The sequence below is a fragment of the Solea senegalensis genome, linkage group LG11 (assembly GCF_019176455.1).
Source record: "Solea senegalensis isolate Sse05_10M linkage group LG11, IFAPA_SoseM_1, whole genome shotgun sequence".
Lineage (NCBI taxonomy): Eukaryota > Metazoa > Chordata > Actinopteri > Pleuronectiformes > Soleidae > Solea > Solea senegalensis.
This window is the reverse complement of record NC_058031.1, coordinates 25893271-26037449: the sequence shown is the minus strand read 5'-3', so window position 1 is coordinate 26037449 and position 144179 is coordinate 25893271. Positions and strand designations below refer to the sequence as shown.

Here is a 144179-nt window from a genome sequence, read left to right as displayed (position 1 = left end):
AGCAAGGTACCCAACACCCATTGCTCCCTGGGCGCTACTCAGTGTGGCAGCCCACTGCTCCAAATTCTAGGATGGGTCAAATGCAGAGAATAATTTCCTTAAGTGGATTAATAAAGTATTAAAAATGATGTTGCAGGGACCTGAATCTGTTTACATTTCGAGGGGAAACATGTTTTCTGAGGTCAGGGTTAGGATTAGGCCACTAGTAATTATGGTTAAAGGTTAGAGTGAGTCTCCAGGAAATGAATGTATGTCAATGCAATGTCCTCTGAAGTCATGGAAACTTGTGTGTGTGTGTGCGTGTGCGTGTGTGGTGCTGTGATATTCAAATCCTTTCTGCTGTGACAAGGTCTGCCAGAGTTCATGCTGAGCGTCACAGCCAAAGACAACACACACACACACACACACACACACACAGTCATGTGATGGGCAGGTGGGAAGGGATGAATGATATCTGATGGACCACAGTCTCGGACTATAGAGACCAGGAAAGATCTTTACTGTGGTTTGCCTCAACTGTGCTTCATTTACAGTCACTCATCCAAGTTTTAGTTTAAGTGATCCTGCAGCTCTCCAGGATGATAAAGGTGCACTTTAAAGGGATATTTCAGGGTTTCTTTTAAGTATGGTGGTACGATACACTGACACTGAGAACAGAGTCAGTGTCACAAGGAAAAAGTCCAGGAAATCATTTTCTCACACTGGAAATTGAAGTTTGTGTCTCTTTGTAAACAACTCACTACCAGCACCAGTGTCCACAGAGAAAAGGTGCAATTTTAGATTATGGCACACAGGAGTTGTTAATGAACTGCTACCAACATCATTAAATTCAACCGTTATTTTAGACTGCAGTGTTCAGATTGACATCAGTGACACAGATAACCAAACAAGGCAGCAGGAGACCAGCAGTGTGTCCAGAGTCCATGTGAAAACACACATTTCTCTCTGCTATTTTGGTGCAGAGGAGTCAGTGGTTTATGAACTTTAGTTTCCAGTAAAGGTGAGATAAAGCAGCAACGTATCCCAGAGCTATTGCAGACGTAATAGGCAGGTCTTTTGTTTCGATGGTTACTATGTGTCAGTCCCTCACACTGACAGACTTTCATGTCCTGTCACTGTTGATGTTGCCTCTGTTGCTGCTGCTGCTTTCTGCAAGTGTGCTAATCACAGCATGTTCTGGTTTCACCTCCACAACTTTAATTAGCTTGCCTGAGAAATTTATTGGCCAGCTGTCGTGTCGTTATCAGTACACACACACACACACACACACACACACACACACACACAAGTCTGCTGACCAGACCTTGAACATCTACTGCTTTGTTTTAGCTCCCTGGCTTTAATCACTTCATACAGCAGAACATATATTTCTCTCTCTCCCCCTGCAATTTCAGGAGAGATTTACATCATCCATCCTCACTTTTATTACCACTCACCCACCCTCCTCGTCCATATGTCTGGGCACCAAAATGTGCACACGCCATAGGCCGCGTGGTCTTATACATGTCCTGGGGAAATATTCACGTGCCTGCCTCACATTTGGGTCATGTGACATGAGGAGAGGGAGAGGAGTCACAGCCTGGTCATCAACACACACACACACATTTGACATTCATGACTTGAGGGGACATTGCATTGACTTACATTAATTTCTTGGAGACTTACTCTAACCTTAACCACAATTACTACTGGCCTAATCCTAATCCTAATCCTAACCCTAACCCTAACCTAACCTAAAAACATACCTTCACCTTAAAATGTAGTAATTTACGTTATGGGGACTTGCTTTTTGTCCCCACAAGGAAGACAAGTCCCCATAATGTGACTATGTAAACAGGTTTAGGTCCCCACAACATTAGTAATACCTGGACGCACACGCACGTGCACACACACGCACACACACACACACACACGCACACACACACACACACACACACACACACACACACACACACACACACACCATGCACGCACACACACATACACACACACACATGCACACACACACACACACAACACACACACACACACACGCACACAAAGAAGAAAAGTGAGAGAATGCAGCAGCTGTGATATTGGTGAGATGAAACCACATACATGACACACATGAAGACACTTTTTCAGGCAGGGGTGCTTCAAGGGGGTGTGGGGGGGCCCCTACACAAGAGGGACTTGGGGAAACCTACATCCAAACACACAACATCTACTGTAAAGCAACATAGTACATTAAAGCTGCAGTGACTTTTTGTGTGTGTTTTTGTTGTGGATGTTATTATTCTGCCTCTTTATTTGTCTTTATGAAGATAAACTATCTAGCATTATGTGTTTGCATCTAGAAACAAGCTCTGAAAAGCAATTTGATCACACCTGCCTGATTTATTGTGACACAAACAAAGGTTTGTGTGTATACAGCAGCCGCTTCTTTAGGCTTCTCCCTTCAGGGGTCACCACAGTGGATCATCTGCCTCCATCTTGCCCTAGCGCCTTGCGTCCAGCTGTCCTTCACAACATCCATGAACCTCAACATCCTTTGTCCAATAGAATCACTCTCTCTCCTCTGCACGTGACCAAACCATCTCAACCTTGACTCTTTATCTCCAAACTGTTCGGCCCGAGCTGTCAATCAAATATGCTCTTCTCTAATCCTGTCCATCCTGATCACTCCCAAGGAAAATCTCAGCATCTTCAGCTCCGCCTCCAGCTCCGCCTCCAGCCTTTTAGACAGTGCCACAGTCTCTAAGGTCTCACTACTGTCTAGACACTTGTTTCTGTGCAGAACCTTGAACCTGTCTTTGTGTAGGAAAAGTGCTCAAGAATAAAAATAAAATAAAATGCTTCATTACCTTTATATTACATACATTCTTTTCAAGTCCATTTTTTTTTACCACCATATTTGAATAGCTGCAAGAGTGGCTCAAACACTGGCTCATGGTGAAGAGTTTGTTTTTATGCCACTGTCATTTCTCATATACACTTAGTAAAAAAGTTCAAACTAGTGAATAACATGAATTTTCACAGCTGCATGATTCACACCACTTTATGTTCTCTGTGTGTGTGTGTGTGTGTGTGTGTGTGTAGTTAGACTCCTTCACTTCTGTACCAACATGTAATCCCAGGACACGGGTAATTACCAAAGAACCCTTTTTGTTTTTGACAAGCTATTTGTTCTAATTATGCATTTAGCCATGCGTCAAAGAAACAGACTTCACATCAGGCAGAGAAATGGCATCCGTTACACAAAGAGAGAAAACATGCAAATGGAACTACTACAAAAATATCATGATTCAGAGAAATGAAGGGCAGTAATCTTTAGTTATCTTCACTGCTATGGAAAATCCATTGAAATCTTTCTGAATTTTTAACACAGTGGACAGAGAACTAATACTGACATTCATATTGTTATTTGAATATTTTACTTTGCACAAGATCAGACAATTCTCAAGAGTATTCCCTAAACCTGAATATGTATAACCAATAATCACGGTGCATTCCATTTGTAGCCGCAACTCCAAGGTCATGAGGTTCAATTTGGATTTCCAACTCGGAGTAACTTCACCAATCCCGACGTGGGTTAGCTGCTACCATACAAACACTGTTACTTTCACTATTAATAGCATTTATGGCAATTGTTTCAGAGTAACTCGTCGTCCACACTGCGGCATTTTTAACTGAAGACATTGTTACGCTCTCTAATGAGAGCGGTTTGACTATGAAGAGGACCCGACAATGCAGAGGAGACAGATCACGGTTTGACAAGGTTTTTATTGCCGATTCAGCTGTGCCGGGAAATGGCGAGAGCCCAGGGTGAGAGTCAGTGAGTGGGGGGATGCTGCCAGGAACAGACTCACGATGGTGAATCAAGACAGGGGAGGTTCCAACGGCCGAGATGTGGTGAGTCCGCGGCTCTCGGGGAAGCAGGAGACGTGGCGACCTGAAGCAGAACAACAGCGGTTGTGAGTATTCAGGAGTCAGAGTTTCAAAAATCACAGTAGAAGTCATAGACGTTACCACTAGTAGAGCAAAAACAGTCTGACGCTGGTGACTGAGACGGCGAAGGCTTAATTTCATGTGTTGTTGATTGTGCTTTCACTGATTAGATTGGTTAACTTTAGGCATTAGGACTGATGAGCCAATCAGAGGCAGAGTAGGAAAATATCGCTAACACCTCAGGTGTCTGTGCCACTTGACTACGCTAACGGCAGCAGACCAAACAACAGATGAAGAAATATCACAACAAGCAGCGGTAACATATTGTTTTGTTGAATGATTTACTGGTAAATGAACATGTTCAAAACAAAGCATTCATTCAATATTTGTAGCGATATTTATAGAAGTATGCTATAAAAACAGTGTTCAGCTATTGAAAACCAAATCATTTATTTCAATTTTATGACACTTTTAGGTTTATCTGGTTTTGATGTTTGGAAGAGAATGACTTGTGTGTTTTATTTAAGATGAAATATGAACAAGGATGCATTGTCAACTTCAGATTTGAAGTATTTTATTTAAATAAATGTGCAAAAAATAACCAAAACACCATGTTTGCCTCATGATAAATACATTTTACATTCATCCAGGCTGCTTGTGTGACCAGTAGTGACTACAAATTAATTGGGTAAATTAAATAGAGTAGTGTTGTTTCTAAAACAGGGTTTTTTTTCTGGATTACTTTAAAAAAGGTGAAAACTGAGAGTATAGCCACTTCTCCAGGGACCACTACACCACTGTGTGTCACTATGTTTGCTTTCGTGTGTGTGTCAACAACACTCGCCTAACTCTGCCTCTGATTGGCTTACAACCTCAGCCAATCATCATCACTTATGCCGCTGTCTTTAAATGCTCATCATCGTCATCATCATCATCATCATCATCACTGCTCCTGAGTAATTCTGTGTAATGACCACTGTGGCACCTTCACATGACGAATGCCACCCTCACAACTCCTTTACACACTTCAAACTTTAACCCTTTAAACAGCTGACTTTGTGGGTGCTTCTCGCCATTTTAAGCCATAATCATTGGTCTTGCTTTGCTAGCACTAAGTTGCGTCAAGTCTGTTAGTGTTTTTGTTCTGCTTAGTTTAGTTATCGTGTTAGTTTAGGTTTAAAGGCAAGTTTGATTTTCACTTCCCCTTTTATTTTGGTAAATGTCATGTCTTCCTGTCGTGTGGTTTCGTCAGTTGTTTTCACCCTCATGCACTTCACCTGCACAGACGTCAGCACTGTCTGTGCTCTGGCATCATTTTGTACTTAACACAATCATCACTGACAAATAACTGGTGTTGTTATTCCTGTGATTAGTAACAATACAATACTGTATGTTTTAATCAGATTATTATAGTAAATGATCTGTATTTACCTGTTCACTCACACATTCATCTGTGTTTCCCTATCGCGCATCTGTCATACCCAGGTGTGGGGTTAAGCTTCTTGCACAAGACTAGTGGAGTAGGGAATCGAACCCACAACTGCCGAGTTCAAAGACAACTTGCCCTACCACTGAGCTACAATTGCCCTCGTCACTCATCCCATTTTACATGAATTATAATGTCCATACGTGTTGTAAATTAAATTGCTAAATGTTTGTGAGCAATATTTTTTATAATAATAATTAGAGATGAGTCGATAAGATGCTCAGCATCAAAATCACTGATCAAATAAATGTATTTTTGGAATTAAACATCATTCCCTGTCACAACAAACACTTTGACTTTTACATTTGGTGAAATAAGTATCATTATTGCAATAATATTGGAAAATATGGTGTTATAATTCTTCATTTGTGTTTGAGGCCCCTGAACTATAACATAATAATAATGAATCATGACTTTTATGGCTGGTGTCCATGTGATTGTCGCCACAGACGCACAGACAGACTCATATTTCATAACCCTTCATGTCATTATTGTGCTTTTCTTACTGTGACATGTGAAGATGTCACAATTACCCGGAGCTGCAGACGTTCGGCTGATCACAAAACAACGGCTCCAGGAATTACTGAACAATTCCCATCAAGCATGAGAAACTCCCTCCCACACGATCAAATGCCAGGTTTTTTTTTGTTTTTTTCGAGTCACTGCTCAGTGAAGAGGCCGGCGTACACACAAACATCCATCCTCTGTGCGTTGACACTGGCTGCCTGTGACAGCAGCTCACGAGCAGAATGGTGTGAGCGAGTTTCACCGTGACTGCCAGAGGCCTGCTCGGCGTCGAGGCTCCGCACGCTTCCTTCCTTTCCAGGGCCGCACCAAACCAAACAAACGAGACACGTTACAAAGGGGGGAAATGGTTGAAATGGCAGAAAAGCTGGGATCTGACAGAGTTGTCTGTCCACTCGCGGTCCCCTCTAATTCCAGCTCCTGCAAAGCCAAGGACGTCCCTGTAGTGTCGTTCCTTCATTGACGATATACAGTATTTCATCCCAAGAGAGGAAAGTGAATGTACAAATAATTGGTGCACATTTCCTCGCATGTTGTGCTGATATGTTTCCACCACTTGTTCCAAGTCATTTTCTCCATTTAATTGCATTCAAGAGGAAAATAACAATCAGAGTGGTCAGAGTCGGAGTGTACCACAAACACTGGACTGAGGAGTTTTCTTCTCTAAAGCCCGAACACGACTGTTCTCTGCACAACACCATCTGTCTTCTGGGAAGAGACGGGACTGTTGGATCTCCATCAACAGGCCCAGACTTTATTGATTCAGATAATTGCATTAGAAGGCTTTAGTCCTTTTCACAGCAGCTTTATGGTTATAGATTGGTTTATGGAGCCGGGGGCATGTCAGAGCGAGAGGCGTCCAGCTGGAGAGGGAGGAGCTTCAGGAGGGGAGAAATTCACAAGATAATGGACCTGACGGAGCAGTGGGCAATAACACAAGGCTGGTGCCATCCATCACAGTCACACAACACGCACACACACACACACACACACACAGCATGCAGTTGTGTTATCCAGTTTTTATGTGCTCAGTCATACTAATGCCTTCCACCTGTTGTTCCCCACAAATCACTGTGTTGTTGCCACAGGGGAAGCTTTAGTATTTCATTCCTGATAGTTTGACCTTGATTTGTATTTGTTGACAAAATCCATAAACATGTACACAAAAAAACACTAAAAAAAAGGTTTGTGCATCACATTCTCCAAGTCTGAAGGTCCAGTGTGTGACATTTCTACTGGAAGTCTGAAGTCATTAACCTTGTCTCTTTCTCTCCCTAGTTTGTGTCCTTCCTTCCTTCCCTCTCTCTCTCTCTGTATTCTCATCATGCAGGTTGCAGGATCCAGATCCAGTTTCCGAGGCTACGCTCATCGTCACCATTATTATTATTTTGTAAATTAAAAAGTCGATATCAGTAACTGTATAAACTTGTAACCTGATACAGTTGTTGTGTATCTGCTGCTGGTCTCCCTCTCTCTCTTCTGTCTCTCCCTCATCTCCCTCTTGTCCTTTCTCCCCCCCCATTTTCTGTCCCCCACCTCTCCACTATCCCCCATTTTTCCTTTCACCCCAACCGGTCGAGGCAGATGACCGCACATCTCTGAGCCTGGTTCTGTCAGAGATTTCTTCTTCTGTTAAGAGGGAGTTTTTTCTCTCCACTGATGCCTAGTGTTTGCTCATTGTGTGAACTGTTGGGGTTCTCTGCTCTCCTTGATGTTGTCTATGTACAGTGCCTTGAGATAATGTATGTTATGATTTGGCGCTATACAAATAAAATTGAATTGAATTGAATTGAATTGAATTGAATTGAAGTCTGAACGGGGCGTGACGTCAATGGTTTCTAGTCTGGATGATCACATGTGCAGCACGTCTTTCATACAGCGGTCACAGGTGAGCTGGGAGATCCTTTTCTGGAGCGTTTTTTACTGTTTTGCTTATAATCCTCTACACACTCTTATAACCAATGAAAGAATGAATGCGTTGTCACAAAAAAAGAAAAATGTCAGTCAGCTGTGAACTCTTTAGAATATTCCTCGCATCATCGAAAACCAGCGGTTGCACTAGACTTTTTGACTGTGTCATCTTTCATGATTATGAACTATAGTCCATCTGATAGTATTTCATTTTCAAAAACAATCCCGTCAACAACGGGGTTTAAAGTTTACAGACACTGAACTTTATTCAATGCTTTCATTTTTGACAGCGGAGGGACGCCATGAAAACGATGCAGCGTGACGTCAGACGCATACAGAATGTGAGTGAACGGTTTCCAAGTCCCCCCGCGACTGACGACAGACGCTGTTGTGTGTATTGAGTTACAGTAAATCAACCTCTGTGTTCAATCTGTCAAAATGAGCGTCAGTTAGCGATGCTGTCAGCGCTCGTGGATCTGTGTTCATGGCGTGTTCCTGTGCTCTGGAGGCAAAGCTTCGCAGGGACAGAGTGTTGCATACTTTCTGGTCTGTGAGGCCACCATAGCTCTGGGGAGAGAGGAAGAGGTGTGACTACTTCCTGTCTCAACAATCCACAGCAGGCTTTTGAATCAAATGATGTATTTTTTAGTTGTTATTCTTAGAAAATAAAACATGCGTTATGTGATCTGTAGTTTTAATAGTTTACCGGTGACATGTACTATTTTTTTTTCTTACCCAACAGTCACTCACTCAGTCAATTTTTCATAGCACCACTTGGTTTCAACTTGATTTTCAAAATAAGAGCCACTGACTTCAGTTTCCTGTGTAAACCTTGAGCTATAACACGGTGCAACAAGTGTAGTGTAGTGTTCTCGTGCAGCGTGTACAAACTCTGACTAAACACCAACATAAACCATTGAGGACAGAGATGACGTAACTTATCAAACTCCTTTAGAAATAATAATGTCCTTTGCTTGAATTAGCTGTTGGTATGACTGCTACCACTGTTTTTAACATGAACTGTAGATGAATCATTTTAAATGTACTTTTAAACAAAGAGTAAGTAAGCTGTTGTTAGCACTTATATAATTGTTTTCAGTGTTTGACCTCTTTTTATTTTTAATTACTGTTTATTATAACAACAACAATAATAATAATACTATTAATAAAGGCTCAGTGTGTATTAAAAACGTGACTGTGATTGAAAACCTGCACGTCTGACTACTTCCTGTTCCCGCTAATGTACTGCTAACACTAGAAATAACATTTCATTCATTCATTTTATATTAATAACAACTAAAAGCTTATGTATTATATTCCTTTTGTTAATGTTGATTTATGTTTGTAACTGAGTAGTTTTTTTTGACATTTCCATGAATGGATTTTGATCATTTTGAATCAAGAATTGTTTGTTCCTGTCAAACATCATAGAAGCAGTGCTGTTGTTAGAAATGTTAAAAAGTATGTATTCATACATCAAACAGAAACAATGCAAAGCTTTTGTTGTCTTTTTAGATGAGAAGCCAAATAACAAGTTTCATGTTCACACGACGATACATGACACAGTGAATCTTTCCAAACAGCCCATCAATGCCATCTAGTGGACGAGACAGAGATTGCTCCTCAGCAAACGAGACTCTACATGATCAATGAATCAACAAATCCCCTGCAATAATTTGACCCTTGATTGATGGATTATTAAGTAATCCATTAACTGTTAAGTTATGAATCTAAAATAGTCTATGAATGAATGAATTTCATAAAAGAAACCTCAAAAAGACAAAAAGTGATCATTTACACTGTTTTTTAAATTGTCTTTAATTCATTAAAAGAAACTTGAAGTCAAATAAATCATAGAAAAGTGAAGTTTGCTCATGTTTTCATCTTTTCATCACACGGATTTACCATATTACATAATGGTAAATCAGCCCGTTTCTAAAGGGGAAACACATTTTTAAAAAAAATATAGTGCGAGCTGAAAAATGATTGTTGATGTACAATAGTCGGCCACCATTAGATTTATTGTTTTGCCAATGTTATGATTATATTTCTCATTCACTTTATTGGAACACATCCAGAAAATACAGGAAACTTGTTTCCAGTTTTAAAATGACAGAAAAAGACTTTTACACATGACTCTCTGTTAAAGTATAAAAATGAAAGATCCCAGGTTTACGGTTCATAATGACGCACATTTAAGTCACCTAACACGATGAAGGACGCTTCATAGTCATTACAGGTGTTACGCTCTCTGCATGACAGACAACACCAGAGGGAGCCCATCACTAGAACACGTAGAAAAGTGTCAACATGTTAAATCTGCATGTTAAAGTATGTTAAAGTAACTGCACACACACACACACGCTAGCTCAGGACAACATGGCTGACCAGAGGACAGATCTGAGACATTTACGCCATCTTAAGACAATGATGCAGGAACACTTCAAAAAGCCTGAACTGTCCCTTTAAGGTGTCAATCACATCCATACTGATAGATCTGATCACAAGTGGATGTTAAAACACATCTTAGATGTCTCTCATGTGATCACATACAGTATAGACCGTTTTATGCTCAAAAAACAAACAAAAATAAAAGGTTTTGTTCTTCCATGTACTTGAAAGAAGATATCAACCATTACAGTTCTCCTCCAGCATCAGTGACTTCCTCTGCTTGAATCCACCCAGTTTGACCCTTAAGTCCAGTAGTTAGTGGCAGTTTCAGTCCACTGTGACACCCTCAGGCAGCTCCACCACCACCGGAGCACAGTCGTCCAAGTCTGCATCAAAGTCCCAGCGAAACTTCTTGGTCAGGTGAGCTTTGAATTTCTCCGCTCGCTTACGCAGCGTCACGTCGACACCAGGTCCACTGGCAAACTGGAAGAAGTCCTGTGAGAAGAACAGCAGTCAGACAAAAGGTTTGACAACAATACTGATGCATGTGATGATGCTGATGCTGATGCTGATGCTGCTGATGCTGCTGCTGCTGAACTGTGGGATCACATTTTCCATGTTGAAGCTATTCTTTTTTTGCTATTACATTTCTAAACTGGTGTCATATATTATCATTATTATTATTATTATTATTATTATTACTACAAAAATAATAAAAATAATAAATAAATAAATAAACTATGGTTGCATGACATGTGGCACGGCTGCAAAAAAAGAGAAGTGAAAGTTCTGAGGCTATTTTCATAATTCTGTTAAATCTTTAGTTTGTTCTGAATTTTTTTGAAAAATTAAATAAATAAAAATAATTGTGGGGGAAAAAGTCAGACATTCATCTCAGAATTCTGGCTCTCTTTATTACAATTTTGTAGTTTGTTCTGTATTTCATAAATAAATAGCAAAATAAAAGAATTCTGAGATGAAACTCAGATGTTATTTTCAGAATTCTGGCTTTTTAAATGACTATTATTTTGTTTCCAAATAAGTTTAACATGTGTTTCCATCCTCTTCCATATTCTGCACGACTTAATCACATTTCATCCTTGTTTCCCCCGGCAACGGAACACTATCGCCAAGTCTCACATGTGACAACAACTGACTTCAGCACGAGTTTGACATGGAACGTCAGCAAAGACGAGCCTCAGTCAGTGATCGACGGGTGAACGCGACAAAGACAACGTGACTGAAATCAAACATGATCACTCATTGAAATATAAGAGAGAGCTTATATTTAAGCAGTTATGGCTTCTCTTTCATATTTAACAAAGAGAGATATGTGCTTGGAGTCCAAGCTGAGACTCACTGCACTATCACTGATCTTTATTTTCTTAATATACTTTTTATTTATTTGAACTCACATTCACCTCTAACTTTTGTTTGTAGTAGTTGCAGCAAAACTGAGAATTATTTTGTAATTATTCTTATGAAATGAAGGGTAATTATCCACCGTTCTGTTTACAGTTGAGTCTGTTTAGTCATTTGAACTTGGTAATAAATCGCATTTCTTTCCCGACTTTTGCACACGTTATACCACAGTTACAATATAACAAGTTCAGCAGAAGACACAAGAAAAAAATCATGTAACAAAAGAAAGAAAAGCAGACAGACCTTTGTAGGTTAGTCATGGACATGAGAGATTTATGAGATTTGTTTAAGTTTAACAGCAAATAAGCACGACAAATGAATTGTGCATAGACACAATTACAATGGCAATGATTAAAGCACAGAGTTGATATTTTTCTTGTCGTTGACACATGATAATAAAAGCAAAAAGGTGAAATATGGGGCATCTACCTGCAGCGTGGAGGTGAGGAAGTTGTCCTGTGACACAATGTCCACAAAGAAGTCGGGGGGGATTTCTCCCAGCTGGTGGTAGAGCACGGTGATGAGGTCCAGGAAGAGCTGCTTCTGTTTCCCCATGGTCTCCTCTGAGCGGCACAGCAGAGCCAGCAGGCGCTTCCAGTGCTCGAAGCCCTCGTACACGTTTCCGAGGAGGAAACACACAAAGGCGAACTGCAGCTCACCTGAGAGAGCACACACACACACACACACACACACACATTACACTTCAAAGAAAACATTCACTTTTGTTTTCTGTCTCAAATTTACATTTTTGTCTGCAATACAATATTAAATAATAAAAATAATGAAAAAAACTAAATCTTTAAAAAGGTTCAGTGAGTAGGAATTAGTGACATCTAATGGTGAGACTTCAGATCACAACAAAAGGAGGACTGCCCTCACTCCCTCTCCTCCAAGAGCATCAGGTAACTACGGTGGCCCCCACACACTCTCGCAGGATGGGGACCGGCCCTTTATTAAAATACACACTCAAATCATTTATGAACGATTAACTTAAGGTTAGTAGAGGTGGTTTTTCTATAGCTGATGCTGAAGCTGCTGCCCATTTTTGCCAATTGATTTTGATTTTTTAGGGGGGCCAATATGCGTAACATAACAATGTGTGCAGTGCAGTTATATACTAGGGATACACAGTATTGGTCTTTTTGCTGATATCCGATATATCAGGAGTGCTCGGACCGATAACCGATAACAATATTTTTATATATAGTTTTTCCATGTGCAGAAGTTAAATGATTAATGTTTTTTCTGTAGTGAAATTAACATCTTACACTTATATATAATAGCTGCCAGCGTATTCAGCCGACTGTTTTAGTCGTCAGTCACATCAGGGGATCTTGGAGTATTTAACATTTTACAGGCAATACCCGCCGATACCGATATTGTGCAGTATAATAATAATATTGTTCATCCCTGTTATGCCCTGTTAGTATTTTCAATAGAAATAAAGTCACATTTTTTTAAGTTTTGGTGTCTCGCCTATTTTTCACGCATTAAGCATCAAAAACAGAGACGGAGAAACATTCTACCAGCACGTTGACATAAACGTGACGTCTCTCACTGTTGTTTTAGTGTCTAAGCTGAATCTGAATACATGGAATCAAATATTTTCAAAACTACAGGCTACAACTACAGGAAAATCTTGTGTGGGCTGCAATGATTATATTCATTATCGATTAATCTGTTGATTATTTGGTGCACAAAATGTTGATCAGTGTATTCTAAACCTCAAAAAGAAAATGTTTTCAAATGTCTTGTTTTGTCCACAAATTAAAATGATCCTGTTGAATGATTTGTTTATTATATGTAAATGTACAGTTACCTAGAATGTGGAGAGGCTGAAGCTCATAGTTCTTCAGTACAGTCTCCAGAGCATAGCTCAGGTCCATACTGCACTGGGTGATCTCCGCTGGTGTCGCCCCGGCTGGGTAGGTCTTCTCGGGGATGACAGAGAAGCGTAACTCAGTCCCCTCCCTCAGTTTCATCTTGGGCAGCCTGTCCAGTCCCTCCTTCATGCTCTGACAGACCGTGTCGTTGACCGGCTGCTCTGCTCTGTCTTTGGTGTGTCTGTACTCAATCTCGGGGATGACGTCACAGTAGGCACATATTCTGCCAGACAAAGGCTGCAGGTTATTGACCAGCTCCTCACTGAGGTGGTCAGTGAGGGACACCCACTTCCTCATCACCTCATATGGATAAGGACCCAGGTATGGATCCAGCTCTTGTAAGGTCGCCCGGATGCGACTCACCTCCTCTTGGTTCTTAGAGGCTGAGAAATCCAGATCCTCCTCTTTGGGGTCCCAGTTAGCCAACAGGATCTCTCTGGGTTTGAGATGAAGGAAGACGCCCGTCTTTGGGCCGATTTCATTCCCACATGTCGGTGAGTTCACAGAGCTGTAGTGTAGGAAGTGCAGGCCTGGAGGGATCATCTTTACTCCCCGGAAGCGAGGACCCACCTGCCAACTCTTGCAGTCGATCCCCAGCTCTGTGCCCTTAGGGACACCCAGCAGCACCAGGGTGGCTCCCTCCTCAAACAGCCTCAGAGCAACATCTGGATCCATGTTGACAGCGCTGCTGCTGCTGCTGCTGGCCATGTCTGATCTGTAAATGACGACTAAACTTAAACTTTAAACTGAACCAACCAGGAACACAGGAGCTACACTTGGATTTGAGCTGTGATATAAGAGCTCGACATGCTCAGGAGAGGATTTAGTCCAAATGTAACACAATAATGCTGCTTTAAAAGGTCATGTGGTCAGTCACTGAAAACACGAGTGAAAGAACATAACGAAAATATATCGTTTGTAGTTGTGAATGACGTGTATTTATGTGAAAACGGTGCTAACTCAGCGTCTCCTCTCGTAAACTCTACCTTAACGTGTATTTATAACGTGTATTATGCAAAATGGTGCTAACTCAGCGTCTCCTCTCGTAAACTCTACCTTAACGTGTATTTATAACGTGTATTTATCTGAAAATGGTGCTAACTCAGCGCCTCCTCCCGTAAACTCTACCTTAACGTGTATTTATCTGAAAATGGTGCTAACTCAGCGCCTCCTCCGTAAACTCTACCTTAACGTGTATTTATAACGTGTATTTATGTGAAAATGTTGCTAACTCAGCGTCTCCTCTCGTAAACTCTACCTTAACGTGTATTTATAACGTGTATTTGAGTGAAAATGTTGCTAACTCAGCGTCTCCTCCCGTAAACTCTACCTTAACGTGTATTTATAACGTGTATTTATGTGAAAATGGTGCTAACTCAGCGTCTCCTCCCGTAAACTCTACCTTAACGTGTATTTATAACGTGTATTTGAGTGAAAATGTTGCTAACTCAGAGTCTCCTCCCGTAAACTCTACCTTAACGTGTATTTATAACGTGTATTTATGTGAAAATGGTGCTAACTCAGCGTCTCCTCCCGTAAACTCTACCTTAACGTGTATTTATAACGTGTATTTGAGTGAAAATGTTGCTAACTCAGCGTCTCCCGTAAACTCTACCTTAACGTGTATTTATAACGTGTATTTATGTGAAAATGGTGAACCTTAACGTGTATTTACTAGTCAGTGTATTTATAACTAACTCAGCGTCTCCTCCCGTAAACTCTACCTTAACGTGTATTTATAACGTGTATTTATGTGAAAATGGTGCTAACTCAGCGTCTCTCCGTAAACTCTACCTTAACGTGTATTTATAACGTGTATTTGAGTGAAAATGTTGCTAACTCAGAGTCTCCTCCCGTAAACTCTACCTTAACGTGTATTTATAACGTGTATTTGAGTGAAAATGCTAACTCAGCGTCTCCTCCGTAAACTCTACCTTAACGTGTATTTATAACGTGTATTTGAGTGAAAATGTTGCTAACTCAGCGTCTCCGTAAACTCTACCTTAACGTGTATTTATAACGTGTATTTGAGTGAAAATGTTGCTAACTCAGCGTCTCCTCTCGTAAACTCTACCTTAACGTGTATTTATAACGTGTATTTGAGTGAAAATGTTGCTAACTCAGCGTCTCCTCTCGTAAACTCTACCTTCTGTGTAGATTTGTTGAAGTTTCTCAGCGTTGCAATATCGTTTTGTCAAGACTGTGCAGCATGTAAAACCTTCCGGATAGAAACAGCGCTTGACTGGGACAGTTCCGCTTCGTTGTGGTTCTCTTCGAGTTCCGGATTTCCTGCAGAAAATTGTCAACGACGTTTCCCATAAAACACAACAACATATTTTAATGTAGTTACTTGTGTAGCTAAGTCAATAAGTTTACCGAGAAGTTTATGTTGCTTCCTACTGTGTTTGTGTGTATATCTGTGAGCAGCACCTTTTATTGTCTAAGGCACATGTGTCAAACTGGTGGCCCGGGGGCCACATGTGGAATAGAGACAGAATATAAGACTAAATGTATTTGTGAATGTAATGTATATCCTCTATGTCGGTCTCCGCAGGTCATTTGAGTTTGACACCCTGGTCTAAGGAATGAATGATATGATTTTTAAAATCAGAATTCTGAGATAACCTTCTAACACCTAAGGCTCAAAAATAGTTTTTGCTTATTTTAACCATACAAAGGCCAGAAAATGTAGGTGCTTTTGCCCATTTACAGAATAACCTTTGATATCTCACAGTCATTTACAATTTACTGCATGTTAAAATAGTGTATTAACAATTTAAAGTTTTATTTAGAAAAGAAAAATTGTGTTCAATTTGAAACAGTATAATACATCAGTGGCAGTTCCAGCTTGAATGACACCCTGGGTGTCCTCCAGTGCTCCCCGGAAAAAACACAACAGGCTTAAGTAAAGTGTGATGATTTATTATGTGTCCATAAGGACAGCTAAAATATATACGCTAAATATAAAAAATGTTATAAACAAGATCTGTGGGGGAAAATAATAATAGTAATACTATTACTACTGTAATACATATTCCAAATAACATTTGTTTGAGTCTTTGTCTCTTAATTATAGCAACTTTAAATTCATTCCAAGCAGACAATGTATGACCAACATGTCGTGGGTACAATAATAAATATATTTACATTTTATTATATAATAAGTGATTATAACATATACATGTCCATATAGATATTTTGTCCCTCCCCCTTCAATAAATGTTATTTTGTGATACTCTTAACTCCGGGATTGTGGAAACGCCACAAACTAAGGTTTTTTTTCAAGGTCATTTTTGTATTTGGTATTTCTGTTTTGATTTAATTTTAAAATGTTAAAAATGTAATTCAAAAGTCACAGTGTTCTGCTAGAAGTCAAATGTGACCTTTTTTTTCCTTTTAATAATCATAATAATAATTTTCACCACTAGGTGGCAGAAAGAGACAGCGTCTTTGAGCTTCAGTGGGAGACAAAGTGTAACTGTCATAAATGTCATTATTTATTATGAGATTCTTCATGGAAATCAATATGAAAGGATGAAGTCATTCATATTTAGATGGACCTTTGTTGCTGTGTGTTCACGTGGAAACAGAACAAATGATGACAGGATGATATGAGTGTGTATTTCCTTGTGTTTGATTTTATCTTGTCTTTGAGCACCACTTTAAAAGCCATACATGAATAAAATGTATTATTATTTATTATAAATTAGATTCTCCAGGTACTTAATATATTTGATCCAGCCTTAAATCCATGAACAATTGAAGGTTGTACTCTCATATTCTAACAGTGAACAGGCTCCATGTTTACAGCAGAGAAAAACATCCTCTTGCACCTGCAGCTTCCAGATGGTCCAGATACGGAGCTGCTGTATGTGATACATCAGTGGACTCCAGTGTGTGTGTGTGTGTGTGTGTGTGTGTGTACATTAGTGTAAACACACTCTCCAGCGACTATCATGTATTTGCAGCCAGGATTTCTTGCGTGTTCCATGAGGTTTAATATTTGTAGGAATTGATATTTTAGACAATTAAAAATTACTAAAGATAAATATAGAGAAATAACTCCATTATAATGACTTTAAGTGGCGGGCCTCATGAAATCAATTGGAGGGCTGCATGTGGCCCGTGGGCCGCAAGTTTGACACCACTGTTTTAGACAGAAGAAAACAAAAGAATAATTTCCATTTTAATCTTTATGGTAACCCTTTTACATGTCATAAAATGTGTCAGAGAATAATGTGTTTGCCGATTTAAATTCACCAGTTCACAAATTCACCACTTCTTTTTTTAAAAAAACTGTTCCCTCTCTGCACCAAACTCCATAGAGAAACTCAGCACAAAGGAGCTGTTGATCCACCGCTGCCTCCATCAGTCACCTCACATGTGTTATTTAGTGACTTTGGTGGTTGAAATACTTGGTTCAGATTCACCTCACCGTAGACTGGCTGCTCCTGTGTCCCTGTGAGCTAAAAATGTTGATTTTCTCTATGGGCTTTGGTGTGGGAGAAACAGTGGGAGTTTACAAACTTCTCTTTTTGTCTTCCAGCAAGAAGAAGTAGCACAGATATTATTCAAACATCACATATTATTCAAATTGATATTAATCTTTGACGCTTTTGTTGATTGGCAAAAATCTGTCTTGTCTTTTTTGTCCCTAGTGGCAGCGAGTGTGTCTGGTTTCCAGGAACAAGAGGACGAGCCGGTAAATGTCAGTGTCTCTAAAAACCTCAATCTATTCACACATCAGTGCAAAAACACATTTTGGAACCTTTTTAAAAAGCATAAAAAAAGTAAGATTGAGTCATATCGATGTATACCAGGGTGGTTTCTGGCGCCAGTATCCGTGATTATCTGTGTGTGTGTGCTGCCGTTTGCTGCTAACATGAGCCCTGCAACTCTTTGAACCACAGAGATGTTACAAATAGATTCATGAAACCACAGGTCGCAGGCAAAGAATAATAACACGGACGGGAGAGTTCCAGTCCCTCTGCCAGAATGTGCATCAGACCCAGACTCATGATTTCCTGTCGTACGTCTCCTGTTTCTCCACTGCCAGTGTGAAAATAATAAGGTGAGCATTAGCCAGACAGTGAACAAAGTCAGTGTGTGCGTGTGCATGTGAGTGATTGTCCCATAAACAAAAGATATTAGAGACCTGCTTAATGTGACACTGATATCCAACTTGAGTTCCGCTATTTCTCGACATGAATCATCCCCAGTCGGCCGTGCTGAGATCTAAATAAGCCTCCTGCCGAAAACACGTTTGTCATTGCCATTACATGACATAATTGGAATAATTCTAATTATGAAGCGGTGTCGGAGCAGACACCGGGGACGGCGAGCCGGCTAAACGAGGTGATCGAATCATCATTAATCTTTGACAAAAAAAAAAAAAGATCATTAATAATCTATGCACCTCATCACTTTACCACCTAACAAAGGCCGCGTGGAGCTGCCGACATTTCCTGTAATTTGCAGAGCATCACACTTTGCCAGCTGCACGACAGTTAATCTGTGTAATTGTTGCTTTGCTGCTTGTTCTTGTGAGTTTCATTTTCATCCTCTCTCGCTGTCACTGACTGGGTCTCTCTCCAACTGTTTAGTATTTGTAAAGTGCATTTTAAAATTGTTTTCATGAAAGAAAACACAAAATGTTAATATTACCGTCGTCTTTCTTTTGCAAATATTCAAATCTTTTGTCAAAAATAGTCAAAACCCTGTTCCCGCTACAAAACCAGAGAACAATAACCTCATTTTAATTTGTATAAAAACTTAAAAAATGTCTCAATGAAACTTCCTGTATAAATAAAGGTTAAATATGAAAAACTAAATGCTAAAAGAAAGCATGTATATGGACAAGTGTATCGGTCCAAGCACAGAGCCCTGTGGAACTCCACATTTAACTATGGGAACTAGCTTTAGTGCAGTACATCATTCGTATTTTTGTGTTTGTGGGATTGTGTGTTTTTGCCACATTTCCACCAATATCTCTTGCATTTCTTATCCAATCAACATCAAAGCGAGCACTGAACACACTGGTGCTCTTAGTTAATCATCTGCCAAGTTTGAGTCCTGTCAAGCAAACTGTTCAACAGATATGTGACATTTGTGACAAAACATTCTTTGCATTTATAGATGATCAGTAGCATGGACAAACTGGAACCTATCACATAAATAGACTGTAAAGAGACTCATCTGTTCTCTGAGGACACGAGAAAGACATAGGTGACTTTCACCACTGCTGTTTCTAGGTTGTTTCTTCGCATATATCCGTATTTTTGATTTGCAACTGCCTTTTCTAGCATTTCAGAAATAAAGGGAAGATTAGATATGTAATTTGCTATGAAACATCTGTGTCAAGGATGTAGGCTTTTTTTAAGAAGGTTGTTTAATAACTGTCATCAGTCATCATCCACGCTTTATCCTCCACCAGAGGGTTGCGGGGGGTGCTGTGCCAATCTCAGTTACATCAGGCGATAGGCGGGGTACACCCTGGACAGTTTGCCAGACAAACAGCCATTCACTCTCACTCTCACGGTCAATTTAGGATGTCCAATTTACCTAATCCCCACATAGCATGTTTTTGGGCTGTGGGAGGAAGCTGGAGAACCTGGAGAAAACCCACACACACCACTACAACACCGTGTGGCCTTGTTTAATAACTGCAACCTTTAAATTTAGGCGTACACAACCTCTTAATAATAAGGATAGATTGATCAGATTTAATGTAGGGCTGTTGATTAAAAGGAAAGATATCCTTAAAGAGAGACAAGATGTGGGAAAACGTGGCGAGAATGTCAACTCCATGTGGCTCGAAGTCCATGAGATTCATCTGGAGAAGCAGCTGAGGAGAAGGAGAAGAAGAAGTGTTTTTCCCTCCCTGTCTTCATCATGTGCGGCGTTTGAAGTGGGTTTTGATGTCGACTTCATCTATAATGGATCAGGTGACATTTTCCTCATGACAGCTCCACATGAACCTGTTAAAGCCGTAGTTCTGACTGTTTGAAGCGTTGCTGTAAAACTATATTTGCTGCTTTATCTCGCTGAGTCACTGTGGAAACCTCGATCTTAACATCACAGCACACAGGAGTTGTTGATCCACTTTAAATGTGTTATGTTGTGACTCCGCACTCTTCAGAGTTCACCAAAGTGACACAGAGTTACTCACCCCGTGTCCCTGTTGGCTGAAATAAAGTGTGATTTTTCCTCCGTGGAGTTTGGCGTGGGAGGGCAACAAACTTCCGTCTCCAGTCAGAAGAGTCCGTCTCATGGTGATTAAAATCTCTGTTTCCTCGTGTCCCTGCTGCCACGCGTCCACGTCTCAAGCTGCTTCACAGTGACACTGTGTCAGTGTGCTGTAAAAACTGTCAAAAAAATAAAAACACAAATTACCGCTGTAAGAGACAGACGGGCAGGTCAACAGAACCTGGTTTCTTAACTTTAAACATGCAGAGTCAAGGTGATGTTACCAGCCTCAAGCCTATGGAACCTGGGCCAGCAGCAAACAAGCTGTAGTACTGCCGTACACAGGGGCGGTCCTAGACCATTTGGTGCCCTAGGCGAGCTTGATTGATGGCGCCCCTTCCCCACGAGAAAATAACTCATGTCCAAAGAATTGCACATATATTTAAACAATTATAATACAAACAACATAACAATATGTGCAAAAGAATTAACCTGTTCAATAATAAATATACAAAAAATTCACTTTTAACTTTAACAGTAGTGCAACATCTGAAAACAAAAAGTGCACATTAAAGAATCAAAACAAAAAATTAAACTAACAATAAAACATTGTGTGCAAAATTAAATACTGTAAAACAAGATTCATATAACCCATTAATCAAAATATAATATACAAAATAAATATTTCAAAGGTTTTTAACCTTTGAAATAAGGTTCAAATTCACCCCAAGTGAATAGAATAATATATTCTACTACACAAGTTTATTTTTTATGTCGAAGTATAGTTGTAGATACACAGAGGGATGGCAAAAACTGTTGAAAAAATAAATAGATATCATAATTTTAATTCTATTTTTTTTCTCGTCGCATATTTTGGCGCCCCTCACTAGATGGCGCCCAAGGCAAGCGCCTATGTCGTCTGTAGGAAGGACCGCCACTGGCCGTACAACCAAGAAAGGAACAGAAAAATACTGTTGTCAGCGCCGTACATGTTGTACAATTTCACAACATACTCTAACCTTTAATACACATGTGCAATAAAGTCAGTCTTTTACTTTCCTTGACACAAGAAATATTTCTACTGTGACAACTGATCACAATTAATTCAACACAAAATAAATGAACTGCAATAAATCAATGATACAGTTATAACTCAGGTTAAAAGGATACGAACTGATCCTTCACATTAAACTCTGTGCGACAGGAAGCTGGATATCAAAGCTGTACATAGTAAACAAGTAGCTTCGGCCGTTAGCATTAGCTTGGCTAAATGTACTAGCTAACTCGTCACGTAACATCTCATATAAACAATCACAACTTTCATATCACGTATCTTAAACATTTCCGACATGGTGATAGCGGAACGATAAGTAGGCTAGTAGCATTTTGGACATATTTACATACCTGCCATACAACGAAGAAAGGAACAGAAAAATGTCAATGTCAGACGGTTGTGGGTCATCCAGCGGTTCACATCTTTTGGACAGTCTGAAACAGCAACCAGGCTTCTCGGATGGTTGGGTCTCAGCGGGAGGTATGTGTGTAGAGGATCAGATATCAGACGAAGAGCCAGATCTGATCCAAATTATGGATTTAAGTTCAGATGTGTTTCTATCTCAGGGATATCTTAACAGATCAGGATGAATTTTGTGGTGTTTTTGTAAAATGGTAATCGCTATAAGCAGGTAAAGTTCTAGCCAGATCCAGAAGGTTCTCCTGGATCCAGTGGATCCAAATGTGAGATGCAGGTTTGTGACCGTGTTTTCTATGTTTTTCCGAGGAGTCAGAAAAAAAGGCAACATGGGACCAAATGAATCTGACAACAAGTCAAAATATTTTTATTATAAAACAGGATTCATAGTCGAGACACGTCCTCACACGTCCTGTAGGCACTGAACTACGGCACTGGACTCACTGGAATCACAGCCAGGACTTAGGTCTGAAAACCATCGTCACTAACACAGGAAACTCTTTCACATACAACACTAGTGTGACGTCAACGCACTCAGGTAAGTGGATTATTTTAATAATCTGAATAAAGTCTCTCCTGTTTGTCATCATACAATATAGAAAAATAATTTGATTTGGTTCAGAAGTATGGACCAGCACATTATTAAAACGTTTCTACATTTGGAGTCAAAACTTTACCTTATTCTTGAGTTACTATTTTTGACCTATTGTCAGTTCATCTAAATCCATCTTGTGCGCTGCTGTGTTTTAGCTGTAGTTGCCGTGGTAACCTCAGTTTTGGTAGCACTGATTCAAACAGTCATTGTGTCTCGCTGTGTTGTTTGCTGAGGAATAATTACGAACCAAAACCACCAGCAGCTTCACACTTTCTTCTTCTTTGTCGCTTCCTGCTCGCTGTGACTTCACGTTTACTGCTCACTTATTATGTCAAACTGTTCCTTTAATCCAGTTTTGTGAATTTGTTCATTTTGGACTGAGGTCGGCTTTTAATAAAGACGTTATTATGTACATACAGTCATGGCATGAACTTCGAAAAACGTTCTTTTTGAATGCAGGGGCATTCCACTTTGTTTTAGACACCATGAAATAACTCATTTTAACTTGATATTAAGCGGAGTTTGAGGCCTGTGGTGTTCAGGGACCTCAGCTTGTTACACTATGCTGTCTCACCAGTAGATGGCACTAATTCTTACACACTGGACTTTAGGGTTCTGCTGTTTGGCTGACAGGGATCACACATACATCTATGTTTATAGTTACTATAGAGATTTAAACATAAATAAGAGTCTGTTAAACTCCTCCCTACACAGGTCATATTATAAGTGTTTACTTGTCTCTCGTTCTTATCACCTTCAGAACATTTAAATCACCATCTCCACCCACAAACAACTAGAGGGAAAAATAATAAAGAAAAAGCAACAATGAAAATCACTCCGTCACTAACAATGAAGAAAAGAACAAGAACACGTGGAAACGCTAGATGTTAGAGGAACACAGTTTTACCCACAGGCTCTGACACTGCTCTCTGTTCCCCGGAAACACTGTTGATATTTTTAAAACAAACACATAAAATAAATAAAGAAGGAAAAACATCACAGCTCTTTCATTGTCAGAAATAATACACGGCTCTCAACTCAGCGGGGAGTCATAAAAGTGAAAAGTGTGTAAATTCAGCAGCTTTTTCACATACTCCCTGAGTCTGTGGACTTTATTTTTCTAAATTCAGGCACAAAAACACAGGCCTTGAATGTGTCATGGACAAGAAGGGTCATGAGCCCGGGGTTGTCCCAGTCCATATGGTGGTAGTTTTGGTTTGAAACTAGTGGTCAAATTTACAATAAACAAATGCCAAACCCTTGTGGACTGGGTAACCTTCTGGTTGTGAACAAAGTCACCAATTCCTGATACATATGGGACTTTTTGTCTCCTTTCAATCTTCACTTTGGATGTCTGAACTTCATAATTGCCCACAACCACAGGAATCTTCCAGTCCACAAGATCGCAAGTTCAATTCCAGATTCCGGTTGTAGATAAGATAGTCCTTTATTGCTGCTGTGAAACTGAACCTGCCGGACTGGAACAATCACACGACTGTGGACCTGCCAACTGGGACAACCCTGTGTTGTAGAAGCTAATTTAGCACTTTTGAGCCTGGGATTGTCTCAGTTTTGGACATCTGACTCTACTGTCACTTTTTTGTCTCATTTTGGACGACATACTATACTATGACTTTTTGTCTCATTTTTGGACGTCTGACTCTAATATGACTTTTTGTTCTTTTGGACGCCTTACTATACTATGACTTTTTTCCATTTTGGACATCTGACTCTTACTATGACTTTTTGTCTCATTTTGGACGACATACTATACTATGACTTTTTTGTCTCATTTTGGACGTCTGACTCTAATATGACTTTTTTGTCTCATTTTGGACGTCTTGCTATACTATGATTTTTTGTCTAATTTTGGACCTTTTTGAATGTTTACCTCATAGATAAGACTTGAACTCACAACCTCGGACATATAAGCCTTATAGTCACAGCACAAGCTATTCTTACTGAGCTGTTTTGAAAATTTTCTTGGTATTTTTAACTTTGGTTTTTGGTGTGACATTTTAAAATTGTGCAGTACTTTAAAAGCACTTCATTGTAAGTTTTGAACTCACAACCTCAGCAGAGAGTGAAGTTTGTCCTGATGATCCATCCATCATCAGTGGGGGGGTCGAGGGGGTGCTGTGCAAATCTCAGCTGACATAGGTCGATAGGTGGAGTACACCCTGGACAGTCCATCGCAGGGCCACATAGAGACAAACAACAAAAAATACATCACATTCTCACCTATGGCCAATTTACCTAATCTCCATATTTCATGTTTTTGGACTGTGGGAGAAAACCTACGCACACACGGGGAGAAGATGCAAACTCCATGCAGGAAGTCCCTTACTCCAACCAGGGCTCAAACCCGGGCCTTCTTGCTGCAAAGGCAAAGGTGCTAACTGCTACACCAACCGTGTGGCCCTGTGCTGATGATCTCATGTGGAATTTCTTCGTGTTCTGAAGTTCCTCATCTTGGTCAGGGTTTTTGAAATTCTCAGAGGATTTCAAGAAGTGAATCCACTATCTCAGGATTTATCCAACTGAGCTACCTGCTCAGACACGTGTGCAACCTTCAGATAGTTTGCACTGAATATGAAATGAACTAATGTGCATTAAAACACTAACATTAGCTGACATGAATTAATTTAAACATTTTATGCTGAATGTTTTTTAAGCTTTTTATTTAATGTCACTTTATGAATATATTTCAGCTCTACACACTGTGATGTCAAACAAAACAAAGACATTTTTTGACATTTTTGACGTCATACTTTACCTTTATTATACCAAGGTGTTGAAAATGTCACATACACCACATAGTATAGGATATACTATGTCACAAAAGTAAAATATTATAGTGGGGACAAGAAGTATCAAATATTACAAATGAATTTGTATTATGTTGAGATGATGAGTATCTCCATATTTTGAAAATACATGACATTTATTTTTATATAAACTTTTCATCTTTGATGTGTTTAGTACAAATTGGCCGACTTCCTGTTGAGTTGAGGGGCTGTGACGTGTTTCCACAAAGTTTTGTGAAATTTGGTGCAACCTAGCTTTTGTTTTGGAGGGGGGGGGTGCTACAGAGCCATTTTACACCACTTTTACAGCACATATAACCCATATTTTACAAAGATTTTCACCAATCGTGCCAATTTTTGGCAACGTAAAAAATGCAATAATTTTTGAAGGAACCTGATATTAAATGGAGGGGCCGCATGAAACTGATTGGGGAGCTGCAAGTGGCCCACGAGCCGCGGGTTTGAGACCTAGAGTGTGTTACTTGTGTTTTTGTGAAAAACAACATCCTTTCTGGTATGTGAAGGCCACCATAGTTCCCTGAAACACTTGGATGGGTGAGCAGAGGAGGAGTCTTTTTTTTTTGCTATCTGTAGTCTCACCATTAAACGTCACCAATTCTTACGCACTGAACCTTTAATCATGAACAAAACCTAAAGCTAATAATACTAATAATAATAATAATAAATAATGTCAGGGTGAACAACACTACACAAGCTGCGGCCACATGAAGAAGGCTATAATCAGTGGGTCCATGTCCACAGAGCGACTATAAGGATTTTTATTCTCTGGTTGTCGCCACATCAACTGTAGCAGGTGTGCACATGCACATGTGAGCGAGTCTCCAGCTTAATGTGCATGTGTGCGGCACACTGAGTACATGACACGAGCAAGAACCAACACAGTCAATGATGTGCACACACCAGAAATAACCAGGTGTCTGCCGGCATCTCATCCACAGCTGCTCCCTGTGACTCTGTGTGACTCTGCGCTAACAAGAGTCTGTCCTGGTGGTGCAGACCAAACGAAAAACGGACAGGAGTTGGAGCAAGACAGAAAAGATGAGGTGTGTGTGCTAGAGGCTCGTTATCGCCCTCCACTCCGCACGTGCTCAACACTTTTGTCTTTTTCCTGTGGACGTAGCATCCTTTAAATCATTTTTAAATCACTTTCTTTTTTGATTACTTGATTAGTCAGATTAAAAAAAACATTTTTTGTCGTTTTGAAGTTGTACAACAACGAAAGCTGTATTTATCATGACAATTGGAACGCTATGCTAGCTATAAAGCTAAGCCATCGAGCTAACAACTCCACATGCTAACAACTAGCGCTCATCTCGCCGCACCACAAATACGATTCCGATTTTCACTTTCATTTATCTCTGACTGAAAACACCATGTGTTTGTTTGATTGCGATTTTTACTTGAGAGAGTTTGTACAGGTGCTAAAATAGTTGCTAAAAAAGATGGTTTTGTGGTGCTTCCTTTGGTGGGAAATACTGTTGTACTGTTTATTCCAGGGTATGTGATCAGCGTGGAGCTGAGGAATTATCAGACTGCGTAGAAAACGGGGAGTGCAGCAAAGTTACCCTGCACTTCCTGTTTTGTGGTAAAATGGCGGCTAAATTCGGTAACACTCTGATGCACTGTAAAAACAGCCCTGTAGAAATAAGCCAAATAATCTTAAATTGGTTTAAATGTTCTTGTTTTCAGAAAAAAATGATCTGTCAAACCAGTTTGTACAGTAAATCTACAGCCACTTTCTGAATGTAATGTGTCTTAAAATGAGGAAACTGACTTTAAGAATTTGTAACTCACCGATGTGTGACAGTGAATTTGACTGGTTCAAAATTAAAGGTAATTAAAGTTTTAAAGTAAAGTGTAACATCTGACAAAGTTAGATATTTGTCTAGAAAGAGTTTCCTGCAAAACTGCAAATATATATGAATATAAAAATAGACAGATATAAATAAATATGAAAATACTAAGTAAAGACAAAAAAGGGGGCTAATTCTATTTTTACCCACAGGGAGATTTTCTTTTTCATAAAACTACAACATTTAAACCAGTTTAAGAATATTAAAACAATATAGAGCTTATGTGACAAAACATTAACACAATATTAAAGTTATTTTCTTTTCTTTCATTTTTTTTGGCAGTACATTCACAACTAATGTCTGCCTGGTTTAAGATGGAGGACGAGGCAACTTTTGGTTCACGTTCAAACACAAAAACAAAAAAATAAATAAATAAAATGAGTCGGCGTTCAATCCAAGATGGCTAACCCTAACCGTTCCTGTTGGGTTTAGACCATTTGTCCTCATCTAGTTTTTTGACTGTCCCGACCTAATAAACATGCGTACCAAGTTGGGACTGTGGGACTTACGGCAAAGTCTTTGGACCGTCCTGACATGATTATCATTTGTACCAACATTCATTCATGAGACATAGTGAGACATTTTAAAATCACCTGGTGAAAGGGTTTTTCCATTTTTGTTAGCCCCTCCCACTTTTCACCGAACTGGACTTTCACACGTACAGTTTTCACCAGGATTGATGTGGTCATAGAAATCCATGAGTTTTAGGGTACAGGAAAACCCTTAAAAACGCGATTCACCTGGTACTCGGACCATAATAAGAGGAATCATTTCTTCAATTTCACTTGGAAGTAATAATAATAAGACAAAGAAATAACTACAGATTATAACACCTAACCTTGTGATATATGTTACTGTCACCTCCTGGACGTTGTACTCGCCTCCTCAATAACTTATGCAAAAAAAAAGATGAGATTCCCTGAACACTGAATCAATATTAGCATAATAATAAAAATGAGAATCTAATTGATTCTGTGGTGTTTTTAGACGTCTCACATTATCATCCACAACAGCCGCATTTCATCTGTCGTCTGTAACGAAACACAACGCGCTGCTAATCAATCATAAACCTCCAGGGGAATATAATACAATCTGTCAGGCAGGTTACGTTCAGATTATTTATCCGTGGGCTGGCTTCAGTGCAGCAGGTGACGCGTTTCCCAGCACATCTGCATTCAGTCCACGAGCTGCAGAACCAGCAGTGAATCTGTCTGTGAGTGTTATTAACTTCTGTAACTGCAAATAAAGACGGAAACACAGTGACTGTGGCCAACATGAGAGCTTTGGAGTGTGGAGGGCAGCGTTTCACACGTCTGACAGACAGTCTCATTCGTTTTAGAAGAAGGTGGAATATTTCACTTGTTGGTAAGAATGCATTTAGAAGCTGCGCGTTGTGTGAACAAATATAAAAAGTGGACATGGTCTTCAAGTTTAAAAACAAACGGCCATTTTGATGGTTTGGCTGTGTCGCTTTTTTTGAAACAGAAATTCAAAGACATGAAGAAGAATGACTAATGTCACTTTTCCACTGTACAGTTCTAGCTCGACTCTAGTGGATTTGTTTTTGCTTTAGTACCTGGTGGTTTTTTTGGTACCTGCTCTGACGATGTTCCTAGCGAGCTGAGCCGATACTAAAATATGACGTCAACAGACTGCCGGCCACTGATCAGAGAGTGTCGTCACTGAAGAGTCATGAGCGCGACATCTGACACAAGAATCACAGTGAACGATGCTGTAGATCAGTTAAAAAGACTCAAAACTCCTGAAAACATGCGTTCATCTCCACCTTTTAGCAAAGGAAATGTCTAAAATGTCAATATTTAGTGTATTCAGTGACAGCCCCGCTGAAAGCCGGTGATCGTGACATGGAATCACAACCCGTTCACTGGTATTTCAGTTCAGTGACTGTGTTCCGGTCATGCAGGAAGTACTGAACCATTCTGTGAACAAATCTTTTTAAATCGACTGATTCTAATGATTCAGTTAGAGCCAAACAATCTGCTTTACTAGTCACTAGTTTGTGTTTGTCGCGTATAAAACTATGTCACAACATTTTGGACTCCGCCCATGTTCAGGAGGAACTATGAAGTCCTGGAAAACAACGTGACCGATACCAAACCGAGTCGTGCTGGAACTGTACATTAGAGTCGTTTTAGGAGGTTTTGTGTGAATAAAAAGAACATTTCTTGAAAGGGTTTTAAGAGCAAATAAAGAACAAGATCATACAGGGAAAAGGGCTATGTCCACTTTTCATATATGGTCTAAGGGTGTAAACGCTTGTTGTTGTTGACACTGTGGTAGCCGTTGCTGACAGCAAATGTAAAGCAAACTGATTACTGATACAACACTGCCACCTATAGGAGGAAAAAACCAAAACAGACATTCACAAACCTAGAACGTCACCAGTCATAGAAAAGTGTCCGAGCTTTGCTGTCGCAGCAGAGAGGAAAATACATATATGGCCCTAAGTTCCTTTAATAGCCAGAAAATAGTACCCTGCTTTTATTCTGAAAAATGAAAACAGTTCAAAGGCGTGTGTTATTTCTTCAGTGTGTGTTTTTTTTGTGTGTGTCTCCGTCTGATTCCCCCAGAGTAGCAAAGCTGACAGTTTTCTGCTCCTGTCAGTCAGTCACAGCTTCAACATCCTCGTGTTGTGTTTTTTCCGTCCGTCTCTGTCGCAGAACGTCTCCACGGATCCCGTCTGAAAATGCTTGAATGTGAATAAGGCTTCCTTCTCTACATCCCAGTGTACAAGACACATCCATGAGTGGTGGGACACACACAAGAGAAAGTATCTCAGATCTCCTCAGATCTGTGGATCCAATCTATGTGTGTGTGTGTGTGTGTGTTGGTTGGTCTGTGTTTAACCATTATTCCCACGTGTATGTGTGTGTGCACGCATGTGTCACACCGTCTCCTGGAAGCAGAGGGCTTCCACGGCGTCGCTGGGCCCCTGCGCGACGCCGCCGATCACAAAGAGCATGCTGGCCGTCTGCAGGAGCGAGGAGGAGCAGCGCGCCGTCGGCATCGGCGCCGCGTATTCCCACCGTCGTTTCGCGGGGTTGTAGCTCTCCACCGAACCCAGCGGCGACGGCTCGTTACCTGCGAGAAAGAAGGTGAGACAGGAGGTGAGACGGGGTGTCAGCATGCTGTGAACATCTGAAAATGAAGCAAAAATTCACCCTGACAAAAAAGTGGTATTATCTCAGATCTTCATTTAACTTATAATGTTTTATTTAACTTTCATGTTACTACTCGGCAGGGCCGGCCCTGTGCATTTTGGTATCCTAGGTGAGATTAGGATTTTGTATCCCCCCCGTTTCCTTCGTCTAATATAAAACAAATTTTAAAGTAACTTCACAGCAAAGTTTGCTGATGACAATGAAACAGACAAGAATAGAATAGTATAGAAAAGTGTGGATACAAACATAATAATAAATGTAATAAATATAGAAAATAAAATAAACAAAAGCACTATAAATGTAAGAAGACCCGGGTTCGAGCCCTGGTTGGAACAAGGGCCTTTCTGCATGGAGTTTGCATGTTCTCCCCGTGTGTGCGTGGGTTCTCTCCGGGTTCTCCGGCTTCCTCCCACAGTCCAAAAACATGCAATGTGGGGATTAGGTCAATTGGACACTCTAAATTGCCCATAGGAGTGAGTGTGAGAGTGAATGGTTGTTTGTCTCTATCTGTGTGTGGCCCTGCAATGGACTGGCAAACTGTCCAGGGTGTACCCCGCCTATCGCCCGATGTAGCTGATTGGCACAGCAACCCCCGCGACCCTCTGGTGGAGGATAAAGCGGTTAGATGATGACTGACTGACTGACTATAAATGTAACTTAATACAGAAAAAAGACAGAGATAAGCAAGAACATTACATTTTAATGTTAAAAATGGAGCACAGGAAAAAGGTTTCTGAACCCTGATCCTAAAACCAAGTTAGTTTAGGATTGGGTTTAGTTTAAGATTAAGTAAATTATTAAATTGGATAAAACAGTCTGAAAATCTGGAGGACATATAAGGACATATAAAGGGGTAGTTGAGCTCTGTTGAATATTAGTAATTCTATTAATTTGTTCATATATATATATTATACATATAGTACATGTATATACATGCAATATGGGGATTAGGCAGATTGGACATTTCTAAGAATAACCACAGCTCCCTCTGGAACACAGGAGCATTTTACACTCATAACTGTGTGAAATGAATGGGTTCATTAAATATATGAGGATATAGTACATCATACTTACACTAAACACTCACAAACCTGTGTGTTTAGCACAGCTTCATGTTACCTCTGATGAAGGTTTAATTGTTGTTCCTGTACATGCAGGTAATTCAGTCCAAGAGGACATTTCATGGAAAAACGACCATGTGTTCAATCTCACCAACGTTTCTTTGTGTTCCGCTGCACTGACCTTTTTTTTTCTCTCGCCATCTCAGGTGCAACACTCTCTGTCATTATACATGCCATCGCTAAATTGTTGCCCGTTTCCATGGAGACCCACATCACAGCAAGTCCCCTAATGATATGGGTGTGTGTGTGTGTGTGTGTGTAAAGAACAAAGTCAGAGTGCCGACGGTGGTTCTTTTCAAAGTAAAGTGGGCTGCGGCTCCTGTCTCATGTTTTATGAAGACACACAGATGTATCTGCAGATCACACACACGCAGGTTTGTGCAGCTATTCTTCTGAGGACCAAATAAAGCCTTTTCCCTTACCTTAACCATAACCACAATTCAAATCTTAGTCCTTAACTATAACCAGGTCCTCAGAAATGAGGTTCTGCCTCATGAGGAGCAGGTTTTGGTCTCCATGAGGACTACTGATCCATACAATGTCAGTGTTTATGCCAGGAAAGGTCCTGAAGAGGCAACACATACAAGAACACACACACACACACTAAAAGACTTCCTGTGGCTGCTTTGATTTGCTCCCCACAGATCATATCAATTCACACGTCCCCTCTGTCTCCTGCGTCCTCCTGAGTCCTGCTCCTTCTCTTACCTCCCTTTAACTCCCATCCATCAACCCTTTTTCTTCACTTCCCCCGTTTTCCTCCCCCTCACTATTATCATATTCCCTCAACATGTCCTTCCTTTTTCCTGATCAGTTCATTTTATTTTCTCCACCTTCGTCCTCCTGTTCACCGCCGCTCTTCTTCCGCCCGTCGTCCCCATTAACACTCGTTCCCGCTTGACCGCTTTAGTCTTCCTCTCTGATGTCGCTCGTTTCAAATTGTCCTCCTTCCTTTGCTTCTGTCACCTCTGTGACCTGCGACCTCGCTTTCATTGTTCCCTGTCTCTCTTATTCTGTCATTATTCAGTTTCTTTGAAGAAAATCTTTTGTACTGTTTATACTGATTTGTTATTCTTAAAAAAGAGATGTTTTAAAGGGGAAATTGTCTCCTTTCACATGAAAATGATCTTTCATTCATGTTCAGTGGTTATATATCTACAAAATAAAGACTTAAAAGTAGGAATGGATTGGAAAGTAAAAAAAATGACATAAAAAATTCACATAGTCGTCTTCAGCCCAGGACTATAATCAATCATAGCCAGTTTGGTTCAGATCGGACCTTGCATCTCAAATTATAACATTTTTGTCAGAATTTTCTAGATCTTTCTGGATTAAGAACATCTTTATCTTGTCCACAGTGACCTCACCAAGTTTGAAGATGATCGCAGCAAAGCTGGAGGAGAAGTTTGATCAAATACCACATTATTCACCCTGACATAATTAAATCAAAGATATATGGTCCTGTTCCAACTTTAAACTAAACCTTAACTCTGATCCGAAGTCCATGGGAAAAAATCTGCAATTTTACTTCACAGCACGCAGGAGTTGTTGATCCACTGCTGCCTCCAGTAAAAGTGATATTTTGTGACCTTCTTATTTGAAAATCCTTCAGTTTTTTGGATTTACTTTGTTGACACAAACTTATCTGAGGAGGCAGCTGCTTCTTTCCCACTCTATCCCATCTTTCATCCTCAGCTGTGTGTCTCCACGCGCTTCATTTTTGCCGTCTTTCCTGTTCACCTCACTCTGACCTGCAGCTGCTGCACATCAGACGGTGCGAGAAGAAAACAAGACCAGGTCAAACTGAAGCCACAACACACCTGGTGTTTGATGTGAGCTGATGGTCTTTGTTTGACAGGAATAAAATACACCATCATCATGATAATTCAATGCAGCATGGTCAGTAACTGTGAGCTCAGGTGTTGGGCGAGTCACTAAGATCAGAGGTCGTCCTATATAGCAGTAGATAGTCACACAGAAGCTTCAGGACCCGTCATGCATGTCAACCAATTACTTTGTGGATTTAAGGACCAAAGAAAAACCAGCTGTCAAACTATTCGAGGATGAAAATGGAGTTTGGAGGGAAAAACATTCATTCATTCATCGTCAACCGCTTTACCTTCCACATGAGGGATGCTAATCCCAGCTGATGTCTTCTTGATGCTGACTATGATAAAGACACCTCAACATAAATCTACAGTTATTTATTTTATGGCTTTGCAAAAAAACTAATTCTTAAATTACTTTTAGGAATAATAGTTTATAATTCTTAATAATTGAATCAATATCCTTTACTCCTTAAAGGAGTTGAGTCACAGATATTTAAATAGGCCATAGCCCGGAAGTGCCAATTAATGTTTCTGTGTGTATCTGCTATTATGACCTCGTCTATGAAGCCTTAAAAATCCATAACAATCAGTTCATCCACTGCTGAGAGCGAAGGGTTTAAATGTTTTCCTGAGCTCTACGAAGCGGAACGGCACTTCCAGTGACTAATTACGTCAGTGGCGAATCTCACCACTCCTCTAAACAGCAGCACCTCCAAGTCCGGGCACTAGAGTCCGGGCACATCCAGTGACATACTTTCAACCGTAGAAGAAGAAGAAGCAATATAAAGCAGGACACAGCACCAAACCTCACCTAAAGGAAGGAGCAGTGCCAACAATACGTATATTACAATATTTACAAAAAGTAAAACTGTCTTTGTGTGCTTGTTTTGTCCTTTAGCATTAGCGATAGTAGGCTACAGGCTAAGCTACACTGCTCGTGTTTCATTTGCATGTGTGTTTATCATCTCGGTAACCACAACGTTATCCAAGCTCCAGGCGTCCTGCAGCAGTCTTTCACTGTCACAGTGTCACTGACTCTGGGTCAGACTCTGGATCAGGGGTGTAAGGGATTACGACATTACTCAATGTTTTGATCATTGCTGGCGGTGCATCCACCTTTCCAGAGGGGGAGCTGCGGTTCTGAGAGCTGACATGGCAATGACGTCACTTCCAGGTAACTGGCCAATCACAAGACAGTCCGCGTTCTTTGGGTGTGGTTTTGGTCTGACGAGAGCGTCGGTGATGAGACATTTACATCGACTCGTTTTGTAGCGACGAGGACGTTTTTGACCGTAAAAACCACTTCATGTTTGTAAGTACACCTCCATATCTCACATATAAGTGAGACAGGACCATGCTATGGCCGCTTTAAGTTCATCCACTTTGACGACTGCTAAATAAACGGAGCAACGATTTACTGAAGTTAAAAGTCTGGTCGGGGACAAAATAAAATGTGAGACTTATTTAACAGAAGTCTGTTAAAGAAAATAATTCTTGAACTGCATGGATTTTGAGAAACATCTGATAAGGATCAGGAGTCATCTGTATATAACTGATATATCATGACAAATTTGTGTAAGTTATTAAAATCAGAAAAACAACAATGGGCCTAAACATGAGCCTTGAGGCACACCTAAGTCTTACTGGCTGCCCCGGAAAATAACTGCCACATGTGATGATGTACAGGCACATTTTTGCTTTTATTTCAAGCAAAATATATTACATATTTAATGGTATTATTTGTCAAATAATTAAAGATTCTAAACTTCAGCACATTAGACAGTAAACATAATGCAGGGTTCACCGTGTGTTGAGCTAACAGCAGCCGCCTACGAGATGCATTCAAGAAATCTATTCATTCATCACTTCTGCAAACATAAACTACAATACTTGCTGCTGCTGCCACCTTGTGACAATAAACAAGTAGAAATATTAGTTTTTATAACATTGATAAAACATCTGTTTTCTATCTTTTGGTACAGCCTGGCGGACATTGCAGAAGAAGAAGAAGAAGGTTATATTGTATTGTATTTCTTGGCAGTGACATTACATCGGACTGGACATGTCTCTTTTCTTTTCTTTTACGCAGAAGGCAGAAGGTTTGAAATGTGCCATAAACAACTCTGAGTCATGCGCCCAAAAATAGCTTGTGCATGAGACCGAAAGAGTCACAGCTGTTACTCACAAAGAGGAGAAAATAACTGCCTCTCTTCTCCCTCACTGACCCCCCTACTGTGACAACACACACACACACACACATCCACTGCACTGGAATCTAATTCAATCCTTGTTTTGTCACCTGATTGTCTTTTATCACACACACACACACACACACACACACACACAGACACACACACAGTCTGGACACAGAGACGCTGCTAAAGCGAATAAAAGCTACCATGGGGATTGTTTTAACAAACAATCTAAATTCTTTGGGGATTTCATCAATTTAAAAGCATTAGTCTACCTTAGACCATAGGGTAGCCTGAGAGTGCTGATTCTTGGTCGGCCAGGCTGGCTAAGGGGATGACACCCTAGCTTGTATCCGTAGGGGCTGTGAAGTGGGAAACTCTGTTTCAGTCCTAGGAGCAAGTGCCCCTGGTCTTATTATTTGGTTTGGGTTGACTGCTCAAGTCATCTCATCTCCTATTGTCACATCACAATTTTACGAAAGGCCTCGAAACGGACCGATCGAATGGTGATGACCCCTGCAAGAATCGACCAAGATTATGGAATTGTGATCCAACTTATGCTACCTCTAGTAATATTGTTCCTTAGGTGTAGGCTAGGTGTACCTCTCTCTTAAAAGGGCAAAGTGCTGATGCAGCATGGTCCTGTGTGAGAGATAACATCAGCATGGATATGGATATGCTCATCCCCTCCAAGACAACCAAGCATCGGTATTCTGATAAACCCTGGTTCAATGAAGATTGCAAATTAGCTGTCTAAAAGAAACAAAATGCATTCAAAAGGTGGCAAACCAAACCAAGGACTCCTGTGCTTTATATCAAGTCTAAGGTGTCAGCGTGTTGTACGTCATGCTCGGGTACAGTTTTCACAGCATTTAGATCAGAATCTCAAGCATGCAGACAATAAGCAGAGGTGGAAGCTTGTCAAAGCAGTGACTGACAGCAGCAAAACATCCTCTGTCCCTCCACTAGTCAGCGATGGTCAAACTTTCAGTGAGGCAAAAGATAAGACTGAGCTACTGAATAAGACTTTCACTGCAAATGCTCAATGGCAAATCTCCTCCAAACTTGCCACCCAAAACCAATGAAGTCCTTTCCTCTCTGAAGTTCTGGCCCAAAACAGTCGCAATTTGGACACATCCAAGACCAATGGTCCAGATGGAATATCGGCAAAAGTACTTGCGGCCCTGAACTAGCCTCAGCACTTGCCAAACTATTCCAGATCTCTCTTGATTCTCAGACAGTTCCCTCGGAATGGAAAGCTGCCCATTCAAGGTGACCTGTATGGCTGGATTTCGTCCTTCCTGACGGGTTTACCTCTTCATCTTTGCTCATAACTGCTAGAGGTCCACAAGGCAGTGTCCTGGGGCCCTTACTCTTTCTGATCTTTATTGATGACCTTGCATCACCCTTGAAGAATGACCTCCACCTATTTGCGGATGATTCAACTCTACATGTCATTATAAAAAATCCTGGACTTAGAAACACATGTGCTGCGAGCCTACAATGTGATCTGGACAAAATAGACAAGTGGGACAGCTACTTGACTATATGACTGCTGTTAGTGAGTTATTAATAATAATAATAATAATAATAATAATAATAACACTAATAATGAATTTTATTTGTAATGCACTTTATATTGAACAAACAATCTCAAAGTGCTACATACATAAAAATAAAAAAAAAAACCTAAAAAATAAAAATAATTGGAGAGAGAACATCTCCAATTAAACTTAAAAAGCTTTCTTAAAAAGGTGGGTTTTTAGGCCTTTTTTAAAAGTGTCTAGGGTCAGTGGTGCTCTCAGGTCGTCAGGGAGAGCGTTCCTAAGACTGGGAGCGACAAATCAGCACACACATGAACCAGTTGATTAAACACATATCAGGTGTGTAAACACATGATTGCTTTATTGCACACACACTCACAACAGGTGAGTTCACCTGCTTTCAACCAAAATGGAAGAAGTCAGAGGAAGAAGAGTGAGGGTGAGAGGGGGAATCTGTGGAGGACGAGCAGGAGGTAGAGGTAGACCTGAAACAGGAGGAGAACATCCTCAAAGAAGAAGAGGACCAAATTTGTCAAATGAAATCCGTGCACTAGTTGATCATGTCATCAACCATGGATTGACGGTGAGGGAGGCTGGACAAAGAGTTCAGTCAAATCTTTCCAGATTTACAGTGGCATCTGTCTTAAGGACATTCCAACAAGAAAACAGGTAAAAAACAGTTACAGTAATCAGCTGCTTACCATATCAGCACTACCTGTATTTTTTTTCTATATAGGATTGAGGGCCGAGAACGACAAGGAGGAAGGGGGCCCATATTCACACCAGAACAAGAGAGGGAGATCAAAAACATGGTTTTGGCCAATAATGCCACCAGGCTCAGAGAACTTCAAGTCAACATTATTGGTGACAATGCCATTTTCAGTAATGTCCATCAGGTCTCTCTGACAACACTAGCACGCATCATGAAAAGACATCAAGTTCAAATGAAACAACTTTATCGAGTGCCTTTTGAACGGAATTCAGAGAGGACCAAACAGCTGCGGCATGTGGAGGTATACATACTGCACATGTAATCGTTTTAACGTGTACATTTACTGTATACTAGACCTGAACTACACAGTCTTGTCTTTCACTGTATTTCAGAGAGTTTTACAGATGGATGCTGAGGAAATACCGCATGAATTCATGTACATAGATGAGGCAGGATTCAACCTCAGTAAAGCAAGAAGGAGTGGCAGAAATATCATTGGCCACAGGGCTATAATTAATGTCCCAGGGCAACGTGGGGGTAACATCACCCTTTGTGCTGCCATTTCACAGAATGGGGTCCTCCACCGTCATGCCAATATGGGCCCTTACAACACAGACAACATCCTCACATGTTTGGACCGATTGCACAACCTCGTCACAGCAATTTACCAAATGCACCAGATGCAACACATTGCTCGGGACAATGTGTTATTCCACCTCTCTGCTCTTGTGCAGAACTGGTTTCCACACCATCCACAGTTTCCAGTACTGTACCTTCCACCATATTCTCCATTTCTAAACCCCATAGAAGAGTTTTTCTCGGCATGGCGGTGGAAGGTTTACAATCTCCGGCCCCAGGCTCAGGTGCCCCTCATTCAGGCCATGGAAGAGGCTTGTGACCAAATCGACACCGTAGCTGTGCAAGGATGGATCCGTCATTAAGACGGTTCTAACCACGTTGTCTTGCCAATGAGAATATTGCCTGTGATGTTGATGAAATTCTCTGGCCAGATCCAGCTCGGCCAAGAGATGTGTAGTATTTACAGTCATTTATTCTATTCAGATTTCTTTTTGTTTTCTTCTTTTGTTGACTTATTTTGGTTATATGAAGAGAAATAAATCATATTTTCAATAGTCTGCAGCATTAATCTTGTGTCGTGTTTGAATTTACCATGTTGCACTTTCTCTGGGTACTTCACTTAGAATTGGTAGAATTGCTAAAAGTTAAACACAGCAGTGTGTAACTGGTTTAAACTGAATAAAGCCTTATGAAATGTGTGTCTTTTATATGGTAACATAATATGGTTTTTATAAATGTGTATAGAGTTTTGACAAGAGTGTTTCATTTTGCACAGGATCTGCATATTGTGTGTGTGGTTATGCTAATTGTGTTTCAACCCAGATAAGTGACGGCATTAATGTTCTATAAAATAGACCAAAATTATAAAGATGAAACTGTTCAAAGGTCAATGTTCTTTTATGTGTATGAGTCTCAAAATCTCAGATAAACTGATAAAGATTGTACCACATGGTGGCACTTCGAGGTCATATTTGGAATGGTTAGGCTACATCTGACTTCATTGTACACTGTTGTTGCCTCAGAAATGATATGAAACTAAAGCTGACTCTGTCATTGATTTAACATGAAAAGACACACGGAAGGTTGGCACTTGTTCCCCATGTTACTGTATGTGAGTGCTTGCAGTTACAGCTGTAGGCCAGTAGGCTACGTAGCTTTAGATGTGTCCTCAGGTTCGACGTTGACACCGTCACTGCCGACAAACACTCTTTGCATTGTACTAAAATGTTTGGCCACTTATCTTCTGTCTGTATGAAGTGTTTTTTTATTATTTTGTGGCGCGTGTACAGTGACATTAAAAGGAATCTAATCCAATCAAATGTGTGCATTGCATTAAAGTAGACTTTTCAAAGCAAACCTGCAAATGATCCATTTGAATCCTGTGGACGATAGAACTCTAGTACATCCTTTGAATACATATGCTTTCACAGTGCAGTGTGAGGGACGGACTAAATGGATTTAAATCATTCTTATTTCAAACAGAGACTCGAGACTTGGACTTTCTCTGGAGACGAACAGTAGAAGTCTCTTCAGAGAAAATGTCACAATGTAGTGTTCTCCAGTCGCTCAGTAACGGTGTGTTGATGATAGTTTCACGAAAGGTGTCGCAGCAAATGAATTGTGCTCGCAGCTGTGATTGTGGTGAGATTTTCATTATGGAGCGTGAGGTTAACACCACCTGTTGTTTGTGTGTTTGGTGCTGTATGTATACTGCTGCATAAGGTGTGTGTGTGTTCTTGCTGATGCATGGAAAAGCACAGTAAAGTCACTCAATATCTGCTTAACAAGCATGTCGTCAAAGTGGGCTGACCTGGGATTAAACTGTAGCACTGCTCAGCCTCTTCACACCGCTGCGTATTTCATTTAACAAACGCAGCGCAGTCAAGGAGAAAATTGAATGGTAATGGACAATTAAAAGGTAATGGACAATTAATTTGGCTGTGTGTGTGTGTGTGTGTGTGTGTGTGCGTGTGTGTGTGTGTGTGATGAGCAGTGACGTCTGAACTGACAGGAGAGAATGTTTTTCATTCATAGATGTTTTCTCTCATTTAAAGCAGATTTTACCTACTTAAGAAAAAGCTTACTTTATAAAGTCTGTGAATATGTTTTACACTTTATTTTGTCATTAGACAGAGTTTTTCTGGCTGCACCAAAGTCCATTGAAAATAATAGCCATTTTAAATAAAGGCACACAGGAGTTGTTGATCCATTGCTGCCTCCATAAATAAGTTCAAAGGTGTTCTTTTGTCACTTCAGTGTTTGAAATCATTTCTTCAGATTTATCCAAGTGAAGCAAACGTATCAAACAGACCAGCAGTAGACCAGATTTTCTCTATGGAGTTTGGTGCACGAGAATATGTAGTTTTTCAAACGTCAGTTTCCAGAAAAGAAAAGGTGATTATGATGATATAAAGCAACATATTCTGAGGATATCACAGTCTTATGAAGGTGTAGATGTATTTTATTTATGGTTTTTTATTTATGAGTCTAAAATCAGTTTTTCCCACTGACAGACCAGATCAGGTGCTGGGGGCATGTCCAGACAGTGTGAGACTGTGTGCTTTTTTTTTTAATTAAAATAAACCCATAATTTAAAAGCTCCCCTTTACGGTCATATTCCTTCATTTCCAATATTTACATTTAGGAGTCGACTTTTTAATCCCTGAGCAGTGCAGTAGGAAAATTGGCTGTTTCGCATTCTGCATACCGGGTTTAAAAGCACAATTTATCAATTTATTTTTCATTAAGGTTACTCAGTCTGTGCACGCATTAGCATAATGTCTGTTTTGACTTTGCAGGAAGGTTTGCAAAGTCAGAAAAATGGGAGAAAATAGGTTTTCCAAGATAAAGTTTCAAATAGAAATGGAGATTTTTGGGGAGTGAACCAAGCACTGAGAGAATATTCAGAGGAGAGATCTGACACTTTACTTTTACTTCCAGTTTATTATCATCAACCAGATGGCAGCATTACGGATGTAGGACCTTGAAAGTAGGCAGTTTTATGAGGCTGAGATTTTGCTCCTCAATGAGAGACCTGTCCTCTCCATGAACTAATATTTCTTTAGACATCAACAGAAAATGCTGCAGGGCTTCATGTGATCTATGAAACATCTTTGACACTGTTGTAGAATTGTGAGTAGTAACATGGTTGGGAAGTTATTTAGCTTCAGGTGTGATTGTGTGTGTGTGTGTGTGTGTGATTGATCAACAGACAAAGGTTTCTGTGACACACTAAAAATAAAGCTGATTGTGTTTGTGTTTCTTCCCGAGGTAAAAAGCACAATTCTCTCTTTACCTGAGTGAAAAGGACAAACTGAGAAGAAGAAGGAGATGAAGATTTCACTGACCTAAACCACCGGCGGCGATGACTCTTCCTCCCAGACATCCGGCCACAAAGTCGGCTCGCTTCTCCCTCATCCTGGACGTTCGGCTCGGTTTAATCCAGATTCCTGAGAGTGGAGAGGAAACAGTGCAAATGTATTTTTAATAAAAGCGTCAACAAAAAAGCGGACGTGCTCAGACAATCTGATTGAAGGTAGAATTCATCACAATTATCAGACCTGACAGAGGGAGCGTTTGTGTGTATACAGCAGCAGAGCAGGGGTGGGCGGACACAGGAAGCCTTGTCGCCCGTACTTTGCGTTCATTTCGTCTGTCATCGCACACGTCACAGGACAGACAACCTACGATGGACGCAACGGAACAAAACCACCAGAAATCGCAGGGACAGAAACCGACCGAGACGGGCATTTAAAAGTGGCTGCAGCCAGGAAATGGACGGTGACTGCCAGGTGTTCGGCTTCACGCGCTGGGCGCTGTGGTTTTATTCGAGGGCTGAATGTGGTGAAGCAAGTTTTTAAAACCATTTACACTTTCAGATTAGATGTCTAATTTCATTTTGTTGTATGAGTACTGCACTTATTCAGTGACAATAAAGTGATTCTAATCTCTAATCTAATCTCTAAAAGTAAAAGGAAAATGCAGCTCGTCATCTCCTCACCAATCGCGTCTATCACGCCGTAGGTCAGCGCAAGTCACCGTATCTTAAAGAGAAGTAACAGGTATTTCTTTTCACCGTCAACCGAAGCATTGTTGCACTCTCTGTTGTGGAAACGTCGCGTTGTAAGTTGTGTGCGGCTCCGTGTGGTTGTTGTGAAACCACCACAAGACGACGGTTTCTTCTCTGCAGACGTGTCACAGACGCGTCGTACAGCTCCGAGTGTCCGCTAGAGCTGCAACTAACGATTATCGTGTCGCCGCCATTTTCCACAAAAGTTGAACAATTTCAACGCAAGCATCCGACGCGATTTGTGCGACAGACACGATGGGCACAATTGAAATTTGTGAACACAGCATTATATTAAGTCGTCTTTACATTCTGCATATAAATAAACTGGTCGTCATGTTAGCTGGTGCCTGCGACTTGATACTGCCCTCTAGAGGAGTTATTGTGTAACATCCATACCAAAGCAAAAGACGTGTGTGGAGACATGTAGGGTAGAGACGGAGCGAACGTTTGAGACAGACAGACGTAACACAGACAGAAAATGGAGAATAAATGGGCGTTTAAATGGTTAAAGTTCCAGAGTTTCACAGTTCACTGATAAAACAACTGTTTGCTTTTATTGTGTTTTTAATATAAAACATTTTTTATGTGCATTATTGTGATTGACCTCGTGTGTTGTTTATATTGTCGTATTACGAGGACATTCATATGCACAGGACACATCTGGACTGTTGCCATCATACTTTTTATTTTTAAAATTGTTTGCTGCTCGGGGGAAATTCATCTGTGACCATGAAATCCTTTGGAAATTGCTCAGCATATAAAGACAGTATTAGTCAGCAATAAAGACAGGAGGACGGAGGAGCGGAGGACGAAGACACTTTACGTGAATGTGATCTTCTGTCAAAAAAAAAGAAGAAGAAAATATGGAGGCAGGTTGAGGACGGTGCAGAAGTACAGAGTTTAGGAAGTAATCAGTGAGTCACAGCCTGCAGCAGAGAAACTGACGGCAGCAGATCAGCTGTTGAGCTGTGGAAAATGAAAAAGAGCAGATAACATGCAAATGTAGAGACGAGGACGAGACGGAGACGAGCTTTTAAACAGGCATGAAATTCTGCCTGTGTGTGTGTGTGTTTACATCTTTGTAAAATACTGTCTCTGTGGGGACATTTGGGCATCTGGGCCCCTCAACTTTAAATGGCTTTTTCAGGGTTAAGACCTGGTTTTAGGGTTAGGGTTAGGTTAAAGGTTAGGCACTTAGTTGTGATGGTTAAGGTAAGGGGCTTTGAGTACATAAGTCTGGTGTGTTTTTTGTGTGAGGACATTTTAAGGACTTTAGTGGGTCAAGACTTGTTTTCAAGGTTAAGTTCTCAGTGTTTGAACCACAAGTGTCTTAAACAGGGCTGTGTGGACCAGTTGTCAAACAAACCTGTCTTTGTGAGGACATGTCCATGAGGCTTGTTCACACTGCTTTAGCAGACTGTTAAAGCAGATTAAGACCTGGTTTTAGGGTTCAGCATTTAGTGCTGATGGTTAAGGTTAGAGTAAGGGGCTGGGAATGCATTATGTCCACACATATGAGTGTCCACACAAAACCAGCGTGTCTGTGTGTGTGTGTGTGCTTTGTATTTGTGGCTTTGTGAGGACCAACAATCTTATAAACCATACAGGAAAATGAGGCCATTTTGGCTGGTCCTCACAATATTTAAAGGGTTTTTCAGGGTTCAGATGTGGTTTTGGGGCTGGAGCTGGAATTGGGTTTAGGTTAAGGTTAGACACCAGTTAGGGGCGAGGGGACGAGGGAATGTTCACAAATATGAAATCAGTTGAAAACAACGTGTGACGGGTTGTGTTCCTAATGTGTCATCAGGTGTTTAAGGTTAAGGTAAGGGGGCTGAGAAATGCATTAAATCTGAGTGTTCTCACTACAACGAGCGCTGTACAAATGTGTGTGTGTTCACCTGGTATTCCTTATATTGTTGGGACCTAAATGTCTTTATGGGGACAACATTCAAGTCCCCATAACGTAAATAACACCATTTTAAGGTGAAGACATGTTTTGTGTGTGTGTGTGTGTGTGTGTGTGTGTGTGAGACTCTCTTGACCTCTACAGGAGATCGTTTTTCCATCTCATAATAAATCCTTGTGTTGAAAATACTCCAGAAATATTAGTTCCACCTCATCAATATCAAATTGAAGTGGGGGGGTTTTCTCTGTGGGTGAAGAAAAGTGGTGCAAGTGTGTTTTCTCTCTCACACACACACACACACACACACACGTATGCGTGTGCTCACACTGTCTCTCACAGAGTCTGTCAGGCAGAAACCAACCAGGAGACTGAGCCAGAGACGGAGAGCGAGGACACAGGGAAACCGCTGCTTTAACACAAAGTAGAACAAATGAGTCACTTTGAGCAGAGAGAACAGCAACATTTGTCAGCATTTTATTAATTCAGCTGTGTGTGTGTGTGTGTGTGTGTGTGTGTGTGTGTGTGTGAGGCCAGGTGAGCTGAGTGAGTGACATGTAAGGCTGATGTCTGCCTGCAAGACTCAGCTGGAGGAGAGGAGAGTGTGTTTATTTAAAGCTCGGGATCAATCTTCCTGCTCCTGTTTCCCCACTTCACAAAATCACACACACACACACACACACACACACAGGGGATACAGTTACCCCCTCTCTTCACCACATTTCCATCACTTGGTAGAAATGGACAGATATTGTTCAGGAAACAGAATGATATCATCAGCATACGCACACACATTCAGACAGATAACAAAAATAGGCACTGGTTACATATTAAATTACCACTGGAGGATATAAGTAGATTATAAGAGTGCCATACAGATACATATATATATTTATGAGGGGCCGTATAGGCCATAATTCTTTTTTTACAGCAGCAACAACAGCAGCAGTTTGACCATCAAAGAAGTGACCAACAACTAAACGAAACAAAAAGAGATCAATCACTCTGATCTAATCACAAATGAAATCAAACAGCAGTGAGAGTAAAATAGAGATAGAGAAATAGAGTTATGTCATCCACACCCACTGCTAAATATCAATAATCCACCCAAAGCAATGTTTTCTTCAACAGTTAATACACACACCCGATCATCATTCATTGCTAAACATATGGAACACAGCAGCTGCACAGATCATCTAGGTCAACTCATTCCTTCCTTATGAAAAATAATGTTTTGAGAATTTTAGAATATTAATCTATGTATTATTTATTTATTTGTTTATTTATTTCAACCGTGACCCGCTCACAATTCATCCGATTTTTTTATTCACGCAATCCACCCATCTCGTGAATTATCGTGTCCGTTGGTGTAACCACCAACAGCGCATCTCTAAAAGGTGAATTTATCGAACCATTTCGGCCTAGTGTTTGTTCAAGAACACAAGCATGTCGGTTGTCGGTCGTCCCGTCCCTAACAACCGCTAAACTACTATCAAAACTATTACTAAACTATAAACTGTGTCTGCAACTCTGTCAAAAAACTGGCTCCGCCTTTCAGACAGTTCCTCCAATCTAACGTTCTCAAATCCAATTTCTAGGGCTTGGAGTGGCTCAGTGGCTTAGACCCTTAGACCACTCCTGGCTGATTGTACTCAATTCCATTGTAAGTTGCTTTGGATAAAAATGTCTGCTAAATGACATGTCATGTAATCATCACACAGAAGCCTCGCCCACTGCTCCATTGACTCCCAGAGAAGCTGAACTTCCGTGGAAGTGACGTTGTGTTTGACACATTTGTCCGTTGAATCAGCGTCAAGCTTTTTTACTGCAGTGAAAATAAAAACCTCTTCTGTGTCGTCACATGGAGAACATTGTAGAGTAAGCTGAGCTTCACTTGTCTTAGAGAAATCACCACTGATCACATGGTACCACAAGTCTCAACTGTTCTTTCCTCATGTGGCGTGTTTTTCTGCTGGATCCTTCTGCAACAGTGTGAAGCCTTTAAACATCTTCCTGCTCTGTTCTTTCTCTGCCTCTCAGGCAGCGACTCTTTCTCCTCTATTTTATCTGCATTGAACTGCAGAGAAACACGCACACACACACACACACACACGCCTGAGGCAGGTGCTGCAGTGCAGGTCCGCTGAATAAACCCCCCTCCTATAGATCACGAGGATCGATGCGCTAATCTGAAAGTTTTATAAGGATTGAGAGAATGAGCCAAAGTAATCAGGGTTCTACAATAAACTCTACAGGAGAAAAGAGAACTTTGTGTAAGTGCATACGTTTGCGTTTGTGTAATTAACATAAAGACAAGATGACGGATGGACACGCTTTCTGTAGTTTCACTTCGGGAGGACACGCTTTGATGATGAGGAGGACGAAACAGGAAAACAATAGATGGAAATTGCTGACAATTTACAACTATTGTTTTCCCGTTTCTGCCGTTTTAGGGTTCACAAGCTCCTCCTACAGTTTAGATGAGATGTCTGTTTATTTTCAATGGAAAAATAGTAATAATATGTCAGCAGAAAAAGGTAGCAGGAATATCCTAAATGTTTTGAGTGTGATGTATGAATCGTAGGAGGAGATGCTGACCCAAGAACAACAAGTAAAAAGTGCTGACTCAGCATTCCTGACTAATGGAGCTTTTACTCTACAGATTTTTTTTAGTTCTGAAATCTACTTGTAGTTCAAATTCTAGTTACCAAATCCTCTTAAAGTTCCAAAATCTACTTACAATTCCAAATTCTATTTAAAGTTCCAAAATCTACTTATAATTCCAAAATCTAATTATAGCTCCAAATTCTACTTATAGTTCCTATCATTCCAAAATCTACTTACAGTTCCAGTATGTATCCCTTAACTCTACGATTTTGCCAAAAATAAAAGAAGCTTAAATAAAACCCAGTTTCAAACCAAAACATTTTTAGGCACCAGAGAGTTTATTATCTTAGCATTTTAGCATCTTGTTCCTTGGTTGTGATTTCATGTTGTAGCTCGTCACTGGTAATTAAAGCTTATTGTTCACTGTAATATCTGAGACAAATTTTCCAAAAGTGTGATTACTTTTTTTACTTTTAGGCTTAAAATAACAACAATTTTCCCTTCCTTTAAAGTCAGTTTTTACAGTGCACGTTCAGCCCTCTAAATTGCAGTGGATGATAATCCCTCTCCACTCGTACTGTAGATAATGAGTTCTGAGAACGACCTTGCACAGAACAAACAAGAGCAAATCAATGGACTGAAAGATCACATGTGCAGGTGCAGATAAATATAAACTGTCAATTGATTGATCTGCAGCAGGAAGTCAGACGTTCATGAAAACCTGTTCTTTTCAAGAATTGTGTTTCTAAAACTTTTAATTGCAGAGAAAAAAACAAGAAACATTTGTGAAATGAGTGAAATATTCTCCTGTAATAATAATCTGTACATTATTATTAAAGTTATGATGCTGCTGAAGTTGTTAATAGTTCAGTGATATCATTTACTTTACTCTAACTTGTAACAGTATGGACAATGTTCTGCTGGGAAACCTGCCATCCATATGGATGTTACAGACCATAATAATCACCCTTTCATGGAGACAGTTTTGCCCTGATGGCCTCTTTCAGCAGGATAATGCTCCGTGCCACAAAAGCAAAGAGAAGCTTCAGGAATAGTTTGTTACCAGAAAAACAACTTTGGTAGAAGTGTTAGTCACGTTTTTATGATAATAGAACTTAAAAAAGTGAAAGTCTTAAAGTGAGTGAAGTGCTGTTTGTCATGAACGAGAGCTGTGTGCTGCTCTCCATCTTTGACTTATTCTTATTCCCTCGGGGCTCCGGCCATAGTGTTAACCCTAGTTTTTTCTGGCTTTGCTTCCATCAGGAAGTAGATTTGTGTTAACATTGATTTACTTACGTATAAATAAATACTTTAAGTATACAAATATCTCAGATTCTTTTCTTCCTTGAAACGCACAGTTTAATATTTAATTGTTGCTCGCCTTTTCCCCTGGATGCCACAAGTGGGGACGTAACAATTTTGGGGGCTCGTCCGGGATCTAATTTCGTTTTCAGAAATTAGTAAAGATGTTTGTAGTTTCTTTTTAGACTACTTTGACTAAGCGGTAAGTCAGTATTGACGGTGGTGTATGCACAACCTAGCCTTACCTATTTGTACAACAACTCCCTCAGTTAGGCAGAAGTGTCCAGCTGGGTTGCACGGCACCCTTCCATCGGACACTTGTTTCTTGTTTTGCTTTTTTTATTTTCGGATCAAATCCTGGGCGGGGATCAAATTCCCTGACGGGGGTAGGCGTTTCGGGGCCCAGGCCGCCAATGTTTCTGCCTTTCAAGTCGCCTCGAGCCTGGCACGCTCCAGAAGACAGACAGGTTAGTTTTTGGTAGGTAGAATCTGGGGGATGTTTGTTTATTGTAAGGCTGGGTTTCTTTGCTTGTGTGTGTAGCATCTGGCATGAATGGTTCTGACGGTTGCCACGGAGTGAGTGGAGTACACGCTAATTTGCTAATAGCTTACCCTAGCGGCTAGACACTACTACCGGCGTAATGGCAAGTGGGTCAGCATTTAGTGTGGAGGAGTTTGTGGCGAAGCCTATGCTGAGTCAACTAGACAACTGTAGGAAAGCAGATTTATTTGCATTTTATTTGATTTTATTTATACATTTTGAACATTACCCCCGGTGTAAAACATGGTGACAGGGACGAGAAGCAGTTTACGTTGCCGTGTTTTGAACCGTTGTCTGTTGAAACGACCCCTGGATCCAGAATAGATGCGCGGATAAAGCTGCGTTTAGCTCGTCTCCAGCTGGAGAATGGGGAACAGGAACGGGAAAGGGAGCGTCAGTTTCAGCTCAAGTTGAAGGGGATGGAATTGGACGCAGAGACAACGGTCAAAAGGCGAGAGCTGGAACTACAGTCTAGCTCAATTTCGTCTGGTGCGCGGCCGTCTTCGTGATCTGCAACATTTGACGTGAGTAAAAACATTTCTTTGGTCCCGTCTTTCGAGAGTCCGAAATTGAATGTTATCTTGGTGCGTTCGAGCACATTGCTGCTGCCCTGCACTGGCCGAAGGAGGTGTGGCCGATACTGTTACAATGCAAACTAACGGGTAAAGCTCAGGAAGCTTGCTCTTCTCTTTCTGTGGAGGATGTCCTCTCTTATGAAAAAGTAAAGAGCGCAATATTGCAGGTATATGAGCTGGTGCCTGAGGTGTATAGGCAGCGTTTCCGTGGTCTTAGAAAAACCGCAGGCCAGACGTACGCTGACTTTGGCAGGGAGAAGGGGATGCTGTTTGACAGGTGGTGCTCATCTTGTAAGGCAGATAACTTTGATTCAATACGTGAGCTAATGTTGTTAGAGGAATTTAAAAACCGAGTGCCTGAGTGAACTGTTGTGTATTTAAATGAGCAGAAGGTATCTACTTTGCAGCAAGCTGCTATTCTTGCTAATGAGTTCGCTCTTACCCAAAAAAGCACCTTTATCAGGCATTATTCCCCTACTCAACATGAAACTGCTTTTAGGTCCAGTGACAAGCGTGTTCCACGTTTTAGTACATCAGTCTCTGCACCTAAGGCAAATAAGCAATGTTTTTTCTGTCATAAAGCTGACCATCTAATTGCGGACTGCAATGCGGTGAAACGCAAGCAGCAGGCGGCAATTTCAAAGCCCAAGGGTGTGGGGCTAGTAAGAACAGTAACCAGTTGTCCCCCATTCAAGCAGTACCTGATGAGTGTTTTAAACCTTTCATTTTCCCTCCATTTGTCTCGCTCACAGGAAAGGTGGATGATCAGTGTCCTGTCACAGTGTTGCGCGACACTGGTGGCTCCCAGTCATTCATTCTTTCCACTGTACTGCCCTTGAGTGCGGAGTCTGCCTGTGACACGAGCGCAATCGTAAGAGGTATCGGGATGAGGTTTGTACCTGCCCCTCTTCACCGTGTCCATGTCCAGTCTAACCTTAAAACTGGTTTCTTCCGGGTAGCTGTCCATTCTTCGTTCCCCATCGATGGTGTTGGATTTATTATGGGTAACGACATAGCTGGGGGTAAAGTATATCCATCACCCGAAGTTGTTGACAACCCTGTGGCAGAATCTAGACATGATGATCTGGTCCAGTGTCACCCTGACGTATTTTCAGTTAGCGTGCTAACTAGGGGGCAGGCCAGAAAACAAGCTCAGGATGTCGATCTGTCTGACTCTGTTTTTGCTTCTGCCGTATCTGAGGACAGGCTGCCACCTACGGGAGAAAACAAGAACTGGGCTAGAGGCCTAGAAAAATGTGAAGGTGGGACAGAACCTGTCGCTAAATATCGATAAATGTACTGAAGGTCAGTCATTTTTCTTAGATAACGGGGTGTTGATGTGGAGATGGATTTCACCACTAAGAAAAACCAATGCAGTTAGTGACTGTGGCTCAGTGTGTCAGATAGTGATTCCAGCTGCATACCGGTAGCATGTACTAGAGTTAGCTCATGACCATCCCTGGTCTGGTCACCTTGGTGTCACTAAAACCCATGACCGTATTCTGAAGCATTTCTTCTGGCCAGGAATGAAGAAGGAAGTGACACGCTTCTGCAAAACATGTAGTACCTGCCAAGTAGTGGGGAAACCAAATCAGGTTGTTCCTCCAGCCCCTTTACATCCTATTCCTGCTGTTGGTGAACCCTTTGAATGTGTATCGGTCGATTGTGTTGGTCCGTTGCCGGGGACAAAGTCTGGTAACCAGTTTTTGTTAACGGTAATGTGCGTTACCACTCGTTTTCCGAGGCCATTCCACTGCGAAAAATCACTGCACCTGCCATTACACGGGCGTTAATTAAATTCTTTACCATGTTTGGTTTACCGAAAGTTGTACAGACTGATCAAGGAACCAACTTCCTGTCGAAATCATTTAGACAAACCTTGCATGCTCGAGGCATCACTCATTCAGTCTCTAGTGCTTATTATCCACAGTCACAGGGGGTGCTTGAGGATTGGCATCAAACGCTGAAGTCCATGCTGCGTAAATACTATAGGCTGTCTAACACAGAGTTCTTGGCGAAAATAGACACCCATTTGAACTATCTCCCTGTAGATCAGCAACGAGATATAGTTTCTTTGATGCGCTCCCACCCGTCCCTGTTTAGTGATGTACCATCTAGCACCAACGTATTAAAACATGACATTGATGTTGGTAGTGCGTCTCCCATTAAACAGCATGCGTATCATTGTCCTTTAGCCAAAAGAGAGCTAATGAAAAAGGAAGCTAATTACCTGTTGGAAAACGGTTTAGCTGTACCTAGCTGTAGTCCTTGGAGTTCCCCTTGTTTGCTGGCTCCTAAATCTGATGGCACCCCGCACTTTTGTACCGACTATCGCAAGGTTAACGCAGTTACAGTGCCAGACTAATTTCCTTTGCCTCACATGGAGGACTGTATCGATAGTATTCGGCCAGCCATGTTTATTACAAAGCTCGATCTGCTGAAAGGGTACTGGCAGGTTCCATTAACACCCAGAGCCTCTGAGATCTCGGCCTTTTTAACCCCAGACCACTTCCTACAGTATACAGTTATGCCATTTGGCGTGAGAAATGCGCCTGCCACGTTTCAGAGTCTAATGTATCTAGTGCTAGGAAATGTCAAGAACTGTAATGTTTACCGAGATGATGTCGTTGTGTACTCAGTCGATTGGGCCAGTCATATTGCTAGCTTGATGGAAGTGTGCTTCAGGAGCTGGTGCTATGCTGATACAGGATGGGGAGGGTGACGTGTGTCATCCAGTATGTTACTTCTCGGTCAAGTTCAAACACCATCAACTAAACTGCTCCACCATTGAAAAAGAGACACTAGCTATGCTACTTGCACTTCAACATTTTGAAGTGTATGTTGGTGCCAGTTCATCTCCCGTGGTTATATACACAGACCATAACCCTTTTGTGTTTCTCTATCACAAATGTATAACCATAACCAGCGACTGATGTGTTGGGCCCTGTTGGCGCAAGGTTACAACCTTGAGATTAAACAGAAGAAGGGGACCGACAATGTGGTGGCTGATGCCCTGTCCCGTGGGTGAGGAGCACAACAAAAAAAAAGTGAAAGAAGATAATAATTCTGTGTAGTATGTTAGTGATAACAGAGTTGTTTATAGCATTTAATGTAGCAAACTATTAGTTTGCACTTATGGGAGGGGGTGTTACGTGTGCATGTTTTTGCTGTTCTTTTGTGTCCTGCGCCAGGTGCCACCCTCCCCACCTGACTGGTCAGGCACACCTGCGGCACCTTGGCAATCAGGTGGATTGTCTCAAAGCTGCAGGGATGGAAGCAGACGGGGCCAGTGGGCCAAACCGCCAGATAGAGTGAAGTGCTGTTGGTCGTAAACGAGAGCTGTGTGCTGCTCTCCGTATTCGACTTATTCTTATTCCCTCGGGGCTCCGGCCGTAGTGTTAACCCTAGGTTTTTTCTTGGCTTCGCTTCCATCAGGAAGTAGATTTGTGTTAACGTTGATTTACTTACGTATAAATAAATAGTTTAAGTATACAAATATCTCTGTTTCTTTTCTTCCTTGAACCGCCCGGTTTAATATTTAATTGTTACTCGCCTTTTCCCCTGGATGCCACAAGTGGGGACGTAACACAGACCATAATACCAACTCTTCTTCTCCTGATTTTCTTTGATAGTAACGAGTAACAAAGACAGTTGTTGGAAATGTAAAATTTGTTAGAAATATAAATATGTTGTACTGAACTGGTAAAAGGTGAAGACTTTGTTTCTGCTGCTGTTGAAAAATGTAGCTCATGATTCATTTTAAAAAATGTGCTGGATTTTAAAGATGATAATGTTTCCATAAAAACAATAGTTGTTCTTGAAGACAAGGCTTGTTACAGCAGCTCATTTAGCAGTTTCCAGAAAAACACCTTAAATCTTCCCTCAGGGACACTGTGTCACTGCACAGTGAAGATTACAGATGTGTGAGCAGCGGAGCAGAGACGCAGCTCACAGTCTGATGAATAGTTACCTGTTAAAATGCTTTAAAAAAGAGGATTTTTGCATCACATTGTTTTTAATCACACGGAAAAGAGAGAAAGAAGAAAAAACACAGTTAGATAAAGACGTCCACTGACATTTATCCATTTATTTTCACTCATAAAAATCTATAATCTGTTTTCTACAATGTCACTTTTGTTCAGCTTTACATAGTTAAATTATAAAGGAGCTATAAAAGAGCACGTTAAAGACAGCAAGCAGGGGGAATATATATGACATTTAAAATGATTATGATTAGAGTTTTGAAGAATAGGAGAGTGTCAGAATAAAAAGACACATTTGTGGACGCGTGACAGCAGCTGACAGCTTTTTCTTTACTTATTGCTCAACACATCCGCGGTCTCATTTTGTGATTCACGCACTGTAATTACTCTGCGGGGCTTTAATAACAAATCTGTGGGGAAAAAACAGCCACATGATCACGAGATAATATCAACTTTATGAGAAAACTGGAGAGGATTTAAAAAGACACGATGGTTCACTGATCGATTTCACTCATTGTTTCTTTTAACATCTACGATGTTTAAAATCAGACAATGCAATACATAATGCAGAGACGCTAATAATGCTGCACAGTTCCCATTTCTGGTTTTAAAACTGAGAAAAATAGGTGCACTTTTGGACTAATGAGGAGGCTAAATTCACATCCTCCTCAGTGATGAAATCCGGGTACATCAACTTAACCTCTGTACCCCACAAAGAGATTAGCTCTGATTGGTTCTCTTCCCAGTCCGTCCCGCCTTAACCCTTTAATACCGGGCGTATCGCAGACGACATGTTTGCACAAGCGCACTTTACATTAGCGTAATTATGCGACGGTTTGTGCTATCATAAAAATTCCAGCAGTTTCTGAAAGCTGAGAAGTTGCATGTCAAAGGCTACCGTAGCCGACTAATCAGCGCCTTTGTCGCCATAGAAGAGAGAGTTGGGAAACGCGCCTGTACATAAGTTTCCCCATTTATTTTTTGGCCTGTTTTTGGACATTGAGACAAAAACTTTAACAAATGTTATTTTAAATAATGTGATATACTGCAAAACCTTTTAAATATTCTTTATTTTACATTATATTCTACAATTTTAACATGCAGTAAATTGTAGCTGCATGTATTACTGCCAGATATTGGGAGTTATTCCAGAAAAAATGTCAAAGGCACTTAGTTACAGGACATTTTCTGGCCCTTCTGGCACATTTTGACGAACATTTTTCATCATAGTTTTCATGATGAAGCGTGGTAAGTAGAACACTCTAGAACGCACTAACAAGCCCACACTTTTCATTCAACACATCGATTTCCCGCTGGTGTTTGTATGCCGGGACGAGCGTCTTCGCCACGTCATCTAAACTTGTGCATTCATGACACAATAGTTCCTCTCAAGGGTGAAGTGTGAGCGTCGCATCAACACATTTGGTACGATACGCTGAGAGGAGCCCGGAGCAGGAGGATTGATGGTGTGGCGTTCTCACAGAGGACACGCCATGAGGGCCGAGCACTTCACCTCGACAAGGTCATCCTTTAAGAGATGATGGAGTTCTGAGAGATTAAGAGGTTGTGTTTTTGAGCGATGCCTCAGTTTGGGCATGCTGAGTGGTTTCCAGACACTCTGTGATTTAAACACTCTGTGATGTGGGCTCTGTTTTTATTATACAATTAAATCTAAAATGTCCGACACCAGCCTCAGTATAATGAGTGGCAGTATTCCCGTCTTTGTGAGCGTTTAATTGAACGGGCATGGCGCCGTCTCTGACAAACTGTAGCCGCTTGTTACAGGATTGTTCTCTTGTCTCCAAGGTCATAAAAGCTTTTCAGTATTTACAAGACCACGTTAACCTGCAGCGTTAGTCATAAACATGCATCACAATGAGCTTTTCTGGCTCCTAACTTAGGTGCTACTGCTGGTTCTTCTGCATTGTCGTGTTTGTTTGAAGTATTGATTCCTATAGACGCCGGTTATTGATTAGGCACCATATCCATTATGACAATTCTACAGCCATAACATCGAAATAAATCTGGGTGGCCAGATTATCATGATCAGTTGTTGTGGACGCACAACGAGGTCCAGGGTCTTTTGAGTGTATTTGTAAAGGAGGAGGTTCAGCAGAACTTCAACATGAAAACAAGTGTGTGTCCAAATAACTGTAGGAACTTTGAGGTGTGGTGTAAATGCAAAACCACACCAATTACGAGGAATTCTGTTCTCCAGAGAAAATAAGCTCATGGTAAGAAAAATTCCATATTGGTGTAGGAGCCACACACTGATTTGTATTTTCTGGGCTTATTCCTCCTGAGCACCAGGGGGCGTCATGGTAAAGGCCAAGGCTGGCCAAAAGGAAAGGACGGGTCACACCATGGACAGATCGCCACTCCAGAGTTTTGGAATTTTCTAGACATCACAAACGGTCTAGGAGTTACAGCAATGAGAACTACACATGACAAATCCTGCACTGGAAAAAGACGCGTTACACAGTATTTTTAAGGCCAACAATTACATTCATATCAGACTTCACACCTTTAAATTTATGTCTACTGACAACATTAAGCGCCAAAGCAGGGAGTAGACTTTGTGTGAGATTCTTATTGTGAGACAAAAACACAGTAAAAAGTATGTGAAATTAAAAAAGGTCAAGTTTGATTTTTTATTATCATAGTTTTATTTATCAGAAGATTGAGGGCTGAACTCCACCAGCCGCTTCTATTTTGGATCACGCTTCTTTGCGTCTTGCTTCAGCTCTGACGCTCTGAAACTCTTTTCAAAGCGGTTTCATCTTTATATTATTTATAATTAATACAGACCATGAACTTCTCATTTATAGCAGATACTGATTCACCATTTAAAAGACAAATGTCTTTGCTGTAGCTCAGACATTCACAGAAATTGGTTTGGGATCCACAGATTAGTCACAGGAGATTTTCTTTTTGGGAAAATACATTTGCTCAATCCTTCTACAGCCTTTTCTCAGATGAGAAAACATTTTCCACCACAATCACCACGGCTTCTGCCATTATCTACGATTCAGAAGCCGGACATGAGCTCGGCTCATTAAAAATGGAGCCAGTTAAAGAACATTGGGATAATTATAACCTGAGAGGGATAATTTGGCTAATTATGAGATGGACACAAACTGAGCCCTGCTTTGATAAATCTGATAATCTGGACTTGGTCCTTAACTCAAGCAAGTCCAGTCCAGAGTTAAGGACTGAGAACCTTCACAGACATGATGGTGCAGCTACAGTTAGCTAACCTGTGAAGTAAGCTAGCATGAGAAACACAAGCCCAGTTTGAGAACAGACAACAAGTTAGCCAAAGTATCACCTGTAAAGACTAAGCTAACGTGAGGATGGATGTGTAAAATACAAATGTTAGTGAAACACAAGCCCAGTTTGAGAACAGACAACAAGTTAGCCAAAGTATCACCTGTAAAGACTAGGCTAACGTGAGGGTGGATGTGTAAAATACAAATGTTAGTGAAACACAAGCCCAGTTTGAGAACAGACAACAAGTTAGCCAGAGTATCACCTGTAAAGACTAAGCTAACGTGAGGATGGATGTGTAAAATACAAATGTTAGTGAAACACAAGCCCAGTTTGAGAACAGACTACAAGTTAGCCAGAGTATCACCTGTAAAGACTAAGCTAACGTAAGGATGGATGTGTAAAATAAAAATGTTAAAGAAACACAAGCCCGGTTAGAGAACAGACAACAAGTTAGCCAAAGTATCACCTGTAAAGACTAAGCTAACGTGAGGTTGGATGTGTAAAATCCAAATGTTAGTGAAACACAAGCCCAGTTTGAGAACAGACAACAAGTTAGCCAAAGTATCACCTGTAAAGACTAAGCTAACGTGACAATGGATGTGTAAAATACAAATGTTAATGAAACACAAGCCCAGTTTGAGAACGGACAACAAGTTAGCCAGAGTATCACCTGTAAAGACTAAGCTAACGTGAGGATGGATGTGTAAAATACAAATGTTAGTGAAACACAAGCCCAGTTTGAGAACAGACTACAAGTTAGCCAAAGTATCACCTGTAAAGACTAAGCTAACGTGAGGATGGATGTGTAAAATACAAATGTTAGTGAAACACAAGCCCAGTTTGAGAACAGACAACAAGTTAGCCAAAGTATCACCTGTGAAGTGAGTTAGCATGAGACGGCGCCCTGTTTTGTTAAGTCCAGAACTGCTGCATTTACACCAGATTTTTAATGCGTCGAGTAGTCAATGCCTAGATGTGACTAAACAAGAATTGTGTGAATGGTGCAATGTGACATGTCAATCAACATTTGAGTAGAATATTTTTAGTAGAATTTGCGTTGACCAATCAGTACTGAGATTCTCCGACATCACATACTTGCCGGTGGCTAGTCTCTAGGCTCTAGCGTAGCAAACAGTAAACAAAGAAGTTGATGCACATTTTGTGGCTCAAGCTCGGGCCGATGTATAAGTACATGTCTAAGTGTCATATGTATTTTTATTTCATATGTGAACGCCTAATGTCTGAAGAGTAACCATGGTAATATTTGGGTCGAGTTTTTTTGACAGAACAAATGAGAACATCTGAATAAACATAATTATGTATTGTATTATGTAAGCCCTCATTTGCAGCAATTTGATTGTATTATTAGGCTTCGGGGTCAAAATGTGGCTTTGAATTGAAAACCATTATTGGTTCTTCCCTAACACACACACACACACACACACACACACCCTGTGCATGTGCAAATGTAATATATGCACACACTATATTAAATTACCATATATGAAACACACATGAGGTAAAAACAAATTTGGCACATTAAGATGAGGTATTTTTACAACAAAACCTTTCGTGTTCTACATAAATAAGGACGTTTGATTTTAATAATTTAGGGGAAAAAAAATGAGTCTTTTTCTACAAAATCCTTAGGCTTTTCCATTAAATGTAGATGTTTGATAATAATAACCTGTAGAATAATAGTATTTTTCTGTATAAGTAAGCATTATCACTATATTAGAAGTGTTTTATTGTTATCATTTTGATGAAAACTTTAAAATAACTATATTTTTGTAAATGTAAGAATTATGCAAGTTATTTGAATAACCTTAATTTTATGATTTTTGATTCCAGTCATTTGACCATGTATTTTTTACAGTGTATAAAACCACAAACTTACTGTATATTTTTAATAAATGCCAATATAAAATATCTGTTATGGCCATTTAATATATGTTCATGTACAGCACGTGTCATACATTATAGATTATTTCCTCTTACAATAACAACGTGAACAATAAGCAGTTTCTCCTCCATCTACAATAATCCTCATTCTACGGTTAAACGGCTTCACACTTGTCATAATTACAGTTTCTTGCAGCACCGCCGTCAGTTAGAGAATCTGTTAAATATGCATGAATATCATTTGTGAGCTCATTTGCATACTGATGCGTCTGCGGCGTCACCTGAGTAAACAAAGTGGGAGGGGAAACAAGGCGTCGTGATGACCTGTTGCATGTCATCACCACCATCAACATCACCGCTGCTGCTGCCACAATCACCTCAACAAGCTGTGATAACAAAACTCATTATGGCACACAGTGGAGAAGAGGGAGGATGAGTGAAGGAAAGTCAGGGATAAACAGAATAAAAATGTGTTGCCAGCGTTGTCTCTTTTTCTTCTTTTTCTTTTAAACACTTTAAACACGAGCTAAACTCTAACACTGCAAACATGAAAAGCACTAACTGACGGCTCAGGAAGCACAAGCTGTGAAACGTGGGTTAGTGACAAATAACCACAAATGTAGGGAGTAATGTGGGTTTTCTTTGTAATTTTGTAAATAAGAGATAACTTCGCATCTATCATTATTGGCCACTTTATTAGGCACAGAGGACTCCTTTGCCCAGTATTTATACTAGGGCTCAACAATTCATTGAAATTGTATTTTAAACAAAATGGATATACGGCCGATTGCAATTTTCAAATCGTATTAGGACCTCTTTCGAGAATAAATGATGGTACCTCTGTGTGCTAATAATTCTCATATTATGACTTTTTAATATTGCGCCTTTATTCTCATAAAATTATGACTTTTTCTCGTAAAAGTTAGAACTTTATTCCCGTAAAATTATGATTTTTTTTCTCATAAAATTATGACTTTATTCTCTTCAGTTGGGCCCTAATACTCATAGTCATAGTTAAAGTCAAAAACCATTTTAAATCAAATATTGTCCTGACCTATACACATCATGTTCTACAGTCTCACAGATCTGCACAAATATCACACAATAATCACTTAAAATCATTATTACTGTTCAAATGAAAATTTCATTTGTTTCATTTGTTTCTCTTGTTTAATTTTCTACACAATCCTCAGCTCCACTCTGATCACATACCCTGGTATAAACAATAGAACAGTAAGAGGAAGCCCACACCACAGTTTGAGAACCATGGCCTTAATGGGTTGAGTTTCTGCCACATGATTGTTGGAAGGTGTACCTGATAAATTGGCATATATTCTCTGCTTTAATCTAAAAATTGAGATCCGAGATAAAAGATCTGATTTCTGGTCAGTGTCTCTCAAACTGAACGGACATAAAGTGTGAGTGTGAACTCCAGTGTGTTGTCAGAGAGCAGAGCTGCAGGAGAAATTGTCCAATGAGACAGAAAGTGAGAAAAGAGTGGAGACCTTTTTAAAGGTGAGAGGCCGAGGGAGCTGGATGAGAGGTGAGTGAGAGAAGACGAGGAGGACAACAGCCGTATGATGAACGGGGAGGACGAGAGAACAAAGCGCTGAGAAAAGTAATGACTCGGAACATTTTCAAATTCACCCGATCACATGCTGACGGCTCAGCGGTCGGTGTCCAACTCTGGCTTGTAATAGTAGCTCCTGACACACTGAGGGTTATGAGAGTGAAAGTACCAAAGTGAGGAAAACGTGGAGGTTGATCTCCTCTAACATAAACATCTTTTTTACCTGCATTAAATGGACAATTCAGGTTTGTTTAAAGTGTGATACATAATTAACCCTTATTATGCAAATCATCTTGAGACACAGATACACCTGCTTAAGTCTAGGGTATCTCGCTGTTACACAGGCAAATTTGAAGTTTGTGTCACTGTACATTCGTCTCACTCCTCTCACCAAAGTCCATCCATTTTCTACACTTTCTACACTGATGCCAATCCCAGCTGACACACTGGTCACACCCTGGACAGGTCACTCGTCCATCACAAGGCCACATAGAGACAATGAACCATCCACTCTCACACTCACACCTATGGTCAGTTTGAAGTGTCCAATTTGCCTAATCCCCAAATGTGCATGTACCAGAAACCGGAGAACCTAGAGAAAACCCATGCACACATGGGGAGAATGTGCAGACTCCATGCAGATAGGCCCTTATTCTACAAAAGGGGCACAAACCTGGGCCTTCTTGCTGCAAAGGCAAGAGTACTAATCACTATACCAACCGTGTGGCCCACATCAAACTCCATGGAGACAATTAGCAACTTTACATCACTGCACTCAGTAATTGCTGATCCACTGCTGCCTCACTATCACTATGTTTCAATGTGTTGTTTTATGATTTCAGGGTTTCAAATCCTTAGTTTGGATTCACATATGAAACAAAAACTTTCAAAAACTTTGACCAGCAGTGTTTATTTGCCCATAAGCTAAAAAAAATATTATTTTCTTTATGGAATTTGGTGCACTAGAGTATGTGGGTGACACACTTCAGTTTCCAGTCATAAAAGGCCGTCGAACAGAAGAGTGAAAGTTCTTACTGCAGACAGAGTGTCCAATTAGCAATGACCAATTGGATTGGGTAACCCAGCATGGAGTAACCAACCAACAACCCTTTAGTTAGAAGCCAAGGTCCCTTTCTGCTTGGCTATGTCCCGCCCCACAAGTTATGTATAAATGAATATAAAAATGGTTTTGGGGTAAAACTACATAACTTAACCTGTGGTTACAAACACAGTTATGATGTCTATGGGAGTGTGTGTCCATGTTGTCCTGTCATTGTCACACTGACGAGAATAATGTGACCTTCAGGTTTATGACTCACAGCTACTCTACCTTCCACGCAGCAGCGACTCAAATTAACCCAAACGCTCCACTCCATTTTTTATTTGTGGGTAACCAGTCCTGCATGCTAATGTGGGGAACATTCAAATGCAAATCACTATGATTATACCAATCCAGACCCTGTACTGTATGGAAAATGAACAGGTAATGAACCTCCTCATTATTAGAAAAGGCCCAGGGGTTTATAAGATTTATTAAGGAGCAAATAATCCTGACACACCAAATCACAGCAACTGTAACTGTATATGCAGGGTTTGCAGTTACTCGTCCTCTGTCTTTCTCATGTCTCCATTCCTTATATTATTCTCTCTGTCATCGAGGGTCTCGTCAGGTACAGGTGATGAGCTCCGTGCTGAAAGCCTCGGGAGGACAAACGCATATGCTGCTGTTATTGCTGTTGCCTCGATGCCTCCATAACTGCGTGATGCATCTGTATCTTTTTTATCTCCGCTGCCGTCTGAGTCGATCGCAGCACTGCCGTCAGGACTGTTCACGGATCCTCAACCCCTCCAGAGGGAGCCGTGGAAATAAAAACATTCAATCCCAGGCAACGCAGATGCAAGAAACGATTAGTCAGACACACTGAGAGACACAAACATGTCTTTCTACAGTTGTGAGGGCCTCTCTGGGCAAAATGTTTTCCCTACCCAGCCAACATGTCCACATGAGCCCCATGAGGGTTATATTTAAGGTCCCAAGCCCACGTCCACTTAGTACCCTTTCCAGGCTTCCTGGGTACTAAGTGGGTACTTATGGCCTGTTTCCTTGGAGTAGAACGGTTCGGTTTGGTATGGTACATATTTTTTTGCACTGCCATTAGGAATAAGTGCCAACAACCTTTACATTTTTCGGTACCCGTCCCTTGGGGTACCAAAGTAATGGTTCACCTTGCACCTGCGGTCTATTCTCATACAAAGCTTGACGGACAACTGGATGTCCTCCATTGTTGTCTGTTTGTTGCTGTTGTTTGTTGTTGGTACAACATCACGCTACATATCTCGCTGACGTAGCCATCTAGCACAGCATACACCTCGCCTACCAAATAAAGGTACTGTTCTCCGTCAGAAAGCCCATCTGTCTGAGGGCTTCACTGTTCCAAACTGCACCAAACCAAGCTTGATCATGATGGAAACACAGCTTTAGTGTTAATAAAAGTTAAGACCGGTGCTTTAAGGACTTTTTACAGCATACCGGGACAGCTCATAGTCATCATCATCATCATCATCATCCTCCGCTTATCCGGGGCCGGGTTGCGGGGGCAGCAGTTTCAGCAAGGGACCCCAAACTTCCTTTTCCTGAGCCACATTGACCAGCTCCGACTGAGGGATCCCGAGGCGTTCCCAGGCCAGAGTGGAGATGTAATCTCTCCACCTGGTCCTAGGTCTACCCCAAGGCCTCCTCCCAGCTGGACGTGCCTGATACACCCTCGGGAGGCGCCCAGGAGGCATCCTCACCAGATGCCCGAACCACCTCAACTGGCTCCTTTCAACGTGAAGGAGCAGTGGTTCTATTCCGAGCTCCCCCGGATGACCGAGCTTCTCACCCTATCTCTAAGGGAAAAGCCAGCCACCCTCCTGAGGAATCCCATTTCGGCCGCTTGTACCCACGATCATACAGCTCATAGTACCCTGTCCTATTCTGTCTATCTCTCTGGTACTGCACATTCAGTCCAGAGGGTATGTTCAGTAGTTGCCTTGTTCGTCGACTTCCTTCCCAGGATTTGTTTGCATGTGTGTAAGTAAATCAAGATCTTATTAATCAATAATATCACTGTTGTTGGTCCTCCTAAATATGACTATATACACTACAAACTTATCTATATTTACATGTAGGTCTAAAATAATAGACAGTCATTGTCTACTGTTTTGTTATGATGGAAACAAACACCGGAGTATGTCATTAAATTGATTTATTTGCATAGCTTCTCCAATTTTCTCCATGTCTGTCTTTGATGTGTGTGTCCACAGGGAATGGTAGGTGCCAGTTAGTTCCCTTGTACATCAGTCTGTATGCTACTTGAGGATGGCCTCAAGACCTCCCTTGGGCCACAAGTTTGGTGAACAAACATAATTTGTCTGGAAAGTTGAAAGTTCAACAAAACAATTTTCTTTTAAAAAATCAGCATCATGTTCTAGTGTTTGAATATATCATTTAATGATATGCTGGTACCGACTGCCCCACCGCCTCATTTCCCTGACAACAGTTGAATTAGGGGAGTACCAGCACTTAAAAGCACTGGAAAAAAAAAAACAAATGGAGGAAGACGATAACAACAATGAAGACATGTGATGGCCAATGCCAGAGCAAGAGAGAGGTTGGACTATGACATCAGTTTTCCCCCAAAGTAGCATAATGGTTGTCTACACGAAAACACACGGGTGGCGTTTTGAAATTTGTCCACTCTGGGACCCATTCCCAAAGTTCTACGAGGATTGTAAGTGGATCGTAAGTGGATTCACCTAAATTTCCATTTGTACGTGTACTTTGACCTGAATGATGAGAACCTTCACAGACATACTTATTCAACTGTTATCCTCATACTTCTCATGCATAATTTCTAAAGCTGTTCCCTTTTTTCCTCGCTTCAGCTGAAAGAAGCACACACTTAAATGTGTTATGAGAGGTCTATGAAAGACAAACGCGGTGATGATGATGTATTTATTTTTATGACAGACGCATAACAGAGGCGAGCATGTTGTGTTGACACCTCAACCAGACACTGCTCCTGCTGTATTCTTTCTGTCAGCCTTCCACAGTCTGGGCCCCTCTTCAAAGGCGAGGTGAGGATGAGGCCTGATAGCTGTGAAGAAGGCCATTATCCTTCAAAGCCCTGCACATTAAAGCGCACTGAGGGGATTCACAGAGGCAAAGGGATGAATCAAATATGATATCCAGGCTGACAGACACAGGAAGGTGTGAAAGCAGGCATTGTGCTACATGCTAATTCCACCGACGGCAAAAATACGATATTGTGAGCACGTTCAGTATTTCCTTGTTTCTTCGAATTTAGACAACAATAAGTCAGAACACCTCATCTCAACATATTTCAGGGTTAAATCTTGGTAAATCATGGACTAGAACAAGCTACTAGCAAGCGCTTGTCTGCACAGCAACGTAACATGGCAATTATTTACATCACACTGCCTGTTGCTAATGCTAACATTACGCTACGGTCTGCTAATGCAACAATTACCCTTCCAGTGACAACAACGCTATCTTTAGCCTTTAAACTCCAGGGTTGAATGTTTGTCATGAAGCCAGATTGCGTGAAGATGGAGGACAGATGTTGTGCCAGAACAGTCGGAGACATGCTAACAGGAGAACATTTTACCGGATTCCCAAAGATCCAGAGAGACGACAGAGTTGAATCACTGCTATGAAAGAAGTCGGAGCGATGGGAACCCACAAGCAACGGATTTCAGGGTTTAATCTAGCAGGAGCTAGTCTGCGCAGCAACGTAACATGGCAATTATTCACATGACACTGCCTGCTAATGCCAACACTACACTATGCCAATGCGACACTTACTCTTTCAGTGACAACACCGCTATCTTTAGTTGAATGTTTGTCATAAAGTGTCTGGTACCACCTTTTCCTCCAAGTACCACCAGATGGCTTGCGTACCACAGTTTGAGAGCCATGGTTTTACTGAATACCAAAAATGTAAAATGATAGAGCATTTATGCGTACATTATAATCCTTCATACGTCTCAAAAGAAAATACATAAACTTATAAGAAGGAACATGTTCACCGTAAGAGCTGTCTGTTTTCTTATTAATAGCAGACATAATTATTCATAAAGGAGGCAGAGTGCCTTGTTTTCACGGTGCTTAAATTGGATTTGGAGCAGATGTCGCGATGCCAGGAGAGTAAATACAAAATACATGAGCTAATTAAAGCTCATCAGAGATCAAATGATCCTGTTCTGAAGGAGAAGATTCAGATTGTTGTGGGTGGTAACCCTTCCAACATAGAAAAGGTTATGAATGTTGCACAGAAACCAATCACTGAAAACCATGTTTCAAAATGTTTCACCAGAGACGCCACAATACCATATTATCATGATATTCAAGTATTTGTGAAATCATATATTGCGATATACTCACACAACAGCTCTAGTGAGAATGAGCACTAGTCAACTGAAATGTCAATCGATTTTAATACTAAGCGATCTAATATTAGCATGAAAATTAGCGAAATTTCACTGTATGGATTTTTTCACAGCTTTGTTGATGTCAAATTCAATGAATTCTCAAGGACTTTCCAGCACCACTTCCCTTTTTCAAGAACCAAATGTGCTGACACAGCTTAATATGGGAGGAGAGCTTCTACATGGTGTCCACTTTTCTAGATTTGCAGCACGCTCTGCATCTGGACAAGTGATTGTTCTTGGGATCTTGGTCAAAGTCAGTGTTTGTAATTTGTCTTTGGTGAGACATCGAGACATCACGTCGTCATTTTTCTCTCTATTTGCTTAACTTTACTCGCTTATTCTGCACGGAATCAACGGGCAGAGAGAGACAGTGGACAGTGACAAAGTCCACGTTTGTCCTGCGTCGGCCTCGTCTACATACATCAAGCAACGCAGGCTGTGAAACAGTAGGTGGCGTCACAACAAACAAGGGAGACGTTTACCTTATTATTAACTATTAATAAAATTCAAAATCTTTAAAAGACCCATTTTCAAAAACCTATGAGGGCCTTGAAAAAAAAATAAGAAAAAAGACCAACACTGCATTTGTGTTGAATTCACGCAGCAACATTTCAGACCATGTCTCTGTTCGGTGAATGCGCTGCAGCTTAAGAGACCGTCTCCATCAGCACTCGCATAAAAATGACTCAACTAATGCACAAGCTTTCTATATTTGGGTTGGATTAGGAGCACGGAGCAGATCGTGTTCTCGCTCTCTCTCCATTGACTGTGCTCCAGGGCGGGACTGCAAACACTCTGAAACACCCGACGGTTATTTTTGGCTTCTCTCCTCTCACACATCATCCAAATCAAAAACCTGAGACCAGACAGATTCTCTACAAGAATGTTAAATCACACAGTCTTGCCTCTTAAATAAGACATAATATTATTTATCCATTGCTCGATGTTTGTGAATGTATAAGAAATATGTTCTAATAAAGTCCACGTCCACAAATATGCATGTCCTGCTTGTGATTCTTTTTGTCTTGGCGTCGCACAGATTTCGGTGATTCACTTTGTCGTTCATTTGTTTTTGGCTGAGAGGTTTTTCTTCTCAGATTCTGGCAGTTATTTCAAACTGGGATCAGTGACCAGACAGAAACACTGAACACCAAGGTGACTATTTCAATTTGTACTATAATAGAAGAGCTGGATAACTCTGTGTGGTGTTTCATTACAAATTAATTACAGTGTGGTTTGTGGCCGCCCAGAGATTAAACTGATATTAAATGCATGGCTGAGGTTTCCTGAGGTCTATGAAGCGCCCGCCGGCTTAGACATGGAGCATTGCTGTAATTAGAGACATGGCGACCGGTGGGGACACAAGAAAAGACACTTACAGATATAATATGTAACATGTTTGCATTGAAAGCTTAACACGACATGGTTCATATTATGTGTGTATTATTGTGCAGTATACATTCACCAAAACGTTTTCCAAATCCATAGAAATCCTTTTGCCTTTTGCATGTTTTCAGTCAAAGTGAGCATTTGTGTCTAAAGGGGGTTCTGACGATGGTCGAAACTTTCCCTTTAACATTTTTATTTTATGTTTTTGTTCTGTTTTCAGTTTCAAGAAATGTCTTTGTAAGCACAAAACCCTAAACAAACACTCATGCCAGGCCTGTATGTGGCACTGTGGCGCTGCCATAGGAATGCACCAAAAATGAAGTATGTGCATAAAACGTATGTGCTGTGTACAAACTAGACCAAATAAACCAAAGCAGTGCGAGGAAGGAAAGAAAAACAAAGTTCAAGCAGGTTAAATGTCGACCTTAAAGACAGCCGTGCAAGATCAGGACCGTCGACCCACAATCCTCAGAGTCAGGAGATTAACGACACTGTCCACGGACTATAAGCAGTGTTGGTCAAGGAAATAGTAATCAGTAAAGTAATCCAGTTACAAATGACTTTACTTAGTTACTTTTCAAAAACATGATGCACAATCTGAATACGTTATAAAGCATAATTCTATTCTTTCTGCATATTCCATCAAATAAAACAGTCTCTTTTTCAAAAAGTTTCAATCTTTTAACTTTATGCACATTGCATCAAGCAAACATTTAATTAAATGCAACAATCTGAAAATTGTTGAACATTTAAACCTATTTTCTTCACATTCCACCATATTTGAATAAAATAAAGCAAGTCTTTCCTCTGTTAATTTATACTTCTGCATATTCCAGCATATAAAATACAATTATTTTTCATTTGAACAGATGTAAATAAAATACAGCAATAAAATCATTCAAATCAAAGTCTCTCCTGACTGTATTCCAATTCATTCTATTTTAAAAATACATCCTCCAAAACTGGAGGAGGAGCTTTGGAGAGAAAAAGACAAAAAAGCTAATTAACTTCATTATTACACAGCGTCACCAAACGTCCACGTCAGAGACTCGGCTGCACAGAAAGTGTCAAAGCTGATGATGATTATTTCCGTCCTCCACCAGAGAATCAGTGCAACAGTGACAAACCTCCAATCTGTCAAAGTAACGAGGTATGACACGCGCTGCGCTCACTGTAATGCAATTACTGACAAAGAAAACAATATTAATGTAATGGGTTAGTAAATAACTAATGATTAGATTATTACTGCTGTCTGCTTTTGTCTCATGTCCACAGCTGTCCTGCGTCTTCTCTCTGACTGCTGCTGCCACCCGCAGAGTGAAATTCATTAAATGGTTCTTGAAAAGCTTTTTACCTTAATGTCTTCTAATTTTTCATCCCTTCCCTTTTTTACTTCATTAAACATGAAAAGTGTGTGAGCAGCAGTTTGTTCTGAGCTGACGTGCAAACGTGATCAACACTGGCTCAACAAGGTAGAAGACAGAGGTTCTTTTGTTTGCAGTTGCCAGGGAAACTTACAGCAGTCTTCAAACTTCCAATGCTACGACTCAGATTGGGTAAAGTCATGGTAAATGGTTTGAATTTATATAGCACTTTTCTTTTTTATTTATTTCATTTATTTATCCTTTTTTTTAGGTCCCATTGAGATACAAGAAGGGAGTTCAGGTCGAGATAACAGAATATAAAAGCTAAACGGAAGGAATTAAAGAAAAGGTTAGGGTTAGAAAAGAGAGACATAACCTTCTTGTTGACCACTCAAAGCTGCTTCACATCATTTTCATCCAGCACATCTTTTTCTATCACTTTCTCAGCATGTAGAGGGAAGAGTTCAGCCAGGAATCAGACCCTACACAACCTTTGAGTTAAAGGACGACTCGCTCTACCACTGAGCGACCGTCGCCCCAACAGATCTTCAAGAGTCCGCGTCACATACATTTTCTCATCCACTTATTTCCGTGTTGGTCCGTGGACACATTCGTGCCAGGAGCCGTTTCGGCCCCTACCGTTTGTGGCTCGGGCCCTAAAGATCATCATGTCGTGTTCACGTCCCGCCTATTTCTTATGCATAACGCGTGAGGTTCCAAGCGAAAATAGACGATCACTTTATCCCGTATGTAAATGAGATGAACTACTCGCCCCGGGAAGAACAGGTAGAACAGGACTGTGGTAAAACATTGGCTCCCGTGTCATAAACATACTGAAGGTGTGGAGAGACGCAGCAGACATGACCATAATTGCGACATTCTACATCACGTCCACTAAAAGTGAGTGTTTTTAAGTTGTTTTAAGACAATTACGTGTCAAACGTGAGTGAGACGACGTTGGAGAGAGGACATTCGAGAGTCCTCCACGTACCTTGGTCCAGATCGTACTCCTCCATGGTGCTGACAAAGTGAGGTCTGGAGTAGAAGTTGTGAGGCCCCGGCTGCTGGAGGCCGCCCAGGCTGAAGAGGCTTCTCTCGTTGGTGGTGCAGCAGGAGAAGGCGCGTCTGCTCGGGATGCACGGGTAACGCGTCCAGCTCTTCATCTCCAGGTCGAAGGCCTCCAACGCCGTCACCGGCATCTTTCCCTGACGACCACCTGAGCGAGAGAAGAAGAAGATGGCGACACAGTTTTACACGTCCACAAAGGTCGTATTACTATAACTCCATGTAAAGTGTACAAAGAATATGCTGAACAGGTTAAAAAGTCATAAAATGTTGTAAAATGTTGTAAAATGTTGATCGGTGTTTACCAAACCTGGAAATTATGATGTTCTCAAATGTCTTGTTTTGTCCACAATCCAAAAATTATTCACTTTAATGATTTATTTGTTGTATGGAGCAAAACATTTTTTTAAATTTTCTTTATAAAACACTCAAACAGATTAATCGATGATCAAAATGGTTGATGATTAGTTAAGTAATCGATTATTAATCGAGGAATTGTTTCAGCTCTAATTGACTGTGATGTGATGCTTTGATAACCTGCTGGATAACGTTTGGTTTAGTTTTTACACAGAAAAACACAAATTCTCTCCGAGATTTCTAAGGAAGCTTTTGCGTCCAGTCATTTTATCTGTCCATTAATGCAAAGAACATCTGTCTGTCTGTTCCTCACAACACTTTTTAACTGAGTGTTGACTTCATGTTTGGATAAGAAGTACAACGCATATGTGTTTGTAACAGTTTGCTTGACAGTGTTCAAAGTTGGCAGGTGACTCAGTTTGGATAAGACATTCAAGAGCGACTGCACTCGTGCACAGTTCATGTACAGTATATGAATGAAGCCCAAAACAATGTACTCTCTGACATTGTTTGTCCTTGTCTTCCGTTTCCTGCGTCTCTTTTTTTCATTACTTTTGTAATCTGCCCGCTCCAATCGACAAAGTCTCCTCAGCATTTGCCTTAAACTCAAACTCCAGCATTCAGGACAGAAACCAGAGCAGCGGCGGCGGCGGCGGCAGTGTTTTCTCTACTCCCTGAGGACGAACTGCGGCTTGTTCACATTCACAAGTCTTGCAAAAACTTAACCTTGTAAAACTCCAAGTACAAGGTCAAAGGTGATGTGGTGAGCGAGAGAGGGAGAGAGAGAGAGAGAGAGAGAGGGCAACGGTTCAGCGATGATGTAAATGTAAAAAACGTCGAGAAATGAACAAGGAGGGAAAAATCCCATGTGAGATAAAACCATGGTAATTAACATAAGTGCAAAATCTCCTTGGCAACGTTCAGACTGTAAAACACAAGCTCAAGCATTCAAGCAACACGTTATATGTTATATGCATATGATTTATTATCTTTATCCTTGACTGTCTTTGTTGCCATGACATTTGTACATTTGTTAAAATAAAGACTAAGAAAGGACGCTCTTATCTTTGAAAATAAGAATAATAGTGAATGAGGCAGAGAAAACTGGGTAAAACAGTAAGATTGAGAGAATGTGGAGGAGGGTGGAGGAGGCAGAGAGCGACAGAGAGAGAGAGAGAGCGAGAGAGAGAGGTGTGAGAGGCGAGAGAGAGAGAGAGAGAGAGAGAGAGAGAGAGAGAGAGAGAGAGAGAGAGAGAGAGAGAGAGAGAGAGGAGAGAGAGAGAGAGAGAGAGAGAGAGAGAGGAGAGAGAGAGAGAGAGAGAGAGAGAGAGAGAGAGCGAGAGAGAGAGAGAGAGAGCGAGAGAGAGTGAGAGAGCGAGGTGTGGAGCGAGTGGGAAGAAGTCGAGTCAGACGAAGAGAGACGTTTAGAGACACAAGAGCCGCTGATTAGAACAGACATATTTAACATTATTGTAAAGTTTTAAACAAAGAGTGAGATGATGATGTAACATGGAGACGTTTAAAGAAACAAAGTGGTGGAAAAACCTTTTAAAAAATTACTTCAATAAGTGAAGTTTAAAAAAATAACATGAGGACAACTTGTCGACTTCAGTTTAAACTTAGTGGACTCTTTTAAAAAGATTGTCAAACATGTTTTAAACTGAGGAGAAAAAGAATTAAATACCAACACACAGTAGATAAACATTAAATAAGACTAATAAGATGGAACGTCAGTCTATAAAAATATAAATATATATATAATGTATAATTTAGTATGTCCATCAGTTTCTTTGTCTTTTTCTTCTCTCTCTGTGCCTTTTGTGTACTTTGTCAAATTAAGATTGAGCTTAATCCCAGAACAAGTGTGCTGTTAACTCTATGTTTGTCCTATGAGATTATGACATTTATTCTTAAAAGTGTCAAATTTCACACTTTAATTGTCTAACAATAGGGTATATTATCATTATTATCATCATCAAGATTAAAATGTGCTGCAAAATTCACCAAAGTTCAAACTCCAGATCATTCATTCAGCAAGAAATGTGTAATAAAGTAAATTAGAAATAGAATCAGTGAAAAGAATGATATTTTTTCTGGGTAATAATCAACAATAAACTCTGTCAGAATATAGTCAAATATCTTTTAAATCAACCACCACGATCCACCCTGGAACTCTTCCTTCGTACCGTGTGGAAATTCAAGGATCTCATGAAAAACAATCCCATCATTTTGGATCTAAAAAGTCTTAAAGTTGACTAACAAATCATATCATATTCATCATATTTAGCTTCAGCTCTGTCTCTGTTTTTCTGAAATAATGAGAAGAAATTATGTTCTATCATAACAATAATAATAATAACTATCTCATAATTTAGGAAAAACAGGAGCAGCCAAATACTCGATACGCTTCCCTTCAGTGACTTTAAAAGAGAACGGTTGAGTCATAATATCATATCTGACATAAATAACCTTCTAATCCTCTCGAAGCTTCCACATCCTTTCACTTACAAGTCGGAATTCTAGGGCACATTTAAAAACAAACGTGTTGGACAAAATGAATTAAAGATCTTTTGATATTTTAAACGCAGGTCTTTGCAGGAAAACGATGGCAAGCCTTTAACTGAAAAGAGCAAATACAGAGAGTGTAAATGTTAGCGTGACATTACTTTGGTCAGGAGAGACCTGCTGACATACAGCTTGTCAACTTTATTCCTAAAATGTCACGATTGTCTTCACTGTGGTTGGATTTATGAGGCTTTCAGGGTTTCACAGCAGACGGGCTGTTAATACTCAGACTCAGTTAAAGTTCAGGTGATTTTATTAAAAAAATTAATCTGATTTAAAGTTCAGATCAACATGTAACAGCCTCCTTTAAATATTAATAATTATATAACTACAGTTGTAAACTAGGGAAGGTCCAGATACTTGTCAGCAATCACTGAGTATCACCTGACAATGTCTTTGTCCTCTGACTCATGGAGACAAGAAAGTGTGTTGTATTGTATCCTAATAAATCATATTGTATCATATCGTACCCTAAATATTCTATTGCATTGTATAACATTGTATCATGTAGTATTGTGGTATCATATAGTAACATAATATTGTATCATAGTGTTGTATCATAGTATCATATTGTATCATATAGCATTGTATAGTATGGTATCATATAGTGTTGTATCATAGTATCATACAGTGTGGTGTCATAGTATCATATCATAATATTGTATCATAGTGTCATATAGTATTGTATCATATCGTATCATAATATAGTATCATAGTGTCATATAGTATCGTATCATAATATAGTATCATATCGTATCATAATATAGTATCATATCATAGTGTCACATCTTATAGTATCGTATCATAGTATCATATAGTATCGTATCATTGTATCATATAGTATCGTATCATATAGCATCGTATCATATCGTATCATAATATAGTATCATATCTTATAGTATCATCTCATATCATAATATAGTATCATATCTTATAGTATCGTATCATATCGTATCATAATATCGTATCATAATATAGTATCATATCATAGTGTCATATCTTATAGTATCGTATTAAAGTATCATTTCATATAGTATCATATAGTATCGTATCATATCGTATCATATCATATAGTATAGTATCATATCATATAGTATTGTATCATAGTATCATATATTATAGTATCATACAGTGTAGTATCGTATCATAGTGTCATATTGTATCTTATTTAAAGTTCATATTCAAGAAAACACTATTTGTCCGTGTTAAATATTTGCTGTAAGTCTCCATGTAGACCTGCTGCTGCTACTGTTGTTGTTACTGCTGCTGATGCTGTTGTTACTGCTGCTGCTGCTGTTGTTGTTACTGCTGCTGCTGTTGTTGTTACTGCTGCTGATGCTGTTGTTACTGCTGCTGCTGCTGTTGTTGTTGTTACTGCTGCGCTGCTGTTGTTGTTACTGCTGCTGATGCTGCTGTTGTTACTGCTGCTGCTGCTGTGCTGCTGCTGCTGTTGTTATTACTGCTGCTGCTGTTGTTGTTACTGCTGCTGCTGCTGCTGTTGTTACTGCTGCTGTTGTTGTTACTGCTGCTGCTGCTGCTGCTGTTGTTACTGCTGCTGCTGCTGCTGTTGTTGTTATTACTGCTGCTGCTGCTGCTGTTGTTGTTATTGCTGCTGCTGCTGCTGGCTGTTGTTGTTACTGCTGCTGCTGCTGCTGTTGTTGTTGTTGTTACTGCTGCTGCGCTGCTGCTGTTGTTGTTACTGCTGCTACTGTTGTTGTTACTGCTGCTGCTGCTGCTATTGTTGTTGTTACTGCTGCTGCTGCTGTTGTTATTACTGCCGCTGCTGATGCTGCTGTTGTTGTTGTTACTGCTGCTTTACTGTTGTTGTTACTGCTGCTGCTGCTGCTGTTACTGCTGCTGCTACTGTTGTTGTTACTGCTGCTGATGCTGCTTGTTACTGCTGCGCTGCTGCTGATGCTGCTGTTGATGTTACTGCTGCGCTGCTGTTGTTGTTACTGCTGCTGATGCTGCTGTTGTTGTTACTGCTGCTGCTGCTGCTGTTGTTACTGCGCTGCTGCTGCTGATGCTGCTGTTGTTGTTGTTACTGCTGCTACTGTTGTTGTTACTGCTGCTGCTGCTGCTGCTGCTGTTGTTGTTGTTACTGCTGCTGCTGCTGTTGTTGTTTGTTACTGCTGCTGCTGCTGTTGTTGTTGTTACTGCTGCTGCTGCTGCTGCTGTTGTTACTGCTGCTGCTGTTGTTGTTGTTACTGCTGCTGCTGCTGATGTTGTTGTTACTGCTGCTGCTGTTGTTGTCACTGCTGCTGCCGCCGCTCAAGCAGCAGTGAGTTTCATCATTAAAAAGTCCGTTGTCTTCCTCTGGTGGAGCGTGTGAATAAAAACGTTGGAAATGGAAATGAAAAGGAGTCATAAAGTTTCTCTGAGGAGGGAGAATGTGGACCGTGTTCTTCTTCTTTCTTGTTGCCAAATGGATTTATGTCTTTCAAACGTTTCCCTGTTGAGCTGAAATGATCCTGCGCTGTCTCGAGTGAATTCAAATTCACTGCAGTGCTGTAAAATTTCAAAGACGTGTCACGGAGTAGTAATAATAATAAAGAGACACAATGAGGACACATGTCACTTCTTATTACGGAGGGAAAAAGACAGGATGACAGACTCTGCACTGAACCCACACTCCGTTCCTTCTTTTCTTTCTCACACAACAGTTTTACCTTCAACCCTGTTCCGATTGATCGTCTTGTACCACTTTAAGACTCCGCTCACCTCAGAGACACATTTTTGTCTTTCCAATCAATTGCTTTTGGGGCTGAAACTCAGTTAAAAAGGCTTATGTGTGTGTCACACATGTGTGTGTCTGTGTGTGTGTGTGTGTGTGTGAGACACACTGGACCTGCTGAAATCACAGAGGACAAAGAGACGGAGACGTTCTCTTCACCTGCTCTTTAAAGAAACACTGAGAGGTTCAAAAACATGACCGAAGCCTGAGGATTAAGGCTCATCAAATATGTCCTTCAACAGAAACGTCAGCGTCATTGAATCAAATGCAGTACAGTAACAGCCACTTTATTAGGTACACCTTCCAAATCCCAGATAGGCCCAGTTTTAACTGCCTTTAAGTGGAACTTAAGGATTTTACCCAAATTGAACAGCTTCAGAGTCATTGTGATGGTACAACGTCTTGTTGTGGGGAGATTGGGGGTGGTCTCCACTTCCCCTGCTGTCTGTTAGCGGATAAAAAGACAGCAGAATCAGGAGGTCTCTCAAAAATTGCTTAACTGCACTAGCCAGGTACTATAATGTCTAAAGCGACGTTATCATGGCAGAGCCAGTGGAAAAGAAGCAGAGAAAACTGTTGTCGGAGGAAGTGAAGAAGAGGAAACACAGAGTACACATCGGTCTGTTTTTTTTTTTTTCAAATAACAAGGATTTAAAAACAGATGCTGACCTGTGGAAAACTCTGTGCTCTATGAATGCATGTGTATTTGCACTTTCTCGATGTTTGCTATTGTTGTAAATGCCTCGTCTGACGAAGTCGCAAACTATAGCGTAGAATCGTGGGAATTGGTGTCTTTTCCTCTGTGTTTGCTCTTTCTGAGAGAATTCAGGTGGAACGTGCAGCAGAATGCTGTGAGAGGTCGTGGTGCATTAGTGACAAATACACAAAAAAACAAAAACAATCTGGATCAACAAATAAAAAGGTCAAGGTAGTATAGGTAGCGCGTGTAGAATGGCTTAATCCAGAGTTGTAACCTAGCTCTGGCTCCTACTGTGGCAAGGAAACACACAAGTCATCATCACTGACCATCAAAACACATTCACTGACCTCCAGGAAATCTCATTGCAATCTTTCTACTTAGTTTGATAAACATGATACAGATACTATATATCTGTGTATATATACTCTGTGTATATATACACACACTATATATCTGTATATATATATATACTCTGTGTATATATACATATATATACACACACTATATATCTGTATATATATACTCTGTGTATATATACACCCACTATATATATATACTCTGTGTATATATACACACACTATATATCTGTATATATATACTGTGTGTATATGTATATATATATAGACTTATGTACATATATGCAGTATATGTATATATATTAGAGCTGGGCATTGATTAATTTTTTTAATCTAGATTAATCTCACTGCAATTTTGGAGTTAATCTAGATTAAAATGGCTCATTTGAATTCTTCTTCTGCTAAGTGGCGCTCCTCTGTTTTCATCACACCTAACATTAGGAGTAGGACAGAAAAAGTATATCAGAGTAAGATTGCTAGTAGTAGTAGGCAACTATCAGCAACTAATCAGCAAAACGTTGATAACGTTAGCTAAAGCTATACCGCGTGAAGTTAGTTTCAGGTTGGATATTCATTCAGACAGTTGTCGGACGCGACGGTTGGATATCCAACCTGAAACCATTTTCACCGTGGTAAATTACATAGACCGTTATAAAACAAAAAATGACAATAAATTACATAACGTAACGTTACCTACATCCGCGCTCAGCCAGGTCAGAGCCTTCTGGGCCAGGTATACATCCGCGCTAACATATCAAAGTGAAATTCATAGCTTGCTCACTATGTGGACCCAGGTCCCAGACCCAACTTTGAGAATAGATTAACGGCGATAATTTTCTTATCGCGCGATAAGAGTCTCGCGTTAACGCAGCACGTTAACGCCGTTAACGGCCCAGCACTAGTATATATATATCTATATAAAGTTAGTTTTTATTAATCCCCTTAGGGAAAGTATTCCTCTGCATTTGACCCATCCTTGAATTAGGAGCAGTGGGCTGCCACACTGAGTGGCGCCCGGGGAGCATTGGGGGTTGGGTACCTGATCCGGCGACCCTCTGGTTACAAGTCAAGTTCCCTTTCCACTTGCCCCCTATATATATACTGTATATATATATATATATATATATGTACATATATATATATATATATACCAAGGGCGTAGAATTGGGTAGGGACGCTAGGGACATGTCCCTACCAATATTCAGCCGCTACTGTCCGTAGTGTTTAGTCAATGATTATGGCACACAAAGGGTTAAATGTCGGTCTCTGCTAGAAGTCCCGCCTCTAACCTAAATATCGCTGCCTGATTGGCTGCCGGTTTCTCGCTAACTTACATGTGATTGGCTGGATGGTTGGACCGGACATGTTATCTGCAACTGCGAGTGTACATGTTATCAACATGTTCGCCATTTGTTCTTCCTGGGTCACGTCAGCTAGACAGATTTTAATATCAGTGGTGTCATTTACATTTGTGTTTGTGTCTGTTTGCGTGCATGTATGTGTGTGCGTGTGTGTGTGTGTGTGTGCTGTATAGGATTTGAAGGACGTCAAAGAAAAGAAAACTGGATATAAAAGACTTCTTTAGGAGTCAACGTGTAAGTTCAGTCAAGGGTGTATAGGTATGTATATGTGTTTACATAAAAACTCTCCTGACTGGAGCAGTGAAGGACATTGTTGATCAATGCCAAGAGCTAAACAGAGACAGATTAAAGGTCCAACTAGCCATGTTTAGGTCCAAATACACTTTCAAATCTAGTGTTGACGTGGCTGACATAATGAGCGGTTTGACAGTTGAAGTGAGAGGCTTGTTTGATCAAGTTGAATCCCTTGTTAGGCTGCTCTTCAGTTTCATCAGCTGAGGCTAAAAGAAGTTTCAGTGCTCTTAGGAGACTTGGCTTAGAACCACCATGACACAAGTAAGACTGTGTGCCATGTCCATCAGGGAAAACTGGACAATACTGACCTGACAGAAATCTGCCAGCAGTTCATTTCTGTTACAGACCGGCGTAGGCATGTGTTTGGCTCTTTCAAATATGAACAACCAGTGGACACTAATCTGCTAATCTGAAACTATAACATCTGCATGACGTGAAATTATGATTGCTAATGTAAAAAAAACTCAAATTTCACGAGTGCTGCCTTGGAGCACTTTTATGTCCCCACCAATCTCAAAATCAAACCTACTCCCTTGTATAATATATACACACAGTATATACTGTTTATATATATACTGTATATAGCAGAGACAGTAAAGCGGAGGACGTCAATAAAAGGGGGACCAAAATAATATGACCCATTAGCTTCAATAGAAATATGGATTTAAGTGAAGTTTTTAAATACAGACATACGTAACATATTATATTTTAACTTCTTCATGGTTAAAACACTCAACAACATGCTGAAAGCATTACTCAGAGATTTTGGTCCATACTGACATGATAGCATCACGCTCCATTATATATGTATAGACATTTGTGTTCACATGCAGTTGTACTGGTGTACCTAATAAAGTGGCTAACAAGTAGAACAACTTAATATATGTATTATCAATTGGCATGAGCTGATTTTGGACTCATTTTGATTCCGTGCTTCCAAAGACCTCAGGATTAAAAGCATGTACTTTTTACAGGATGTGATTCACTGATACTTACACGTCGTGATGGCAACATGGATTTTCTAAGAAAAGAGCCTTAGGTCTCAATGTGATTTCATTTCATATCTCAATATGACACAGACACTGAGACCCTGAGACAAAAATAATAAGAAAGAGAAATGAGATGATGACATCTCGTGTCATACCCAGCATGTAGATTTTGTTCCCTGTGAGGAAGGGCGTGGCTCCGTACCGCGGCGTGGGCATGGAGGTCATCGGCTGCCACTGGTCCTTCTCTGCCTCATAAACCCTCACCAAGGCCTGTGGCGTGGTGTCTGCTCCCATTCCACCCAACGCATACACTTTACCATCTGCAGAGAGAGAGAGAACAGCAGCAGCTTTTAATAAAGAGCAAATTATCATTTAACTCACAGGTGAATGTGAGGATAATGCTGAGAGAGTGAGAGAGAGTGAGAGAGAGTGAGAGAGCGGTGCATCAGCGTGCCCTTTAATCCGATGTCATGTCCGAACAATATGCAATATTTATGAGCAGGTCTGACAAACTCGCAGATAACCCACACATGACTTTTCCACAAGGACACAAATATCCGTGACTGCTGCAGTGTCATTTGAATACACACAGAGAGGGAGGAAAGTCCTGAGCAAGCAAAACACTGCAGAAATGCTGCAGGAGAGGAGATTATTCAAGATTAACAGCTTATCAGCATTCTGAGACACACACACACACACACATACATTTCTCATGTCCTGGAAATAAGCGCCTATCCACACGGAAACGTGACAAAAACAACTTTTTCTTTGTCGTTTTGGAAACGTTTTCCATAAAACGCAGCATCATTTCAGGAAATGTCTTCATCCACATGAAACCCCTGAAAACTAATCCACACACTGCAGTATATGTCAGGCCTGTATGTGGCGCTGTCTTAGCACTGTATTTGTTTCACAGTAAATCAGTCGTACACACAGTACTGGTTGATTTTTTACCATAGACATGTTGTTTCACTGTTTGCGTGCAAAATGCCATCGTCTGGCACTGCTAACATGACTAACAATAGCTAACAATGGCTAACAACAGCTAACAATGGCTAACAACGGCTAACAATAGCTAACAACAGCTAACAATGGCTAACAACAGCTAACAATGGCTAACAAAGATGTTAATGCAACGCAGTATAACCTAAAACTGTATAATATTTTAAACTGTTATGAGCGGCACCATATTATTACATGTGCAGATGATGTGATGTCAGTTCTTCCTTTATAAATATTAACGTCCGTGCAGCGACAATTTTATCCTGAGTTTTAATTCCTTTTGTTTGCCACAGCTGGTGTTGACACCTGTGTTTAGTTGCAAAAAAATTTATCTATGAGCGATTAAATACTTATTTACTACACTGAAGAAATATACAGTTCCATTAGCCAATAAATTAAATAAAACGAAAACAGACTCGGAATTTAGGAAATAGAGCACGAAAACAGCAGCACAATCAATCATCCACGCCAAACCAAGGTCAAAAAACTGTGTTCAGCCACACCTTCACCACCTCATGTTCCTGTTTCATGACCTTCTTGACCTGTAGAGGTCACATCCTCACAGAAATATGAAAACAGAGAATTAACAAAATCAAAAATGGCTCCGACAAAACAAGCCAGTTCATATAATCTGCCTTGGTGCAGAACAAACAGATTTGAAATGGTTGTTTATTCTTGCAGTAATCAGCCTAATTAATGTGATTCCATGTTCATTCTATTCTTGTATTTTCATTGTGTGTGTCTCGTAAAGTGCTACTAATGATGTTTATACAGTATGTGAATGCTGGCTTTAGCCCAAAGAGCCCCTCTGGGATAATAAAGATACCTCAGACTTTAATATGTTTGCAGAGCATTTGTTAATATCTTGCACTTTATGCTTTTTTTGCACCTCTGGTTAGATGAATGACTGCATTTCGTCGTCCTAAATTCCTGTGATATGTGCACCGGCAATAATAAAGCAATAAAGTTTCCAATCTAATCTAGAAACTTAACCCTCATGCACCCCTTTAAAAACTAATTACCCCTTTCACCTTACGTACAAAAAGGTGAAAAAATTAGAGATTTCCACTGGCCATTATAATGCAATACTGCTACATGCTGAATCTGTCTTATGCCAAGTGGCTGAAAAAAATACAATAACATGTTGAAAAGTAAAGAACTGTACATTTAAAAGCATAATACTATGGGGTGCGTGATTTTATGTTCTAGTAACATAAGTTTAGATTGGGTTTCAATGGGGACATTTATGTCCTTAAGGTGAAGAACGTAACTATTTGTTTTCAGGCAAAATCTATCTCAAAAAACACAAACCTTTGCCAAACTTTTTACCACAGACAGAATTATTAAACAATAAACAAATAAAACTTGACAAAGCATGAAAGGTGGTGTGAGGACAAGAGTGAGACAGAGAGAGAGAAGCTGAGAGACGTGCAGGGAGGCTGCGGGTGAGACTCTCCGTCACACAGACAGATGATGGATCCACAGAGCTGTGATTTAAACTGTGAAGAATAAAGCAATAATAAATCTGTCGCTCGGAATGCGGCTCAACACGAGCAGCGAGCGTGCCACACAGCTGAGCCGTTGTTATGGCGATGATGAGTAAATCCAATTTTACTGTAGGACATGAATGACACAGCAAGGACATTTTTGTCATCATGTAAAAGCTCTGCATGTGAGATGGGTTATGGTGGGGTGTGCCCTTGTCAGGGCCAGCAGTCCTCATGGGGACCAAAACCTGGTCCTACTGAGGCACAACCTCCTCTCTGAGGAACTGGTTAAGTTTAGATCTCAGAATTGAATTGTGATTATGTTAAAGTTAAGGTTAAGGATGATGCTTTGTTTATTTTGTCCAAATGAGCAAACGTCAGTGGGGACAAATTGTCTGGTCCTCACAATTATTTTGACAGGAAGTGCGACTGCGATATGAATCGCAATATCAGAAGGAAAGGTCATTTTTTCATCATTATTCCCATATTTCCATTTTAAAAGACATATTTAAAATGTGATATACTATGTGACATTTGTGCAGATCTGAGAGAGACAAAGACATTCTCTGTATTTAGATCAAGACAGTAATAAAGCTAAAATCATATTATGATACATTTTGGCTTTACCAAATAATGCGCCTCCTTGATACAATTAGTTTCATTTTTTTAAACCTGATCATTAAAAAAATATTTTATGAGCATTTTAACCATTTATATATTGGTTTTTCAAACACATTTGCACTTCTATTTATATATAAAAATAGAAGAATAACTTATATGTTTCCACTGATCATTATAAAGCATATCTATGTCAAGTGGAGGGGGGAATACAGTAAGATGTTGAATTAAAATTAAAATCTTTTAAAGCATAATATTATGGGATGCATGATTTTATGTTCCTCTAACCTAAAGTTGTTTCATGCAGTGTCATTTAATCATGTCAGAAAAACACGAGGCAAAATCCATCTCTTGTATGTAAAATGTAAAAAAAAAAACTTGTATGGGGTTAAAGGCCCTGGCACTTTGGCGCGTCAGATTCCTGTAGTATCTCACTTCACCATCGGGTGGCAGAACATTCAGTTCACGCACACCCAAGCGCTTTTTGAGTGACGTTCAAAAAGGTGGGCTGCACGTTGATGGTGCAAATTGTGTCATGCGCACTGTGCGTGGAACTATACCAGGGCCAGAAGACTTTGTAGAAACAGGGTTAGGCTGACCTTGATACAGTTTAAAGTTGTATTTAGATGTCACTATTCGAAAACAAGGTTGGCACAGATTTTCACAGATGCCGAGGCACACCCTGCAATCTTACGCATGTGTTTTTCTCTTGTCCAACTCTGACCAAATTTATTTCAGCACCATGTCTCAGATACTCTCCAGGACTATTCATATGTCACCACACATTGGTATTTTTGGTCTTCCAGAAGTATATACCCAGTATTAAAGAGCCCCATACCCCCAACTAAAGAGTTGGGGGTATTAGCTTTTACCTCCCTGATAGCTAAACGCCACCTCCTTCTTAACTGGAAATCCACAACAGCTCCTTCCAGCACACCTTTTTTCCTTTAAAAAATTATTATTATTATTATTATGATTATTATTATTATTATTTCATTTTTATCTATTTTGTTTATGTGGTTGGTTTAGTCATGTGATTGTTGTTTGTTTCTAAAAACTATACAAATCTAAGGGTGTATACAGACGTTTAATGCCGACATCAGTGTCTCTTGCATGTAAGTGCCTTTTGTTGTTCTTGTATACACACCAATAAAAATATGAAACAGAATCAGGGTTAGGCTAAGGGTTAAGGAGTTGTGATGGTTAAGGTAAAAGGGCTACGAAATGTCTTTTGATTAAAAGCATCTTCACTCAGAATGCTGTGCATGTGTGTGTGTGTTCCAGATCACCAGAGGCCTCTCTTGATTGACTGACTCTCTGTCAGTGCAGACACTTAACTTCAGTGTAAGCACAATTACTGCTGAGCATGATCACGATCCATTAATGACTTCTTTTTTTTTTTACCTGGAGGAGAGTTCAGTTTAAAGCTGTCGTCAGTGGAATCCTTCATTTCAAATCCAGTTTAATTCATAGCTCCACAGTCTGACACCTCTCACTGAGCTAAGGTGTTTTCTCTCAGTGACACCACACTTTATCCAATCAGGAGCCATGACTCCACACAGAGGTTTTGTGCTGATAGTCTGTGAATTTTTCTTTTCAAGTTCATTCCAGTTTCCCACAGAGTTCATATTCTCCACTCTATTCTCACAAGATTCCTTAACTGAAGATTAGAGTCTATGTTGTTACCATTTTGTTTTTCATTTTATAATCCAGGACCCTATTATTTTGAGCCTCAAACTTCAGTTGAGAAAATGTAGAATCACTGCTATCGTGACATGAGGTCGTTTTCCATCAAGCGCCAGCATTTTAGATGCATTAGTGCATTAAAAAAATCACAATGGTGTGAAATGTGGCATAAAATGTCTTGTTTTAGCCGATAAGGGATGAGTTTTTTTAGCATTTTTTTGTACTGAAATAGTATTGGAATAACATTAATATTACTACAATAATAAACTGTAACGGCATCTACTGGAACTCTTTATTCACATCGTCAGGTTGCACTTTCTTATCCTCCTGTGGTACAACAGACTTCTTGTGTCTCTTACGTCTGTGAACTAACAATTAATGTTTGCTTATCTGCAGTGAATGCAAACAACATATAAATAAGTATATATATTATATTTATTTTCTTTCTTTCTTTGAAATTTGCTATACTTGTTTAATGGAAACATAGCTGTAGGGATGAATATCAAACAATCTGGTCCAGCACTTCACTGTCCACCCACACTGTGACCTGTGACCTGTGACCTCTCACAGCTGCTGTGTGTGTGTGTGTGTGTGCGCCCTGCGTGGCCTCGCCTTTTGGCCCAGTCTCCCCTGTAATCATGCACAATCTCCTCTAATTAAGGAAACCATGCTCTATTCTCCGCGCATCGCCCCGGGAGACGCCATGGCAACAACAGCGTGAACTACAGACTGTTACTATGGGGTGGCTGTTTGGCAGGCTGGTGCCGGGTGAACAAAATCCATCAAAGCCAGAGAACCCCCTGAGTGCTGGTCCTGCTCAGCACTGACCAGAAAAATGTGATCAAAAAGAAATGAAAAAGCAACAGAATCAAACATTAGTTATTGTACTTGTGTTATGTGTTATCCTCGTGTGTTTGAGCTGAGTGTGCTGCTTTGATTTGTCTTTCATCACATCCTGTCACTCTTCTTTCCTCCTCACTGCTTCATTCATGTGACTTTCATCATTTTCAGACTAATTAACTGCGTCATCCGTCCCCCTTTTTTCCCCCTCATCTCTCTCGCCGCTCACATTAACCTTTAATCTTTTTCCTCTCGTCTCTTTTGTCATTTATTCCTTATCCATTTGCATATCTCCTTGATGCAGCACTCAACCAGCGGTTGAAGGGATGTTCGGCGACAACATAAATTTATAAACGACAGGAAATGGAAAGAAAAATACTAAAAATACTCCAAATATAAATTTGTAAACTATGAAGATAGAGCAAAACTTGGGATATAATAAAAAATTATATCACCAAAATCTATAATCTAATAATTCTGTCCTTTGAAATTTCCATCGAAAGACTTTGAGTTACACTGAATATAATTATGAAGATTATAGATGAGATTATAAATTAAGTGGACTAACATAAACCAAAGAAATGACAGAAGATTTGTGAAAATATGGATTATTTTTCACATGAATCAATCATCACATTATGATCAAACTAAATGTAATAAATGATAGTTTTCTAATTGTTTCATATTCATATATTTCACACCACTATTATTATTTATAATATATTATCAGAAACCACGCTAGACACACAGATGCTCATTCTCTCTGGCAGACACTCACAGAAAAGAAAAAAGCTAACTACTAGCCAGCTAACTTGCTAACTAGCTTACTTATCATGAGTTAAAGTAGCAGCAATATTAAGTTATTTGAGATTTAATTTGAGAAAAAAATAAGTACAGATACAGTTTATCAATAAATTAATCAAATTTAATAATGAGATCATAATGAACAAATGTCAGTTTCCAGTTGAAAAGGGCTAACTAACTAGCCAGCTAGTTAAGTAGCTAGCTCACCAACTAGCTAACTAACTCATAGTGAGTAAGCTAGTTGGCTATCTTGCTAATTATTTAGCTTTTTCCAACTGGATACTGAAGTCCACAGAGAAAAGCTACATTAAGATTGACTTACTTTGTGCTTTGTTCTTGGCTAACTCGCCAACTAGCTAAAGAAGTTAGTTTTTTATTAATCCCCTTAGGGAAAGTATTCCTCTGCATTTTGACCCATCCTAGAATTAGGAGCAGTGGGCTGCCACACTGAGTGGCGCCCGGGGAGCATTGGGGGGTTGGGTACCTTGCTCAGGGGTACCCCAGCCCTTTTTGGCCTGGTGGGGATTTGAACTGGTGACCTTCTGGTTACAAGTCAAGTTCCCTTTCCACTTGGCCACGGGTTACCCTAACTAACCTATGTTGAGTTTAAGTAGCAAAAATATTATGCTAATTGGAGATTTAAGTTGCGTTATTATAATAATAAAGGTTGTCTCGCTCTTCTCTCGTCTTAAGAGCAAAACCTGAGACCAAATTCATGTAAAGCTACCATGAAACAAAAGCACAAAATAAGTAAAAACCTTCTGTAATTCAGATTCACTGCATAACGACTGGAAACATTATCTTCCAGCTCGTCCTAAAAGTCCTGTGAAGTTCTTGTGAGGTGAGTGGAGCAGAAACAGAAATACATAAGAGTGGTGACTTGTGTTCCACTGCTCTTATTTTTAGAGCCACAGTCGAGATTAATACACACTTTAAACCAGAAAAAAACTAAAGTTACAAAAGTGTAAACACAACCTCAAAGCAGAGAAGTTATTTTTATAACCACTCAAGTTTCGATGGCGTCATAAAATCTGAAATCTTTATTATCAGTCAAAAAACGGAAGACGGAAGACGTGCAGTGAATCTCGTCAACAGTTACGTCGTCATTGACGGAACCGCAGGAGCGATTTGTTGCATTCCACCGCGGGACTTTTCCCAGCGCTCCTGATGATGAATGGGAGGCCGATCGCCCGCGGCGACATTTAAAGGGCACTGCGCTCTTCCTAATGAACACTCGTCAATAGCAGATCAATAAAAACCCTCCAAGCTGCTGCTGCTGCTGCTTATATAGTCACCATCCTTTATATCTATGTTCTAATAGAGAGAAAGAAGAGACGACAAAGGGGAGAATCAATTGTCCTCACAAAGACGGAAAGATGAGATTTTCTGTCCTCTTGATCTTCCTTTAACCTTCCTCTCACCGAAGCGTCCATTAGTTAAGTCTAAGGTGCCTTAACCGTCTGAAAAGCCTTTATAAAAACAAAGTGCTTTCACAGGCCAGATTAATAAAAGCCAAACAAGACGACAGACAAGAAACAATCTCGAGTAACAACAATGAATAAAAACTGCTAAAAGAGTAGAATTGAAGAGATTTCATTGTGATGTGCACTAAACTAATCCAATTTAAGTTTGTTTAAAATGTTCATTTTGTATAAATGAATGAATTGAACTGCTTCTTAATTATTCCTCGTCGTAATAAGCTCACTGTGGTTACTGTGTCAGTCCCAAAAGATCAATTATCTTCTCTTCTTATCCTCAGACATCTATGAAGGACACTTTTTATTATTATTATTATTCATATTCAGGGACATTGAGATGCTGCGTCCAACGAGTTTTAATCACTCACCTCCACAATAAAGTTTGTCACTAAAAATCCATCAAGACATACTCTAGCTTTTTTAATATGGATAATTAAAAGTCTATACCTGCTTTTACAAGTTCTATAAAAAAACAGTTTGACGAGCTAACTTTAAAAAGAAATGAAGTGAAAATCTGTCTTTCATTTTCAATATTAATGAAGTTCACGTTACATTTAGGAAACCGAGGACACCAGAGTCTTAAAAAGGAGAGAATATGAGTGACAGAAAATGAGTGGGTGACATGAAAACCACAGTAAATTAAATCTCCATAGACCATATTTGCAGGGATATACTGCAGTTTTTATTTACTGCACTGCTTCGCTGCATCACAAATTGCATTGCATATTGTAATCTACAGTAAACCGTCTAGTTTACTGTTTTAATTATCTGTTGTTAGTTTTTATTTGTGCACTTTATTATTTTGTTTTATTCCACCTGTAGCGACAGGCTTAAATTAACCAGCAATAATCTGGCATAATATGTACATGTTAATGTTCAATAATGTGTATGTCCCTGTAAGATGGATAGATAGATAGATAGATGGACGGACGGACGGACGGACGGACAGACAGACAGATAGATAGATAGATAGATGGATAGACAGATAGATAGATAGATAGATAGTATGGATTATTTCTGTAAATGATGCCATCAAAACATGAGAGGATCAGTGTGTAGGATTTAGTGCCACCTAGAGGTGAATTTGCAATTAATTTGCATATTTACACTGACATTGATGGTTCACTTATGATATATTTTAATTGGACCGCCTATAGCCAAGTGAAAAAGCAAACTTGGAACTAGTTGCTAGTTTGAATCCCCACCAGATCAAGAGCTGAGGACGGTACTCGAACCCCATTTAACAATATTAATTGCACACTCTAAAATGACCCCAGCCACAGGGAGGGGAACATCCTGTGTCCCAATAACCAGATAAATTAGGGTCAGGAAGAAGCTTGAAGAGCAATTATATTTTAAGTAGTACAATTTTTAATGGCAATGACCCAATTAGCAGTAAACATTAACATCCATAGCTGGTGTTTAAGTGTCGACTTTATGATGCACATGTCTGTATTTCACCTGCTCAGCTTTAAATCCAGTCAAAGTGCCACTAAAGCAGGGATTAAAAATCCCACAGTCACAGTATCTGCCCGTGGCAGCTGCACGCTCATTAAACACTCCTCCCTCCTCGTGAAGCCACGTCCTCTTCACGCTGCAAACATGTGGGTTAGAGGGAACATGGACGAGGCCCACAAGGAAAAACAGTCAGCCGTGACTGAGTGGAGATCACATGAGGTTTGACAGGAATCAAAGAAGGAAACGGCAGAGTTAATTACTGCTGCTGCTGCTGCTGCTGCTGCTGCTGCTGTGACAAACGTTTAGAGACTGGAACCAGTTCTTCTTTCAGCTTCTCCCTTAAGGGGTCACCACAGTGGATCATCTGCCTCCACATGTCCTCATTCACAACATCCGTGGACATCCTTTGTCCAAACCATCTCAACCTGAGCTGTCCCTCAAATATTACGTATTAAGTCACTTTGGATAAAAGCGTCTGCTAAACGACACGTATGTAAATATGATCATTTCTAATCCTGTCCATCCTGGTCACTCCCAAGAAAAACCTCAACACCTTTGACCTTCGCTGCCCTCTGTCCTTCTGTCACACCTCAGCCCTGACACTCGCCTCCACACTGCCTCCACTGAAGGTGACTTCCAAGGCGGAGTCAACTCATCATGCTGTGTCGATGCACATACGCGGTCAGGTGAAGCGATACCACGCCAGTGTCCAGACTCCGCTCGGGGAACCGTAATGTTGTGGACACTTGGATCTGTACGACACTTGACCTCGCGTGGAAACGTCGTCGTGTGTGGTTTCACAACATACGGAGCCGCACACGACGTGGGGAGTGTCACCATTAAATTTGGGAGTTCCCAAAGTTAAGATGGAACTCGTGGTCTGGTTTGAAATGTGAAGAAAAAGGGTTCCCACACCTTTGGCTGACATTAAGTTCAAGGACTTTTCAAGGAATTTCCAGGACCAATTCCCTCAAATTCAAGGACTGAATGTGGTGACATGTTTCCACAACAATCTGTCCAGGGTGTGACCCCGCCTTTTGCCCTATGTCAGCTGAGATAGGAAGATGGGATGGATGGACAGCAGAAAGCAGAGAAATAGAACTTTAATTGCGCTCCTTATACACTTGTCAACAAGCGCGTCAGGTGTTTGTGACATCAGCTTCTCAGTACTGTAATTCCTTAACGGTTGAATAACTGCCAGAAGCAGAGGAACTCACTCATTGAACATCTTCTGAGACAATTCTACAGCCACAAAATCAAAATAAATCCAGGCGGCCTGAATATCATGATGGTCATAAAACACCACAGAGCAGAACAAACCACTGGAATGATGAATAGAATAACCTTTTTTCAATCCCAGGTATTACCTGCTCATTTTAGTGTGACAGAGGCTTCAGTTCAGGTCTTACATGAAGAACTGCAGGAACAACAGAGAAGATGAAGGAAAAGCATCACAGTGTTTCTTGAACTTTTGTTGGTTGACGCAGACAGAATTGGACAGATGACACAAAGGCTGTTTGAGGGACGTGATACAAAGCACGGAGAATAAATCCAAAAGTGCCACAACCACAGAAAAAGCCCTGCCTTTAACAGTACTGTAAACTTACACAACAACACTTGATTGAAGACGACACTCTACATTCACAACAGAAGCCTCCGCCGCAGTCATCGATCTGAGCTAACGAGTGACAGAGCGCTCGCTGCCTGTCGGCTGAAACTCGGCTGCGTCGTCGCTGCAGATAAACTCATCCACAGCATTTCATTTCCTGAGCCGTGACATTTACTGCTCTGGACGAGAACTCTGTTGTGGTTGGAAGAGTGGACGAATCACGTGTGACGTGATGCTGAACAAGGCGCTCGTTGGCCTCATCGTCCATGACAAATGGACGTGGTGTTTTGTTTGAAAAGTGAAGAAGTAGCATTTAACACTGTTTAAGATGGGAGGGCGTCTTCGGCCATGATGGCGTCCACTTTTATTGCTCTGTTTATGGACGAGTGATTGTCCTCTGAATCTTAGCCAAAGTCAGTCTTTGTCATTTATCTTTGGTGAGACCGTTGGAGTTTTCATTTCCCAGGCATCACGTCATCATTTAATCTCTCTTTGCTAAACTTTAATTGCTCGTTCTGCACGGAACCTCGCGTCAGAGAGAGAGAGAGAGAGAGGGAGAGAGAGAGAGAGAGAGAGAGAGAGAGGGAGAGAGAGAGAGAGAGAGAGAGGGAGAGAGAGAGAGAGAGAGGGGGAGAGAGAGACTCCAGGTTTGTCCTGCGTCAGCCTCGTCTACATACATCAAGCAATGCAGGGCATGAAACAGTAGGTGGCGTCGTAACATTTACCTAAATCTCAACTGCACTTTCAATGACCTGTGTTTATTTAGGTTGATTTTCAAAGACTTTCAAGGACCTTGCAGAACCCTGACTTAAACAACAGGTGTGTTTTCGATCACAAGATGTCAGTATTTTAAAAACACGGTTGGATAAAACTCAGCAGTGATATATTTTCCCGTCAGTTTCCATCTTTACGGAGAGTTAATGTCTCACACGCGACCTGAAATCGCTTAATGAGATAATCACTCGACGAGCGTGTGAAACAATTATCACCTTTTGAGGTGAGTGTGAGAGACACACGGGGGGGATGTGGGTACATGTCACTGTTCACGTCAGATACACGGCAGCTCACATAACACTGAACACTGCAGACACTTGTCTCCGGACAGACGTGAGGACACTCATTACATTTTACATAACATTTTAATATTGTTAGTGTGTTTCTAACTTACAGCACAGCAACAGGAGGAAGCTCAGATATTTCATATTATATTTAATATATGGTATTATAATATAAATGAACAGATTTATACATATTTATATCAATATTAAAAAACAAATGACAGCATCCCACACAGAAATAGCTGTTCAATTTATACATAAACTCTTGTGTAAATTCTGCAAACGAACAACTAGAACACGTCTTTAACGAGTCTGTCTACAGGCGTCCGTCACAGATGAGGCTCCGCTGTCGTGTTTACGTTTTCACGTTCAGTAAGGAAACGTAAACACCACACAGTTCATATTTGATCATGTTTTTACCGAATTCAAAAAGTCACAGCTCCCACGGTTTGGCTCTCACCACCTCTGATTAACATTCAGCTGCTCATCAATGTTCTGCTTTTCGACTAAATAAGTCTGAACAATGGACGCGCAGGTGAAACCAGGTGCTCCTGGAAGACGATCAAAAAACCTCTCAAATCACTGCTACATCACCTTCACATCACCTCAAGTTTCCGCTGAGGAACCAAAACTCTAATTACTAATGTTCCACCTCCTGCACAGTCAGAAAAAAAGGATTTAAACATTAAACTGTAAAATTTTAATTTGCATGTTTAAAGATGCTCAATCCAAGAAAATAAACCCTGTGAGAGTCAGAGTCTCTTTTTATTTCTGTAAACTGCTAAAAAAACCTTGTGTTATTCCACAGTGGCTGACAGTGTTGCCCACTGTGCCACCGCGTGTGCCGTGTAATCCCCAGTTAGCTCGCAGGTAATGTGAGTTCTGATGGGATCGTTAGCCGATGTTCCGCTGAGAATTCCACCGACGCTCCTCCAGAACCGCAGCGGCAGAACCAGAACCAGACAGATGGTCGGGTGAGACGCAGGCCGCTTCACTCTCACACACACACACACACACAACAGGATCGAGAGGCCACGTCGACAGAGACAGCTGAGAACAGTCGTAGTCTAGCTTGTGTCTTCTTCTCATTGGTTCATTAAAAACCTGCAATCATGCATGTATTATAAGAACTGGATGTAGCTCCGCCCCTTTGGCTCAGTTCATTCCTGTGCACATATGCCAAAAAAGTTTCTGACTTCCTGGTTTATTTCCAGGTTCTTTGGACTGTGGGAGGAAGTGAGAACAGAGAGAACCCGCCTCAGTCACACCGGTGAAATTCTTGTTGTGAGGCAACAACACCAGCCACCAGAGCACCGTGTGGACCCTGAACATAATTGAGCACAATTAGAAACTTGCAAAGAGAATGATTGTTTGGAACGTGTCCATTTCCCCCGCTGTGCCTCTAATCTGCTGCGTCCGTGTGTGACGCTGAGCTGCAGCTTTTGTTTTGCCACAGAATAGTTTTGAATGTGTCCTCCACTAAACGCCCGGGAATCAGCTGTTACCTACTGTCTGATGGTGCAGCCAGAGACAGGAAGAGGCAGAGCGAGAGCACGAAGACTTGGCCTACATTCCACGGTGTTTTCCTCGCGCTCACACTCCAAGGCCTCATTCATATTTCATGCAAATCTGGGATAATTTTAACACACATGCAATCCCAGGACGCACTCACCCAACACACTTCATATATATACGTGACTTTGAATGTATACATCATGTATACTGTAGCTCTAGATTGGGTTTTGCTTCAGTAAATCTATGAAAAGTGACGTTAAAGTCACAATATGGGTTTCATTTTTCATGTTGGACACTTTTATACACATGTGAAATAATAATAATAATAATAATAATAATAAATAAACTAAACAGAGACCAGGAAAGATCGAAAATGTAATAGTTGTGTGTACCTAATAAATTGGCACACATGCAGTATATCTTACTACATTATGTTATAATGAGTGCGGCTGAGATTTTCCACACTTGCAGAGGCAGCACATTAACATACGGAGGTGAGAATATCACAGAATCTCTGGGGATCAGAGTTTCTGTTTTTCCGAGTGTTTCCATATTTCGCCGCTTCTTTTATAAGTCGGCTCATTAATGCACATAAGATGGCAGAGGAAAGAGAGACTAAGTTATTATATAATGTGGTTCTCTCCGGTCTATATGAAGAGCGGACAGAAATGTCCCCTGCAGTGAGGGGACATTTCACTTAAAGTATCTTTCTCTCAAATGTGCATGCAGACATTTCAAAACCGGGTAAAGCCACAAATCAGGGCTCCCACTCCTCTGGTTGACAACAAATTCAAGGACTTTCCAGGACCAATATCCTCAAATTCAAGGACAGAATGTGCTGACGCAGCTTAAGAGGACAACTTGTAAGAGCGTCCAGTGTTTGTCCTTGGGATCTTGGTCAAAGTCAAGTCTTTGTAATTTGTCTTTGTGAGACAGCGATGTTGGAAGTTTCATTTCCCAGGCAGCACGTCGTGATTTGCGCTCTCATGCGCCGCACCACATAATATAAAGTTATATAATGAGTTACTTCTGTATGTTTTCATTGTGAACTACATATTTGTTCCATGTTAACAAAGACAATTTTATTGTGAAATATTGTTATGGCAATATCATTGAAGAATAAAAGTAGAAAACAATACAGAGATCCAATAAATCCATTATGTCTGCAATTAAAACTATTAAAATTGTATGAATTAATAGATTAGTAGTACAATATTTTTCAATTCAATTTAATTCAATTAAAACCAGTTTGTTAAGGAAATACAGTGAAATGTGTTGGACGATGACTATTTTATTTACTTGCTTTATTGTGTGTATATTATTGTAATTTTATGAATTGATTCACAAGATTATTCTTCTTTCTGCTCCTTTTCATTTAAGACTTGGACACTTTTTGTGTTTATATTAAATAGTTTTTTGTTTCTTATTTGTGAATAAAATGAAATAAAGTAAACTAAAATGTTGAAATGTTGGCCTCCAGGTTATTTCAGATTATGACCCCTGCTTTAAAAGCTTTCTTGACTGTTTGCTCCTCTAAGCTCAACAGGCAGAAGTGAGGAAATTTACCAGGGTCGTTGAAAGCATCTCACATCGACTCCTCGTCACTCAACACCCTGTGAACCCTGCATTACTTTCATTAGCTCTCATGCGCTGGAGATTTGGAAAAATGATCGAGTCCTGCTTGGTTTTACTTTATAAAACTGAATGTGACCAGCGACACATGGCAGACCATGTGTCGCTGGTCACATGACGTGTTTTTAGGTGTTTTATCCTGATGACCCAACTCCAAGGAGCCTCCAACCAAAATGTCAACACTATTTCCTCGATCAAAGACACGATATCCGACTCTGCAAATGACTTCTTTTTCAGCCTCAAACTTTAAAAAAAAGAAAAGAAACAGACTTCTCCGGAACATAAGTGAAAAAAAAGAAATATCCTGTTAAACCTGAGATAAAACACTTCAACTGCAGCAGCAGCACTGCAAGTCTTTTCTCTCCACAAGTCAACGACTTAAAGGATTGTTTCACTGACAAAAGAGGAGCTGCACTCGCTCAGGTTTGGAGCTCCTGTTTCCCAGACTTTTCAAGAAATGGAACACAACTTTTCTTTCAAACCAAAAAGTAATTAAATCCTTCAGTAAACACCTGAGGTGTGCTGAAATGTCAGGTCTTAATTCCTCTGTTTGTTGCGGCAAACTGTGGACTGGTGCCATGTAAGCCGACTTTCCCTTTATTTATTAAGGTAATTTTATTAAATAGATTAAATAGACGATGTTTTACTGACTGAAAATCTCATAACTTCAGATAAAATCAGGAAAATTATCTGTTTAATTCTGGAAAACAGAGAGATCTTTTTTATTTTAAGTGAATGGAATACGCTTCCATACTTTTTAGGGACTATTAAAATTCCTGGAATTGACTTTTTTCTTCCGTCACTCAGCACGTAATCAGACCTGGCTAAAAAATGTTATAAAATAAGAGGAATACATACAAATGGTACAAAATGGCTCTGTAGCGCCCCCAAAGGTAAAACTAAGTTGCACCAAATTTCACAAAATTTGGTTGAAACGTGTCACAAACAAAGTCCATTGGGACCACGGCCTCTACTCAACAGGAAGTCGGCCATTTTGAATTTGGTGTCCATCTTACATCGTGGTGATTTGCACGTTTCGTAAATGAACAAACTCGTAAAAGCACGATAATCATACCAACGTAAAAAGAAAATGCATCAATTTGTACGAGACACATCAAAGATGAAGAGTTACCGCAGGGTCTCGCAGATTCAAAAGGGCGTGGCCACGGCAACCATCGGAACTGTGCTGTAACTTTGCCGTAACTTTGAGCTCAAAACTTTTAATGTGACACAAGAGACCCGGCCAGAAAATAAGGAACAGCTTCACACTGTCACTGCACCCGGCCCCTCGCTCGCCCAGTTTTCTTGTTATTTCCTGTTCCTCACTTGTCTGATACTCTGCTCCTTTTCTTTTCGTACATCCTCTCTCTCTCCCTCTCTCTGGTGTCATGTGATTATCAGTTACACAGCAAAAAGCCCTTTTAAAGTTTTCCTTTTAAAAACAAGACAGAGAAGAGCTTGATATCATCAGCTGATTATTACTTCATAACTAAAGACTTCACAGTTTTGTTCTCAGAAACTTGGCAAATATACTTTCAGTGCATGTTCCTTCATGTTTTCTGTGTCTGAGGACAGTTGCAGTTTGGGGCCAGGAGTATTTTGGCTGCAGGAGAATCAACTGTGGCTGATTTGGCAGCTCATTCTGCATGAGCTCCACCTCGTAACTGAGATGTAACAGAATCCGTGTACCATTCGTTATCCGTTTTTTCCATTTTTCATTTCAGCACAAAATTGGAAATTGGAAAAACGAGTCGTTATCCGTTTTTTTATTTCTGGTTTTATTTTGAAAAATGAATGAACGAATGATACGCTGATTTAACAGTGTGGAGTAGAGGTGCTCTTCTGTTTGCTCAGTGAAGCCAACCAGAAAAAAACTGTTGGAATATATTGAAGCACCACCAGGGGGCGCCTTCAAAGTTCTCACGTGATTTATAACATCAGTAAACACTGTCCTGAAGAGTGAATCATCTCAATCACTAGATTCAGGTTGTCAATAGAACATAATGTCACTTTTATAAATGATCTTCCCATTGAGAGCAAAATAAGACGATGAAGCAGCAGACAAGAGTGTGTGACACCAATATGATTGACAGCTGGTATCGTCCAATAGGAGCCTGGCTGCCATGTCTAATGGTGACGTCACAACCAGTTGCCACATCATTTGTGTTCCACCACCATGTTATTGAGAACATTAAATGCTCAGGAAGGCGTTTTTTACGACTAGTGGAGCTGCCCCCTGGTGGCTATTCAGTATATTTGAACTTCCAGGTTGTCTTCATCTGGCAAACCAAACAGAAACCATGTCCACATTTTATTTACCATCTATGTTTATTGCGCTTTCTAAAGATCGGGTATAGAACAACCCTCAGAAACGATCGTCTTTCCATTCTACTGTTAACAGACACGGTGTCTTTCCCGTTCTTCCTCCTTCATTAAGGCCTCGTCGGAGCAACGACGTAATCGCATCAGCTCGATTCATTTGAATGTTTTAAGATCATTGGAGCGTTTATTCAGACGTGCCAGAGCTCGGGATACAGAAATAAACAAGTGTAATGTTCTGGTTGACATGGTTGAACCGAGACACACACACACACACACACACACACACACACACACACACACACACACACACACACGGCAGGAGACATGAGACACTGGAGTGGAACTAAATTAAAGTCGAGAGCACAAGCGCAGACATACAGACGCGTTAGTGAATGTACACATGGATTAGAGCGAGAACGTGAGCGACAAATTCAGACAAACAGCTTCAACTGCGCGGTGTTGATTCAGGATCAGTGTGCTGCCAAATGTGAGCCTTTGTCTATTCAGAGGGCGTGTCAGTGTGTGTGTGTGTGTGTGTGCGTTTCAGAAACCTACACATTCATAATTTGAATGTGTTGCCGTTGATAACATTTCTCTGCAGAGATGAGGGCCAAACTATTATTTGTTTTCAAATTAAAATTTAAATTTGAAGCAACACAAAATTGGCAAAAATCACAAAAGGCTGTGATGTAATCTTTGTTTTTCCTATTGTTCTATGTTCATTTTTAATAAATGTAACTATGGGCTGGACATCAAGCAATGCAGGGCGTGAAACAGTAGGTGGCGTCATAACAAACAATATTAACTTCATTTCTTTTCTTCCACAAAATTCAAGCACTTTCAATGACCCATGTCTATTTAGGGCAGATTTTCCAAAACTTTCATGGGTCATGAACACATATTTTCAAATTCATAAACTTTCAAGGATTTCAAGGACCTGTGGGAACCCTGAAGAGCGAATCGGCTGAAGGACATTTACCTAATATCAACTAAACTTCTCAAATTCAAGCACTTCCAATGACCATGTAAACATTGGAGGGCCTTGAATTTCTTTTTCAAATTCAAAGACTTTCAAGGATTTCAAGTAAAACGATTTGGAAGTGGAAATGCTATTTTCTTTTCCCACAATTTTTCAGAATTTTCATTGAAAAACATTTTTATGAATTTTATATGTAATAGTTTTTCAAATTCACACATTTTCAAGGATTTCAAGGACCTGTGGTAGGCTTGCATGATCATGTTTCGACTGGACGTTGAACATTTCTCATCTCCTGTCACACAAAGCCAATTAACGGACCCACAATGCAATGCAGCAACACTTGATTCAAAGTGAATGAGAAGCGTTCCAGTTGACGCTTCCACCTTAAATGCACTGACAACATTAAAAAAAGGCAATTAACAGATTTGCCTTTGTCCACGGTTGGTGTTTTTTAGTAGTTTTTTTCTCACTTCACCTGTTTCGACGGAGAATGAAGACAAAGAAAATGAGGCTTCACCTCTTTTACACTTGAATTATTGCTGCTAATTTAAGCGTGAAGGAGTTTTCAGAGAGAGAAGCAGATGTGTGTGAACACTTGTTGTAAATTGTGTAAATCCCATCAAATGTTTTTTAGATGATGGTGTTAGGAGAGAGATGATTTATTTATTTTCTGGTGCTAAAAGGTGCTAAAGGGCTGCTAATGTTGGAGAAAGAACTGTCAGGGTGACGTGTCCACCGTCTACAAAAGGAGCTTGATTGCAGCTGTGCTGCATGTGTGTGATTATTGCTCACAGCTCAATCCTGGACTCGCAGCGTATGTGAGCGCGCGAGGTCGGCGGCCGAGTGCTGAACCTCCAGCTGTGCAGGTGTTGCCGCCTGTCAGCACTCCACATGAAGAGCGAGGGAGAGGAGGCAGAAAGAGATCTAATGAGAGCTGTGATGTAAGCTGTTCCACAGGACTCAGTGTGGAATCAGTCCTGCAGCATGTGCTAGAAGAAGAAGACAAATCCTCATTTATGAAGTCGTTTTAAAGATAGGATCAAAACTTTGGACAAGGTGTTTGTTCCCTGGAAACGTTTGTCTGACGCAGGAGTTCCTGGACACAGTTTCTTCCAGAAAAGTACCCTCAGTGTTGCAGTGTGAGAGGGTGGGGGCTTCACTTCTGTTCCCATGTCTGAGTGTGGATTAAAGTGCTAAACTCGGCTTCAACACACACAGAGCAATGGTGTGGATGACAGCACAGTTCAACAGCCTGTGAAGTTAATTGAGCAGGTTTTTATACCTGTTGTTATCACGAGTGTCACTGATGCACCGTGCACTTAGCCCTTTAAACCCTCTAAGTCCTCCTCCTCCTCCTCCTCCTCCTCTGTACTCAATAAAACACCACGACACTTCAAAGATTTCACAATAAAAGCCCCGTTGAAAGGTAAATAAAGAATGAAAACCTGGACCAGGAACCCTAGTGAGTCAGACATTGACCTGTTGTTCAGTAGCTGTAGTGAGGCATCACGTCACGCTCTGCAGTAGAGAGTGAATACAGAAAAAGGTTAAGAGGATCAGTCACTTCATCACAAAGTGAACTGAAGCTCGTGATCCTCAACATCATCCCGCGTACCCTTTTGATGATGTCACGTGTGTAAATGTTATGTCAGTCCTGGAATTTATTTTTCTCACAAACTAAATTTTGGTGAAAATTGGCGCGCAAATCAGAACTGGTGAAAAAATGTAAGCAAAAATTTAGAATGGTAATGTTGAATATGTTTATGCTTTAATGTTATTCTTCCTTTTACCTGTTTTACTGTTTCCTTGTTTTTTACACAACTCAACCACAGAGGGGTGTGAGAAAAAATGTTCACTCAATTCCTCTGTGTCTTCGACAACTGGTACATGCATCTGAATTGACAATAAAAGCCCTATTCACACGGGATTATTATGACCTGGGGATCTCTAGTAATGTGTAATGACGGAGGACGAAATCTGTGTCTTATTCCTGTGTGAATCGTCCATGTCTGTAATTTGTAAAGTAAAAATTCCACCTTAAATGACCGGCCATATTTCAGCAGACACTGAGGTCCTGTGTTATGAAGGGGTCAGGGGTTTGTTTCTGTTTTGTTTTTTTACACCTTTTCTCTGCCAGAAGAAGAAGACTGGAGGCTGCCTTGGAAGGTTCTGAAAGCGTTCTGGGTGCAGGATTAACTTGGTACTCGTATACCAGCATAGAGACCAAGATGAAGCCAATGAAAAAGACCAAATCCAAGGAACAATATTATGAGACTCAGAACCAGCCAACGGTTTGTGTGGTTTGTGTGGTTTGTGTGGTACGGAGACAAATGGGAGGTTTGTCACAGATTTGTCCGACCGTGAGAAACTGAATGCTTCTTCAGTCTGTGCCTCTATGCTTGATAATCAGCGGAAAAAGAATACGATGGAATATTTACACACATATTATTTACTGCTGGTCTACTGGGAGTCAATTCTCAGCTTCCAGAGTTTGTCTGCAGGTCTTCAGGTGAGTTTGTGAGATGCAGGACAGGAGATCCTGGACCATAATCAGCATAAAACTACTCGGAAACAGAATAGGGCAGCCTGTGGCCAAGTGGAAAGGGAACTTGCCTTGAAACCCGAGGGTTGCTGGTTCAAATCCCCACCCAGCCAATTTACTGCTGGTCTATTCACACAGGATTAGTATCAGCGGGGGTCAGTTTTCCAGACCTTTTTACCGAAGGTAAAGGTTGCCAACAACTAACAGTAAAGATTGGTAATAATTACTTTACCTTTAACTCTTAGTGTAAAACGTCCTCCGAAAAATCTGAGCAGTTGGTAAAGGAACACTCCAGGAAACCTGATAGCCGAGTGGTTAGCACAGTTAGCACATGGCTGATGCACTGGATGTCTCTTCAATGCTTCTTTCCTGTCTCCACTTCACTGTCTCTGTCCTCAACAAAGGCAAAATAAACAACAACAATAACAACATAAACTGGCTCCAACTGAGTAATAACGCTCAAACTAACCGAGAACATTCTTCTGTGTTTTGTGACATTTTATGATCGTGTCCTCACAGAGCCTTGGAGGCGCTTGGAAAAATGTCTGTCTCAATGGTCAGGTTTTTGTACTGAGTTATGAATCACGACAATACCTCGGGGTAAATGTGATGCCTGAGCAGTTTTATCACACACACACACACACACACACAGCTCCAGTCTTTTTAAAATCACGTGTTTGACCCGTCTCTGTTTGGTCCTGAACACTAGGATTGTCTCGTGTTTGACTTTTCATCTGCAGTGTCTCTGTCTCTCTCTCTCCGCTGCTGTCGTCCTCCAAACTCTGGTGGTTTAATGAAAAAGAATTGAATCATTCCATTCAACAGTGTATGAAATTCATTTCAACACGACCTGACGTTCGTCTGTGGCTGAACTGTAATTGTCATCTTTAATGAGTTTTTACTTCACTGACGGAGTGAATGCTGCACGTCAACGGAAACAAGTCTGAAATCTTTGAACCTCAATTTGCTCTCACGATCTTTCTGCAGGCGTTTGCTTACTTTTCAGAGCGTCATTGACAAGTAACAAAAACTCATGGTGAAAAGTAAGTACAATCGAGAAACTTCAGGAAACTGTGTCATGATTTTCAACAGTCTAAAATATAAAAACACAAGGTCGGGCCAAGATTTCACATTTTTTAATAATCAGCATTGGCCAGGTTTCATTTATTAATGGACTAATTATTTTTAAATAGACACTTGGTAAAGGTTGCACAACAAGTAGTTTTTGACGACCATTTTCATGCGTTAAATATTGAATTCATGCCTGATTTCTTTTGAAATAGCTGAATATAATTGCTCTGCAGAGCAGGGACTGGAGAGACAGGCCAACTGTGTTACTGAAGTTAGGGAAATGTTGTATTTTATAAAATAATCTGCCTCAATTATCAGCCGCTCTAGAAACAGTTTCTAAACTTGTGTGGTACATTGCAGTAATGTGGAGGAGGATTTTATGCCTTTTTTAAAAAAAAGGCAATATGGATAAAGTCTCAAAATGTGGTGTGTCGCAGCCCTGACAGGCAGAGAGGTGACGACTGCAGTGCTGGAGGTATTATCCGATAAGCTTTTGTCAGTCATCATGGCAGGTGACTGCTGGAAGTCTCCACAGTCTTCTGCAGGCAACGTGGGTTTAACTGACAGAGCCTGAACGTCAGGAGCCGCCCACTCCACGCCAACCCATCTCACCAGATATATAATTATATAATCACCAGATAGTCAGGCTTTATGACTGAATATTAAATCGCTCTAGCACATCTCACCTCTGTTTGCTCCCACTGAAATCTCTAACAACTTCATCTTGGCTTTGTTTGCTGTGTTACAGTTGTGTTTTGTTTTACCGCAGAGCCACCGCTGGTGACACGATGTCTCATAATCACACATGTACGGTGGCCGACAGGGACAAACGCACTGCAACGACACCAAACACATGCAGGAGGAGAAACGAGCTGCATATTCACAAACACTGTGGATTCCCAAAACATCCAAAACGCTGGCAAGTCCCAAATTGCCGGCAAGTCCCAAAACACTAGCAAGTCCCAAAACACTGGCAAGTCCTAAAACGCCGGCAAGTCCCAGAACACTAGCAAGTCCCAAACACCAGCAAGTCCCAAAACACTAGCAAGTCCCAAAACACTAGCAAGTTCCAAAACACCAGCAAGTCCCAAAATGCCGGCAAGTCCCAAAACTCCAGCAAGTCCCAAAACGCAAGTCCCAAAATGCTGGCAAGTCCCAAAACACCAGCAAGTCCCAAACACCAGCAAGTCCCAAAACACCAGCAAGTCCCAAAACACCAGCAAGTCCCAAAACACTAGCAAGTCCCAAAACACCAGCAAGTCCCAAACACTAGCAAGTCCCAAAACACCAGCAAGTCCCAAAACAAGTCCCAAAGCTGGCAAGTCCCAAACTGCCAGTCCCAAAACACTAGCAAGTTCCAAAACACCAGCAAGTACCAAAACACTAGCAAGTCCCAAAACACTAGCAAGGCAAGTCCCAAAATGCAAGTCCCAAAAAGGCAAGTCCCAAAACACTAGCAAGTCCCAAAACACTAGCAAGTCCCAAAACACCAGCAAGTCCCAAAACACTAGTATGTCCCAAAACACCAGCAAGTCCCAAAACACTAGCAAGTCCCAAAAACGGCAAGTCCCAAAACACCAGCAAGTTCCAAAACGCTGGCAAGTTCCAAAGCACTAGCAAGTCCCAAAATGCTGGCAAGTTCCAAAGCACCAGCAAGTCCCAAAGTGCTGGCAAGTTCCAAAACACCAGCAAGTCCCAAAATGCTGGCAAGTTACAAAACACTGGCAAGTCCCAAAACATATGTGTTTCTCCTCCTTCTCCTCCTGTTAGCACAAACATTTAATCAGCCATTTACAACGCAGTGACTCAATGCATTCAGTCGCGTAGACATGACCAGGACAAGCTGCTGAAGTTCAAGCATCAGAAGGAGGAAGAGAAGGGATGTAAGGTGGTCTCAGTATTTCAGAAATTACTACCTGAATCTACAACTACTTGGATCAACTTAGATTTTCATAAACAACCATCCAGAGAATAGTCCAGTGAGTTGCAGTTCTCTGGGAGAACATGTGTTGTTTATGACAGAGGTCAGAAGAGAAAGACTAGACTGGTTTGAGATGATAGAAAGGCTAAAGTAACTAAAATAACCATTGATTCAGACACCAGATCTCAATCCCATAGGTCACCTTTTGGATGTGGTGTTGAACGGTAGATTTGCACCAGGTTGAATCTGTGAATCCGTGAAGAAACGATGGACCTACTAAAAAGGTCGATATACAGTATAACTCTTCAAACGACCTTTAATATTATGCTAACAACAGTCCCAGCACTCTAAAACAAAACCGATGTCAGTCGTCTCATTAAAGAGCCTCAGAGTGCATCTCTAAATGAAGCAAACAGACACTTATGCAGCTAAGTGGTATTTATTGTTATATTAGTTATTACTGATTAAGATCCATTTCCTTCCTCTGCTGAGAGCACACAGGTGTTCCAGCTGAGTTTAATGAGTGTGATGTCTGTGCTCGCTCTCGCTCTCTCTCTCTCTCTCTCCTCAGCGGTGGGTCAATAGAAACTGAGAGAGGAACTGACGACAACCTGCTCTGCCTCTGTTTATCTTCTTACTTTCACTCTCATTGTTGCTGATCTGAAGTGAGACTTTGATGTCTTTAAGTTTTGTTGGTGTTTGACAGAAAATCTGTAGTAATACTTAATCATTTTCATTAATTATGCAGTTCCATTATCTATAACCAGGAGGTTTTTAAAAAAACAAACATTTGAAAAGTAAGCATTTCTTTACATTTTCACACGTTTCCAGGCACTGAAGTGTTGATGACTGCTTTAACCTTTAAACAGCGTTCCCACACCTTGGTAGACATCAAATTCCAGTACTTTTGAAGGACTTTCCAGGACCAATTCCCTTCAAATTCAAGGACCAAATGTGCTGACACAGCATTGTTAAGACCAAAAAAACATAACCATAGGTAGTGAGGACATTTTGGCTGGTCCTCATATTCCATCATAACTTTAAAGGGACTTTTTTAAGGGTTAAGACCTGGTTTTAGGGTTAGGCATTTAGTTGTGACGGTTCAGGTAAGGGGCTCGGGAGTGCCAGGGTTCCCACACCATGGTTGACATCAAATTCAAGGACTTTCCAGGACCAATTCCCCTCAAATTCAAGGACCAAATGTGCTGACACATCTTAGAATTGGAGGGCAACCTTGTAAGAGCGTCTTCGTCCGTGATGGCATCAACTTTTATTGATTTACAATAAAAGTTATTGATGTTCTGCATCTGGACAAGTGATTGTCAAATTCACAAACGTTCTAGGATTTCAAGGATCCATGAGAACCGTGCAAAAATGAGAGGGACAGTTGGAGCTAAACGAGCAACAGTCTGCATGCCAGATATTATTAGAAGAAAAACTGTGTTGACGAGCTTCAACTGGGGTTTGAGAGCTTTGAACTGTGGAGGACAGGATTTGGCCTCTGCCAGATATTATTAGAAGTAGAAGAAGAATGAGAGGCGCTGATGTGTCGTCGTTCTTCCTCATGCAATACACCAGGGCAAATACCTACATTTTAGTGCTAAACAGTCTCACTCGCTGGGCATCACCACTTCATGTCTCCTCCATCCACGTTCAATACATTCTGCAATTATAACTGTTCACATTAACATTTTCTTTTCTTCAGTTCGACAGATATCACGATGTATCGCTTTATGATTGTCTCGCAATATATTGATTATCACAGATAATGATTGGTATCGTTGACCATGTATCATGTATCTTATCGCTTCTTCTCATTTTCAGCCAGAGTAACACTATAAGCATCTATTCAGAAACAAATCCACCGAACCTTTTTGTCACAAAAGTTTCCAAATGAGTTGCCATCTTGCTCTGTCTGGAAATCCAGCAGCAGACGACAGCCCCAAAAAAAAGAAAGTGTTTGTCGAGTCAGGTGCAGCCAGTGTTTGGACAGCTGTAGGAGGCACCTGTCAATCATCTGTCAGACACCACCCAGCAGGCCCGTGAAGCGTGGGATCGTGGCGATCACTTCCATCAAAAAAAACAGCATGGCGTGCACTTACCTTAACTCATAATATTTGAGATGCGGAGGTTGTTGTGGGGTTTTTTAAAGTTAAAGTTATTCTTGTCCTCAGTCTGGTTGAGATTTTTGTTTCCTACACTTTCTGCTTCTGACAAATGACTCAAAGCTTCCCTGAGCAAATAAAGCCAGCAGCAAATGAATCATTAGCATCACGCTGTCGTCCACTAATGGCCCACTGTCAGCGAACACATCATCATAATGGAAAATGCTTCGTTACATTCAAACTCACTACCTGAATAATGAGTGTCCCACAGTGTGTGTTCTTGTATGAGTGTCTTTGTGAGGACCAAACATTTTGGCTGGTCCTCACGTTCTGTGACACCTTTAAAATGACTTTGTAAGGGTTAAGACCTGGTTTTGGGGTTTTGTGATGGTTAAAGCTAGGGTTCTCAAACCTTGGTTGACATCAAATAGGACAATTTCACATTTAAGAAACTGGAAAATCTTTAATTTATAGAAGAAAAAAAATACTGATTAACTATTTATCAATATCATTTCCAATTAAAATAGTAATTGGTTAATAATAGGACTATTCAAGTTGGGAGGGCAAACTTGTACGAGACCTTCGTCCATGATGGCGTCCACTTTTATTGCTCTGCTTCTGGACAAGTGATTGTCCCTGGGATCTTGGTCAAAGTCAGTCTTTGGCTTTTGTCTTTGGTGAGAAAGAGATCTTTGAATTTTCATTTTCCAGACATCACATCTCGTCCCTCTCTCTTGCTTAACTTTACTCGCTCTTTGTTCTGCACGGAACCTTACGTCAACAGCAGAGAGAGAGAGAGAGAGAGGACAGTGTCCACAACACTCCATTACTGCTAGTAGTGATGTCTCCACGTTTGTCCTGCGTCGGCCTCGTCTACGTACATCAAGCAATGCAGGGCATGAAGAGAGACAGACCATAAGTGTTGTTTTATAACTGTTGACTGAAGTCGTATCATTTAATAGTTACATTGTAAGAATTAGAGAAAACAAACAAGATTGGCTTATTTTACGGGCCAAACTATCGCTCATTACCCGCCCTGATTTCTAAAAATCAGCATCAGCCATAGAAAAACAAATATTGGTTGAATTCTAATGGTAACATTTACTTTACAGGCACTTTATTTTCATTGAGTTATAACCTTGTGGTGCACGACACGTGAAACTACAGTAAAATCACTCAAAATCAATCCTGTGACTCAGTTCCAGGTTATAAATGAGGGATGGAACATCAGCGATAAACAGACTTTGTCTCTTCTTCTTAGTAAAACCAGTGCAAACAGTGAAAGTGGAAACTTCTTCAGCGCAGTATCTCATACAGTGATGCAGCAGAATGTGTAGCTGTGCTTGTCCACTGCATCTGTCCTCCCCCACCACTGTGTCCACCCACATCCTCCCTCCATCCTCTGGCTCGTCTGTCACTTTCCAACCCTCCACAGCTCTGCTCTCCCCGCTGTCCGCTCCACCGCCGCGTCGGAGAGCCTCTGACACTGATCTACCCCGAAGGACAACAGCAATGCAGTCATATGCCACTCCCATCCCACATGCACACACACACACACACACACACACACAAGGGTTTTAGCTGCAGTCGTTCTGCAGCACGTCTGCACAAACTCTGATTTGTTTTCAACTCAAGAGTTACCTGCAAAAGTTTATACCTTACCAGATCTTGCACCATAAATATTCACCGTTTTTGCAGAGACAAAAAGAAAAAAACGTCTTAATGCCGCCACCTTTCCTCCCTCTCCTCTTTCATCCCACTATTTCCACACTGAGCTGGATATAATGTGTGCTTCTACCTGTGTGAACTGTGCGGGTGGTTTCAGTCCTAGATTTTCACCCTTTTCCCACCGCTCTGTGCTCGTGCGTGGGTTGGTGGTCCTCTCTGCAGCTCACAGCTGCTTTTTCACCCTGTGTCTGTCTTCCTCTCTTTCCAGAAATTTGCAATTTAGATGAGAAGAGAAGACGGGGGGGGGAGGGAACACCTGGTCCCTCACAAGCTGCTGATAAAACTCTGGTATTGAATCAAACGTTGGACACTTTTGGCGCAGCAGACGAGGCACATTGTGATGGATGAGAGCTGAAAAATGCAGGTGAGCAACAGAGGACACGGTGCAGGGTCACGGGGTCAAATGATTCCATCTCCAAAAACCAGTACCCCTCCGTGTGTTTGATGGGAGACACGATGATTGATAACCACCTCCATCACATGTAAAGATTCAGATCCTAACCCTGTGATGAACACTGTGATGGAGTTTAACGCCTTTGTGACGTGAGGTACGTAGCGGTCAGGTGTTTGTATGAGACACAGACACATGCTGTGTTTCCATCATGGTACAGCTCGCTTTGGAACAGTACCTCTATTTGGTCGGCGAGGTGTGAATGACGTTGCACCAGTGCGACAACAAATAAACAAACAACGACACCATTTTACTTTGGTGCCTCAAAGGAAAGGTGGTTGTTTTGGAACTATTCCTCAAGGAAATGCCAAAAACTATGAACCGTACTGCACCAAACCGGTGGAAACACGGCTATGGTTAGCGCCGACTTTGCTGCGTGGCAACACTGGCTCGATGCAGAGTCTACATGTACTCTAGGTGGGTATTTCACACTAACTATTAGTCTAGCTAACACCAGATCTGGAAAGGGTGAAGTCACCTCCCAGTTTCAAAAGGCGAGACCAGTGGACGTAGATCAAATAGCAACTCAACCTACAACCAGTCAGACCAGGATCAAGTATGCGGAGCGACAGAAAAGATTCTATGAGCGATGTCGATCTAGTAATGGCGTCTAACGACTGCCTGAAGGAGCTCCGTGGAGCAAGACACTTAAAATGGAAGCAACAGCCGAATCTTCAGTGGCCACCATGTTGGACATGTATGAAAGCTGGGATTCTGGAACTGGCCAACATCATCCTTCCCAGACTGTGTTCACACTCAGATATCAAAACTAGTTTGTAACAAATTTAGACCTCAGACCTCTACCAAGACTCATTTACAATTTTTATTTTGATCCACAGGAATCAGTTTCTGGATTTGTATAGAACTTGACCTGCACATAGCTATTACCATCTTACATAAGTCAAATCCCTCTCAGATACCAGAACTTGTTCAACGGGACTAAACCAATGTTACATTTAAATTGCCGCCAAATTCGTAATCTGTAGTCCAGATGAAACTACATTTTATAATAGAGCGTCTGATCCTGAAAACACATACTCAATTTCACATTTCAGTGTAAATGGGATGAATTCTGAGGGAAATATTTTGTTTCATTAACAGTTGTTTTGCCCATTATTTGCAGGGATTCTAATTTAATGAATTAATCTGTGGATAGATTCTGACCACAATCTAATGGAAACATTCTTGGATGATCACTGACCCATCACAAAAAAATTCAGTTTGATCCGTCAAGAACCGTGGACAGGAAGTTGCAAAAAGGAAGGACACATTTACAGATAAACCCAAGCAGATGAAAACTCTGCGGAAGTCATCATCATCATCGTCATCATCATCGTCATCATCATCATACATGAATCGCTGCAGCTCCGCTTTTTGTTCACGAAAAAGAAAAAATCTCCATCAGCTTAACAAGCGCAGTGTTTGTGAGGAGAGCAGCAGTTAAAAGGTGCTTTTAGTGTTTAAAGCTTGTTAAACAGGTGGTGTGATGAAAGACTCTCATCGGCTTTTCACTCACTGAGCTTTTGACGACTCTCACAGAGTGGAGTGGGTGTGTTGCCTTTGTGTCGTGTGTGTGTGTGTGTGTGTCAGACAGTGTAGGCTGTAGTCTAATTCCACTGATCTCCAAAAACGCAGGAGAAAACACTCACAGAATAGTTTTGTTTCCAGTTCATTTGGCTCAAGTGCTGCACTAATGTCGTCTAATGCTACTGAACATTCGGTGTGAACGCCTGTCACATTGGAATACAGTGGGTTTTTTTAATAATTCCTCCCATTTCTCAGTGTTTATCACACACCTGTCAGTCGTCAGTCAGCACTGCGACTGATTAGGACACAAAGATCTAAAAGGTCATGGATGAACAACCTCAAAGACGGCGATCGCGGTGTCTCAGCATGTGCAGCCGCTGGTGCGCCGGGAACAGGTTCAAATAAAAACAAGTGGGAGATATTCTCTGATCTAAATATGAATATGAGCACATTACAGACACCGGAGCGGCTCCACCACACAAGGTGTTACGCTCTCCTCTCGCCTGTCACTCGTAACAGCGGGGCTCGGGGCTCGGGCTCCGGCGAGCGTGCGGTAAAAGCTCCAGTGTCTGTATTTCAGTTTCTCACTATGAAATGAAAGCGCTCACACATTTGCTTCATCTGCGGGGAGAAACTGTCAAACACTGTGATGGCACCGAGTGAGAGCCAGATAATAAAATACCGTATACGTCAATTGGCAAAGAGACAATACGAGAGTCTATAGTCCTTGTCTACTTTTGATGCTGGTTGTCGTAGCAACACACACAAAATGCTGTCTTTTTCCACCCACAAATGACCACAAAATTCAAGGTGACTGACTTCCAGTTTGTTTCAGAAAATGGCTCCAACTTTTTTGATCATTTGGACCCGATACATATGCTGACAAAATTTGGTACCGCTACGACCAACAGGTGGCAGGATTCATGAGAAGAGAATAAAAAGGTTCCCAAAAGGCACGCCGTTTAGTGTGAGAAGAAGAAGAAGAATCACTGCATGTATGTAATTCAAACATAGATACTCACAATGTGTATATTGTCCTTAACTGCATACTTTGATTCTGTCCTTTGAACATTTTAACGCCTCTAACTTTAGTGTTAGCATCAACGGTTTTCATTCCTGTCTAACTGACAGATATATTGTGTAGCCATAGATTACAATGTAAATTTGACCAGCGGCGTACCCCAGGGGTCAGTTCTCGGCCCGCTATTCATTTAAATCAGTGTTCACTGTTACGCAGACGACACACAACTGTGCCTTTCTTTTAAACTAAAAGGAAGTAAGTTTTAAAGATACACACAAAGAAATGATTTGATTGGATAGTGCAGTTTGGCAACATGTGATAGATTTAACGTGAACCTCCAGTGTTTGAGTACAGAATACATCAAAACTTTGTGGTTCAAGTTGTATTATTATTCTGTTCTTTGATTGAATTCTCTGCTGCTCTGCAGGGCTAAAAATAGGAAGAGATGATCGTAAAATAAGAAAAATAAAACAATATGCAAGCACACACTGCTATGGTGACTATAGTGGGCCAGACAAATAAATCTCTGAGTTTGTATCTTTCATATTGGATATGAAATGATAGCGTTGTGTTTTATAAGCCGCGTCTGATTGTAAAAAAGTTGACTTCACCTGTGGGAAACGCACAACACAGAAAAGAAACAACAGCGAGGTATCAAACGTGAGAGCGGAAAAGAAAAAGACATCAGAGCTCCGAGCCCCACAACAGGCCGCTATAAATAGAGTATGTGGGCGTGTGAGTGTGAGTGTATGTGTGTGAGTGTGTGTGTGTGTGTGTGTGTGCGACATTGCAACACGTCCACAAGTCAATTATTTGTGGAGGCTGTGCAGAGAGTCGAACAACAAAAATCACCTCCGGGGCTTCATAGTTCACAAAAATATAATATAAGACAAATAATATCACAGAACCCTGAGGACGTTTACATGTGTACATTCATACTCGAGCACAAACAACTTGTGTTACATCCATTTACATATAATGAGGCTTTAAACATGTAGTCCTACAATATGGTAAACAAATGATGTAAGGAAATATTAAAGTGATGAATTAGGGATCCAACAGCAGGTAGCAGAGGCTCCGGCTAGCAAGTTAGCGCAGAGAGTCGACAGACAGGAGTCTATGGAGTTGTTGCTGGGCAGCGCCTTATGTGCAGGTACAGAGCTACGTGTCAGAAGTGCCCATTGGCAGAAGTGGTAATGCATTGATGGTTTCCCTTTCTCTCTGCGTTGCCATTACCTGGCTCTTACATCTGTTTTCATACAGACGTTTACTTTTCCAAAAAACGCTTTTTAAGTTGAAAAGAATGGTTATTCCATAACACTGCACTTTTAAGATGTGTGCACCTTAAGTTAGTCTTGAAGAATTAATGTGTTAACCTGTTCCATTTCTATCAAACAGACATTACATGACTGAGAAGTTGGTTGTATTTCTATGTTAGAATTTTATAGTAAAGAAAAGATAGAAAATAAATCTCTCTGTGTGCTGTAAAGTGGTTTAAAAAAAAGAAATCGGAATCGGCAAAAATCGGTATCGGCAGGTCAAACTCCGTGAATAACCAGAGATCGGAATTGGCCCAAAAAACGGCAATCAGTGCATCCCTATAATAAATGAAATCTTCACCTATTTAAGTATACAAAATCTTAAGAACACGTTTGTGACATAATCGCTCCGTTTTCCTGACTGGAAACTGAAGTTCGTGTCACTTTGCTCTCCCGCACCAAACTCCATAGAGAAACTCGTCACTCAAATAAAATGTGTTATTTTGTGAGTTGTGTGTTTGAAATACTTTGTTTGAATTTCCCAAAGTGACACAAACTAACCAGATGCAGCAGCAGTACACTAGGAGCTCCAGTGCAACTGTGAGCTCAAGAAAACTGAGTTTGGTGTGGGGGAACAAAAGAGAAGTTTATTAACTCAACATGTTGTCTAACGCTGAGATAATGCAGCAAAGACTTAAGATTTTATCAGGTGAGTCTTCTGTAAAGTGGCTAAAATAGGTTTTCCTTGTGTCAGCCTTTTCATACACAAACGTGTCCACGACATTATTTATCTGATTGGCTTCTCACAGATGTTGACAGTTCATCAGTGCATGTAGTGACAGGCCATATACATGCATACACACACACGCACACACACACACGCACGCACACGCACACACACAGACTCTGGGGAAATTAAGTGTTTCATGCCATTTCCTGACAACATGCTGATGAAGAACAAGGTGTGACAGCTGGCATTATTACTCCCATTATACCTTTATATCAGCACACTGGCTCCACTTGAATTCAGCATTTTAATTTGCATGGCACTGCAGAGGAGACCACCTGATGCACTTGTTGTCAACGTGTATTAAAGTGGAACAAAAAGACCAGAGCGTGATGTTCTAATTATTATGTAAAATGTGTCATAATATCAGTTTTTGCGTTGTATAAACCACTAAAAATAACTTTTGTTGTTGTATTTTTTGTTGTTTTAAAAAAAGAAAGAAAAAAAAAGAAAGAAAAGATAAGTAACTAAATTGAATTCTGTGTTTATAAAACTCAAACTAAGTAAAATTGTAGTGAAAATGTGCTTTTTATTATAATTAATATCATACATAATGGTCTTGGTTTCATATGAAGTGTGTTTATTCTTTTGCTCTTTTGAAAGGTTTTGTTTGAGACACAGTACTTATTATCACCTTTTTGAATCTTGGACCTGGCAGAATACATACAGTATGACAAAAAACTATGGAAAACCAACGTCACGCCAGTTTCACGCAGCCGCTGCTATGACGACTCCGCCCGCGTTGAGGAGGAGCCACGAAGTCACGGGAAACGACTGTCATGTTCTGTTTTTTAACCGCTTGTATTTGCATCATTAAAGTAAAATGTGACTTTTATGTGGACGACAGGAAAAACAAGTGTTTGTACTGGGAAGACTTCAGATTTAAGACGACAGAAATCAAAAGGTTTCATAAACAACTTTATGGGATAACGATTTAATACGTCTTCCCATCTCTGTAGTTGATGGTTTTATGGTTGATTTGAGAGAGAGAGTAGAGATAGAGACGGGGGGAGGGAGTGTGTGGTGAGTCAGACAACACGTTAGTGGAATCACTAATGAAACACTCTGAGCACGGAGCTACAGTTTCTCCATCCCTCCATCCCATCATACAGCAGCCTCCAGTGAAGCAAACACAGTGTAATGGTGGAGGCACAAGGCCAAAACACACACATAAACACACACTGATACACACATTTCAAGTCAAACTGAAAACTACACTGTATCTGTTTGCAGAAGTGATTTTATTCCATGCATTATTCCATCGTCTGAAAACTCCATCAAGCAAAACTATCAGACCTGACTGAGGGAGTATGTGTGTGTATACACATAACTGGTACGCAGGTGTGATGACATGTGTGTAACTCTGCGCCCTTGCGTCCTTTACCGATCATCATCTGACCTTACACATTGCATGTTGGTTGTCCACTACTGTCAGAAATGTCCAAAAAGCAACAGACATTAAGCAGCTTCTTCCTACAAAGAAACGCCAACTTCAGCCAGAGCCCAAAAGTGGCTCCAAGATGTGCAGTGGCTTGAAGCTAACGATGGGCTAGCAGACAAAACAGGTGCGTTTTATAAAGGCTCAAAGAATGTCAGCCATCCTTTATTTGACAAACATGAAAAGAGCAAGTGTGCTAGTAAACAAGCTAGCCGAGAAGAAATATCCAGTCGCCCACTTGCCAGATGGCGAGACAAGCTAGATGAAGAACAGCGACAAGCTCTGTTTCATATTTTTCTCCTCAACTTCCATAAAGCTTGTTACAACCCGGCTCGACGGAAGTAACATAAAGTAGACAAACAAGGATTAAATATAAGAAAACTGGGTTTATTGTTATGAATGGTAATCAGACTGGTAAATGGGAGCCATGCGGCCGGCCCTGCCTAGAGAGACCCATGAGTGAAGCCTCCCAGGCTTTTAAGGCAGCAGCAGGTGCCAGGTAACGAGGAGAAGGAGGGGCCGAAGGAGGAGCTCCAGGAGCACTGCAAAACAAGGAGCAGATCTGCACATAACAAGCTAAACACGCACGTCCCATGTCTTCTTATTCTGAGGATGTTCCTTTACTGAAGCGTCTTGGAGTAAACGTCGGAGGTGCATATCATTCACGTGAAGGGCGGACACGAATCATGCAGAGCATCGCTCACTCAGCACATCACCTCAGCAGGGAGTTACGGGCCAAGATGCACTCTGCTGATTTTTGGGGGCTGCTTTTTGATGGATCTGAGGACATCACAAAAACTGAGCAGGAAAAATCGTTTACGTTGTGTCTGTGTCCAGCAACGGAGAATTTACCTCAGACTTTATTGGACCGATTGAATTGGGTGCTGACCGAACCGCGCAGGCCATAACAGACGGACTTCTGAGACTTTTCCAGGACACAGGCTTGGATGACTGAGTTGGTCGCTGTGTGGCAAAACTCCGGCGACTTACAGCACTTGGAGATTCCCTCGTGCACATTCTGTGCACCGCACACACACACTGGAGAATTGTTCAAAAGCAGCTGTGAGACATTTAATAGCTCTGTGGTCAAGCTGCTGCAGTTTTATTTACAAAAACGTGGAGCAAAATAAACTGCTGCACTGGAGAAGCTGTGTGAAGAAAATGGGATCTCCTTTGTGAAAGTGGGTAAGTTTCATAATATCAGATGGTCTGCATGTTAAAAATAACAAGACTATTGGCAGCCATTAACATGCATTAACAAGTGACTTGCAGCATATCTGCACAGAGTGTTTTCACTGCTTTCTGTCAAACATGCTTGATATTGGCAACAGTTTGAAGACCACATCCATTAGGTTTCAGAAGGAAAAGCCGACCATTGGAGAATGTAAGGATGAACTCATGGTGGCCAGTTTACACAGGGCACACACTGTTTCTAATGCTGATGCTGACAGAGACAAGACAAACTTACTCAGGGGGTTAATTGAAGAGTTTGAAATCAGCTATGACTCCCTCAAGTCATGTGATCACTTCTTAGTGTTTGATCCTTCAACATGGCCTCAGGAAATGCAAGAGCTCCACAGTTTTGGAAACACAACAGTTTGCAGCACTCTCAAGAAATAAGAGGCCACCTTGCAACTTGACGAAGACACCACTGTGACAGAAAGGATGGGGTAGAGGACCAAACACCATCTCCTGGTACTCACCTGAGTAACTCACTGAAAAAGTTATGTGCACCCCTGTGTATACAGCAGCAGAGCAGGGGTGGGCGGGGACAGCGGGATTTACTCCTGAAACATTTCGTGGATGCTTTTTGTGTGTTTTCAGTCATTCCCACATCTCATTTGCAACATTTCTGTTGTCTCCACGTGAAACAAACCATGTGTGTAGCGCAGGGATGAAACCGGGAGCGACACGAGTCAGGACTCTGCCACGGCTAAGTGTGTGAGAGCTGGGGTTTTGGTTTTTTATTTGTGGCCCGAAAAGACGGAATTCTGAGATTAAAGTCAGAATATGACAAAAAAGTCGGAATTCTGAGATTAAAGTCAGAATATGACAAAAAAGTCGGAATTCTGAGATTAAAGTCAGAATTCTGAGAAAAGGTCAGAATTCTAAGAAAAAGTAAAAATTCTAAGAAAAAGTCAGAATTCTGAGAGAAAGTCAAAATTCTGAGATTAAAGTCAGAATTCTGAGAAAAAGTCAAAATTCAAAATTCAAAAAGTCAAAATATATTTGAGAGGATAAGGGTCAAAGAGGGTCCAAGGTGTACCTAATAAAGTGGCCAGTCTGTTTGGGTTTTTTAACTGATCATAGTATTGTGCTGAGCAATAATAATCTGACTTAGTCATCACTTCCTGTGTGCACTGAGAACACACACACACACACAGAGAGTTCATAAAAAACAGTGTGAATTCATTTAACAATGTTTTGAAGTTGTTTGTTTGTGTTTACGTACTCCAGCTTTAAGTGTCTGTGCTGGTGAGAGAGTGAAGACGCGCTGTCACTTTCCATCGTGTTCCAGCGAGCGGAGAACGTCCTGCAGCCTTTAAATGTCCAAACATGTTTGTTTCACTCCATGCAGAATGTCTCTGAGTGTCTCTGAATGTCTGTGAATGTCTCTGAATGTCTCTCAATGTCTCTGAGTGTCTCTCTGAATGTCCTGCAGTCTCCAGCTCCTCCAGGCCTGACATTTGCCCCTGACATCCACTTCCTCTCTGTGCTTCCACTGTGACTTCATCATGACGACCCTTCAAAATAAGAGTTCCCTCTAAACTTCACTCAAGAATATGATGTTATTATGTAATGTTATTTTACTGCAGCTGCTCTGGAGACAGCAGTTATGAAATAAACCATGATGTGGTGGATCTGCCTAAAGGAACATACTGTCAGGACTTTCCAGGACCAGTTCCTCTCACACAGCTTAAGATGGCTGTTGGCTGTTGCCGACATGACCAAGTCACTCTGGATCCACAGCACCTGTCACTCATCCTCCTCAGTCCCAGTCCTTGTTTCACTCTGGTCTCTTCCAAAGGTCACTGCCCATTCAGCTGAAATGATGTTTTTTCTCTTCCCCACAATGTGTGAGTCACTCTATTGAATATAAAACACAGATGCTGTGACCTTTGAAGCTCCGCTGGCGCTGATGTCCAGCAGAACCTGGACCAACATGCTTCTCAGGACTTTAGGAAACATTTGTGAGGTTGAATATTGACTCATTAAAAACTCAACTGATGTTTACATGCTGGATAAATGAGAGGAAACATGTAAAAGAACCAGGACGAGGATCGACGGCCAAATCAGGGGAAAAGGACGAGAACGAGCACTCCACACCAGAGACCAGTGATGGGAGTGACGGCATCAGTTGTTTTTTTACTCTTCTTCCTCATGAAGAGAAACGAGACAGCAGCATAAGTGATGATGATTGGCTGAGGTAGAGTAACATTTCATCGTAAGCCGACCAGAGGCACAGCGACACAAGTGACAACATGTTGAATGGTGAGCCCCGTTAATCCTAAATCAGCTTCTTCAACTGGAAGAATAGAAATGACTTTAAAGGAAAGAATTTATACGTTAAATGAAACATCTTTGAACGTCACACGCTTCCACAGAATGAGAGGCCATTAACACAGAGACACACAATCAGAACAACACTGCACAAACTGGAGCCACAGCAACGTGAGAAGAGTTCAGATTTGTCTTCACTCTCTGTGTTCTGGCATTTATTGTATTAAGTCTCCATTTCATTATAATATTCAGATTTATCATAAATAATTGAACGTGAACATGAATTTTAACTTCCGTTAAAGAGTTAAAACTTCAGTTTCCAGTCATTGTTATAAATAAAACACACACTGAACACTGCGGGCCACACGGTGGTGTAGTGGTTAGCACTCTCACCTTTCTGCATGGAGTTTGCATGTTCTCCCCGTGTGTGCGTGGGTTCTCTCCGGGTTCTCCGGCTTCCTCCCACAGTCCAAAAACATGCAATGTGGGGATTAGGTAAATTGGACACTCTAAATTGACCATAGGAGTGAGTGTGAGAGTGAATGGTTGTTTGTCTCTATCTGTGTGTGTGTGTGTGTGGCCCTGCGATGGACTGGTGAACTGTCCAGGGTGTACCCCGCCTATCGCCTGATGTAGCTGAGATTGGCACAGCACCCCCCGCGACCCTCTGGTGGAGGATAAAGCGGTTAGATGATGACTGACTGAACACTGCATTCACACACTGACGTCCACACCTCCTCAATTATTCATTCGATTTACAGAAATGGTGAATGAATGATGAGGACAGGTGAATGAATGATGAGGACAGGTGAATGAATGATGAGGACAGGTGGATTGGCGCTAATTAAGGTCCCTGAGTGAGTGACCTTTGACCCACATGTTTTATTTTGTCAGCACTTTAATTTATTAAATGTGAGATTTGTGACCCCTCTGTGGACACTGAGTACATTTTGAACAAGCTACTTCCTTACTTTAACTTGAGTACATTTTTAGACCAGTACTTTAACTTGTACTTCAGTAAAATATTGTCAAAATAGTGGAACTTTTACTTGAGTAGAATATTTGATAACCTCTGACTTAAAGCTATTGAATCAGTGTCCTTACTCTTGTGTCCTCTGCAGAACAGAGGGTCAGGGACAGTTATATGTATGTATATATACATACATATATATATATATATATATATATATATATATATATATATGTATATATATACATATATATATATATACATATATATATATATATATACATATATATATGTATATATATATATATATATGTATATATATATGTATACATATGTATATGTATATATATATATATACATGAGCCCACACACCCTTGTCTTTAAGTGAACTGCTGGTGTCTGAGCGGCACTTGTGCATAAAAACAGAGTGAGAGAGTGTGTGTGTGACAGGAAAGAAGAAGAATGTGAAGAATTAAAAATAAGTGGAAATTGTGAGAGTGCAATGCTAAACAGGCGGATTGCCCTTTAGAGGGGGATTAGCTTCAGAATGTTCTGACGCTGCTGCACAGAGCAGAGACTTTTCTGCTGAAAAAAACTCAAGTGCAGGAAAAATGACCTCATTTGCAACAAATGCTCATTTTTTAATCGGCATGAAAATGAGCTCCGTGTGAACACGACTGCAGTCTTTAAAGGAGCAGAAGAAAGACAAGTGGGACTTGAAGAACCAGACGAGTTCAGAGCTCAGAAGACGAAGACGAGCTGCTTTATATAAGAATATGAAGTGGAGATCTCTGCGGAGAGTGGAGCTGATTCAGAACTATAGAAACTTTATTTGGCAGCGTAAAACCTCGTGATAATAAAGAGACTCGTTTAATCCCAGCGTACGCTCACTAACGCTCTCTTTACCTCCTGCAGTCCAGCGACGTCTGTACTTCTAATGTCTGAACGCAGCTTTTAGTCTTTTAAAGTTTCTCCTTTGGACTCACATCTATAATCTTTCTGAAGTCACTCCAATAGAAAGAAAAAGAAACTCAATTTTTACAAAATAATATATGAAATATTAGGATTATTGTACTTCCTTGTGTGAAATTGGATGTTAAAAGCTGTTCAATTACTTTAAAAAGGGGGAGTTTTGCTCTGTAATCCCTTAATTCAACTCTTAATTCAACGCTCGACTCATCTACACCTGCTCAAGTCTATGACTTCTTTATCGCTTTATCTCTCACTCACTCAGTCTTTTCTGATTGGAAATTCAAGTTTGTGTCACTTTTTAAACTATACAAAATTACAGAAAGAAAGGTCAAGATTTTCTCGAATCCGTGGATTACTTTTATTAAATTTCACAAAATATCATTCATGCTTTTTAGAAAAAATTGTTAGCTGGGAAATCTACAAGCATATTATATACTATACTATACTACTACTACTACTACTATTTATTAAATGACATATAATGTTATTATTATATCTATTACCTACTATATATAAGCTATGAGCATATTATTACTTATTATTTATTAAATGACATATAATGTTATTATTATATCTATTACCTATTATATATAAGCTACGAGCATATTATTACTTATTATTTTTTAAATGACGTATAATATTATTATTATACCTATTACCTATTATATATAAGCTACGAGCATATTACTTATTATTTATTAAATGACATATAATGTTATTATTATTTCTATTACCTATTATATATAAGCTATGAGCATATTATTACTTATTATTTATTAAATGACATATAATGTTATTATTATATCTATTACCTATTATATATAAGATATGAGCATATTATTACTTATTATTTATTAAATGACATATAATGTTATTATTATATCTATTACCTATTATATATAAGCTACGAGCATATTATATACTTATTATTTATTAAATGACATATTATGTTATTATTATACCTATTACCTATTAAATATAAGCTATGAGCTATTATATATAAGCTACGAGCATATTATATACTTATTATTTATTAAATGACATATTATGTTATTATTATACCTATTACCTATTATATATAAGCTATGAGCATATTATTACTTATTATTTATTAAATGACATATAATGTTATTATTATACCTATTACCTATTATATATAAGCTATGAGCATATTATTACTTATTATTTATTAAATGACATATAATGTTATTATTATACCTATTATATATTATTATTACTTATTATTTATTAAATGACGTATAATGTTATTATTATACCTATTATATATAAGCTACGAGCATATTATTACTTATTATTTATTAAATGACATATAATGTTATTATTATACCTATTACCTATTATATATAAGCTACGAGCATATTATTACTTATTATTTATTAAATGACATATAATGTTATTATTATACCTATTACCTATTATATATAAGCTAAGAGCATATTATTACTTATTATTTATTAAATGACATATAATGTTATTATTATATCTATTACCTACTAAATATATAATGTTATTATTATATCTATTACCTACTATATATAAGCTATGAGCATATTATTACTTATTATTTATTAAATGACATATAATGTTATTATTATATCTATTACCTACTATATATAAGCTATGAGCATATTATTACTTATTATTTATTAAATAACATATAATGTTATTATTATACCTATTACCTATTACATATAAGCTACGAGCATATTATTACTTATTATTTATTAAATGACGTATAATGTTATTATTATACCTATTACCTACTATATATAAGCTACGAGCATGTTACTACTTATTATTTATTAAATGACATATAATGTTATTATTATATCTATTACCTATTATATATAAGCTATGAGCATGTTATTACTTATTATTTATTAAATGACATATAATGTTATTATTATACCTATTACCTACTATATATAAGCTACGAGCATATTATTACTTATTATTTATTAAATGACATATAATGTTATTATTATCCCTATTACCTATTATATATAAGCTATGAGCATGTTATTACTTGTCTATTACTATTATTTAGGTTGTTTTTCTTCAGTCCAGTGATTTTGTAATGAGCCCTGATACAGAGTATCGTTATCAGCTCGTTTCATTTACTTCACTCACTCGACTCCAGCTCTTTCCCTCAGTGTCTGCTTCACGAGAACTGTCTGTCTGTCTGTCTGTCTGTCTCTCTCCCCCTCTCTCTCTCTGTAATCATCCTCTCTGTGAGCGTCAGCAGGGCTCCACGCTTCCTCCTCTGCTCCAGAGTGGATGAGGTGACGGAGGGTTGAGAGAATGAGTAAACAGTGGCTGTAGGTGTGAGGACGTCAGCGCCTCAGTCTTCAGCTAAAGTGCCTCGAGTCCTGATTCATCGCCGTACACGGGTGAGAGCGGCACAGAGAATGAGATCAGTGTCTCATCGCTGTGTGACACACTTCTCAGAGTTTTCATCCACCTCCAGCTTCAGAGTCTTGTATATATTTATATATTTTCTGAACATCTTTTGACGGGAGAGTTGTTTTTCAGTCGCTGTGTGTAGGTGGTGAGAGGAACACAAGTTTTATAATCTTTAACCCTGAGAACACAGAGCATTAAAGCTGATTTTTATAAGAATGTGTAATATAGTGTGTCTTATATCCTTTTTTTCACCAACTATATAAACACTACTCATCATTACTTTTAAATCAGCTTGAATTTAAAGTCATTTTTATAAACAAAAACATGAAGATGTGACCTATAAACACACTCACTCACACACACACACACACACCCAGGACGTCCATATAAGGCGTTGTGTATTATTCTAAGGTCTGTGCCATGTGAGCATTAAAGGACAGGTTTCACATTGTTTTCCTGTATGTTTTTTAATCATAAATTAATCTACATCATACATTTTTTATTTATTTTTTCATTTTTATTGTGATTTTCTCGATTTTATTAACAAATATACATCATCTTCTTCTACTTCCAGGTCAAAATTTTACTTAGACTCAGTGGAGTAACGGACAGAAATAAACGCTGACTTTAGCAGATATTCCACATGACTTGACAAATATACAGGCAGGGAGGTGTGGCTTACTCTGTTATCATTTCTTGTCCTTACACTCGTGCAGTCATAATAAAGTACATGCACGTAAACTCTTGTGGAAGTGAAGTTTCGACGCTTTGAAGCACAAAGAAAGTGGAAACGTTCATATTTAATTAAATAAGAATTGTAAACACAAAGAGACGAGTCAGGAGTTTTTCTTTTGACGAAAGACACGACGGAGAAACACACTGCTGTGACTCCTCGGTCAGAGCGCTTTTATTGTTTTGTATGAAAAAATGAATCGCAGAGGTGTATTTTTCTGGTCACATGACAGAGAGAATTTGAAGGCCACTACTTGGTGTTGATGTTGTCATGGAAACGTGATTATTTCTGGCGCTTAATCACAGTGTTTACTGGATACAACAATGTGAATCCAGACCACGGCATTCGTTTTCACTGCTTCACTGCGCACACGCCTTAACAACAACACGGGTGCAGCAGATTACCCATGATGCATCGGGAGATCCTAGCTACAGGTCAAACTACGTCAGTGTCCCGAGGAGAACTTTTGAAAAGTCCAGTTTTCCTCGTTTTTTTTTTCAGTGAAGGTGTGTGGTCTGAAACAGGGAGTCCCAAAGTCTGGCTCGTGACCCACAGATGGGTCATGGGATATTTTTTTGGGTACCCCAAACAAATTGCAGAATTGTGTATGTTTTAGAAAACATGCACTCAACCCTTTCAGTGAGAGTTTTTGAGGCCGACTCAAGAACACAACATGCACTTGATTTTCATAATGTGCACTTGTCAATTTAATCTGGATTATGTTTAAGTTTGTAATTGTTGAGTGTTTCGTATCTTGACCAGGACTCCCTTGAAAAAGAGATTCTTAATCTCAATGGGATTTTCCTGGTTAAATAAAATTTTTATTTAATTTACCAAACATCTCTGTTGACCAATTTAAAATAACATCAGGAGTTAGAGATATATCAGTACATTGTGTTAGTTTGCCATCTTTAAAGAGTTGGTTTGGGAAACCCTTTCATCAGTGATGGCATGACAACCTGACTGACGATGACTGAACTTGGATTGACGAAGAGTCATCACAGCAGAATTGATACAGATCTGAAGAGTTTAATGAGGTTTGTTGTTGTTGAGTGAGGCGCCTTGGTTTGCCAATTATTTTTGTAGTGATTATTTTCTTGATTCATCGAGGACTCACTTGGTCGGTAAAATGTCAAACAAAATCAGTTCCGTTTGAATGAATTCTTTGTTATATGGAGCAAAGAAACCAGAAAATGTTCACATTTAAGAAGCTGAAAAATCTGACAACTTGTTTTGATTACTAAAAAAATCGAAATAAACATATAAATAAATAAATAGATAAATAAATAATAAATCATTGGTGGTAAGGTTTGGCTCAGGTTAAACTCTCTGTAAAACATGAACAAATACAGCAAATGGAAACCATTTATTTTTACCAGTGATATGTTATTTAGTTTTTCAGCTTGTACGTTTGTTTTCACTCTGGTCCAAACACCGCGGCACTGGCAGAGCTTCATGTTTCCATGACGACTGACCGGGAAAGGACGCGCGTGACATCATTTTTACATGACTCCAGATTGTTATAATGAGTCTCTGAAGTAACTTTAAAAACAGAGGCGTATACGCAGGACACAGGTACGCTGGTTAGCTGTAGCGCTGCTCTTTTCGTTTAATAAACGGGCCGCTCCAGTTTGACTGTAGGCGCGGAGCTAGCGCAGCTAACAACCCTAACGGAGCTAACTGGTAAATACTGCCAAACCGCCGACATGATGAGCTAACGTTAGCTCCTTGTCTACAGGTGTCGGGTGATCAGTTCTTCTTCAAACCTCTAAAACAGCACAGCAACTGTTTCAAGTGAAGAAGAACCGTGTTAGAGCTAACGGAGCTCTAATAAATTACGTGCTATCGGATCGGTGCATGGACTCCAGTACACTAAATTGTTGTATTTCTGCTCCTGGTCCCTCTCTCCTCTGTCCCCTATTTTTATTTCACCCCAACCTGTCGAGGCAGATGCTGGTTCTGTCAGAGATTTTTTTGTGTTTGCTGATTGTGTGAATTGTTGTGTTTCTCTGCTCTCCATGATGTTGTCTATGTACAGAGTCTTGAGATAAAGTATGTTATGAATGTTACGATTTCGCGCTATACAAATACAATAGTGTTGATTAGAGCCGTCACTTTTTTTTTTTACCCGAAATGAATTTATTTGTTCAAACATGGAGGTGAAAGTACAAAACGAGGATCTTCCACTCATATTACGTGTACAAATACTTTCATGTCACAAAACATAAGAGGAAAATACGAGTATAAATGAGTCAAAAGCTTCAAAATGACACAGAGTTACTGCGTGAAATGAATGTTCTCTGTGTGTCTAAGTTGGGAGGGAGCTGATACCAAACACGCTATTTCTGTCTCTGCCTGACGCACACAAACAGACGTTTACAACGAGTCCACTCGCTCCCTCTGATTAGTCTGAAAGAAACCAACGCGGGGAGTCACACACACACACACACACACCTGTTGCCAAGCAACAGCAATGCTGGCTTCATCAGTGGACTGTGAAATGTGGGGGGGGAAGTCAGGGGGACGGACAGGAAATCAGCTAGGGGGCGACTCGTGAGGAGAGGGGGGGAGGACATCTGAAAGACACACACACACACACACAGGTTCACACAGCTGTCCTTTTAAGGACATACCACTAACCACTATATCACTAACCCTAAACTTCACCAGTTCCTCCGAAACCAGGTTCTACTGGTCCTGACAAGGTCAGTGTTCATGATGATGATTACATATTTAAAAACAAACTAAAACAAATCTTCTGATTTTTCTTAAATGTGAATATTTTGTGGTGTCTTTGCTTCGTTGGACGAATAAATCATTAAAAGTTTGACGCCGGTGAAGCGGACTGTTGGACACGGACAAACAGACGTCCCCTACATTTATAGATACTGTTTCTCAAAATTGAAAACTAAAGCTTTTGTGACGTTTCCTTCTTGTAGCCCAGACTGACAGATTGAATCAAATCAGACTCAAATGTATTTCTAGAGCACATTTAAAAACAGCCGAGGTTAAAACAAAGAGAATGAAATAACGACACAGAGCGTTAAACACCATTGTGATTATAATTAATATCAAGTTAGAGGAACAGCATTTAGAACACATATCAAGAGTAACAGTATATATATACATATACTGTATATACTATATATACATATATATATATATATACTGTATATGAGTTCTGTGTTCAAATGTTCTTCACTTTTCAAGTTTCTTCAATATGTTATCACGTGCTGGCACGTACCAAAATCCCTCACCACAGATTATTGCAGATTATTACTTTCTCCTTGAATGCAAACATGGACATGGACTGAGCTTCAAACCTTTAACTACTTGCTTTTAGCTTTTATATTCTGTGGTGAGTTTTATATCTGAAATAGTTTTGACTCTGTAACTATTTATACTATTTGTGCTGCTGCTTATTAGAAGGAGAGATCTTGTATCTCAACGGTATCTTCCCAGCTAAATAAAGGATAAATAAATAATAATAATAAACAAGTTCTAGTCAGTGCTGGATTCTCTGAATGTAATATAATTATTAATATGAGCATTTGTTTTTGGTGTGTTTGTCTCAGCTCATGTGTAAACTGTTTATTCTGGAAAGTGAGTCACAATCTGGGCAAAATAAGTGACTCCCCTGCAACCGCGTGTGTGTGTGTGTCCAGGTATTACTAATGTTGTGGGGACCTAAACCTGTTTACACAGTCACATTATGGGGACTTGTCTTCCTTGTGTGGACAAAAAGCAAGTCCCCATAACGTAAATTACTACATTTTAAGGTGAAGGTATGTTTTAAGGTTAGGCTGAGATTGAGTGTGTGTGTGTGTGTTGTCGTCCTACAGTATGTCAGTGAATCTGTCAGTTGGCACAGATTACCCGGCCTCTGACAGCAGGTGCTCATGAATCATTCACGGTTCATCTTCGATAATCGCTATAAACGCCACGACAAAAAAAAAAACACAACAAAAAGAGGAAGTGATGTCATGTATGTGTGGAACAAAACATGTAGAAGGAGAGAACTCACATTATGATGTGCTTTTGTCTGCACACACACAGAGAAGGCACCTGAAGTCCAAAATGTTGTTGCATTAACATTTAATCTGAATGTTTCCTCAGGTTTGTAATAATCAAATACATATTTTGTATTCCCAATCAATATACGCTGCTAAGAGTTGTTGGACTTGAATGTGGAAAATAAAAGGACTTTGGCCTCATCAGTGAAACTCTGCAGCTGCTGATCCTTACACTGAGTCACTGAAGTGATGATTCATCTGTGTTTTCATGGTCACAGAGCAGATTATTCCACACACAAACAGGATAATCCGCAGGCTTGAGAGCATTGGTGTGAACACATTATTCCTGACAGCTTGTGTGTGAGTGTGTGTGTGTGCGTGTGTGTGTGTGTGTAAACGCCGCTGCAGTGTGTGTCCAGCAAACATCACGTCAGTCTGGTCAGGATCTGTAACATCTGCTGTGTCTGCAAAGAATAGAATAGAACTTTCATGCTTTTCCTTGAGTCATCATGTTGCCTTTGAGGCAGTTTTATCATTTCTTCATGCAGCTGGTTTATTATGTAAGAACATAAAGGGACTTGTGTTCTTCTGAGGACTTTGATGGTTGGCTCTGAACTGCTGGAAGAGTGTGACGATACTGAACGATGAGAGAAGACTTGTGACGAGTAAGTGCACACTGAGAGCGTTAGAGTGTGGAAGGCAGCATTACACCAATTAATATACAGCTTTCCATGATATGATTAGAAGAAGAACTGCAGATTATAATCCAGGAGGATTAAAGAACAAGGAAAGAATGAGGATGGCAAAGAAGGACAACGTTCATCTGTGTTTAAGAACTTCCAACTGTGGTTGTGGTCTTGCGATCAAGAACTTTGATATGGGCAGAATTACCCTGTTAGGTGTGTCTGCCAGAAATTATTAGAAGAAGAAGAAGAAGAAGAAGAAGAAGGGAACCTCACAATAGGATATCGAGACACATGGTCCATGATAACGATAATATCACGTTACAACGATTCTGTGACAATCAATGTATCGCGAGACATCACAATATGTGTCTAACTGAAGGACACAAAAATGCTAACGTGAAAAGTTAAAAGTGCAGGATTTCTCTGTTTATTCATAACGTAGAGAACAAAGGTCAAAGGTCATAGAGTGTATGTATTGGACGTGGATGGAGCATGTCTTAACGTAGCTTTCTCCACCATTATCCTGCTGTAAACTCTTCTCTTCTTCGGTCAGGTCACTTCCACTCAAGTTACACTCATTTATTTGAGCAGCGCCACCGTGAGGAGACATGAAGTTGTGACGCCCGGCGAGTGAAAGTGGCAGAGACTGTTTACTTTAGAGTGTCTTCATTTGTCCAACGGCGTATTTGATTATCGCGTTGCACGAGGAACGATGACAGTATATCAACAGATCAATAACTTTGACCCACCCCTCAATGAAACCTACAACTTTTAGGTTAAAATTCAATATTAAATATGTAACCATAAATAGCGTATATAGTCATATAATGGGTTACAGTTCATGTCCTGTACTGTTATATAACTCCATAGTTGGTACAGAGGAGCCTCAGAAGCGAATGGTGAAAATGTTCATTCATACGTTGGACGCGGCGAGCGTGCAGCGAGTCACACTCATCACTGCACGTCAAGCCTCCATCCAGTGGTTTTTGCCTTAATCTGTAAACATTGATGATTTCACGTTAACTCGGTCGAAAAGTGAGAGGTCGAAAGTAAACATTGATGTGAAAAATATGACTTGTCCTGCCCTGCCTCTCACGCCCCCCTGACACCTCACCGCGCCCCCCAGAGGGGCCCGCCCCACTATTTGAGAAGTACTGTCTTAACCCAAGTTGGACAGTATCTCAATTCTGATACTGTGAAATCCTCTCTACATTTTGCCTGAATACACAATATATTACTTTCATTAAAAAACATGACACCATACGGACTCAGAGGGGGTGTCAAAGTAAATATTAATAAAAACAAAGGCAGCAATGAGGCAACAGATACTGTCAGTTTGGTTTATTTTTAGGACCCATCGACATATACCGTTACCCTGAGGATGTTTATTTTTAAATCTACATGCCCTCCCTATAGAGACCAGGGGTTTATGGGTGGATGATTTATGTATAAGTTCACAGAAAGAAAGAAGAACAGTATAAGAGCAGTCCAGGGTGGAATGTTCTGCAAATCATGAGGGTGTGAGGTTGTATTTTTATGAAAAACTTGTATTGACAGATAGTCAATAGAAAGTTTTTAATCATTCAAATCAGTGATAAAACTTAAACATAAGTAACTAAATGAATATCTTGTAAAAGAATAGACATGCTGTAGATCAAATATTGATTTAAAAATGACATGGAACTTTTCTGCCCCATCATCTGTGTTATGACAGACTTTATTCTGTTTATTCTGCAGCCACAGCAGTTTCACAGGAATTGAGCTGTAGATGCGGCACCATGCAGAGATCAGTGCAGTGGCTCATCGAGAGTTTTGCTCCAAATCCTGGAACTTTGACAGAGACGGTGACCGTACGACACTGACAGTGACATGTGCAACCGCTGAAGTAAGTTTTCCAGCAAATAATTCAGTGTATACATGAACTGAAACTCCTTCATCTATACTTTTCACTTTGAAAAAGACTCTTTTATTCAGCTCTGTCAAAAAAAACGTATTTTGGTTATGTGGAGAAAACTTTCAGTGACATCCTAAATATACTGAGAGAATCAGAGAGATGTACAAAAAAACCCCGGCAGCCTCTGTGTTCAGCACTTTCCCCGTGTTTGGAATAAAAACACTCATCATATTCACTCTCGCTGTCTCTATTACCTTGAAAGGTCAAATAGATTCTCCTCAGTATCAGGTCACAGTCAACACTGAGCAGCTAGAAATGTAAACACAGGAAAGAGCAAAGAAGAGGATTTCAGTGAGTGTATACGTCACTTTTATTCTCCCTCTATCCATCTATAAATACTGCACGACTTATTTACATTAAACCTACAATGAGAGGGCAAAAAAACACAGAGAGAGACAGACAGCTAGCTTGATAGGCGAGGTAGTTGCCTGCTAGCTAACTAGATAATGACATAGATACTAGCTAGTTAACTAGATAGCAAGATAAATTCCTGCAAGCTAATGAGATAATGAGATAGATGCTAGCTAGCTAACTAACTAGATAGTGAAATAAATGCCGGCCAGCTAACTAGATAGTAATATAGATGCCTGCTAGCTAACTAGATAGCAAGATAGATGTCTGCTAGTTAACTAGATAGCGAGATAGATGTCTGCTAGTTAACTAGATAGCGAGATAGATGTCTGCTAGTTAACTGGATAGCGAGATAGATGTCTGCTAGTTAACTGGATAGCGAGATGCCGGCCAGCTAACTAGATATCAAGGTGAAATCTTTTTTTAAGCTAATCCACAAAAAGTTTAAATAGTTTTAGTTTAGTTTACTAAGGGAAAAAAGTTACTTGGTGTCTCATACTAGCTAAGGATAAGACGAACATACATTTTAAAAAAAAATGTGTTTAATGCTGTTATAATTTGTGATTTTTATGGAAACCTAGTTGTCGTCAGCTGTGTTTTTATTTGCGACCCAATGCTATTATTTTCACATAATTTGCCTGTTAGACCAAAACTGTTTTAAACTGCAAGTAATGACTTTTGTGAGTACAATTTATGGTACAGATATACAAAGTGGGTGGAGCTAAACCTATAAAGGTAGTCATATTAAAAGGAACCCTGGCTATGAAGACTTGTAGTTCTTAAAAGATAAATGTTAGTATCAGTTATAACAATTTTTAGTTTTTTTTTGTTATAACTAAAAATAGTTTAACTCGTAGGTCGCCAATGTTGTTGACGTCGCAATGCACTCTGGGTAGTGTCGTTACAAGGTTGCACTGGCGGGCTTCGGGACCCTGTTGTGACTGTTTAGCAACATAAACATGTCATTTGTTCAGCCATTTCAACTTGAACCCGAGCGAAACAGTAATGAGGAGGACAGCACTGACAATGTTTCACACAACGAGCATCAAAATGAAGCGCGACAAAGACGGGATGAGGCGAGAGTGGGACAAAACCGGTGGTGTATGTGCGGCAACTGCGTCTCCATGGTAACAACTCTGTGCACATCAGCTGGCCACTGCTGCATCTGACGTGTCTGAATCTGTCTGAGTGGCAGCATTGATCATATTTGGAGAACACTGTAACGTTACACTTACGTATTGCTTAACTAACTGGATATCCCCCACAGGGTGCTCAACTTTTTTTCAGTGGGAGCACCCACGGGATCGGCGCCTATGACTGTAAGCACGTCAACAAACACTAGCATCAACAGCTATTCTACCAAGTGCAACCACCATACGTCATCGCCCCCAGAGTGCATTGCGTGCGGAAAACATGGCGTCCTACGTATGTCAAAATACCTACTAAATATTATAGATTTTTAAATCAATGGCAATATTTTACGTGTTTCTGACAACATATTTAATACAAGAGAACAAGTGTGGCTTATTAGGGCCTACAAGTCTTCATAGCCAGGGTTCCTTTTAAAGATAAAAATGTAAAATAGTTTAATGATATTACTTCACAAGTCAGTAATTCCTAGTTTTTAAATATGTATGATAAACAAATATCTGAACAGTATGTGATAGTGCCACTATTGTTCATGGCCAACATATACACACAACATAAACATGTATAAGTGTGTATCAGAGGCGACTGTATGATGACTGACCATGTTTGACATTCATCTAAAGCAGTAATCAAAGCACTCATGTGTGTAAATGTCACGGTAGACAAGCACATGAGCACACAATCCCTACTTACTGTCTTACTGTACAGCCCAGTGACCATTTATATAAACACAATCTTGTGGGACTGCCCAAGTACAATATTTACTGAATCTAAGCCCAGATTGAGCACCGGCTTCATGGCTTGTGTAAGCACGCATCAATCTCAGCGACACTCAGCTTTAATCAGTCGAGGACAGCTTCCACTCCAGAGACGCGTCAGCTTCACAGTCACTGAAAACCCTGCCGGGGGGGCGGGGGTTCTCCCAAAATGAACAGCTAATTAGATCAACTTCAATATTCCATTGAAAGCATTTTCTTACAAATAGTCGACCATCTATACAAATATTTCAAAGCAGATGTATACACAACGGTCCCCCTTAAGCCTATAGATTCATTTTTGTGTGTTTTTTGTATTTATTTGTTTGGTTTTCATGGTGCAGTAATTGAATTCAACAGTGTCACTCTGGTGAATTCAGAAGCCGAGAGCGGGGATCTTTCCCCAGCACAGCGTTCAAGTAAAACCTGTCAAAGAAATGTTCTCGTATTTGGATGAATTTCATGTGGCATGTAGATTATACACCTGGGATAACACACTCCAACAATCTGCCAGTCATCCATGGAAAGCAGGCACTTCAGGCAGTCAAATCCGTCTTTCAGTTGCAAACACATAGATAACGAGAAACCTTTCCCTCTCATTCTTCTCTACAACATTCTTCTCCCTCACAGAAGAGCAGACAAAGGCACATTCTCATTTCAGGTCATTTTATCAAGCTATTTTCAGACACTAGAGGATAAATGTCAGCAAAATAGTGTCTGGACATTTTCCTGAGTTTGTCATTCACATATGGAGAACACAGCTGGAGATGTTTCTGTGTCAGACACAACTGTTGGAGTGGAGTGGACTTACTCACAGTACAAGGGTGGTCATTTCTAATAGCACCAGAAAGGACTAGACTACAATGTAAACACTATTTCATTTATGAAATTTGACAATTGACATCATCATTTCCAACGTTTGGGAAGCATTGATCAACAGTTTCAAAATTGTGGTATTTTACAGAGCAACAAGTACTCGAATATATGAAAAGAATCGTGAGTTGTCCTCATATCATGGTGTGCTGTATATGTAACAGAACAGAGAACAATCATTTCATTACAGTATTTGTGAAGACGACTGAGATCCGAGAACAATACGTTGCAAAGTGCACGATATTAACTTATAGCATGAATGAAAGATAAATAAAGCTGCATCATATCAAGTAAACGTCTACGTATATTTCTGCTCTTTCCTCGCAGCTTCCAGTAGTTACCGGCTTACCAGCGCTGGGTCTGTTGATTTTGTGTTTATCTGTGGAAGTACTTACATCAACGTCACAGCAAAAAGTACATAATTCAGAATTAAAAGATGTTTTACGTCTCAGCATTTCTGTCACATAAGCCACAGTCGGTTCATGTTTTTAACCAATGACAGATCGGACATAATGTGATCAATACCTCTTTTAGCCAATTCCTTGTTAGACCATAGATCTTAGGGCATTGGAAGTTATGCTGCGTTCCAATGCAACTCAAAAGAAGACAACTGATCGTACAGAGACAGGGTATTTAAATCCTGACGCATGATGATAATGGTGTCATGTCATCATTTTAACCTCTAACACTCACACATATCACATAACAGACAACCCATTCATGTCCAGCACATGAACACGTTTATCAATACAAACTAGCTATATATCGTTAGCATGTGAAGAAGCTCAGCTAAACACAGAAAATCATCTCCAACTAAAACTCGACATGGTTCCAAAACCAAGCAACCAAATCAGCAGATATATATATCTATATATAGATATATATATATCTATATATATATATAGATATATATATATACATAGTTCAGCTGTATAATTTACTTTCTGCAACCAAATGTCACTGTAGCCTAAAGCTAGGCTAACACCTTGGCAGGAAACACAGAGACACAAAGCAAAGCAAGGACCCGTGAGTGTGATTCATACTCCGTCATGCAACATTTGATTTTATCATTCAAATATCTTCAGCTTGTTTGTCTCCATAACTGTTTTATTTCTCCTCATTTTGATTAAAAAAAAAGAATTGTACTTTCTTACCTTTCTCCACCGTGGTGACGCCCATCGATGGTTGACCCAGGCTGGCTCTCGTCTCCCACTTGCCCTCGTCAGGATGATACATCTCCACAGACGCCAGCGGGGTCTGCTGCTGATTCATGCCCCCGAGCACCATCACCTGACCCCCCAGCTCCACGGCCGAGGCCCCAGCCCTTGCCGTGGGCAGCGGTGGCAACTGGCTCCAGGTCTGGCTCTCCACGTCCAGGACCTCCACACTGTCCAGGGGCATGCCGGTCTCACTGCAGCCCCCCAGCACGTACAGCAGGCCTTCGTGGTACACAGGGGTGCAGTAGACACGGCGCTGCGACATAGGGGGGAACTGCTCCCAGTACAAGGACTTGACAGGACTCACCGCCATCTCCTGCACGGGCATGTCTCCAGGACTGAGAGGGGACGCACCATTACACACCAGGCAGGGAGGGTGTGTGTGGGGGGGGGAGGCCAAGGACTGAGAGAGAAAGGGCCAAACACGCTTGTTTCTGTTTGAGTGACCACCTGACTCTTGTGTCCTCAGAGACACAGAGACGACGTGAAAGTAAGAGGGAGGGAGGAATAAATGAGGATGAGGAGAGGACAGATGTTAGAAGGTGAGAGGACGGAGAGTGTCTTACACACTCCTCACCCAGATGCCACAACTCTCTCTCGATTCAAATGTTTAATTCATAAAGAGCTTGGTGTTTCCGAGCGGCAGTGAAGCCATCTGCTTTTCAATCCCCTCCATTATTCCTCTCTCTGGTCACTTCCTCTTCCTCACTGCTTCCTGTCGACAGGTGATGTTGGTGAGAGTTTTGTCGTGAGTATATTCCAGGAGGTAAGAAAAGAGGACGTCTCAAAGTTTATCCAAAAAGAAAACCCTGAACGTCAAAGTGCGGAGACAGCCTGGGATTAAAGACCACGGGAGAGAGTTACCGAGCACTGACATTCACCAGCCATCTGAGAATTCAAAGAGTCTTTTGTACCTTCAAACAGGAGGCAGTTACTCAGGACTACCACTCCTCTTCAGGTGCTGCATTTGCACCTCGGTGATAAAGTCTACTGTGGAAAAATTCCTATAATATAATAATAAATGAACCAAATTCCTGAAAGGTCTGCTGCAGTGTAATGACTGTCAAGACTGCCTGGAAATTCTTTCCCCCCTTAATTAAAGAAGAACTTTAAATCCCGTGAGTGCTGTTGAATGGCTCGCTGTCAGGCACAGCGTCTTCTGAACTCTGTGACGTCCTGAAGTTTTGCAGAAGATGAGGCTCCCTCGGTGAGGCCTGGAAAAAGAAGAAGAGACAACACAGGATAAGACCTTGCAGCACAATTAGAAGGGCAATCGAAAAAGAAAGTGGAACTTTGCAAGTCTGGTGGTTTTTTGGCTTCTTCTCCCCGTAAAGTTTTGGGGTATCCCTACGACACCACAGTAAACGCCCCCTCCCTTCCCCTCTCCTGGCCATGTGCATTTGTTGTCAACGGAGCTGGCGAAGACAAGTCGTGGAGCTGTGTCCATGCCGGTCTCATCCAGCCCGAGGTTTACTCCTGTGTGGCCCCTCACTCACTCACTCACTCAATCAGACAGTCGTTTCCTTTCTGCTTTCTCTGCATGATGGCTGTGTTTGTGTAGTGTGCGTATAGGGCTGAAAAACATATCACAACATAACTACTTCATATCGAACACTTATGACTTCTCGACTGACTGGAAACATGTCCTTGGCTCTGTGATAAGTCACTGCCTCAGTGATGTCTTTGTAACGAGTAGATGTTTTATCATACGACACTGTTGTATCTGTGTATCTCCACATGGAGCAGCAGATGATGTTGATTGATTGATTATAAGTAACACGCTCTTGGTGAGTGCAGTTGTCTGGAGTAGTTTGTCGGCGACGTTGACGTGACTGTGGTCGGACTTTAAGAAACCAAAAAGCTGATTTCAGCCCCTCATTCTCGCCTCTGCTCACTCGATGTTCACATGCTGTTGTTGTGAGTGATGACGCTGGGAAACATGACTGGTCAGTGATTGGCTGCCACTCCAGAGGCTCTGACCACTCTACAGGCTACAAGCATGGTAACAACTTGGTTACAAGGGAGGGGCTGAGTTTGCTCATGCAACCAAACCTGCTTCATCTACTTTACTAGCGCTTTTGTTGCGTTTCTTGCAAGCCACCATTTCAATGACTGAAAGTAGCCTATAGCACCCGCCAGCTGCAAAGCGGGCATGGAGGCATGGATAATTGATGTGAAGCCCTCGAGATTCAGCCATGTCAGATTTGAAACCCACAAATTCACAAATGTCAGCTGCAAACACAAACCTAATAGACAATAATACCAGCTGTCGGTCACACTGGTGTCCACTGGTGTCCACTGGTGCTTCATTGTCTATTTTCCTCAAAATAAGACTATCATTTAGAAAATAGGCATCATGAGCAAAGAACCTAGTAATTGAGGCCATGAACTCCTCAGGGAAAATGTTTTAAAGCAGAGATTGTGTGAGCTGTTTGTGAACATTCAGAAAGTTAAGGAACAAAACATTTGTCCTAAACATCCTTTGAGTCTTTTGTCCCTGCGGTGGAAACCCACAACGTTCCTATTTAAGTTTTTTTACTTCCTGGAGAAAGTACCCGCAGCAGAAACTTAGATGAAATGAAGTGAAATATTGCTGTGGTATCTCTGTGGACTCGGCCAGTGTTCAGGACAGTGATACGGTCTGCTGCTGATACAAAAGTGCAATGTTCAGTTCAGTAAAAAAACACTTGGTCCAGACAAGAACAACTTATGAGGGTCGACTAAGTTCAGGAGTAACTTTTGGATCCACTGAGCTTGGTTTAGCTGGCGTCAGTTACTCCACATAAATGTGAAAACGCTCCAAACATGTCAAAAATACCTCATTTACTTTTTTTTTACTCATAAGTTTTTCTGTGTGTGTGTGTGTGTGTGTGTGTGTCACTCACAGCTGAGGTAGAGGAGGGAACTGAGTCAGAACACATGAACCTGTCTCCACATACAACAGCACGACATTCTCATTATTAAAAAACACTGCGTTCAAAATGTGTGTGTGTGTGTGTGTGTGAGTGTGTGAGTGAGAAAGAGCTAGAGAAAGGGAGCAGGAAGTGAGAACACTGTGACCTGACAACTGACAGGGAAATGACATACAGCAGGTGGGAAAAGCCAAGTAACACAGTATGTTTTTCCTCTCTAATTCTCCACCATTGTCTTCATTTTCCACACAGTCTCTTTCTCACACACTCACACACATATATATATATATATATATATATATATTCATAATTAATAATGTCCTCTTCCTGGTCCCTTATTAGTGGCCTGAGCCCTGTGGACACACTGACCTTTTCACGAGTGAGTGGAAAAGAGAAATGAGGACAACGGCACAGCAGTGAGTGTAACTCCTGCACACGCGCCATATGTATAAATGTACTGAGAGTGTGTGTTTGTGAACAATGTGAATGTGTCGACAGCAGGAAACGTAACTGACCGCTGCTGCTGTCACAACAGTGTGTCCTGCAACAACTGTAAGACGTTTATTTTGCTCGTTCAAGTGTTTTAAGAGTGGTTGGCAAAAGAGCTAAGAGGGAGAAGAGTCAAGTAGAGTAAGAGCTGAAGAGAGAAGAGCTAAAAGGAAGAACTAAGAAGAAATGAAGAACTACCAGGAGCCAAGCTGAACAGGAGTGAAGAAGAGGAAGGCCTATGAAAAATAAGAAGAGCTGAGAAGAGCTTAGGAGAGACTAAAGAAGAAGAAGAGCTATAAAGAACCGAGAGGAGCTGAGAAGAAGAACTTAAAAGAGGAGAAATAACAATAAGAAGAGCAAAGGAGAGCTTAGGTGAGAAGAAGAAGACCTGAGAAGAGCTGAGAAGAAGAACTCCGAAGAGCCAAGATGAACAGGGTTGAAAAAGAAGAGGAAGAGCTAACAAAAAGAGCAAAGAAGAAGAGCTAAAGAGAGAAGAATTAAGAAGAGCTCAGGAGAGATTAACTAAAATTAAGAAGAACAGGAGCCAAGATGAACTGGTATGAAAAAAGAAGAGCTAAGAAAAAGAGCAAAGAAGAAGAGCTCAGGAGAGAAGAAATAAGAAGAAGAGCTCAGAATAAGTGAGAACAGCTGAGAAGAAGAACTCAGAGGAGTGACAGGAGTGAAGGGGAAGCACTAAGAAGAATAAGAAGACCTGAGAAGAACTCAGGAGCGAAAAAGAGATAAGAAGAAAAATTAAGACAAGCTGAAAAGAAGAAGAGCCGATGAGAGAAGAGCTAGGAGGAATAACTCAGAAGAGCTGATGAAGAATTATTAGGAAAAGAAGAACTAAGACGAATTAAGAAGAGCTGAGGAGAAGAAGGGCTTAGAAGAATGGAGAAAAGCCAAGAAGAGCTAGGGTGAAGAACTGAGAAGAGCTGAGTAGAGCCAAGATAGGATGAGCAAATGAGCCACTAATGCTGCTGTAAAAGACCAACAATTGTTCTTTTTCTTCTTTTATTTGTCACAGCTGTGAGACTTTAGGGAGGAACAAATATGAGGCAACAACCATGTTCTTAAGAGCTTTTATGAGAAAAATATACATGGAATTGATTTGAAACAGGCTGGACTGAAAAAAATCTAATAATGTGCAATTTTTCTGACAGAATTTCTATTCAAATATGATTTGTGATAATTTTGTGAGGTCATTTTCAGTTTAATATTCACTTGATGCTATCACCATTACTGTATACTCCAGAGCAACGACGATAATCTAAAATATGATGTGAATTTCCATTAGCAGGGAAAGTCGGTCAAATGTGCTGCACATCATGTCGATTTACCATTTTCTAATGTTTCAAACTGTAATAGCAGCATTTATAAACGGCTTCTTTCATGTTACCACAGCGACAGGCTAAAAGTGTTCTCCCTCTGCTCGGCTGCTCATTACAGATTCCGACCGTCGCCTGTGAACGGTGCCGTGGCTGAACGTGCGTGGCAGACGTGACGATAACGTCTCCCGGGGAGTTCCGTCCCCACGAGCGGAACACACTGACAGACCGCAGACGTGAGCCAACAACACAAAAACAGCTTAAATGTAGCGGAATCGTGGAGTTGTCGAGTTAGTGCCGTGCAGCGCCCGAGGGGATTCTGGAAGTCCAGCTCCCACTTACCCAATGTGAAACTTTTCAAATCCAACTCAGTGTAAGAGTTTCACAAAATGACCAACTTAGTGCATGATTGACTCTCCTGCAGTGGTGTCATTTAACACAGTCATGGCTTCAGCACTTCTGAAACTGAAACCCTCTCCTGAATATGGATTCATGTATTAAAGGGAGAGTGCAGGTATTCAGGAGGCAGAGATCGCCCAGTTTCCCTATGAGCTCTGGTGTGAGGAGTGTTATAGCGGTGAGATAAAGTGAGTAAATGTATTCCTATAAAACATTTAAGCTCTCATGGATTGTGTTACACACTATGTTTTAAAGTAACACAAATTAGGATTTGCTCTCTGGTTCCCCCACAGCTGGTTAACGATGAGGCAGTGGGGAACCTTCAGGGCCTTCTATGCCTTCAGAGAAGGCCCAACCTCAATTCTGGACCAAAAAATATGAGTGGTCTAACTGCAGACCACAGACACTACACGCCGAGAGAGGTTGAGAGAGCGATGTTGTGGCTAGCTTGATAGCATCGCCTTTGTCACAGAAAAACTACAAGTAATAAAAAATGGAAGTCCAACTCCAGAACTGGAATAAAAAAAAAAGATTATGAAAGTGGAAAGGCATTTCAAGACTGAAAATTCTTATTAGTTGGAGACCGGAAGCTGCACAGTAGTTTTCACTGTGCAGCTTCCGGCTGCACTTTGACTTCCCCAGGCTCAAGATTGAACTGACAGTCATGTACAGACTTTGGCAAACTTTGAGGCACGGAGCCCATTCGACCTGCTGCACTTTCTGACACTTAATGAGCTGACTGAGAGCATGCCCTGAGAGACTGAGAGTATCCCCTCCCCACCTCCCCCGTGGAGCGGTCTTACTCGGCTCTGAAGCCAGAAACAGTACTGGACAGGATCGCCTGGGAGCTTTGGTACTGATGTCCACAGAGAAAGGACTTGTTTTGGAGCTCAAGTCAAAGGACAAACTTTACGGCGCTGCCATCGCCCAATTCACAAGGAAACACCGACGAATGGATTTTGTTTTCATGTAAGGTAGGCCTATGTTGTAAGCCCCCTCAAGGGCGTCACTTTGTTTATAAAAGTGCCAGGGGCAATAACCACAGCTTAACAGTGGTTTGAAAAGTGCTGGGTACTTCATCCGTTTGACGTTTCATTACAATATGCACTGTATTACAGTGCATATTGAGTGGCTCTGACACTTCTATTAGGGAAAAGGAAAAATAACATATACACATACAAAAAACTCAGAATGTGCGGAAGGATCCCGTCGCAGGTCCTCTCCACAGCCGCTGGTGGACTGTGCAACACGCTTCATTGTATCTTAAAAAATAGTCCTAGTTTTACCAGCTTGTGCATTTGAAATTATATTGTAGTTTGAGGACGCTCAAGAATTTATTTGTCAATGTGTGTATGATTTGTTGTGCGCCATGATTTCAGAGCGCTGTCCACGATGATGAAATGAGCCTCGGTGTCAGCAGTGTCACAGGGTGAACTCATTTTATATTTCCAGATTTTGTTTGCACTGAGTATGTTTATTTAATTTCAACTATGTAGCCATAATGGTCTCCAGTTTTATGAAGTTAATGTTAATGTATCTTGTTGCGGGGAATGTTATTGATTATGGTCTATTTGTTTTCCTTGTCATCGTTAATTAAAGAATTGCAGTTGTTTAACACGTTCAATTCGTCGTACTGTTGCTTTTTTTCCCACGATGATTTATTTTCTCGGCAATGACGGCTGCGGTGAAGGCCCAGCTGTAGTGCTCACGGTTCGTCACTGCGATGAGGTAACGTTCATTTGTTGACGAGCCAAAAATACCAATAAACTCTGAAGCAGGACTGCCGTAAACAGTTCTACCGCGACTCTGCACGGCTCTACTCAGTTTGTTTTTGCTTTTCCATCAGTGATAATCAACACAAAAAACTTACAATATTAAAGGACAGAACTTTCAGCACTTTCAGAAGAAAAGGTGACGTGTATAAAACTCCTCTTTCATTCAGTACCTCATACAAACATCCTTCGAGTAACCTGAACTATCCCTTTAATATTAAAATGATGCCTACAGCGGCATTACGAACCTAATCAATACTGGGAAAACTGTGAATAACAAAGACGTACAGAATCAATATCACCATACTGTGGCATACAGGATAAACAGTAAGGTACAATCAAAGACAGTCAGACATTCAGCAAAACTTAAAGCTGAGAAACTGACAAATCACGTGGTAGTTCAGGCAGCAGGGGGCGCTGCTCTTTGTTCTTATGCTAAATAGCTGCAGATACATGTTTCTTTCATAGAGAAGTCTCTATTCCACCACTGACAATAAGTCTTAAAGAGTCTAAAAGAGAGTTGGACATGAAACATTTTACCGTTTGTGGACATGGGGACATTATCACCTCTGCAGCTACCGAGCTAGCATGAATTACAATGGAATTACAAGACAGCACAAAACTGAATTAGTTTAGAGGCCATCGATAAATTCACCGAGAATAAAAACGTGCACATTACTCTTATCATGGAATACAGTATATATATATGTATGTGTGCATGTATATATATGGAGAGGGAGAGAGAGAGAGGTGGTTTAAATGTAAGGGAGGGAGGATGCAATCAAAATTCCTCAAGGGTCTATCCTGGAAATATAATCATCAGCCGGAGGACGTCTCCCATGAGACGGCAACATGCAGGCAACTCTCTGGAGGACACTTTCACTTTATGCCTTCATAGTCATTAAGTGTGAAAAGTGTGCTGCTGCTGCTGCTGCTGCTGATGCTGTTGCTGATGCTGCTGCTGCTGCTGATGCTGCTGCTGCTGCAGGACAAGCAGAACAGCTGATTTATGAAGGCACGAGTTAGAGCCGAGCGATGTACGACTCAGCCAACACGAGCCGCTTACGAACACGTCAATACTGGCTCTGATACATTTCTGGTTAAAAATTTAACGTGGGGGAAAAACAGGTTGGTTTTCCGTCTCCTGCTGGATAAACAGAAAGACTTAAAGCAGAACAGGATTGTTACCCTCATTTACCAGCTTCAGGGTCATTGTGATGGTTAAATGTCTTGTTGCTACTGCCTGTTAGTGGAAAACCAGGTCGGGGCCGGTGACCCGGAGTCCTCAGAATCAGGAGGTTTGGAGAAGTCTTGGGTCTTGTGAGAAACACTAATTGCTTCATGGCAACACACACACGCATACTAGGTACCAGCTTTGAGATGAATAGAATAGAATAGCCTTTATTGTCATTGTATTACATACAACGGAATTAGAGTGCATAAGAACATTTAAGACAATTTACAACAATAAAAAAAGAAAGTAAAAAAAGACAATTCAAGGCAGTGATAGTGTTATTTTAGATAATACAAAATGTTTAGGTTGGTCCAACCGAGGGTCTTTGGCGCTGCAATCGAGTTCTTCTGTCCAGGGTGTGACCCCGCCCGCCTTTCATCCTCTCTGGGATTAGCTCCACCCCCCACACACACGACCCCCATGTGGACGATAAAGCCGTAGAGAATGAATGATGTGGTGATTGTGATGAGGAGAATTGGAGGTGACAGACGCCGCGGGGGAAAAAACTGAGATTATTCCGGCGATGACTGAAGACTAATTACAAAATGCTTCTCATCAAAATGCAAGCAAACACTTCTCCCAGTGGTTTGATTAGCGTCTTTACTCTGTCCTCAATTTGTATTTTCTCCTCAGACTAAAAGGTGTCAAGGTGAATCTAATTATTGCAGAGTGAAGGACGTGAATTTCAAAGTGGATTCAGAAGACTTGAGAGACAAATGCAGCGCAGACACAATTCTCAAACCATTTATTCTCCATTTTCATCAGTTTTACGTCCGTCCTACCGTCTCTACCCTACATGTCTTTGTGTGTCCAAAGAACCAAACAGATCCAGGCGGCCTCAGTATCTTGATGGTCATGAGAGGGTTAATGGAGAATATTACTTGCTGGTGTTGCAGATTGCTGACGAGTGGCATTTTCAATATTTAAATACACTTTTTGACAACTTGCTTTGCCCTATAGCCCCTTGAATTAAACATGCCGTGTCCCCACAGTGCACCGGTGAGTGAAGCAGTTACTGGAATAAGTCAACAAGCTCTAGCAGCCCGTCATCATAAGCTCTCCCGTGAACATGCACAATGACGAGGAAATGAACGCAAAGTAAAAATACGATGTATTATTATTATTATTATTAAAGATGAAATGGCTCCATCATTGAGTATAAATGAGCCTTCAGATGAGTCATGACTGGCGGTTTCTTTCCCCCGACAGACGCTGAGGACAATCAGATGAACCCTGAGGGTCATGAGACGAGAGAATCTTTCCTCTCACAGATTCAGAGTTCACTGGCTGCAGCTCTTGAAAACGTTGACTCAGTACACACTTTTTCTAACAGCCATTATGGCTCAGATCAGTGGATTGCTGCAGTGAACGCATGAAGAACTCAGTCACCCACACTTGCTCAGTTTGGCCAGGTGGTGGTTATAAAAGTAACGGTCAATTAATTCCAATTCTTGGTAGCCCATATTAAACATTTTGCCAATTATCCGTTTCTTGCACTAAAGCTCATTTGAATTGGAGGACAGTTTATGTACCTTTTTTATTTTTTTATTTAAAATGAATGTAATTGATAAACATTAAAGGCATTTAAACAAAATTCTGTGTTAGAGTTTGTAAAGATTTGCTATCGGCCTCATTAACTAGGATCGATCAATATCGACATCAACCCTGAAAGACCAATATCCGTCTCCCCCTAATGTTCCGCACTTCCAGGACCTCGAGTGCCGTAAAGGCTGGAAAAAGTACAAATCTATGACAATAGGTCCAGGTCCAGATTTGATGGCATCTGGGTTTCCGATCCAGACGAGGATCTGCCTGTCAGTGTGTTACAGTGAATGTGGCCGACAACTTTGATTCCAACCTTTTCTATAAAACTTTTGAGTTCAATATCTGTCTCCCTCCTCCTGACAAAATTGAGTCATAGAGCGGAATGGAATCGATGCTCACAGGCTGCAGGACTTTTAATCACAGAGCTGTTTGGACGAGAGTGAAAAACAACACCGCTTCATCTCCCGCTGATCTTTGTACTATAGTTACATAATCAGACCCTGTCTGAGAGTTATGACAATGGCTGGATTCTTAAAGCTGCTGCAGAGGCGTGAAGTTTTGAATATCCAGACCCTGAGAGAAAAACCTCCCATGGGTTTAGAGAAACAATGTGTTTTCTGCTAATGAAGGAACTCATTTGCATGATAAAGTCAGTAAAGACAAACATACGGCCTCACACTTAAGATACTTTGAGACCGCAATACACTCACCTGCCACTGCTGTCGCTAAATGAAACAGTAGGTGGCACCGTAACACACAAGTGCACTGACAGTGACTATTTAGGGCGGTTTTAGAGAACTTTCAAGAACCTTGAACAAACATTTTCATATTCACAAACTTTCAAGGACTTCAAGGACCCTTGGAAACTGTATATCCAAATATGTTTGAAGGAATAACTTGTCACATGATACGTTCATGCAATACTTTTAGTCGGACTAAGACAATAATCCAGTTTTCTTAATGTCACTTAAAATATGTTAGTCTGAGTCAGAGTTTTCAGCGGTTTGGACCGGCCCGACAAACCCGACCAGACCCGAACAAATGTGCAAATGAGGCGGGTCGGGCCTCGGGCTTCTTGTAGGTTGTAAATGATATGTTGTTTATTGTGAATCATCGCTGATCACGTGTGGTGAAGAGTAAATCTGGGGAGGGGCGGAGCTCTTAGTGTTAGTGTCATTTTTGGAGCCTTTCTATGAAGCTGAGCGTGACCTGGAAGGGGACAAATGTCCCACCCTGCATCTTGTGCTGCTAAAATGTCCTCCCCAGTCTCTGAACCAGAAGTAGAAGAAGACGACGTAGAAACTGCAGAACCGTTGAAAACAACACGATGGCGTCAGCGAGAGCGAAAGCAACAGAGAAGACACACTTTTGGGCTTTTCACGAAAAAAACACACAGAACCCGTTTGTTTTTCTGTGACGTAAAGGAACAGGAAACTGATTCAACGCGCACTTACAGCTCATAGAAAGATACAGCGCCACCTGGAGGTGGAGTCACACATTCACAGCAAATAAATCGTTTTCTCCTCCGCATGTACACTT

General features: G+C 40.6%; 2 protein-coding genes and 1 long non-coding RNA gene across 7 annotated transcripts; 1 reads left to right on the top strand and 2 right to left on the bottom strand.

Annotated features, from left to right (window-relative positions):
• Positions 1-9649: 9649 nt before the first annotated feature.
• On the bottom strand, positions 9650-15775 carry LOC122776611 (protein AAR2 homolog). Of its 4 annotated transcripts, XM_044037219.1 has the most exons (6): positions 15692-15774; positions 15548-15619; positions 15340-15411; positions 13482-14673; positions 12092-12321; positions 9650-10735 (listed from the first exon to the last, which is right to left on the bottom strand). In XM_044037219.1, the coding sequence occupies exons 4-6, from the start codon at positions 14251-14253 to the stop codon at positions 10568-10570; spliced, it is 1170 nt and encodes a 389-aa protein (XP_043893154.1). In that variant the 5' UTR covers positions 14254-14673; positions 15340-15411; positions 15548-15619; positions 15692-15774; the 3' UTR covers positions 9650-10567. The 4 variants fall into 4 exon arrangements, with proteins under 4 accessions (XP_043893154.1, XP_043893152.1, XP_043893155.1 ...); XM_044037217.1 differs by having other exon boundaries at positions 15548-15774; XM_044037220.1 differs by lacking the exons at positions 15340-15411; positions 15548-15619 and having other exon boundaries at positions 13482-14260; positions 15692-15775.
• A 13686-nt stretch (positions 15776-29461) lies between these two features.
• On the bottom strand, positions 29462-134149 carry LOC122777295 (kelch domain-containing protein 8B-like). Its single transcript, XM_044038446.1, has 5 exons — positions 132899-134149; positions 79181-79345; positions 69596-69820; positions 41984-42085; positions 29462-30579 (listed from the first exon to the last, which is right to left on the bottom strand). The coding sequence occupies exons 1-5, from the start codon at positions 133287-133289 to the stop codon at positions 30383-30385; spliced, it is 1080 nt and encodes a 359-aa protein (XP_043894381.1). The 5' UTR covers positions 133290-134149; the 3' UTR covers positions 29462-30382.
• LOC122777336 lies at positions 124556-139285 on the top strand. Of its 2 annotated transcripts, XR_006361312.1 has the most exons (4): positions 124556-124668; positions 128400-128547; positions 136216-136289; positions 137812-139285. It is a non-coding gene; the product is annotated as an uncharacterized LOC122777336 (long non-coding RNA). The 2 variants fall into 2 exon arrangements; XR_006361313.1 differs by lacking the exon at positions 136216-136289.
• Positions 139286-144179: the final 4894 nt, after the last annotated feature.

Bases quoted from the DNA above. Each gene is read 5' to 3' on its own strand.
- LOC122776611 (XM_044037220.1), bottom strand. From the start codon at position 14,253: ATGGCCAGCAGCAGCAGCAGCAGCGCTGTCAACATGGATCCAGATGTT. The intron at 12,322-13,481 runs GTAACTGTACAT...GTGCTCTCTCAG, and splicing joins TCAGCCTCTCCACATTCTAG to GTGAGCTGCAGTTCGCCTTT. The intron at 10,736-12,091 runs GTAGATGCCCCA...TTCTTCTCACAG, and splicing joins TCCTCACCTCCACGCTGCAG to GACTTCTTCCAGTTTGCCAG.
- LOC122777295 (XM_044038446.1), bottom strand. From the start codon at position 133,289: ATGCCCGTGCAGGAGATGGCGGTGAGTCCTGTCAAGTCCTTGTACTGG. The intron at 79,346-132,898 runs GTAAGAAAGTAC...CTCTCTCTGCAG, and splicing joins CGTCACCACGGTGGAGAAAG to ATGGTAAAGTGTATGCGTTG. The intron at 42,086-69,595 runs GTACGTGGAGGA...CTCCACTCTCAG, and splicing joins GGAGTACGATCTGGACCAAG to GAATCTGGATTAAACCGAGC.